The sequence below is a fragment of the Oreochromis aureus genome, linkage group 2, assembly GCF_013358895.1.
Source record: "Oreochromis aureus strain Israel breed Guangdong linkage group 2, ZZ_aureus, whole genome shotgun sequence".
Lineage (NCBI taxonomy): Eukaryota > Metazoa > Chordata > Actinopteri > Cichliformes > Cichlidae > Oreochromis > Oreochromis aureus.
In genome coordinates, this window is record NC_052943.1 from 17,588,601 (window position 1) to 17,695,473 (window position 106,873).

Here is a 106,873-nt window from a genome sequence, read left to right on the forward strand (position 1 = left end):
TGAAAAACTGCATTACATTTGAAAGAATAAATGCCTTCAGATCACTTCAAACTATGCTACACCTGTTCAAATGATGTTAATGTAAATATTTGTCCAGGCAGTCACATGGCTGCAACTCAGTGCATTTAGGCATGTAGACATGGTCAAGATGACCTGCTGAAGTTCAAACTGAGCATTTAATTGGAGCAGAAAACTAATTTAAGTGACTTTGGAGGTGGTATGGCTGTTGGTGCCAGATAAGTTGGTCTGAGTATTTAGAAACTGATGATTTACTGGGGACGTGGAGGCCTATAGTCGGATAAGTCTCAGTTTCTACTGCAACATTTGCATGGTAGAGTCTGAATTTGGCATAAATAACATGAAAGCGTGGATCTATCCTCCTTTGTATCAATGATTCAGCATGGTATCCAAGAAAGATGATTCTTTTCATCTGGACAAAGAATCAGCTTTCCTGGATTTCCTTACCTGGATGATTGAGCATGCATGAACGCGTTCAGTATGGCACTGATGGTGTAATAGTGTAGGGACTATTTTCTTGGCACACTTTGGCTCCCTCAGTAGCAACTGGGCGTCATTAAAAACACTCCCATCATGGATGTTTAGCTGACAAATCTGTAGCAACTGTGTGATTCTATAATGTCAATATGGACCAAGGAATATTTCCAGCACTTTGTTGTATCCATGTCATAAAGAATGCTGACAAAGGGGGTCCAACGAGGTACTAACAAGGTGCACCAGATAGTGTATTTTTAAACTGTTACCATATCAAAAACTAATGAGAATCATCATCAATCACCAACTTTCAATAGCTGCATCACATGTATCAGCAAATAAATGAGTTCACCATTTATGGTAAATTAGAGGTTTTCACCATGTACTTTTTACTTGACAAAAAAGCAAAAATATACATATATTTTTTAAAACACAGATCTGTTATTACCAAAGAAAAAAATAATTTTTTTGCCTGTCATAAAAACACAGGACTCCTGTATGAATCTGCTGCTTCCAAATAACTCTGAAAATTAAAAATTGCCCCCTTGTCTACTCCCATGCACACCAAGCATGAACACCCAGCCAGGAAATGTTCTTACTTTCCATGGAGAACATCTGCTTGCAAAAGGTAAACATTAGAGGCAAACCACATGGAGGGACCCAATGCCAACCAATCACATCTCAGAAAAACACTCCAGGCAAAGGCAATGAGCTCTGAGTGTACACACAGACTGATAAGGATGACACAGGATTAGAGATGATTTGACATGACTCAGGTCTCAGAAGGTCAGATGCGTGGGCGCCACACATGTTTAGAAAAACCACAAACAAGTTATATAATGTTTTAGGACTCTGATTACTCCTTGATCTGATAATATACCAGTATTTAAATAGTTTCATTGATTAGATTTTGACAACTAAAGGAACAGACTCGCCTCGTGGTTCAGGAGAGCTCATCAAAACAGGGCTGTCTCTTCAACAGCTCCTCCATATATGTAAACATGACCCCAGTTAGAATAACAACTGCCTGAAAATTTTAAAGGTAATCTCATCTCTGGGGGAACTCTATAAGACCAGACTGAGTATGTGTGCGGCAAACACACAGTTTAACAGAGGCAGAGAGAGAAATTCAGTGACAGATTCTCTTCTTTGGTTTGAAGATAAATCATTGGTCTGTGCGGCTCAGCGGACTGGAGGCTTGCACCATGTGTTCCTGTCATCACAGGGTCAAAACCAGCTCACGACCTCTGCTAGACATCATCTGTTTCCTTCCCAAATTTCCTGTCATGTTCCGCAGCGGACTATCTAGTGAAGCAGAGGTTTCCTTATGGGGTGATAGTGATGCCTTACTCTCATTCTAATATTGCTACTTATGTTGGCGTACCTTTAAAAGAAGACATCTGCTATTAATCATTTCTGTGCTGCATGAAAAACCACAGGAACATGACGCTGAAAAATTATCAAGCACAGTAACACGTCACAGAAAAAAAGATTAATTTCAGTCATTGCGTCTGTTTACTTCCATTCTGCATGAGTTGGCTGTTTTTATATCAGTGTGTACATTACGCAGCACTTGTCATACTGTCAGTGGACTGACAGCATGAAATGGAAATAATCCCTGAAAAACATGTCAGTTTACAAACTTTATTGTCACATTTATGTCTTGTTATTCAGGAAATTGCTGTTCTGTGACAGTAGCAGTGCAAGCTAAGAAAGAGTGAACAAAACAAAATTCTTTTTATAATCAGCTACGCAATTGTGATGAAGGGCAACATTTTCTTTCGTCGAGGTAGTCATGCATTTCTGTACTGGACACAAGTGATGGGAAGCTTGTTGGCTCGGATGTTAAGGGCCCAGTCACACAGGCCTAGAGGGCAGAAACCACTGGCTGCTACTTTGAGGTTTCAGGCAGTCGCTGTGAAATCCATTAGCCCAGTCATCGAAGCGTAGACACCATTCAGTGACTCCTTGGAAACCTTGGTCACTTTCAAAAAATGTGTATTCCCCAACCAGTTGGCAAGTGGTTACCTGGAGTTGCTTCATGAAATTGGTTACAAAGAGGTATCTGTGCTGCACTGAAAACCATCCATAGCACAACAGTCATAGTTTAAATGGAAGATGCTGACTTGCCTGCAAACACTCACCAACTACCCACCAAGCAGTAGTGAAACTGTGAAAAGTGCAACACAAAGGGAGACTTTTCAAAGTTGGTTGCAGCGGTACGGCACAACTGTGAAGGTGAATGTTCTCCGTTTCCAGTTTGCATCAAACCTTCCGGTTTTACTATAGCTTGGCAAGTAGTTAAAGAGAGTTTGCAGACAAATTGGCTTTTTCCATGCAATCTCCTAAATCTCAATATAATCACAAGGAGATGACTATTGCTAGCAAAGAATACACATTTCTTTTAGGGCCATTATTTGCTTGGAAGACACAAAACAAACAACAACAGGTCAGACTTTAACCCAGGCTGCAGCATTTCATTTGTTAAACGATCAACAACAAATGAGCTAAACTGGCACCCAAGCAATACACATTTCATCCTAGCAGCTAGGCTGGATGCTGGCAAGAACAAGGAGATAAAGATAACCACAGAGAAGGTTCGTGGATGTAGTGAAGGAAGACATGCAGAAGGTTGGTGTAACAGAGGAGGATGCTAGGGATATGGTGAGATAGAGCCACTGTGGTAAATTCTATAGACAGGAGCCAAAAGAGGAAGAAGAAAAAGACCCACAGGCTCCCAGCGGTTCACCAACCAGCCTCTAGGCCTGTGTGACCGAGAGCTAACATGCTGACGATGATAATGCTAACTTATTTAGATATTAAGCTCGTTCCTAAGTTTTATGTAGCTTAAATGGCATGGTCCCTCCTGTACTCCGGCGCTGACCCACCTTTCTTTCACTCTTTCTCTTAGTATTTCCCCCCTCTCTCTCTTTTTCTGTGTTTGCTATCTGTGGTAGTAACATCCAGGCTCTTGGTTATCTCAGTCATTCCCTGAGATAGCTTACCTCGTCTGTATTGCAGATTACTCCACTGTCAGCCAGTGTCTCACTGCCTCTTCTGCCTTTGCAAAACCTGCCCAGACTCCCCATGTGCACAATATCTGTTGTCTCTTCATAAATCCTTAAACTTTGTTTGCTTGTTTTATGTAATGCATTTGGTCCAGTGCTTTAAAGGATAAATTTGACATGTGCTTTAAAGGATAAATTTGACATGTGGTAGAAACATCAGCAACGTATTATTACATGCATCAGTTTGCTGCTTGCATGGTTATGACCTTTAACCTTCACATTTTATCCACTGGGTACCACTTTAGTGTTGCTTTTCAACTTGCAGAAATCACTCAGTGATACTTAAAGACCTAAGGGACAAGTAGTGAGCTGGTGTCCCACGAGACTAGTTGTACTCAGGATAGAGATCTAACCCTAACCCTAGAGATGTGATAGGTTTGCCTTATAATGTATGATTAACAATATTTGTGTTGCCACACAGCAACAGAAAATAAAAGTTAAAAAAATAAAAATAGTGAACATATAAGGAAATTCCTGTCTTCTGGTTGGACGTCCTTATTCCTCTTCATGCACTGTTTGTTGGTACCAGAGGAAATTTTGAAGAATCATCAAAAGCAGTAAGATTCATCTTATTGTACCGACGTTCATAATTCCCACGTCTTGACGGTTCCATTACAGCTATCATAGAGTGATGTAATTAAACTCCCATTCAAACTTTACTTTTTAGTCTAATAGATATTTAAAAACTAAATCTAATACAACATACTATATGCTTTAAAACAACTAAGTTGCAAAGTCCATGGGAAAGGTACTGAAGACAGTAACAAGGTAAGAAATTATCCTTTTCGACTGATTTTGTCTTTTAAACTTTGGTTTTGTCAAAGAATCATCCATTCACTGTGAAATTTTTTTTTTAGCTCATTCTTCCTGGAGCTCCTTTAGATTGATTTCATTGGTGGAGTCAAGTTGTTCCCACAATAATTCACTGGCACTGATACCATGTTGCCCACTCCATTACAGACAGCACCAGCTGTGTTTCTTCCATACATAGTTCTTCAATGTCGAGGACAAAATTCTCTGCATTTAAGAGGAAAATGGCTCCAAACAACATCCACCCACAGGACACTATATGAAATTGTCATAGTGTACCTTGCCCTTGTCCTCAGTTATGTGCCAAGGTCTTACATAAGAAGAGTTGTAGACACCATAGAAGAATGACTGTTGTTCTTGTGCTGTATACACATGAAAAAAAGCGGGAACGCAGATGTCTATCGATCTGTAACGCCATGTAATTCTGTTACATTTTATAGCCATGTTGAAAACCAGAACTAAAATAAGGCTATAAGTTGCAATCCTAAACCTGAAGTTCTGCAAACAGGAAAAGCAAAAACATGTACAGTACAGATGAAGCATGACAAATGAGTAGAAGTTGGTTCGATATGCATTTCAATGTTCCCGCTTGTATTTGACCAGAGAGGGGAAACACATGAAAAAAATAAACAAAAGTAATCATAATGCTCTTTGTCACTACCAGTACAACTACAAATCATGGCTATTAATAGAGTAATTGGGGAGACAGAGCATCAGCCTGAGCCACTGACAGCAACAAAGTGGGGATGGTATCTGGGCTTAAGAACAGCAACAGTGCAAAGTAATACATTTTGGGTGAGCAATATGATTGATATTTTTCTGTTTTTGCCATATCTTGCAGTGCTCTCTTTAGATGTAGATATTTTCATTTTGTTGAAGTTGGATTTTAATTGCTTCCTGTCTGCTAAAGGTGGAAGCCAGCCCGGTGGATTTATCCCATATAAAACCAGCTCCAGACTTTGAGGAAAGGGCTCGACAGAAAAATATTCTAGGCTATGTTAAGGGAGTAAACCGTGAAAATCCACCTTTGCCAATCGCCCAGTCCCACAGGGTTTTTATCAGAGATTTCTTTTACTGAGCTGTGTACAAGGGTAAAGGGTAGATGTCTGCAGGGACAGTGGTTTGAACTCAGGACCAGTGTTCTGATATTAAAATGTCAGCCTCGCTCCACTGCTGTCATTTCTTCTCCAGTTAAAATATATTTAAATCAATTTTTCAAACTGCGGCAATAACTCCAAACCACACGCGTTGTTGTGTTGCTTCTCTGCTGAGTCGGTGAAAATAACTTTGTGGTCACAGTTACTAGAAACGCACACTATAATGACCTCAGCCGCTGGCAGCTCTCCACAGACCTTTCACTGCGTGCCAACAACACAACTCAAAAGGCAACAAAAGGCAAAAGAGACACCCGAACAAACCTCTGCTTCTTTGACGCTCTCGGCATCTCCTGAAAAACAGAGCAGCTCTGTGCTCGACCTGGATATCTGGCAGGTTATTATCCCATTAGATGGGCTTCATTTACAGTCCAGACAATATGGGAAAGCTCAAGAGACAGCTTATAGTTACTTGGCTGAATGTTTTTGTGCCAACAGGCAATCAAAATTCTGTTTGCCATTAATGCATTCAATAGACTGTTGTGTGTTGTGTTTATCTGGGTAAAAAAAGAACAAAAAAACATATACTTGAACTTCGCACTTTTGAAAAGTATGTGCACCAGTATCACTGTGAAACAAATACTAACATTAGGTACCATAGGCATATATATTTTTAGGAGCAGAAATACTGTAGAGTTTACAGTCCTGTATCTTAATTGCACTGCTTACATAGTAAATGGGCATAAATCATAACCTCATAAATCATTTTTAAGCCATTTAAAATGAGGCCACAGCATGCATTACCATCACCCGGAGGTCATTTCATTTTTAGCGTGAGCATAATGGTCTTCCTGCATTGAATGTTTAGGGACTCTGTCAGCACTAAGCTAATCGCTCCATCGTGTAATGTTTTATGTGAGGCATGAGGTGGGAATGTAAAACAAGGTGAAGAGCATGGATGTTTCTTGGATGCCGTGTATCAACAGATCCCTGAAATGTGTTTTTGACATGGCTACAAGACGACGAAAACTCAGAGTCCTGAATGTTACATGAAGCTGGAAATGAGAAATGTCTGTAGAGGGCTTAATTCCAGGTCAGTGGATGACAGCATGTAAACACATATAAAGTCACATGCATCAGTTTCTGATAATTATAAATATATAAAGTTCAAAGGGAGTTGAGTCAGTTACAGGTCAAGGTATTCATAAATTTTCAATGGTTACTCCCTTAATAAGGCATTATGTAAGTATGTGAGTATTTAGGTTAAATATTTTAAGGCACCAGCAATAAAACAATCATTTGTACTGTTAAAATGTAACTCATTGCCACAGGTAAAGTGTCTTCTCCATCAATAAGCAGGAGTAAAAGTAATTATACACAAGAATAAGATACCAAAACATTCATCTGAAAGGGTCTCTGTGAGATGAAAGGTATAAATCGTGTGTGATAAGGGAGGATAATTAATACGCGCAACAACCCTGGACTTTAAAAGGTTTGCTGCAATCCATTTAATGCAATTCCAAATCTGTTAAAACTGGGTGCATTAAAGTGATGGTTCAGTTTTGATAAATGCCATTTGCCCCACGGTGTTCAAAGTACCAAAACAGAAAAATTATAAACTCAACATCAGTGGCTTCTTTTTTTAAATGACCTACTCACTCAAGTAAAACTCACAAGCCCAGTTATGAGTTTCTTACAGGAACTTTAGTCTTTCTACTGAATTACGTTCAAATGTATCTAACAAATGTATCACTGACTCGAGAAAGGGTGATTCTGCCTGTGATAAGAGGCTCATCTCATACACATGGCAGCGAGACAGAATGTAAACATAAACCCTCAGATGAGCTGCTCTATTATCTAGTCACATACTTCCTTTAGTACGCTGACGTAATACAGATGTATGTCTATTATATTCAAAAGAAGGCAAACATTTCTACAATCAAACTAAAAACTAAAACTAAAACTTGGCAACTTACATCAAAACAGTCTAGTAGGATTAAAAAAAAGGCTGAGATAAAATATGTACTACCTTTTTTTTTTCTGACAGAATCAGATGAGTGAACTCATACCGCTGTCATATCTGTTTACATACCGACTGTAACCAAATAAAAACAGACTGGCTCTGGCTAAAATGAAAACTAAAATGAAAAAATGCCAGGAATTAAACAAAATTTAATAAAACGTGAAAAGCTTTAGACAACGAGTTTTAGATTTGCTTGAATGCTTATTTCCTTACATGTGGATGGAGCTAGATTAGCTATTTTCTAGTTTTTAGTCTTAATGATAAGAAGCAGCAGCTTCTGGGGATGAAAGAGGAAGCCAGTATAACTGTAGTTCCTCCAGCGGCCACTTGAGACTGGGTCCAAAAGTGAGTAAAAAATGTGGATTGTATTGAAGTTTTTCACATGACATCATGCACACTTTGCATGATGTCATGTCATTCCCAGCGTATTTGGAATATACTTTTTACCTGTCCGACAGGTGGTTGGCAGGGGTCTCTGACCAGCCTGTAGACCTGTGTGAGGCTTTAGAAATCATTTTTCCAATGACTGCCATCAACCTCCATCAAACACTTGCAACCATTTGGGAATACTTATTTTTCCCACGTGAACAGTGGTTGCAGACCAGTCTCTAGGTACACTGTGACCATGACTGGCACAAGATCAAAATGGATCATTAATATCCATAATGGTTAGTGGTCACATGTTTGCAAATCCTAGATAAAAGAAGGAAATGACATATTCGTGTCTGAGAATAAAGTGGAAATAAAAAAATTCCAAAACATTTACATCCCTAAAAAAGTTAATGGGAAAATGGCCCCCCCGGACTTGACCTCAATAAACACTTTTGTGATGTGTATGAGTGACTAAAATGACAAGTCCATTTTTATGAAGATTTGAGAAAGGAGGATTATCTGGGGTATGCTCATTAACTAATGACTTGTGACTGACAAATCATTAGCCAGCAAGTATGCAATTTCACAGTCAGATCCTCCATCATTCATCACATTTGATTGTAAAACACCAAGACGGTGACAGTAAAAAAGTTCATCTCAAGGCTTCAGAATCGAACTTTTAACCAAAGATTGATTCCCATCTTTTACACTATCTGTAGTCAGTTACTCTGGGCTCTAGTGTTAATATTCCAACATTTACAGCATTAAAAAGCCCTCCATAATAACTTCACAAGGCCTGGGTTTTTTATAACAATTTATTGTTTTCAGTTTTTTCATAGCTTAAAGTTTGGAGTGTATCCACTAACTGGGAAGTGAATGCTAAATGGGAATAACTAATGCAGAATACTATCTAAGGTGACCAGATATCCCCCTTTGAGTAGGACTGTACAATTTATTTTTATTTCTTGTCCCCCTGACCCACACCTTGAGACACATTTTGACTGGTCAAATGGCCATTTACTATATTTACTACTAATCTTGTGTTGATCATGGAAAGTTAAAGGTTAAGTCACAAGCTTTGCAGATTTTGTTGAATGTGATGAAAACTACCACAAATAAAATGAAGCTGAGAAACAGAGTTTCTGTCTTTATCCTAAACGTTAAAAATGACTAAAATATTCACATATGGCTAAAAAAAATTGTATGCCAATCCCTCCCAAAATATATTTAAATATAATATATTTGAATACCTCCCAACATTCTTGACGTGTCCCACTCAAACAACATCTTTGCCCCACATTTGGATTCTTGGGATCTGTTCAGCCTAGCGCTAACAAAAATGTGTGTCTACACCAGTGTTGGTCAAGTTACTTGAAAAAAAGTAATCAGTAACTAATTACTGATTACTTCCCCCAAAAAGTAATCCCATTACTTTACTGATTACTTATTTTCAAAAGTAATTAATTACTTAGTTACTTTTTAAAAACACGATTTACAACCTGAATAGGTGATAATAGATCTTTCAGCCCAATTCTACTTTTTCTGCATAATCCATCATACAAAATGTAATCAAATGGAAAAGTCTCTTTTTAAAACTTGTTTTATTAGTTTTAATCTTTTAACTTTATGCATCAAGCAAAAATTTAATTATATGCAACATTCTCTGACTGGAAGAAATTTGTTTAACATTTAAACCTATTTTCTGCACATTCCAGCACTAAAATATTTTTTTGTGTTTACACTCAGTCTTTCAAATAAATGCAAGTAAAACACAGCAGAAAATAAATAAAATCAAAGACTAGCGGTTCTGTTGCTCTATTTTCACCTGTAAAGCAGGAGTGGTGTAGGCGGAGGTTTACCCTGGTGCAGGTGAGCCGCAGCGGTCAGTTGAAGAATCCGCGAGTTTCTCTGTGAATTTCCCATTACGTGGTAGCGCACTCGGTGCTTGCTTGGAAGTTTAGGGGTTTTTTTTCGCTGTAAAAAGAAGTTTTCTTCCCACGCACAACGGACACTAATGTTTTTGTCACTTTTTATGGAATCAAACTCAAAATAAGGTCAGTACTTCCACGCTTTAAACGCTGCATGCTCATACTCTCTCCCGCACTCCATATATCATCCATTGTTGATCTGCACACAGCTGTTGTCACGAACATCGCACTCGCTTACGTCACTGTCATGAGACGTTCTCGCAAAAAAAAAAAAAAATCATGGTTGTAGTAACGCAGTAATGCAGCGTTCCTACGAGAAAGTAACAGTAATCTAATTACCGTTTTTGCAATAGCAATCCCTTACTTTACTCGTTACTTGAAAAAAGTAATCGGATTACAGTAACGCGTTACTGCCCATCTCTGGTCTACACATTTTATGGTACCTGCATAGCATGCTTGCATTAGCTGATAACTTAGCACTCCATCCTCTTGTCTAAATATGGCTCAGAAAGAACCAACGCAGTGCTGGCCAAAGTGCGGACATTAAATACAATTTAAAGTTGGTCTTAACAAACTAATAAGTGAGGTAAACAGTGGCTGTGTCAGTCTATGACTTCTGGCTGTAGTTTCAGATTAAACACACAGACAATATAGTGGCATCAATGTTCTCATCTGACTCCCTTTAAATAAGTGAACAAGCCCTCACTTGTTCCTTTAACAGCACATCATTTGCTTGCTCCTGCAGTCAGATTTTGTAAATATCCACATCACACATAGTGTCCAAAACTGAGCACAGCTCGCACTGCACTCTGTAAAATACGATATCTGATTGTCTCACCATAACTGCAGCTCTCTTGGCCCACTAACCACACATACACAGACACAAGGAGAGTCTTATATATAATAAATTGGAGCCTTCACTATTCTCTACGGACCTTCTCTTCAACGGAAAGACAGATGTTTATGCAGTTGCCATGGCAAAAGGTGTCCTTTATTGAGGGAGCTACAGAGGTGTTGCACGATCCACGCCACCCTTTCATTAGACAGCCCCGATTTTGCTGAAATACCATTGACTCACCAGGGTGGGCGCCGTCGTTTGGGAATGATGACACATAGTAAAAATATATACAGATTTATTTTTACATAAATTCCCATTCCACCCCAAAACAGCCAGGGAGTTATTAGTTTCTACACATAATGAAAAATAAATATTCTCACAAATGCAGGCATCCCACGGAAAATAAAACAGCTGAGCTTCAGTATTTTAGGTTTTTTTGTGTTATTGTTCTCATATGAAGGTTTCCTTCTTTGCAAGGTATCATATTTCCTGAAACATAATACACACACACACAAATATATTTTCTCACAGAAATAAAAATAAACTGATAAACTTCCTCCAGCGAGAAAGCTCGTTTGAGTTTTTTTTCTCTTTCTAAAGTTAGCGATGCCTGGGATACATCCATAAAAATTCACAAGGACAATGTGTGGCCGTTTTTAAGCAGGTCATGGCTCTAATTATCAATTAACTGGGTTATTACTCTCTCTTAACTCAGCCAGGCGGCACATATGTGCTGCTTTGTTTACCGGATACATTGATTAAAGCGAATAAAATACAATGCAAGCATCCAGGTCTATTGTTCATTTCATGGTATAAGATGTTTCTGGATACTCACATGAGATTAATTAAAAACATGTATAACGTGCCCTATACTGTTCATACCACGCTCTAGGCTGCTAGCGAAGTAGGAGAAAATATGCACCTCTGACATGTTGTGCTTAGAGTTGGCCAATAAAATCAGGGTTTTTGAGCGCTCTGAATCTTTGAGGTGCAGATCTGGCGCTCTGTCTGGCCCCCGTCTCCAAACATTTGTCTTCATCTTCAGGATGGCTGCTGGCTCTGGCCTTGCTGCCAGCTCCTCGTTGCTTGTTTGATGATTAAATACATTTTGATTTGCCGGGCCATGTTGTAAACTTCCTGTGTGGTTGCACCGTCAGGTCTGTGTTCCACTGTGCTGCTCCCCAAAGGCCTTGCTTGAACACCATTATTATCCCTGCAAATTAGCCCAGTTAACCTGCCCCTGCTCCAGCTCACTCTTTGTTAACCCCTCATTTTTTGCCATGTCTGGACCATGGACCAAAGGATTTTAGAAGCTGTTCCCCCCCACACCCCACCCTCCATCGTCCCCAGCTACCCTTGTCCCAGCAGATCCTAACCCCTGTGAATATTAAACAGCACAGACTGCAGGAATGCCTCAGCTAAATTGGCAGCAGATGTTGTTGAGGGGATTTGGTTGTGAGGTGTTTTGTCTGCAAACTGAGCTGTAAAACATCGCAGACCTGACAGGTCCTCTGGTGAGCCTCTAAGGTGAAGCAGCGCAAAGGCAATATGGACCTTAAGTAGCTCTACTGAAGCTCACTGGTGGCTGAACACTCAACCATCCATCTAATGGTCACTTATGAACAAAGGTTTTCAGAAGTGAAGTTGAACAAAGAGGGAACTTTGTATTAGAATACATTAAAGATGAGGAAGATCTAAACTGTCCTCCCATTTTAAATCATTTGGATGACACTTCCAAGATTAAACTGGTGGATAACTTACTTAAACGTATAATATCATCTTAATTTGGTCCATGCTGTTGTCCTTTAGGTGACACCAAGAGGTTTTTGTCAAGATTTCTGTTCAAGATGTGGAAATTATTTCAACTTGCAATAAGATTACATTTTAATGTATGTTAAAATACACTTTTAAAACCTGCATGTGATCCAGGAATGGAAAATGTTGCTTACCTGCCGCTGATGTCAGGTTGAGAGGAAGCAGGCCTGAGATGTCTGGGTGTCGAGGGGGGAAAGATGAATGAATGGTGTGCAAAGAAAATGATTTCGTAGTTTGTTCCAAATTCTGAACCAGCCATTGCTTCAGGCTACCGCTGCTGACATAAACTGTGGCACATGTGATTTCTTACTCCCAGCACAAATTATAATAGTTTGGACTACTGGTGCTCTGGCTCCGTGTCGTCAGGGGCACTGGAAGAGAAATTGGTTTTGAGCCCAAAAGAAATAAACAGATTGTAACAAAAATAAATGTTTTTATAGGCTCTTTGCAAATCATGTAAATCCCAACACATCTTTATTAAGGACTGCTGTTTGAAAGGTGTTGATTGCAATGACAAAGTGGCATACTTATAGCGATAGCCATATTTTGTATTTTAGCTTTATAGAGCCTTTTAGCATCTTTCAGTTTGTTAGTTTGACATCAGTGTCTTTTAGCTTCTTGTTTTGATTTAGAACTGTATTGCTTTGCTTCAATCTCACTGTTATGAGCAGCTATTTTCAGGCAAAACGCTCTGAAAACCCACTTTATGCTACCAATTCATTAAATGGATGACAGACAAGTTAGCAACACACTAACTAGCACTAGTCCCAAAAAACTGATCCTGGTCATCTGGACGATGCGCTTTCGGTGGAAGAAACGTTTCGTCACTCATCCAAGTGACTTTTGCATCCAAGTTATATTTGCATGACGTAATGCAAATTGTCATGACCACTGATCAGTGACAATTTGCATATTAATGATCATGAAAACGGACCTCACAGCCCATTGTTTATTCAGTGCTTCTAGTTTCAGTCATTATGCAAATGTACTGTTTATAAGGTTGTGGAAACATGCAATCAGCTGAGACTGAAGAAGTCACTTGAATGAGTGGCGAGACATTTCTCCCACTGAAAAAACACAACGTTCAGACGAACAGAATCCACTTTGGGGGGATTTCCTTAGCTGCATAATTTAGCATGCCTTAAGATAACTAGCACGACCGTTTAGCAGATGAGGATACTGTGTTTCCAGGTATTTTTGTCTAGACAGTTCATCACTCACAAAGGCTCAGTAACAATGAAGTGAAAATAGGATAGCAACCTCCTTGTGACTATGGACGATCCATGATTGCCTGATGATTTCAAGTAGTTCCAGCCAACAAGTTTGCAACAAAGTTGCCCAGAAATTGAACATGCAGCACCCTCAACCTCTGGATAAATATTTGAGTACTAGTTTTAAACACTAGGCAACTGCAATTTACAAATAATCACCAACTACTTTACAAATGGATATAAATGGAGACAGGCTGCCAGGACTTTGTAATCATTCTATGTCAGACTGTGGCAATGAGAGAAATTTGTCTGCACGGTCTCTCTTTGACTCAAATTGACTCTCTTTGTTGTACTCAACTTCAAAGAGAGGAAGCAGAATATAGTAATTAATATGATTTTTTTGATTTTTTTTTTTTTTTTTGTATGTAGATGGCAACAGATTTGTGATTTTTGTCAATTTTTCACAGTTAATCATTGTGTTAACACAAAGAGATTGCAAGTAATTGCCAACTTAATCCCATTCAATCACAGACTGATAGTAGACTGAATCTAATTGCTGTCTTGATGCACCAAAGCCACTTTGAAAATGCTAACTGACTGCAAGTGATTGACCTTTCTTCAAACCAACAACTTCAAAAGGCAACAAAATGGGAATTTTGTCGCAAGAACTTTGGATGTCCTGTGGTCTCGATAACAGACAACCATTCTCACCTATGGCCAAATTAGAATAACCAGGTAACTTTACATGCATGTCTCTGGGAGAAGCCCATAGATGCACAGGGGGATCTTGAAAACTCCACACAGAAAGACCTCAGCCAGTAGAATTAAACCCAGGACCATTTTTCTTTGGGGGAACAGTACTAACCACCATGCTGCACAAAAGCAGGTCAGATGAACTTTAAATAAACACTTTAGTAGTAGACAACAGTATTTTTGTTAATCCAGTTCATTCATGTAGTGCATTAATGTGCACTCACTGCATACTGCTGTATGCTATCAACACAGAAATTCCAGGAAAATAATCAGTGCTAGTGTTAAAGCAGGTGGGAGGACTTATATCAGCAACTATGTCATACATACTTTTTTCCCCAACTGATAAGAAACCATTACAACCACGATGTAAGTTCCTATATTTAGGGTAAGTGCAGAGAGCAGCCCATTTACTGACACGGTCAAGCTTAACATGAGAACTAAATTCAAGGGTGGCCAACATCCTTGCAGGCCATCTGCCAAGAATCCAATATAGCAAATGGTTGGATCTGTGTAAGCCCTAAGCTGAAAATAAAGTCGCTGTGCCCTGTAGGCCAGGCTTTTATCCACTTCCATACAGCATGCCCTGTGAAGTTGATTAATTTGGGACAAAACAGAAGCTTTTATCAACTTTGACTGTGACTAACCCACTGCTTGGATTTTGAGGAAACTTTTAAAAAGCTACTTTCCTTTATCTCACGATCTCATGGCTCTCAAGTGTTAGCCAAGAAATCCAACGTATCAAAAATGACCATAGACAGCAAATCGAGATGAAGAGTCTCATGCTGGTGGTGTTTGCCACCTGCTTTGGGACAGAGGTGAGGGGAGCGTGGGGTAAATGTGGGGTCATGGCTGTCAGCAGCCTCTCAGTTATAAAGGCCAAGTGGGACTGCAGATATGAGGAGGGGAGAAACTGCAGCGATGACATGATGAGGGACACGAGGGTTACGCAGTCACCGTCTTCATTCAGCGCTGCACGGCTTATAAACTCTGTGACGAGCACGGTCTGTGTGTTTGTGTGCGCAAACATTCCTTTAAGCCGTTTTCTCTCAGGGCTCTGTCCTTGTGTTATGTGATGCTCCCACAGTGGAGGCCTGTCCGCGACCCCTATAAAAAGAGAAGGATGCCCACTTCCTTATACCCTGAGGCATGCCAGTCCGGCCTCATGGGAGAGGGGCCCCATAATTTATTATTTGTTCCCCTCTTGTTAAGGAAATACTTTCTCAATAGCTCTTTCTCCTTTGTTTATTTTTACTGTTCTTATTTTCTTCCTTGATCCAACCCTGTCTTCTCTTATTTATTTGCTTTCTAAACACCAGATTGGTTTGGTACATTCAAGCTGCCATGAAGAGACTTTAAAAAATTACTTTTGTCCTTAGTGAGGACAGTGTTTATTTATCTGACTGAACCTGAAGGGATATGAGTATTTTGGGAATACCTATGTGTAGGTGACAGCTGAGCTGAGCTGTACAAGCTGACCCTGGTTTCCATTACCTCAGGCCTTAATCAGATTCCTCTGCTGCGCATTGAAGATATGTCGACTGATACAGCGAGCTCGGGTGTCATAATTTATCAGCCGAGCTCTGCCACTCTTGATTTAAAGACATTCCTGCACCATGTGAACTTGATTCACACAGTCTATGTTGTGTATAATGATGTCTTTCACCAAAATCACACCAAAGTGACCAAATCTTCAGTTATTCCCAGCAGTGGCTTCTTTATTTGTTGGTGTTGCTCAGGTTTTTGCAGCTTTCTCAAACCCCCTCATCCAAAACAACCATCAAGGGAAGAAAAAGAAAAAGGCAAAGCCACTCGCTGACTGCTGATCCATGACTCAGCTTTGAAAGTCTCCACCTCCAAATCAAATTGTCCGACTTCAAGGAGGAGAGGTGCCTGCCCCGGGCCACGCGGTGTCACCGACCAGCTTTGAGGGGTTAATGCACATTTTTCTCAGTTGTCAGGGACGTGTGATGGGGGCGAAAGAATACAGAGGAGCACAGAGGTCACTGCTCTCCAAATATCAAGAGCCTTTGAAATACTTAATTGTGTTATAAAAGAAGCTGAAAATACCAACTTTCCAAAGGCAAACAACCTTTAAAAGCTCCAGTGGACCTTGTCAAGCATCTCGGTGGGTTTGCTGACCGACCCCAGGATGATGTTTATTTGTTGGTATTTGATCAGAGTTAGGTCATCATGAGTTGTGTTTATTTTTCTACCTATGGAGTATTTTCTTTATTTGTAGGTCATCCTTATGTTTTATTGTGGATGGTTTAACTTATTGTTCGTCTGAATTTACGCGTTTTAGTCTAAAAAACAAACAAAATGACGCTTAGGAGCAGCTGTTAGCATAATGGAGCATATCTATATTTACGAGTGCCATATTTTCCATTACAATACTTCATTTTGACTCAGTTTAAGTTAAAAGATTTCATTACTCCTCTCCTTGAATATTTTTACTTCTTGGGGGTTGGGGGTAGTGTTAAAACAACTATACACACCGGTGGCTATCAAAATCCCAGCACTTCCCACAATAGCCCATGTCATAAGTGCATACAGACCTGGGTTTTTAATGTGTTTTTCAGGTTCTGAATATATGCTATAAAGCTAGGGAACATGCATCAGGACCCTGGGAACACAGGATCTCTTGTCATGTTCCGATTATGTGCCACATAAATCTGGAGAACGTAGGACCCTGGGAACACAGGAATGACTCATGTTAACGATAGACTGCATAAACATCCATTGATTTTGAAGCCTTAGTGTTGAAGCTCTGTTAGTCAGAAGTGACTGTGTTTGGATGAAAGGGTGCAGTACCAGGTTATTAGCTAACGATAGCTAGCTTGGTTAGCAGGCAGCATAAACTATACAAGTATAACACAGTCGCAAATTATAGCAAATTAACTAAGAAAATGGTAAAACTAAAAGAACATGACAGACTAAAAGTCAAACAAAGTCTCCTTGGATGGTCTGTAACACAGAGAGAATGGCATATTATGTTAAATAACTCCATTAAAGAAAAGCATGGTGGAGAAGTCCAATTCAATTATGGTAATTAGTTGAGCTTTTTATCGAGGAACCACAACAACCAAACGTGTTTAATAAAAATTTTATGTAATTGTCAATGTTAGTGCTAATGTAGTGACTTTAAAAAGCAAACAAATGAAAATAAATAAATGCAAATAAAATACAAGTGCGAGTATTTTTCCTGTTTCTTAAGGACATGACTTTCAGATGATGTTCATCTGCTGTACATGTTTTTAGATGGTTATATCATTATTTTTAGTCCTGCCACTTTTTCTTTTGTTCTCCACTTATGCATTTTCCTCAAACTTTTTTAGCACACATTGCACAGTCTCTTGAGAGACTAATAGGTCAGTCTCTCAGCTAATAGGACTTTGGGAATACACATAAAAGTTGTCTTTTAGGTGTTTTCATGCTTAAATGACTTGTGAAGTAACTTAACAAATGAAAAAAACATTCCTTTAAATGTTTACAAATGATCAGGTACAACGACGGTACTAAAACTATGTGAAAAAGCAGCCAATGTCCAAAGCAAAATTTAAAATGACATGCAGAAAGCCTGGTGAACTACAGATCAAGAGCACTTTTATTAATTATCAAAAAGTCTGGCTCCTTGAAAGCAGGTGGCTCAAGACTTTTGCACAGTAGAGTTTTCTGTTTTTATATGATTAAATCAGGTGAAGCCTCAGTCACTGAGACCTAGAGATCAACCACTGGTCGCTAAGGAATACAACACCACCCACATAACAAATTAATTTGTTAATTCCGGTCATTTTGAACCAACTGGCCTCTAGGACTGTGTGAGTGGGGCTTACATTTAGATAATTTAGACTCACTAATAATGACGATAAATTTAAATCTGCTGCAGTTGTTCTAAGTTAAAAACATAAAAGTGTATTTGTATTCATCCCAGCTCCGATTCATCAGACTAGCATCACTTGTTAATAGCATTAAGCATGTATGGAAGCATCAGTGATGAGAAAAACTACCTCAGTTTAGAGTGCTTTCCTTCTCTTCTATTTCTAGGCTTCTTTTCCGAGTTTGTTTTCCGGATAACGTTCTGCTGTGGGATTCTTTTTCTATGAGTATTGTGTTTTCCTCTTTGATGCACTTTTTTCACACAATGTTTCCACATGGAACTACTTTTCAATACATTTTCCCCAAAGTCCCATTTTTTTACATCTGTCTTCCTGGCTCCACATTTCAGGAGGAAAATTACTCCATAATCACTAACGATGGTTGTTCTGTGTGAGGAAATGGGTAAGGATGTGTACAGCATCACTTTTCCTGTACATAGCAACAATGCACAAGACCAGGAAAGAGGGTGACTTTCCTAAAATATGGCATGTTAGGGTGTAGTTCCTGCTACATTTTTAGTATGAGGAATATTTTGGAAGCACTGGGATGTTGTTAAGCTTTAAATTTTAGAAAACACTAAAAAAAATAAACCCTGTGTCTCCTATTCTCTGAGAAAACACTTTCTGAGCCATCCATTCTTCATGTCGGGACATTTAAAGAAGTCACCGATGCCACGCAACCACTTCCCCAGTCACTGAGCTCAAGTTCATGGAGTGTGGCTAATCTTATCTGATCAGTTATTAGCAGCATTTTTCATCTTTGTGCCAGAGCTAACAAGCCTTTGAGATCGCTAATTGCTGGGAATGTGCAAATCTCACGTTAAGCATGAAGATGATTGGAAGAAGGTTCACTGAACATAAATCACTATGCTCTACAGTATGGGAGAAAGTCTTAAGCCTGAGGATTCACAAGGGGTTCTCATGAACCAGGAGTTTTAACAAAAGAAATCACACAGCGTGGGTTGATCTCTCAAGCAACTAGTTTTATTCAATTTAAATCTAAAGTACATTTTGATGCTTGTGCAGAGGCAGCAACCAAAAATGATTTATCGCAGACGGCTTTAACATTGTGTAGAAAATAAGGAAAAGATTACTGGGGAATGTATTACCGAATGCTTATTTCCCGAAACGACAGCAAATTGGGACACTGCTTTTGAAAGAAGCGATGATTAATCACACAGAGTTTTTCTTGTGGAAAGATCCAGGTGCTCATTTTGAAAGAGCTGCAGAAAAACAACTTCATGAACCATTTGAAAAGCAAACACAGCACGCTGGACTCTCGACCGTCAAAACCAACACAAATGTATGGCTGAAAAAGCAAAGGGAAGGCGAGACGCTTTTAGTTACCGAAGAGAGAGCCGTCAATATGTTTGTTACCAGTGACGGGGTCGCAGGTTAAGAGCCAGACAGAGGCTGAGTGATGGACGAGGTGATATCAGAGCAGGAATGACTCCGCGGAGCCGCACCGTTGAGGGTGTGTGCATGTGTGTGTGTGTTTATCTGTGATTGCGTGTCAGTCTTGTTCGACAAAGAGGGGACAAAGCATTTATGAGTCATATCAGAGAGCTGGTAAAGATAAAACCCCACTTAACGAAATATCCCTTCCAGACGCTGCACGGATACACACTCATCCCACAGCCCCCATCCTCCCACCGGTTTTAGACAGCTCCATCTTTCTTGGAGTATCAGGGTCATCTGCCAGAGACCTGTAATCAATGGCCCGGCTTACTGTAGGCCTCCAGACGGCATTAATCTGTCATACTAAGTTTACGTCTGCTCAAATTGCCGAATCGTTGCGTTAAGCTTCATCGAAGTGCAGAATTGGGGTCTGTTTTTACGCGTTTGCCTTTTGTCTGTGTTGGGGAGCACAACCACACTCAGGACAGCCGATCTGACTACTCAGGCTTAAGTCACAGGCTGCACAGTCTCTCCTCCTCTTCCTCCACTAGACTCCTGAACAACAGAAGCACATAAAAACACAACACACAGGTTATAACTCACAGAAGCAGGAATGACATTCACTAATTAGTCATATGTTGGCAGATCCAGAATAGAACATTATTTTCTGAGTTACTTGATTAGTTTAGACAAGTCAAGTAAACAGCTCATCACTCATTTAATATCATGCTTAACTTCAATAAAAGCCTAAAAAGAGTTTACACAAATAAGCTAAGGTACTTCTTGTTTAAAATCAAGCACCTAGCCATGCAGGCAGCCTGTACAAACATTTGTGAAAGAGCAAGCAGTTCAAATGAGTTGGCTAAACAGGAAGTTCCTTTTGCAACAAGTCACTTGTGAAATTTGTTCATTTTAGATATTTCATGATCGACTGTAAGTGATTGCAAAACGGAAGACTTTAGGAAACACAGACACTCAGACCAAAGTAGCTGACAAAAAAAACAGAAGCAGATCGTCAAGTGCTGAGCGGCATGATGCACAAAAGCCTTCACTGCTCTGCTGACTCAGTAACTGTAGAGCTCCAAACATCCTCCATCATTGACATCAGCACACAAACTGTGCACCGGGAACTTTGTGTTATGCCTTTCCATGGCTGAGCAGCTGCTGTGGTGACCCAGGACTTTTGCCCCTCATTTTATGTTATTGTTATGTAACATGACATATTATCATCTTATAAAGCTGCCAGTTCCACAACTAGCATATAGAGTACCATCAGCATTTGAAGTCATGGTTTTCTCCACTTGAATGGATTTAATGTGGATTTAAGTTGAACACTTTTTCACTTGTTTTTCATCTCCGAGGATAATATCGACTGCATTGACTGTATACACAAAAAGGGTGAAGTCAATGTGGTAGGTCAGATAGGCGGAAGACAGGAAGACTGAGTCAGATGAGAGGAAATTGGTTAGGATGATTAAAAACAGCCTAAGAACCACTAAAGCTCAAGCCTGTCGTGAACTGGAAACTGCATTAGTGTCTACAGTGATGTGAGTTTTATATCATCCTGAATTGAGAGGGTACCAAACCAGATTGAAGCCTCTGCTCCAAAATCAGCATCTTCAAGCTTGACTGAAATTAGCAGCTTCCCATAAAAACAAAACAAAATCTTGCTGAAGAAAAATTTTAGGACAGAACAGGCTAATATTAAGTCTCTGCTATGGCCTGCCCAAAGCCTCAGCCTCAACCCTAAAGAAAAATTTGTGGACTATGCTTGAAAGTCAAGCCTGTGCCAAGACACCAACCAATATCAATGAACTCTATCAATTCTGCCAAGAAGCTTGCTGATGGCTACAAAAATCTGTTTAAGGAGCAATTTGCTAAGGGACATTTAACCAAATATTAGTGAGTGTGTATGCATATATTTAAGCCTGTATGTATAATTCTGAAAAAATCCAAAATACATTCAAATTCCATTTTAGTCATTGAAGACATATTTTGTACCATCATTCCACCCAGGCAAAGCAACAGTTCATAGAAACAACAGTTCATTAAAAGCCCAATATGCAATGACAGTCGTGGCCATGAATGTAAATGGTAAATGGACCAGTTCTCTATAGCACTTTTCTATTCTACATAGGCATTTAAAGCCCTTTATACAACGTGACCCATTCACACAAGCACTTTCTCTATGCTTTTTCTACATAACTGCAACACAGGTGATGAGAGCAGAGAAACTGAAACAAAATTTTGAATATGTTAGGTTTGGATAGAAAATGAAAATAATAAGCTCAATAGGAGAAGAGGGGAGTCATTTGATATATCGGTAATATAAAAACTAAACCTAACTTATAGTAAAGTGAATAAAGGATCTTGTCCTTAGATGAGCTACTTGTTGCTGTGTCATGGAGCAGCAGGAGCAGACCACAAGGAACAGTAGAGAGAATTACAGTGTAATATGGATCACATTAGCAGTGAGCAAAAGTAGGGAGCATCTGCCCAAACTGCTCTGAGGTGCTTTCACAGGCGATAAGCCACCCAGTAACGGCAGCCCGGGGTCATTAGGGTCTTTTGTGCAGACAGTCTGCCACGGCACAGAGAGAATAAACAATCCCCATTTTCATTTCTTATTCATGGCTTTAATCACGGATGACAAAACATCTAGTAAATAAAGAAAGGAAGGAAAGAAGTTGGCATCGCCCGTGTGTCTTTGGGACAGTCTGCTGGGTAATGAGAGGGAATTAAAACTGTGGCGAATTTGTAAATGTGTGTACGGAGTGGGTGGGGGGTGAGCTGACATTAACAGGCTGGCATGGAGAAGAGCTGGCAGAGGCCCAGCACATAGTGCTGTCAGTTTGAGGTCCTCTTTGCCCATTCTAATGAGGTATTTTGAGGGTCTGAGCTCAGGCCTGCATTGGGGGCCCCCTGGGGTCAGATGCAGTTGGATGGGTGATGGAAGGACCAGGAGGAAGCCTGTGGCAGCGGGAAGGGATGGCTGAAGTGCGTCACTCCACATACCAGGATGGCAGATGGTTAAACAACCTCAATGAACAGAGGGGATGACATGAAACGTCTTCAAGGTCGCGCACAGGAAACCACAGCACATTTCCTGTGACCCCAGTTGGCCCGTGATGTCAGCCTTTTGTGTTCAGGAATATCTTATAATGGACATCGCGGATATCCAGGTGGCACTGTATGAGGCGCTTGGACAATACTGGGCTTATACACCGGATCTTGTGGAAACACTCCTTGCATTATTCACAGTAGAACTTTTATAAAAAGAGGGCGAACATGTAAAGATTTTGGGATATTGGTGATTTTCTCATCTTTGAAGAATTCCAAATGTAAACAGAGCTTTGAGCTCATTTCAGTTTAATAAAATCGTCTCAAGGCCATTATGTGCTTTGCCCCGAACAGCTCATTTCTCCTGACATGTTTAAATATTATGTGGCACCTTTTTGAGCATTGAGGCAGACATCTGTTTTCATTTTAGCCTCTACCACAGAGATGAGAATCCACTGTATGCCTCAGAGTCTGTAGATATTAACTGCAATCAGATATTACGGCAGCTGACTTTATGACTTCAGCACCTTTAACAGGGGATGACAAACTAATCAGTGAAATCAAATGATGCAGTGTTTTTCTTGGAATATTTCTCCAGCAGACACGGCTGTCCTCTTGACTGACAGTCTCACTAACAATTAAACCAAGTCATCCCAAAGTCTTCTCGTGTGTGTGGCATAGTGTGTGTGTTAAAATTTTATTGGTCTCCCTTAAAAATAACAACCAGCAGCCCTGAAATGAAGGTCGTGAAGGCACAGAGGTTTATATTCATGCAAGCTCTTCATTTTAAATGTGCAAAAGAGGCGTGGATAAGCACTTGTACATTACAGTCCATCATAGTGCTTTAACTTTTAAGGTTAAATTAAAGTACTGCTATAAAGTCAATATCTGAAATACATGATCGCAAAAACAAAGCAGAATTACTGACCTTGTTATTATTGGAAATGCTTAAAATCAATTATGAATTAATTAATTATCAACCGCAATGCATTACAATTAATAAACTATTAAATTATTAGATTTAACCATTACCGTTTGAACCATTTTATCAGTTTTATTATTACATTAGAGTCCAATAATAACTATCGAATATACAATGTAACAAGTTGCTTTATAGGGATACAAAATTGCAACCATTTATATACGACTCCATTATAGACTGTATCCAACATAAATATCGTCACGATGTGATTGGTTTGTAAAACCTTGAGTATTGAAACAGAGTAAATCTGAGCATTATCACTTCATACTAGTAATGGATGCCTAGACTGCATCTATAATTCACTGTAATATAAAATGGGATTACAGAGATACAGTAAGGAGCTCAGACATCCAGAGGGAGCCTGGAGCTCTGATCACACCCTACAGCAGATCCAGAAATCTCTGGAGAGATTGTATATCTTGTCTAGACTGGGAGAGCCTTGGGATACTGGAGAACTGGAATACGCTGCTGAGGAAAGGAACATCTGGAATACCCTTCTGAGGCTGCTACTGTAACCTGACTTACAGTCATGTGAAAAATAAAGTTTCTACAGGTGTCTATGCAGTCCTGTGAAAAACAAAGTACACCTCCTAATTCAACAGCACGTAGAACCATGTCATCATTCTCTGAATGTCTCTTTTCTCTTCTTTAAGTCATTGTTTCAGTTCACTGAGATTTGCAGGCATTCATGTATGCACAGGTCTGTTAAGGTGTTTTATTGATTTTTTTTTTAGCCATTTCAGTCATGGGATCACTGTCCTGTTGCATGACTCAGTTTTAGCCAAGCTTTAGCTGTTAGATGAGCATTGCATGGCCTGACCCTGAGGTCAGGCCATTCACTGCAACCAAGGGAAAGATGAAATGGCATGCATACCCTCCCCAAGTCTTAATACACCTAGCACAGGTCAGTTACATGACAATTCATCTCATGTACAGTTATCAGGATGGGGCAAATTTTCTTAAATGGTTTCAAGAACTGAAACTGTTTTTGTCACATGTCTTCCAGCTATGAAAAGTGAAACCAAGGCACAACCAAAACTTTTAATTTCTAGTTTTTAAGTTCTATCTTCTATTATCACAATGCAAAATTGATTAGATTATCTAATTTTACTTGCATTTACTGTTATTAAGTATAATTAAAAACATCAACCACCTGACCTGTAAGCAGCAATCTCCATGTCTCTGGCCATCTTCTGAGTGAGCAGGAACTTATAGTCTTCACACTGCTCCTTCATCTGTTCTTGGAAATTGGCCTTCTGACACTTCATTTCATCTAAAGTTGCCTAATAACACACACACCCAGACAGAGCAGCAGAGGATGAAGTTGAATGACAGAATATAGGTTTCAACTGCATTAATCATTCCCCTGTTATACCTCTAGATCAGCAATCTCATCCATGTATGCAGCCTTCTTCATTTCAACCTCGTCCTCCAACTCCTCGTTATGCTTCTCGAGCTCAGCAAGCTCCTTTTGTAGCTCTGAAATCTTCAGGAATAAAGAAAAAGAGTTATTCATTGAACATATCTGCAAAATTACTTGTATATTGAATTCTTTTGTTACCGATAATGTAATAATCCCATACCACAACATGTTAGAGCCCTCATGTTCATGTTCAGTTCAAGAACAGCAGCTGAGGAGCACTTCAGTAAGACAACAAAGAGCTTCAACCTTTGGTAAATGGCAGCCTTCTTATCAGCCCTAAACTGCATTTCACATTACATGAAGACTGCTTTGAAGCAGAGTTACAAACTGAGAAAAACATGGAGACGTGAAGAAATAGACATGTGGAGCATTTAAGCATTTATAGAGATACAAATGGAAGGGGATTGTTTCGGCTGTGGTCTCACTTCTGAACTTCAGAAAAATTGTCAACAAATGAGGCCAAAAACCAGAGCAGATGTTAGTTGTCAGTTTGTAGTTGTCAGATGGCCAGAAATAGGACTCAGATGAATGCTAATGTTTCTCCATTGCTGCTAGATATTTAAAAATAAATCGATAGTTATAAACATGGCAGCCAACACCATAACAAGTTGAATGTTATACATCAGTGGGATGATATGAGAGAGACCCGCCAGGCCAAGGAGCCACTGGCAAGTAAAGCATTCTCCAAATCATAGCATCTGACCTGGCTTGTTGTTTCATTACAGACAAATGTTTTTATTTTATTCAGGGTTGGGAGGGTCCTTGCTAATGACTTTAGGAAAGATTAAAACATTAAAACCACTGACAGATGATGTGAATAGTACAATTTTTTCTCTCAACAATGCGATCTTCTCCTGGAAAATGTCCTGTGGATGTTATTTTGACACCTCACATCCACCTAAAAATTGCCACCAACCTTTACACACACAACCCATGTCTCCCATATCACCCCCTGATGGCAGCAACCTCCCTTAGTGGGACATAATGGTCTATTAAACCCCCCAAAAATGACACAGAGCCAGGGACCTTTCCATGGCCTCCAAACTTCCCAGATCAAAATCTGGACCTGTGTTTATGCCCTGACCAATCAGAGCTGCTTTGGTGCTATGAGTCGAACCTACACAATACTATATGTAGTGGCCGATCAGTGTATATTAGATTGTCATGAAATATTGAACAGACATTCATTGATTCCAGATGGCGACTTCTGCTGAATTTGGTGCTCCCCTGACAATTCTTCTAGCGCCACTACAAAGTTGAAGTTTTTAAGAGGAAATATCTGAGGAGTTATTGGATAGACTGCCATGAAATTTGGTTCACACAATTATGACCCCCCTCAGGAGGAATTATAATTACTTCCTTAGCCTCCTGACTTGACATTAACCGGGCAAAATGTTGTATTTTAGTTAACAACTACATACCTCCGATTTAAAGCTACTCCCATCAGTCCCAGTGGCACTTTTTCATCATTACTAACTGAAAACATGGATTAAAACTGAGCTCTAACTACAACTGAAGTATGCAAATTAACCTAGCAAACACAGACAGAACAGGTTACTTTACTTTCACCACAAACTAACTGAGGAGCATCCCTTCCCCCGCCGTGAGTAATTACAGCAATCACTGAAGTTTAACAATTAGCTGTCACAGCCAGATGGGGATCCAGGCAGTCCTGCTTGTCTTTCAGCCAGATCATGTGACCAGAAGACGACCCGATTACTACTCACAGGCTGATGGAGACTTCCCAAACTGTGTGACTCACTTACTCTCCTTGGCATGATAAGTGGAGTCTGGCCTTGTATGTATACGCGAGCGGTGGCGGATAAACCCATCAGAGTCTGTTCTATTATATACATTTGTGTGTCAGGCCTGATTTCACTGCAATCTGTTTGTTTGGCCATGTTGTCTCTCAGTGAGAAACCAGACCTGAGGCATCCATCACAGACGAAGAGGAAACAGAGCAGATCAGGCCGTGCTGTCCATCCGTCAGCCTGGACAGAGCAAAAGTGAGGCTGAATATTAAAGAAAAGTAGATGATGTTAGGAGACTTGTGCTGAGGTTACAGAGGCTCGATGTTTATTTAAAGAGCTGAAAGGTAGAGCCACACTAATGAGAACCAAACCACCATGTTTGCTACAGATGTGGTTGGGTGCCAGCTGTGGTCAGACCACTGATGGATGCTAATAAGACCAAGGTGGACTATAAGAGGTGTTTTTACCTGAGTCACCATTTCCTGGTTTGTCTTTTCATTTGCATCTCACTTTGTTGTCTGTTTCCTTCAAAGCATCTTTGCTCCCTTGGCATTTTATTTTTGCTAGCAGGATGACAAATTAAGGTTTATTTCCTTTCCACTCAGTGTGTGTGTGAGAAGTTTAAAGACGCCTATGACACTGCAGGCACTCTGAAAGACTGTACTTAATATAACTGAGGACACAGAGAGCAATAAATCCTGTCTGAGCTGCAGTCGAGCTCTTCACATCTCCTGCTGAAAATGTCCGCAGAGTAAACACTCTGGTCAGCAGGATCTCCCACACTGTTGCTCTGCTGTCACTCAGCCGCTCTCAACTCCCTTTGCCTGCTGTGGGAAACCATTCATTTTCACCATTACATCTGATTTAGGAGCTGATGACCGACACAGAGCCAGCTGATAGATGTTAAACCCCTTTCCTTTTTCAGTAAAGAGGTTGAAAATGTATTATGGGAAGATCACTATCAGCAGGCAGTAACTAAAGGACTTAAATGATGTGTAAAGCTCTTTTCACCTCAAAAAAATATTCTCTCAATCGGGTGTTGCAATCAGCAGCCCTGCAGACCGCTTTGATTTTATATTTCTCACAGGTGTGGAGGCAGAAGTCAAGTGAGTGTTGATTGTGGAGCTCAAAGCATTTAAAAAAAAACAAAAAATAATTATTTTCATGCCAAGAGAAGATTTTATCACTCTCATAGCGTCATGCAGAAAAAAAGAAAAGTTTTTACAGGACTCTTTCACAGTACTGTTCAGTACACCTTTAGTGCTTCCATATCAAGAGAGTAAGTAGTAGCCAGGTGCTGCTAATCATTTATTATTTAATTTATTGATCGTCACCAAATGTGACCACCTCTATAAAGCAAAGGTTTGGGCAGTTTCCTGGTCTGGAGACAAAAGTTGTGTTAACACAATCCTGGAATGTTCCCAGCAAATTCACCTCAAAGTCAGACTGTGAAGTGCTCAAAGAAACTTCAAAAAGACAGCCTGTTCACTCTAAAACAACATGGCAGCGCAGTTTAGATTTGCAAAGATTTGTCTAAGCAAAGCACAAATCTACTGAAAATATGTCCTTTGGACAGATAATCTCTGAGGATAACCCACAGTTCCATATTTCGCCTAAAACCAAACACGGCCTATCAGATGTCACTCTGAGAGGTGATCATTTGGGTTTGTTCTTCATCCACGGGACCTGGGCACCTTGCAGTCATCGAATCAACCATGATGCCCTCTGTATAGCAGAGTAAGTATCATAGACTCAGACGTGAGGACAACTTTCCTACAGCTCAAGCTTGGCTGAAACTAGGTCATGCAACAGGACAATGATCCAAATCACACCAGCAAATCTACAACAGAGCTACACAGTTAAACTTCAAACTTCAACCCAATTAAAATACTGTGGTGGGACCTAAAAAAGGCTGTACATAAACTAATTCATGCAAATCTCAATAAACCAAAGCAACACCGAGGAGTACCTCCACAGCAATGACAATGACACTGATATAGTCACTTAAAAAACAGTTACTTTTAGTCCACGTTGCTAAAGGTGATTTGCAAATGTTGAACTTGGTACTTACTGTTTCACATGTTTTTGATATGAAAGCAGATCAAAGGTATATGCATAAAAAGAATAAAATTGACCCCGTTTGCCATTGGCGTGTGTTGTGTCTGGTATGATTTCAGCCGGGAAAATATTTAACATGTCATATCTGCTCGCCTCACACTTCTTTCCTTATGAAAAGAAGCAGGGGGATGATTCTTGTTACACTTACTTGTAGAACTTACTGTATGATGCTGGATGGTTTCCCTAACATTAGTTGTTTCAGGCCATGTCTTAGTGGCAAACAAAAGCATATGTTGAAGAACAATTCACTGCGTTATTTAATATATAACTCATTCATAAGGAATGTTAATCATAGTCTGGTTTCCAAATATATGTGGCCAAAACAAAGATATGAAACATAACAATCACATAATGTTATGCTCTATTACACTATAAACTGCAAATGATCTTTTGGCTTTAATTATGACTGTTTGTTCCAGATATAAGTTGCTGTAGGCGTACATAAAATGGGTAATTTTTTTTTTTTTTTTTTGGATCAACTAGCTTCCTTTTCGTGCATGAGGTTTGGAAGAACTCAAAAGCTTGGCAAATGCAACCCAAACGCCCTGTCCTGATGTAAAGCTCAAGTTTACTCCAAACAAACTATGCTAAGCGTATGTGCTTTTTGTAATTTGGCTCAACTAACCCTTTAAAGAAAGGGCAGGGGGAGAACACTCACCAGCATCTTTATCTCACCGACATCCTTTATCTTTGTCAAGTCTTTGACCGTTGACCCTCCAGTTCCTGCCACTTCCACTTCCTTTCCGTCACCACTGCGGACCACAGCAGAGGAGGCTGCACCGCACTCATACTGAAGAGACACAAGATGAGAAGTCAGTGCTGCTGAGATCTTTTAGTTGCTCTCTTTTGAGTAATTAAGTGCACTTTGGCAGGGGGAGCAATCAGAGTCTCTCATACTAGCTCTCCTTGCGTACACCGGTTTCATGATTAGCCAAATCATGAGGGCGCACAGGTGTGTAGGAGTCCGCCAGCAATCACCATTACTGCTCACAACCAATAGCAATCATTTTAGCATCGAGACAATTGCGTCTCGTAATCGAGGCCAGGCACAGACAGGACGGTGTCCAGCTGGCGAGGCAAGAGCCTGAGTGGGAGGGAGAGAGTAAATAGATGGCATTTTAAAGAACAAGAAACACACGTAGACAGGCAGATATCCCTTAGTCATGTCTCAAAATTAAATGCACACACACACCAGCGTGCACTTCAGTGCAGCTAAGGAGCCTGGGAAGGCGGCCTGCAGTCTGATTGCAACCCTGACCTCTGAACCAGCCAGACATCCTCACCTCAGAGAGGGTCAGACCCACCGGAGCTACAGTCTGACCCCAATGCAGGACACTCTCTCACACACACACACACACACACACACACACACACACACACACACACACACACACACACACACACACACACACACACACACACACACACACACACACACACACACAGGTGGACAAAGGCATTCTGTTCGGGTCCAGAACAGCACCTCTGATTTCCAAGTTCTTCCCCGATGTTGTGTTAAGAGGTAAAGAAAACAAGTGAGAGCCTCGTTGTGTGATTTGTGAAAGCTGAGAGGGACAGAGGGAGGGTGGTGCGGTGAGAATATTGGGGTTAATCGTGAAGAGGATGAGGAACTGGTCACTGGAGAGAGTGTCAGAAGTGAAAGTACTCAGATCTCTTATTTAAATAGAGGCAGTTCAAGAATAATAAAATAACCCACAGGAAGTGAAAGACCTGCACCAATATATAAACCGCAGAAGGTACTTAGAATTGTTAAAAAACAACCAAGTAACACAACCTTATTGTTCACATTACTCCGTCCCATGGTATCGTCCGGCCAATACACACAGTTAGATTGTAACACATTACTTTATCCTGTCACGAAATCACTCAGCACAGGTTGGCTGGTGAGCTGGAGAGCATATCATCAAGTGAAATTAAAACCACACAAGATAAATTTCTGTTGGAAGCATTTTGTGCCCTGTTTAGGATGCATGGCCAAAAAAAAAAAAAAAAAAAAAAAAAAAAAAAAAAAAAAAGTTTGACAACTGTTTAGTTTTCTGAGATCATAAAACGCTCAAGCAGCTGTGTTGTGTGTTTCCATGTGTGTTCACCCGGTGGCTCTGCAAAGCGTTTGTGGCATATCCCAGATATGAAGCAAAGAAAAAGGGCTTGTTCCCACTTACCCGACAAGTTTTAAAGGAACAAGGTTTAACTTTTGTGAAACACGGTCAACACGATAGCATTAACAAACTCATTTATTGTGTTTTTAGTTAATTTTCACCACAAAGATTATGTTCATTCAACAAAACTTCCTTTTGTAGTACAGCTCCAACATGTAGTATGACCCACAGTTTGCGAGCCACTGTAAGGCCACAACTGATGTCTGTCACTAATCCAGCATGTGAAGCCATGAATGCCTATTTATCATATTTTCACATGCTTTTTTTTTTCTTATCCTCAACATCTAATGAGACCCACCTTGTTATATTTCTCACTAGGTTTTTTAACAGCTGGAGAATTAGCAGCTGCTAACAGTGGTGTACATACATTATTTTCTTGTTTGTTTGTATTATATGCCTCAGTAATGTATTGAATACATGTTTTTTCCCTGTAAACCACCATTATGTTCATTTCTGACTCCATGTTTTCATTTTGGGGCTCTACTAGAGCAGTTTTACATGATTCACAGTTAATAACTGGGCCTTAGCGCAGCCCCTCGGATCGTCCGGTGTATGGTATTGGTGTGGTTCTCTGTGGGTTTTGTGTGTCATGTACTCTGTGTTGTACCTGGAGTGTCTCAGCCAGTTGGCAGTAGTACTTTTTTACATCCAAAGCCGGAGCAATGTCAGGGCTGCCAAATTTAATCACTGCTGCCCGGGTGATCCCTTCGTTGGGCTCCAGCATATCCTCCACTGTCTGCTCATAGACGAAACACATACAAATACACAAGAATGAGATGTAACAACACAAATTCATTTATTACACTGTTCTTAATGTCAGTTTTAAAAACTTGCACTTTACTTTACTTCTGTATAATGCAGCTCCTAATATTTCCTAATACATCCACAATCATCATCTATGACTTTTCTCTTTCTTTGTCTGCCAGCTATATTTTGCACATCCTTCTGCCAGCATATCCAATATCTCTTCTTCATACGTGTCCAAATCAACTCTGTCTCAACTTTTGTCCTTTGACTGAGAGGTGGTCTGAGCTTTTAGGATATCTAAGATGAAACATGAACAAGCACAAGTTTTATACTGATCATGCAAAGGACAAAGAAGCAGCCTCATCTAACTTCACAATGATTTTGAGGTATGACAGGTCATTTTGGGTGGTGCAGTTGTATGAAATTTAGACTACTGCAACATTACACTTAGATCTGTTTGTTCTTAGTGAAAGCAATATTAATGAACATTGTGTACAAATACATATTTTTTAAAACTTTTTTTTAAGCAAGGAAAATTTCAGCTAACTCAAACTTCTGAAAAAAAACAAAGCAAAACAACAGTGGTGGCAACAAGCTTCCATAAACCCTTTGATATTAAGAATCTCATTTGCAGGAGTGCCCTGGTAATAAGTAATAACATAACATGTTGTTCCAGTGGCGGGAGAAATCAGATCTCAAAGAAAATCTAAACAAGTGTGTGGAGAACATGTGAACTGAAGCTTCCCGAGGTTTGAACAGTGGCGCCACAAAGAGGGGGCCAGAGGGGGCACTGGCCACCCCCCAAAATTTGCTGACCCACCTGGCAAGACTGTCCTATGTTGGTAATAATTTTAATAAATGTGAGCACAGGAGAGGACGTATGCTTGAAGTATGCTTGACTGGAAGTCCCAACCAATCAGTTAAAAGTCAAGTTAAAAAAGATGATCATGGATTTCAAACTCTTACTTGGTTCTCATATGTACTTTCAGTGATATCAACTTTAATAACAGGAAATCAACTAGACATGTAATTCTTTTCCCCCTCTCGTTTTTGCCATATTTTTCAAGTAACCTGTTTGAAAACAGCATAATAAAACTGAAAATTCTGTTTTTGATGTGCCACCCCAATGTTTTCAGTGACCCCCACCACCAATATGGAAAAATTCTGGAGAAGCCCCTGGGTTTGAACCCAAGTGTATATTTTATCCCAGCTGTAAGATCAGAGAGTCACAGCACAATGTACTGCAGTGTATTTTTCTGCGTTGGATTAATTTACTGCTAGAAAATAAACATTTTTCAGTAAATCCTGCTTTAAAACTGGTGTGCTGCTTTAAATGTGTTGTTATAATTTTGCATGTCATCAGTTTACATATTTTATGTGTTTAAACCAGGGGTGTGCATGCAATTATTTTTCCCAACGGGGCCACGTGAGAAAGTAGGATTATTATGGAAGTGCACACAAATAAGCTGAACTTATATCAGTTTCATCTCTCTATAAGCTTATTGATGGGGCTCTTCTCAACAGCCCCAGCTGTAGAGAGCTACTATCTCTGTCTAAAACTAAGTCCCTGTCATTGTTTATTTACCTGTATGACTGATTTAATGTGGTTTGATTCTATAAGACCCTGCAAAACCAAAGTGTTCATGCAAGAAGTGCACACTAAGGCAGAAACCTAACGTGATGCCTGACATTTAAAACAATTTTATATAGAAACATGTAACAAGTCTAAAATGATTAGAAATACAGGAGTAATGTGATTACTTGTGTGGGCATTTGGAATAGATGGTCAATATGACCTTATGTTTGCTACAATTACACCTAACCGCCAATGCTCTGACTTCTTGCATTACATTCTAAAATTGAGCCTTGTCATTATTGATGAAAATGTGTCAGCTGCATTATTAATTAGTACACATATGTATGTTTATTATATCCATAGATGTCTAGTGTATTTCAGATGGTCTGTGATATAGGTCACCCCTTCAACAGTAAAAAAAAACACTCAGGAACAAGTAAATGTACCGCCATGTGTGTTGTGCAGTAGAAGTATACTCAGGTAAATTTTCTGTCTTAAACGCTGCTACAAACACACAGAGACCAAAGCCCTCCACATGCATGTCTGCAGCCTCACATCAGTTACAGAGAAAATGAACTGCTACAGAGCTGCAGTGGCAGACTAACATTTTTCTCCTCTTCCCTGCACCTACATAACGACATGGCTGCCGATTTGTCAGGGGAATGTGAGGTATCTGGAAGTGGCGATAATAACAACAGTTAATAAAACAAAGGGAACTTCTGTTTTCATTTGGTATTCAGCCGCATTTCCCGGACGGGGAGTTATTGAGCGTGTCCCAGAGGGAGTGTGTTAAACGCCGGGCGGCCCGGCTTTGCAGAGGAAAAACACAGAGTGATGGAGCTGCTCCTGCTTCAGCTGCCTCCCTCTCTCTCTGCCTGCAGCCTCTAGATCTGATACCGGGGTGCGTCTGTCATCTCCTGGTGAGGTGGAGAAAATTGTAGAAGGTGCAGAGGGCTGGGGGTGTGCGTGGATGTGTACAGAATATGGCTGCAAACATGTGCTTTTTTTAAAGGAGTAGTTCAAAATTTTGGACTGTGGTTGTTTGAGCGAAGTGAAACTACTTAATACATTTTATTTTGTGGGGCACGTTCAAGAGTTGGAGGATAAAATGACAATCTGATACTAGCACAAAATCCTTTATAAACCAGTGAATTCTTCTCACAGCAAGTGAGCTTCAGCAGAAAGCAGATTTTGTCAACTTCAATGTCCTGTTTCCACTTGTCATGCTTAACAAACCCAGAGTTGGTTGTTCTTTCATATTTACCATACAGATATGAAAATATGGGCATATTTTTTATATTATTCTCAGATATTGTTCTCAGACCTGATTGAAATGCTATGGTGAAACCTTAGCAGCGTTATAAAGAAGACTGGGCCAAAATTCCTCCACAACGATGTGAGAGACTGATAAAATCACACAGAAAACAATTACTTTAAGTTGTCGTTGCTAAAGCTCATGAAGCACAAAGTTTACTCGGTTCTTCACAGGACTGCAGTAAAAACTCTCTTTTTCACATGACCAAGTTTTTGGACAATGACATGCTTTTTTGTGATTTTATATTTGTGTATTAAATTGGTTGTAATTCGTCAAAAGTTTGTGCAATATTTTTGTTTTAACTGAAAGTCTGCAATTCAATCAAATCCTGTTTGTTTGCTGTAAAATGCCCAGAACAGTAGGAAGGTGTTCCTGCATCTTCGATCAATGAGGAATTAAATCTGCAGGTTGGTGCATATTACTGACGAGTTTTTATCTCACTGAGAGTTTTTACCTCGATAAATAAACAAAATATAAAAGTTACTCTGCCAAACCCTGACTGCAGCTTTTACATTGAGACAGAAATGTTCAATCTGCCTCAAAAATGAATTTATACCATTCAGGAGAGGGATGTTTTTGATCAATTATAGGTCAAGAAGTAAACAGCTTAAAGACAGACAATTTTTGGCACATTCACATATCAATCAACACATCCCTGTTTTATTCTTATCTCTGTGATCTGTTCATGGTGCAGATGCAAAGTGGCTGTCGATGCTCTACACGAAAATTTAAATCTTATATGTAATGCCCTGACTCATTTTAAAGTTTCAGATCAGGTATTTGATCTATGTGTTCCTAAATTATGTTTTTGGAAAATATTTTTGCAAAACACTAAATTTATGTTGTTCAAACTTTGCATGAGGATACTGTGGATCTACTAACAGCTTGACAGAGTTTAGTGCATGCTATGTCGATTAGTTTGCAGTATTGTGGTGAAGTAACTGATGTCATGTTGGACTCATACAGAGCAGGCTGTGGTGCTCATGGACAATGTGAAGTTGCATCAAAGGTAGCAAACATCAAGTTATATTTAAAGGCTATTCAGCATTTATATTTATATTTATTTATATTTTAAATGCTGATTGGATTCAACTTTTATACTAGGTTTATAATGTCTATGTGTTGGAAAATGAGGAATTCAGTTCATGAAATAACTGCTTATATCTTGTTGAATTCAACTGATCACTTGATGACTTATTTCTAAGTAACTGGTTTCTCCATGCTGCACTGCTACAGCCCATCTTTAAGTTCCACCACCACTTAAACAAATCCCACTTTAACCCCTGAGGTAAAATTTAAAAAAAAAAAAAAAAAAAAAAAAAAAAAAAAAAAAAAAAAGTAACAGTCCAAAGACACCCTCCTTCCCATTAAAAGACTAGTAATGGCTGCCTTTAGCACAAAGCCCTTAAAAAAAAGTCATTTTATGATTCTTGAGTTGAATGCTCTCCTCATATTTTTCTGTTGTCGTGGCCGTTTCTGGTTACAACTCTTCAGCAAGGTGACCAAGGTCGCGAGAGCTGCAAATCTGGGCATTCCTCCAACACTCCGGTTTGACCTAAGTGCTACATTTTGAGCCATTTCTGTGACTATAAACTGTTCCTGTTTCATCAGCCTGCAGCTACAAACTCCCTTTCTCTCACCGTCCTGTGCAGGGTCTCCATGCTGGCCAGCTGCTCCTCGTAGATAGTCACTTGCTCCCTCAGAGCCAAACACTCTGCTGTCACAGCATCCACTTCCTGTTAAAAGAAAGTAAAGTTAACAGAGAAGTTGAACTTAATTTCTGGAGGTGTCTGAGGAGTGCTCTGCAGTTTGCTAACTAAATCAAACCACAGGTGGAAAAAACATTTCCACCCTGAAGACCAATTTTGAGAACCATCAGCACCAGCCACTCTGTCACTGAACAGCAAATACACACCGCAATGCAGAGGAAAAGGGAGGAGGAGGAGGAAGAAGATGAGAAGGAGGCTAACTAGACACAAAAGCCTTGTCACCCAATCCATTTGCCGGCAGGGGTTCTGAATTCGTCTACTCTTTTTAAAGAACTGGATTAATTGGTGTTGAATGCAATTACTGTTTGTGCCTGTGTTTACATTTAGGTACATGAAGAGAGAGTTTGGTGGTGAAGTTGTGGATTCCTGCTGTGAGGGTGGCAGGGTCAGTGATGTACTGCAGCAGATTAAACAGACTGGACTGACTTCTGCTGCTGCTGCTGAACTCTCTGAGCTGGAGAAAAAAACCTGTTGTAGTTTGTGTAGCTGCTCCATAGTGTTAACACATAGTCACAGATTTCTTTTACTCAAGTTGCCATTTCCAGATCCATAGTTTAATTCTTGGATTCTACTAGGGTAGCTTTGCATGATTCACTGTTCAAAATAAGCCGTTTCTGTTTATATAGCAGTTTTAGCTCCGACTGACTTTCTCAAACTGAAAATACTGTAACAGTATAGCAGACAATAAGGAAAAGCATGTTGGGTCAAATTTAAGTGTCTTACACATGTTTGTTGACATGATAGCGTCACACAGTTGCTGCAAATTTGTCAGCTTTACTGGATTGGATTGAGATCTATGAATATGTAGACCATTTGAGTACAATGGATTCAATAATGTGTTTAAGAAGCCAGTTATAGATGAGTTGAGCTTTGTGACATGGTTTGTTATCGAATACAAAAAACATGTAGCATTTCAAAGATGCTCACGTTCAAAATAATCCCTACACCATCACGATCAGCCTGAACCAACAGGATTGGTCCACACTTTCATTTGGTTTAAAACAAATCAGACCCTACCATCCAAAGTTGGAGCAGAACCAGGGAAAGTTTTCCAACATTATATAGCCCAGTTTCGGTGAGCCTGTGTGAATTGTAGCCTCTATATCCTGTTTTTAGCTGACAGGAGTGATACCCAGTGTGCTTTTCTTCTGTTGTTCCCCATCTGCTTCAAGATTTGACATGTTGTGCTCCAGAGATGCTCTTCTGTATACCATGATTTTAACCAGTGGTTATTTGAGTTACTGCTGATTTCCTGCTACCCCAAAGCATTTAGGCCAGTCCCTTCAGATCTCTGATATCAACAAGGCATTTTCTCCCAGAGAAACGCTGCTCATTGGATATATATTTTTTGTACCATCTCTGTAAACCCTAAGTATGGTTCCTAATAGATCAGATGAGGCCATCTGACACCAACAACCAGGAAAAATTCAAAATCACTTAAATTTGCTTCCCGTTCCCCGTTTGAACTTCAGAAGAGTCGGAGCTTTAAGTCTTCACCATGAGTGGTGCCTTGTCACGTGTATTATTGCTGACATGTTTAATATAAAAATATTGATTAGTGCTCTCCATTTATTTATTTTTATCCCAATGAGGTTAAAACGAGCTGAAATGTTGACCAAAAGAATGTCTCCTAATGTAATTCTGACCTTGTTTTTACCTTTAAAGGAATCTGAACTCCATATATGCTAAATTAATTCATCCATTCAGACTCACTCTGTTTTTCTGTAGCCACAGAAAATCTAAATGAGGAGGTGAAATGTGCAATCCTTGATGATGGAATAGGATAGAAACCACACAAAAGCCAGCGGTATGCTCTAAAACAAACCAAATGTGGCTTTTTTACGTTATGCTGACAGAGATGCAGCTTGTTGTGGGCCGATCTGTGTAGTATTCACTCCTCTCCTCCGCATCTCTGCTCTTCCTCTACCTCCCTGCCGATTTCCCACCAAGTCTTGTCACCCTGCAGCTGCTTCCAATTCAGAACTGCAGAACTGAGCCAGCGGGAACATTACGGCACCATATCACAGCCTGCGTTACATCTGTGAGGCACAAATGAAAGCCTCCCTCGCATCTGGCCTGGTTCTGGAAAGGAAACGATGGGCTCTGGCATGTGTGAGGGAAGAAAAGTTTGGTGGCTCAGGTTGCAGTGGGCCACCAGCCCAGACTGTGTGACTGCTGGTGATCAAAACCCACTGGGCAGCACTACAGAGGAGCAGCTGTGCCAGGTGTCAGCTGGATGGAGGGGGAGGTGGAGATGCTTGACAGCCCTGCCACCTAGTGCTCAAAGTAGATTCTCGCAACACGGGTCAGATCACAGAGAAAACGCTGTGGTTCATACTCAAGTTTTAAGGAACTGATTTAATACTAACATATTTAAGTGATACAGCCACCAAACTTATTTAAAGGGCAATTTTACACATTATAGACTTTGCTGCTTGAGATTTCACATTTGCAAAATTAAAAACTGTGCATCACCAGCACAACAGAAAAGACCTGGGACTTTACCTTTTATGCATGGTCTTAAAAAGGTGATGTTCTGACATTATAGAAAATGTACCCAGTAATTCTGGTGGTAAAAATGTGGGCATCTCAGGTAAAATCCAAAGCTCTAACTTCATGTCAAGTTATTTTTAGTTTGTATGTTCGGTGTTTATTATCTGTGTAACACTAATGACTCATTCGCCTTTCATTTTGAAACCATTGAAAGTACTAAAGCTATCAAATAAACCACAATTTTTGAACTCATTCGCATTTTGTTTGCTTTAACTGATAAATTCAGTTTATCCATTGCTGCATAACCAAGTTCTATGATATAATTGTGATTAGGAATAGCTAGAGATAGCTTATGTTATAATGCTAATATTTGATATTTTAGTAGTGGCAGAAAAAGCAAACCGCTTTTAATAACATGCAATAGTGTGTGTTCGTGTGTAATTTTAGTATCCACTGGCCTCTGTTTTATGAGTTTTGATCAACAGTAATAAATGTTGTGATTCAGTTCAGAGTTGAGCTCTAATTAAATAATTTTACTTCAAGTGAAATTGTAGCCTTGACAGATTAGATAACACGACCCTGTGATGAATCCTGACGTTTGTGTTTGGGCCTATGATCACCATCCATCCTTTTTTTTTTTGCCTCTTGTGTGGTCGGTGACACGGGGGCAGCAGTCAAAGCAGAGGCCAGCTCTTCTTGGGGGACACCGATGCATCAAGCTACGAAACATAATCTCTCCGGTGTGTCCTGGGTCTTCCTCAGGGTCTCCTCCTCATCTAGGAGGCCTCTTGGTCTGATGCTCAATCCACAGCTGGCTCCCTTCGATCATCAACCATCCATTAATATAAACACTCAAATAATAACGTTGTTGACTTTAATTTGACCCTATGCTTGTGCTCTCTCCAAAGTTTTTGGAACTGAACCTACTGTTATAACCAAATCTTCAAATAAATTTATAGCCCTTTGAAAAAAAAAGCACAAATTATTCTTTATTTGTCGAGCAGAGTTCCCTCCTGACCGTTTTTCTGAAGCAGCAATGGGATTTCCATGCATACCAACAGAATACTTGCCAAATACAATTACCTCAGCCACATCTTGTTGTTCCTGCCGGACGAAGACCCTCTGCTGCGACGCCTTCTCGTAGTCTTTCTTCAGGAGCTTGAGCTCTTTCTGCAGCTCCTGTGTGTCATTCAGAATCTCATCCTGTGGGGAGAAACAGCCAGACACTGACGGATCTTGACAAGGTTGTAAATCAGACCTGCCCACAATTGTGCAAACTGTGATCCAGCTGATGTCATGACGTGAGACGTGCTTGTGGACTGATATGAGAAAACCTCATTTAGGCATGCAGCAGACACACCCAGCAGCACCTACCCTCTGCTTGCGCAGTCTTTCCACCACAGCATCTAGGCTGTGGTCGGGCACCGCCACAGTAGAGGTGATGCTGGAAGAGGCCTGCCGATTGTTCAGCTTCTCCTCCAACTCAATGATCTGACATTCAAGAGACTCATTGTCGTCCTCAAAACAACGAGCCTAAAGGGCGCAGGTTGAAATAGAGTGAGGTATACACAGAAGAAACCAGCAAAGGGGAAAATAAAGTGCTCATTTGTCAAGGCAGCAGTTACAGTGTTTGTCCTCACCAGCTCAATCAGCCTGACCAGGCGATCATTGAGGGCAGCAATGACAGTGCGGTCCTGGACAAACTGGTCCAGACCTTCTTTGTTCTCAGCCCTGGCAGCTGCAAAGTCTAACTTATCACAGTCGCACTCATCAACAGCAGCAGCCCTGAGAAAAGGCACAAAGCACCAAAGACTCGACTCGATATTGTTAAAAGTTTAAGAGAAATAAATTAAACATATACAAAGAGGCTTCATCAAGTTTATCCCTGTTCATTTTCTTTCATTTCATTTCATTTATAAGGCTGAAATGTTGCTTATTTTGTGATTTTTGGTTCTCTTTTGTTGGTGTTTATTTCATTTTTCTGTGTTCTATGTCATGTCATATATTGCTCTCACTTTATATATGAGATGTTTTTCGTGGGCATCCAAACAAGGCATTTATCCAGACTGAATATATTTCACTGTAAACATGACATCATGGAGTTATTGGTTCAGTTTGTACATTTCTTAGCAGGTTTACTCATAATTCTGGATTTGCATGATACATTTAAGAGAAGTGAGGCTTCAAGGTGCTCATGTTTTGGAATCAGACTGGATCTGGATGCAGGAATTCATGGAAGGATTCTTCACTGTTTCTTCAACAACACAGGGTAACACTTAACTCTTAAAAAAATGATGATAAGGAACACAAACTTCTATATCACAAACCAATCTCTTGATTCTGGATAAAGGGACTCCGCTCATGCATGGTGTGAAGGGAATTTTCAGTCTTGGCAGAGGTATGTAGTCTCTGCTCTTGTACTTGAAATGCTCGACTGCGTTTGACGTCACAGCAAATAAAGATTGCACCCTGTGATGGCGTCTGTGCGCTGAAAACATTTGTCACTACCAGTTGTTGGTACCTCAGTGCTACCTCAGTTATAATTGTTGGTGAGATTACCGCTTACAGCTTAATTAATATTACCTGGAGACAGATTCAAGTCATACCCAGATACCAGATTTTAGCCCATATACATTTTATCTCATCAAAATGTCATCTTATATCTGTTGTTTTTACTATATTTAGTGTTCAAATTCTAACTTATTTTATTTTAGTGTTATTAGACCAAATTTTTATTTTGCAAATTAAGGTCAATGAAGCTAGAACATTTCACTAGTTTTAGGTGAAAATGAATATGATGAATATGGTTCCTCCCTTCGTTACGCTGCAATAGGCTTAGGCTTCCCATAATGCAGTAGTATTTGTTCTTCACTCACCTTTTTTCCACTCACTATTCATTTACACACCATTCTGCATTTAATCATTAGTTATTATTAATATCTGGTTCTCTTCCACAGTGTATCTTTTGTTTCGCCTTCCTCCCCTCACCCCAGACTAGTTGCAGCTAATAATTGAGCTCTCTGAGCCTGGCCCTGCCAGAGGTTTCTTCCTGTTAAAAGTTGGGGTTTCTCTCTATTATTGTAGGGTTGTTTTTTTTGTTTTTTTTTTACAATAACCCAAAACAAATAATACATATCCTAACATTTAGAACAGCAACTCAAATATATAATGTATGGGTTTCATCATTTACTACTGTTAGGTTAGCTGCTATGACCACAAGTGTGAGACTGGCAGCAGAAATAAAATTTCAATTTTTTCCTGAATTCTGGAAAAGCACTCGACTGATAGTGACATTATTACATCTGACCAATCTGTCAGACAACCTAATCTTTGCTGATTTGCTGACAACCTCACAGTCAGTCATGGGAGGCCAATTTCAACGTACATGTCATACATTGTTTTTGTATTTAACTTCATTCCTAAGGACTATAACAAATAATTTCCCAACTTTGGGATGAATAGAGATGTTATTATAAACACTAAGGTTCTTCAGCATCCACCGGGAAACCTTTGACATGTAAAGCAGTACACTATGTTTTAATCATAAGGTGAAAATTTCAGAGGTTAAAATGCCATACCCCTCACAGACAAACTGGTGGACATGTTTGAACACCTTAATATCTTAAAAGTGGTAAGCAAAACCCACACTGACCTGACAGAGGCCCGGTATTGCCCCGCACACCGTACGCTCAACCCTCCGTTTCGTCTCCAGCTGTCGTCCTCAAACAGCTTGCGGTAAGAAGACACTCTGAGCATGGCCATAGCTTTGAATGGCTTCACACTGAGATAAGACACAACAACCAAATGGAGGCAGCAGATCGAAGGAGGATTTTATACTTGGAGGGAAACAATGTCGCACTGAGGTGAAGCAGACTAACTTTGGCATGAACATCACCCAGTGACGATTTCACATGCACCCGAAGAGTAAGGCCCAAAAACCTGCCGTGCAGTCACCATTTGTCTACATAAGATTTCCAAGAGGATGAGATTGAGGTGGGGCACAAAACAGCTTTATACACAGTTTTATTTCATTTAAATAAATTAAAAATAAAAAAAATATATCAGAGAAGTTCAAAACAAATGTATCCTTGTGTACCTTTGAACGTACCTCAGTTTTGTGACAAAACTGAAAAGAGGAACCACAATGAATCCACACACTGTTAACATCAGTTGGTACAGTGGAATAAGACAACACATAAAAATCAGAGGGTAGTGATTACACTGATTCTTGTTTGACATCATGAGGGTTGTATTTCTACAGACAAAAATGAAAGGTTGTTGTAAAACAGTTCTCCCAAATCTATATATATAAAAAATAAAAAAAAAATCCCCAATATAACTGTTCCATAGGCTCATGCCACCGTTTGGCAAATCTCAGTTTGATAAAGGCCAACAGAGGATTTTGGAGTAAGGATGGTAATAAGGCAGAATGAGTTACTTCAGACCAACACTTACCAACAAGTGTCACGATTGTCAGCATTTTCACATTGCATCATGTGTATATGTCGTCTGCAAAGGTCCTGGGGCATGTGTGAAAAAACTCTGGTTTTTCTGGTATCATGGGTAAATTATTACATCATCAATGTGAAAAGCTTATGGGTTAAACTGTTTCAGAGGAAATGGGCCTTAGAAGTTCCTTATTACAGAGAATCGGCTACAGAACAGAATGATCCTCTGTGGCACAAAGACAGGCAGTTTCCTGCAGAGTAATGAGCCATTAAAATCTGCTAATTTCACACCCAGAAAATGCTGCATGAGTTCAAATGAGAACATTAGTCTTTTGGATTTACCCTAAGGGGACAGAACTGCCTAAAACAATGAATAAAGAGCTTTAAGATGTGGCAAAAGTGAAGGAGAAGACATGTAAACACATGTAGACGCACACCAACAGTACCACCTTCAGGACAAACTGAACACCATCACAGATTCATACCAGCAGACAGTCAAACAACCAGGAAACAGGTAAACAGTCACTATTTACACCACCAGAAAAGAGTGAGATCTCCACCCGATTCCGATTGACCAGGAAGTTAGTGTGTTAACAGACTTGTTTCGCAAGTCAAGAGGAAATGAGGAAACTGGAGGTAAGGCTGACGGCTGAAGTTACACAAAACACAGCAAACACTCACAACCAAGAGTTTTCTACAACAGGGTGATAAAAACAAGTAAGAAGACGCTCAATTAAACATTTTTAAAACTGAAAGTAAACTGCAGTAGAAACCAAAGTGTGAACACTTTGGTTTCTACTGCAGTTTACTTTGTGCAAACTTGGAGGAAAACAAAAACATAAATAAACAGTTAAAATACCATGGATAAGCTCAAAGGTATCTTAATATTGTCCCCTCAGCTAAACGCTGCAAAACAAATGATTGTCATGATTTATCTTAAGCATAAACTTCTTAGTGACAGATTTCTATGATCATCCCATTTCAAACTATTTTAACAATATATTTAAACATCTTCAGTCCATTTATTAAAACCTAAGGCAGTCTCTTCATTTCTTTAGTGTAAGTGAGTCTCCTATTTAGCATCTATGGATACATATCTATATATATAGTGTTTTCACATTTATAACACTCACGGCTTAGGGGTTATTTTGGCAAGAGCACCTACATGAAGAAGTGTCAACTCTAGTCAGGAGGCACGGGTCCTTTGGGTCATCACAAAGTGCATCAGTTCAAACCTCTCCCAAATGCTTCCAAATCCTGCAACTTGTCCTATTGTGCATGGACTGAAGATATGACAGTTCTAATAAGAGTCTTCGGTACCTTACATATTAACACGACAGTTTGTAAAAGGTAGGGTGCAGAAAAACTGCACTGGTCTCCAGTAGATGTCAAAACACCAGGTCCTTTACAACCGAAGAGCCAGGCTTGGAATCAGCTCCAGACCAAACTGACACCATAATTAACCCTCAATGTTACTCCTCATCTCCGGCCATTAGGAAACCCAGAACAAAATCGATGGCTTTCTGGCGCTCGTGTGACGTCTGCCTGCCCACAAAATTGGGAGGTGGTCGAATGAGGAGGCTGGCAAAGAGGGTAGCTAAGGTATAAGAACAGGAAAAAAATGTCAGTGATTGAGATTGACCGCAAATAACAGGTCAACATTTAACATACAAAATGCTAATTTATTAGTTACTCACATTATGCATTTTAGGTCACAAATGTTTAATCCAATATATGGTTACCACTGTATAAACTCAATACTGGCATTTTATTATATGAAGGCCTGGAAGCTCCATCTCTGATTTGGTTACAGCATAACTGTATTGTGGTTGACAATGTAATATTTTATATATTGAACAATTTTAAAATTCAATGATTTGTGCTCTTAATTTGAAAAGTTTCAGTTAACTTGAATTAATATTGTCCCACTGCTAATGCAAAACTAAATGGTTGGGATGGAAAAATCTGCTTAAATAAACTCTGTATTATGATATATGGAGATGACCTTACCAAGGAGACTGGCTGTTAGATTGTTGTTCTGTGAGTGTTTGAGAAGTTCTTTCAGAAAGGCCATTAAGTAGCGAAACACATTGCGGTGAGCCCGGGGCAACTGGGAGATCAACTGTCAAAAATCAAGGTAAACACAGAGATTAACCACATCATAAAAATGACTGTACTCATCTGTACATGAACATGATGCCTCACTCTTTATAAATCAGACTGTACCTGTTTGCAGAGGCGGGTGTCGTTAGAGCAGTCTAGGCACCGTTGGTAGAGTTCATAGCACACCACTGGCTCTGGCAAAGCCTCCAAGAAGATCAGCAGTGCCTCAGCCACAGAGTGGTTACAACCAGCTACACCAACAGTTAGGGAACAACAAGAATTTTCTTATTTTCACAATGTCGTCTCTGAACTCTGCTCCTGCCTGAACGTCTTACTATCAGCTGTAAACCAGCTGACATGGATTTTAACACTTATTGCCATCAACGGATCACAAAAAAAAACCCCGTTATGTAATCTGCTCTGCTTTTAGAACTGGTTTCATAGGATACGGATGGAGTCAGGGATGCTGGTGTCCAGACAGTCGATGATGCTCTGCAGCTCTTCCTGTAGGCCTGGTGTCTGAAATAAGTCCTCCTGAAAGACATCCAGGGAAAAATGAGGAAAATTAAGGCCTGATGTAGAAACAGACTGAAGGTTTCTGGCACTCCACCCACTTCCAAGGTGCACGGAGCTGAGCATAAAGTTTGAAGAAGCCAAAACACATTGGACAAACAATAATGTTCGTAACTATTAGTATTACTGGAGCTTCAATCTCTTCACATTGAAATTCATATGCCCAATCCCTGCAGATTGCAATAATAATAATACTAGTAATAATAATCATAATAGTATTAACAATAATAATAACACCAACAACAACACCAACAACAATAATATCAGCCACCTATAAATAAACACAGTAGGTCCCCTTTAATAATATTATTTATCAAGTATGTCAATGAGGGGTTTTTTAGCACAGTAATGTTAGCTTCAGTTAGCATTAAAGAAATGTATCAGACAGTAAGCACTGCAAGAATTTATGTAAATCCAAACTCTTTCCTAGAGGTGAAAAAATGTTGGCATATCCAGAAAAGATCTGAAGCTCTCTCACCTGATCACAGGACTTTGTGTAGAGGTGATTGACCAGAATCCACACCTCCTTGGGGATCTTCAGAGGTTTGTCCTCAGTACCGGCTCCATCCACCATCAGGAAGTTCATCTTGGACTTTTCCTGTTTGGACAAAAATCAAAATGTCTGACAAACAGTAGCAGAGTACTATTGTTATACAGTGTTTATACCGCTTTGATCAGGTGTAACACATAATAATGGCTTCACATGAAAAATCACATCAATTAGTGTAATTGCAGCAGTGAGGTCAGTATCATCTCTGGAGACTTGTATGAAAGCCATTTTACTCAGAGCTGGATATCACATCCTTTTTGTCACTGAAAATGGATCCCCGAGACTCACGAGAGACGCCTATAAATAACCACAGCTACTGAGCCTGCACATGAGGGCAGAGGAAACTGGAGAGCAGCTGGGATGATGCTAACACACAGAACTAATGTAATATGGTGTAAGAAGTATATTTACATTGTAATTAATCTTACAGCGATGAAGGCCAAAAAGCTTTTACATTAAATGCATTACATTGCGCCAGTGTCAAGAAAATGGAACATGCTTATATTCTAAGTGGTTCTCTGTTTTCCCATTTTCACTCATCAAGTCATAAAAAGGAAGAGGAGGCCTGCAGTTAGACTTCATATGAATGTCTCAGCTTCAACACTCCCTCTCATTAGCTTCAGTCATGTGCATAAAGGAGCTGAGCAGCAAGGCAAGCCTGCTGTGAAATGAGATTTAGTGTGTCTGCCTTTAACCAGGCTGATGTTTCCTCTCTGCTCTCAATGGCCCATGGAAGATTTAATAGGCGACTAACCCCCCACACACAACCACACTCAGGGTATAACCAAACTAAAGCTTTGTCCGGTCTCTGATTGCCTGTGGATTACCAAATGCTGCCTGTGCCAGCTCTGGGGGATGTGAGACGAGCACACACTGATTCACTCTTGGTTAGCTTCTAAGGGTGTGTACTGATTAAAAATGCTAGCTGAACAAAAACAAAGGATACTTATATTTGACTGATCGGCAGCCATCACAGTTAAAAATAATCCTTATTTACAGTATACTGAGCACTGACGCAGTCGCTCGGCTCAATTTAGTTAGTATAAAAGATGGACATAACATTGGCGTCCCCTGTCAGAACCAAAAGCTGAGTGCTTCAAACCTGCATTCTTTCTAATGACCACCAGGGGGCGACTCATGGGGTTGCAAAAAGACTTCAGTATTCAGTTGTATAGTTGTAGCTTCCTTGCTCTGTGACACCAGCACACACTTTTCTGATGACTTTATGGGCTGAGTCACTAGTTTCATGTCATAAAAACATATAGAGTCAGAATGGAGGATTATTCTGATTATGTTTATTGGCTAATGAATTGTCAACCACAGGTTGTTGCTAAACGGAACTCGGTGCCTACGGTTTCCCAGTTTAAGTTTTCAGTTTCAAAACACAGAGATTTCAATGATGAAAACACTCTGTGGCTTCATAGTCAAACTTCACTAACCAATGGATGGCATACTGGTGTCTACATGTGTCTTTTATACTGTGTATAGCTCAAACATCGTTTCAAACAAGCTATTTAAACTCCATTCATTTTCAGTCAGTTTTCTTCTGATTGGCTACCCACTGCAAACAGATTCGTGCAGTAGGTGGCTTGCTGTCTTAGTAAAACATTGAAAATAAATTCTCTCTCTCTCTGACATCATAAAGATCCACTAGCAGAAAAAACTGAATCTTTACAGCTGTCTCAAACCTGGGATTTTGGCTCTAAGTGATTACATGCAAAGTCTGAAATGCCGACACAATTCAGGAGCTGGACACAGATCATATTATTTTTCATTAAAAAAAAAAATCACTTCTTTTCATGATTAAAGTCACTCTGGTTAATTTTATATCCACTGGCAACAAATGGTTCAGCTCTGTGAAATCTGCTGTGTTATAAAGCTGGAAAAAGTTAATCCTCATACATAACACACATTAATATTGGGACTGACCTTTATAGTATAGGAACCAGTTTCTATATATAACATGAACAAAGAGGGAGATTAATAATGTCCCATAAAGCTGATAAAAGAGGTGGTCTTGTATCTCAACTTAAAGTGACCTTGTTGTGCCGGATAAGTGATCAGTATCCGTGTCAATATTTTACCTTCTCCATGTAGCTGTCCTCTCCCTGAGCAAGAAGTCAGCCCACAGCCACAGTGAATAGTTGGAAACGAATGATCAAGGCAAGAAGAGGCGATGAAGGGAAACAAAGGAGGAAAGAAAGTAGAGAGAAGCACCAGGGATAAACAGAAAAAGTGTCAGAAAAGTGACAGATTCTGGATTGGTTTTTGTTTTTTTTGCACAAATCATTTGATCAAATCAGTAGTGCGGCAGGAAAATGAAAAAGCTTAAAGTAGAGCTAAAGAAGTACGCAGTGATAGTAGTTCTACATCCTAAACCCAGATCAGATTCGATCAAAATAGCATAATAGAAGCAGACAGAGGAAATCATGTAAAGTTAGAGGAGTCTATTTATATGAAAGAAACTAAAGTGGGTCTAAGCTGAGTCAGTCTTTCCTTTTCTTTAGGAGCTCCCTTCTTATGTTCTTGCCACTTCCTTGTTCCCTTGGCCCCTCATGGCCAGAAATATAGTTTGAGATATTTTACACTCTCCAAATATAGGCTCTCTCTGTGACTGAGTTTACCCTACGAGACAGGAGAACCCCTGATGCCTCCTAGCCCTGGGTTCAGGTTGTTAAAAAACTACTCTGTGCAATCAGTTTGAACAAATCTCAGGAAAATATGTCTCTGTTCACTAATCCTATTTGTTTACACTGTACTAAAAGCATCCGTCTCTTCAAGATTGCCAGACTAGCTTCCTCTTACCAGGTCAATGAGTTTGGTAATGGGGATTTCTCTGATGGGCTTCTTCATGCGGCACAGAGTCTCCAGCGAGGTGCCAAAGCAGCTGGGCAGGTAATTGCCTGAGATTGTAATAAAGTAGTCTTTGCCACGGTCCAGATGAAGCACCAGGATGTCCTCTATTTTGTCTTCTCCAGAATTGAGCAGTGTGACAGAGTCTTTACTGACATACACCTCCAGATAGATCTCCAGAGTCTCATCTGTTCAAGACAATAAGGGAGGATTAGTGCTAACTCTCCTGCAGGGAAACATGCTTTTAACTGTGCCTCAATGATCTACTTTTTATTTATATAGGGTACAGAGAAGTGGTAAACTCATTTTTAACAACATTAACATTAAGTGCATTCAACAGCTAGTGATCATTAAAAAAAAGGATACAACAAGATGCATTCAGTACCAATAGTTAAACTACTTCACAGATCTTGGTTATAGGTCTAAAATTTGAACTAACAAGATTAGAGAGTTTAACAAAGTTAGAGTATTATTGGGATCTATGGGACTCACTTGGATCCAGCATTCCATCACTGGGCTCAGCACGCAGCCAAGACTTGCAATACTGCGAGTCATTAAGTTTGGGGATGAAGGCGAAGTGACAGGGTACCTGCCCATCATTTTTTATAAGGAAGCGCTCCTTTTGAAGCTGCCTGAACTTGACATTCTCAAATGTAAACTGCAGAGCAAAGAAAGAGAAGCAAGATTATGTTAAGAATAAACTTAAGACAGACCCATAGTGTAACAGTACTCTTACCTCTCTCCTGCTTAGAGAAACAGATGGAAGGCAGTCATTTTCCATCCTGTCCATTGCACGAACAATCTCCTCAAACACCTTCTTGTGGCGCTGCTCATCTACCACCTTCACCTGTTACACAAACGCATATTTCAAACATCATGAATGGAAATATTAATGTCATTTTTATTCATGCAACAGCAATTGTTTTGTGTAAAAAACGAAAAACGCAAGACTGCCAGCTTTATGTGACTGCAGAGATCCTCACCCCTATACTAAAGAGGGAGCTGACGGGCTTGTGGTCGCTAGTTTGCATCCTCATGTGACTCCGGTATACTATCTGCTTGACACTGCTGCCCCTCCACAGGATTCTGTCACACCAAGCTGGGACTCTGCACTTCCCACTGCAGGAAACAGGCACAGTTTCAGAAGCCAAGTCAGGAATCTCACATCTCACAAATACAGTAATGCTGACACTGTATTTTAGTGTAGCAAAAGGGCCGGAAAAAAAAACACAGTGTAATCAGGATTCAAAATGTGTGAATCCTGAATGAGGTTATTTGTTTGAATTAGAGGTCTTGGGATACTTAAAAAAAAGAAAAAGAAATAGAAAAAGAAAAAGAAAAAGCTTCTGTGTTTGCTATATTCAACAGAGGGCCGTGGCTTTACCTGGAGTCCCATCGATCAGTTTTAGGGTCAAACTTGTATGTGGGAATGAAGTTAATCTCCCCTTCCATGAAGTCTGTGAAGGCCTTCTTTGTCTGCCTCTGAACGTTCAGCTGCAAATTAGAAGTAGGAAAATATTGTTTATTCAAAAAGTCAAAACAGAGCCCATCTGCTTTGAAATAAATAGGCAAAAGAAACTGAAAGATTACACAACCTGACGGTAAGTAATAACAGTGTTTGACAAACAGCTTCCCTTATTTCTTTTCCTAGTTTATATTTATCAAGAAATACTTTGTGTTTTAATTTTTCTGAACTTAACGGTCAGGATGACATCTGACAAACTGCAAACATAAGCACAGTCTACTTACCCAGATAGTATGTAAATAAAACAGTGCCTAAGAACTGAAAAACTGCTGATAAGAATCTGACATGGATAAAATTAAAATACACCCATAGGTCACTTTATTAGCTGCACCTTGCTAGTATGAGTTTAGACCCCGTCACCTGCACCAACAACCATGCCACGGTACAAGTCCCTTAAAAAAAAAAAAACTTTCTTCCCTACTCTGATTCTCAGTTTCAAAATCAAATCCAAATCTAGATCTACATATATCTATATAACATATATATCTATATATCTCTCTATCTAGCTATCTATCCATCTATATTTAGTTAGATATTTGCATTGATAAGCAAATGAGTATCTAATAGTGGCCAGTGAGTGGACATTTTTAACTTCTTTTATGCTTGTTCCGAAAATTTTAAACTTACAAGAGAGGGTAAGAAGCAGTAAGGGAGGCATCCTAACAGTAAAAAAAAAAAAAATTAAAAAAGAGGAACTGTCCCTGTTTTTAAATGTTAAAAGGCAGCCAAAACAGTAGTGAGATTTATGTCACTTTCACAGGAAACATTGAGCAAGGTAACAGTTTCTTACCTGATCATACTCCTGAAGCTTCTTTAGATCACCCTGATTAATGTATTGTTTGACGTCAGCAGCATCGGTAATAAATAGACGATAGTTTAGGTCCCCGAGCCAGATTACAACACTAAAACACACCAAAGAAACAGAAAGCACTTTAAATAGCATCTTTGTAATGAATATGATGATTCAGAAATCCTGTCAGAGATTTGTAGTGTTGTGGAGGTAAGAAATAACGACACGAGAGGTCCGTGTGTCTCACTCCAACTGTTTTATTCACACACCGTCTCTCAGAACTTAAGATACAGTAAGCGCCAAAATCTCCACCCAGCTCTTCCCTTCAACTTGGTGTGAGTGGAGCCATCTGGTGGTCCGCCACACATACCCCCCTTGAACACACAGTCAGGTCTCTATTCAGTCCAGGACCCTGGGCCTAAGCAAACGACCACACGACTGAACCTGGGAGGGAGAGAACAGGCAGAAGAAGGTCCATCCTGTGAACGAGGCTGGTGAAGGCGAGCAGGAAAGGCAGAAGGAGGCTCAAACGTTGGTGGTCCGGGGGTAGTCCTGCGGGGGAAACCAGAGTCTGTCAACCCCATTGAAGGAGGGCGGCCACGGCGAGGGGCCTGGGCCGGCACTACATTACTGTCCGGAAGAACATGTGCAGGCTTAAGTCTGTCAACACACACAGTCTCCCTTCGACCCCCAAAATCCAAAACAAAATGTTTCTGGCCCGGTTCGATAACCCTGAATGGGCCGTCATACAGCGGCCGCAGCGGTGTCTTGTGGGCATCGTGCCTGACAAAAACAAACTTAGCAGTCTCTAAAGTCTTTGGAACAAAAGTGTCAGGCACGCAATGGTGCACAGGACCAGGAACCCGAAGCGAGCGCAAAAGTGGGTTGAGCGATAGCACTGATGGATCGAAGCAGGGGGGAGGGTTCTCAGGCAAGAATTCTCCAGGCACGCGGAGGGGCTGACCAAACACGAGCTCAGCTGGGGAAGCGCCGAGATCCTCCTTAACCGCACAGCGCAGCCCAAGCAAAACCCACGGGAGGCGGTCAACCCAATTGCCATCTTGTAAGGAGGCACGAAAAGCAGCCTTAAGCGACCGGTGGAACCGTTCACACATCCCATTAGCTTGCGGGTTGTATGCGGTTGTGCGGTGGACTTTAGCCCCAGTCCATCAGCCATGGCCGACCAAAGCTCGGAAATGAACTGGGGCCTCTGTCAGACGTAATGTCCGCTGGCGGGCAAACGCGAGACCCAGGTTGACAAAATGCCCTGGCCACCACTGCTGCAGTAGTGGATGCCAGGGGACTGCCTCCGCCACCTGGTGGTCCGGTCAACAACTGTCAAAAGGTGCGTAAAACCTTGTGGACGGCGGCAGAGGACCCACCAGATCGACATGCACATGATCGAAACGTTTGCCGGTATAAAGAACTGCTCCAGAGGCGCCTTGATGTGTTTATGAACCTTCGCGACGCTGGCAGGGAATGCACGCTGACGCCCATTCCTTAACTGATTTGCGAAGCCTGGCCAAACAAATTTAGAGCTGACCAGTTTAACAGAGGCCCGGACCCCCGGATGAGAGAGAGCATGTACCGAGTCAAAAACCCGACGACGCCAGGAAACGGGAACCACTGGGCGAGGGCGGCCGGTGGAAACGTCACAGACCAGGAAAGGACCACCGTCCTGCATGGGTCTGTCCTCCAGTATGAGGCCCGCCTGGGTGGATTTAAGCTCGAGGATGTCCGGTCACCGCTCTGATCGGCAGCCATGGCGGAGTAGTCTATGCCGAGAAAGACAGGAGAAACCAGCGCACGGGACAAACAGTCAGCCACATGATTGGATTTACCAGCCACGTGTCGAATGTCTGTTGTGAACTCAGAAATGGCTGCCAACTGGCGCTGCTGGCGTGCACTCCATGGATCAGAAACCTTGGACATGGCAAACGCTCAAGGGTTTGTGGTCCACGTATGCGTAAAGTGACGACCCTCGAGAAAAAAACGGAAATGGCGAGTCGCCAGGTGGAGCGCGAGTAGCTCCCTGTCAAAACGCTGTAATTGCGTTCGCTGTCACGCAGCGCACGGCTGAAAAAAAAAAAAGCGGTTGCCAGACACCCGAGTCGCTGTTCCAGCACCGCACCCACCGCTATGTCCGGCGCATCGGTGGTCAACGCAATCGGCGCTGAGGGGACGGGTGGGCCAGAAGGGCAGCATTAGCTAACGCTGACTTAGCATCAGAAAACGCTTGATGCTTTCTGGACACCAGTCGACGGCGCCATTAGCCTTCTTACCTTTTAACGCCCGTAAAGGGGCTTCAGCAGATGTGCCGCCCTGGGGAGAAAACGATTGTAAAAATTCACCATCCCCAAAATTCCTGCATTGCTTTAACGTTTGCAGGACGCGGAAATTCTGAAACAGCTCGGACTTTGTCAGGCAACGGAACCGCGCCCTCAGCGGAAATGCGGTGCCCAAGAAAATCGAGAACGGCAACCCAAACTGGCATTTAGACGGATTAATAATCAGTCCATGCTCCGTCAAACGCTGAAAACCTGATGCAGATGGAACAGGTGCTGCTCCTTCGAGCTGCTGGCCACCAGGATATCATCAAGATATACAAAACAAAGGGCAGCCCGCGCAAGACAGAGTCCATCAACCGCTGGAAGGTTTGGGCGGCACCTTTCAGGCCAAACGGCATGCGCAGGGAACTCGAAAAGGCCGAAAGGTGTAATAACGGCGGTTTTGGGGACGTCCTCCGCACGCACGGGGAACCTGATGATATCCCGTACCAAATCGATCTTCGAAAAACCGAGGTCCCCGCAAGATGGGCGGAAAAATCTTGGATGTGGGAATGGGATAACGGTCGCTTCTCTGTGACGTTATTAAGGCGGGCGGAAATCCCACAAGGTCGCCACCGACCATCAGATTTAGGCACCATGTGTAACGGAGAAGCCCAGGCACTATTCGAACGCTGCACGATGCCCAGGCGCCCATGGTGGCAAATTCTTCCCGAGCGACAGCCAGTTTAGCAGGGTCGAGGCGACGCAAAACCGGGGCCCTACTGTAGTTATGTAATGCTCCACCCCATGCTTCGTCACAGTGCTCGAGAAAGTGGGGACAGTGAGTGAGGGAAACTCAGAAAGCAAACATTGAAAACGTCACCAGAATCCACTGAGTTAGCATGCACCACGGGCTGAGCACCCCGAGTAAAACAGGGTAATGAGGAAAATGACACAGCATCAATTAAACGCCTGTTAGCAACATCAACCAGCAGTCCGTGAGCACAAAGAAAATCAGCGCCTATTATAGGCACAGAGCTAGCAGCAACAACAAAGTTCCACTGAAAGTCACGGTCATGAAAGCAAACAGTCACCAACCTTTCACGAAGGTTTTGATGGGAGAGCCATTAGCCGCTGTTAGCAATGGCCCGCAGCCCTCAGCTAGCCTGTCCGAGCCAGCCGGGGAAGAAGGCTCTTCTGTGAGCCGGAGTCCACCAGGAAACGCCTCCCGAGCGTGAGTCCTCTAAGAAAAGCAGCCTTTCCTTGTTGCCAGCGGTCGCGGCTGCTACCGGCGCTGACATGCCCGCTTCCCTGGGTTTGGAAACTGCAAGGCGGGGAGACAGCGCCGGGCCTTCGCTCCAAAACGCTGGTGATAAAAGCAAAGCCCTTTTTCATGGGCGCTGCCGCTGCAGCGATTCCGCCACCGTGGACGAGTCGGAGGGTCCCTGGAGCATCGGTGAGGAGGCAGGGGAAAACGCTGGTGAGTCCTGAACAACCGCCTGGACGCCGAAACTCCTGGTAGCAAGGAGGATGCGATCTGCCTCTTCCGCCAGAGAGCGGTAATCGCCGTGGCCAATAGCGGGAGTTGGCAAGGCCAGCGCGCACTGGAGCCGGCAACTGTCGGAGAAAGAGGTGGGTGAAGAGAAATCCTCCATCATCCGCGCCCAGCAAGGACAGCATGCTTTCCATGAGCTCGAGGGCGGTGCCGTCGCCCAGGCCCGCGAGGGAAAGGAGTTTCTCGGCTCGCTCAGCATCAGAGAGGGAGTAACGCCGCAGCAGCAGCGCCTTGAGCGTGTACTTGCCTTGGGCTGGAGGGTCCCGGAGGAGAGTCATCACGCGGCGGGTTGACAGCGGGTCAAGAGAAGCCACCACATGGTGGTATTTAGTATCGTCGGCTGAAACTCCACGAAGAGCAAACTGAGCTTCTACGTGCACGAACCATGAAGGGGATCGTGAAGCCAAAAATCCGCAATTTAAGCGCCACAGCAAACGCAGCCATCGGCGGAGGTGCAAATCCGCGGCAGCCGATGCTTCAGGCCGGAGCTGGCTTCGTCGTCGGAGCCTTAGCATGTTCGCTACCGGGGTCACCAATGTGGAGGTAAGAAATAACGACACGAGAGGTCCGTGTGTCTCACTCCAACTGTTTTATTCACACACCGTCTCTCAGAACTTAAGATACAGTAAGCGCCAAAATCTCCACCCAGCTCTTCCCTTCAACTTGGGTGTGAGTGGAGCCATCTGGTGGTCCGCCACAGTGTCATTACAAAACTGGTTATGTAATGTTACTGTAACACGCTAAATTAAAAGAGTGGGCACTCACTCGTGCTTGACGATGCTGAGAGGAGGGTAGTCCAGTAAGTGGAAGGTCATGCGTGCACATATGTCTTTATAGTCCTGATTGCGGCGCTCAAAGTCTTCCACATGTGCTGCTAGATGGGAATTGACGATGCAGAAGCTAGTGTTGTGGAAAACAAACCTCACTGCTACGCCTCCTTTGTTCCCCTGAAACATAAAGCAAGAATGACTTATTGACATTCAGGTAAATACAACCAGGTAAGATATCAATGCAAACTGCAGATAACATGTTTAGTATTTAATTAATCCAAAACAGCGATCCAACAACTTCACGTTCATTAAAAACATAACCCAAATTACCCAAGAAGCTAAAGGTGCAAGATAGCAGGGATATCTCACAGTCAGACAGTTTACATATTCATCATGATCTTTGATACTTCAATTTTAAAAAAAAAAGTCATGGCTCATTTATGGTTTTCAGCCACACTGTATTTTGTCTTAGTGTGAACATACCATTTTTCCCATGATTCCTGTCCCCACGTGCTCAGCAGCCACATCTTTTATGTGATTCTTGTATGCCTTTTTAACATAAACTACAAGCATCATCCCAACGAGTCGTATGATCCGAACCTGAAGAAATAAAAAATGAAAATTCATATTTTTACCCACCTACTCATCAATATGGCAGGATGCATGCGCAAAGTGGAGGAGTTCAACTTATTCCACGGTGTTTTCCCATTGTCCTCCACATTAGGGCTTTATATATATAAACAAGATTATATGCTTCACTTTTTGGTCAACTCATCTTTTAGAAAGTCTCTCTGCTCACCCTCTTGTACTTGGCTTTTGGGTGCAGGCTTCTCTCCACAGCATCGACCCACAGCTGCTCTTTGGATGAGTCCATGTAGAAGAAAGCCTCAGTGCTCAGGTCCAATTCTTGAAAACTAGAAGCATAACCCAAATCATCACACTGGCCGTTTTTACAACATAAGAATAACATCATAACATGATTTTTTTTTCTTGCCAAAAATGTACTGTATGAATTTTTCTTACTGACCCAAGAGCATATATATCTGGAGGTTCAGGGTCACAGCAGAGCCACGGCTCAAGGCTGCTGTCTGGAGACTGACCGTTCACATTCCACGTACCTGTGAAAAACCTAGGAAACATAGAGTTTATATATGAAACGCCAACAAAAGTAGTATTCTTCAGTTTTTGGTTTCTGTTCACTTTCAGTTAAGTTTCCAGAGTGGATTTGCTCTTGCAATCAGTGCTACAGGGAGTGCAGAATTATTAGGCAAATGAGTATTTTGTCCACATCATCCTCTTCATGCATGTTGTCTTACTCCAAGCTGTATAGGCTCGAAAGCCTACTACCAATTAAGCATTTTAGGTGATGTGCATCTCTGTAATGAGAAGGGGTGTGGTCTAATGACATCAACACCCTATATCGGGTGTGCATAATTATTAGGCAACCTCCTTTCCTTTGGCAAAATGGGTCAAAAGAAGGACTTGACAAGCTCAGAAAAGTCAAAAATAGTGAGATATCTTGCAGAGGGATGCAGCAGTCTTAAAATTGCAACGCTTCTGAAGCGTGATCATCGAACAATCAAGCGTTTCATTCAAAATAGTCAACAGGGTCGCAAGAAGCGTGTGGAAAAACCAAGGCGCAAAATAACTGCCCATGAACTGAGAAAAGTCAAGCGTGCAGCTGCCAAGATGCCACTTGCCACCAGTTTGGCCATATTTCAGAGCTGCAACATCACTGGAGTGCCCAAAAGCACAAGGTGTGCAATACTCAGAGACATGGCCAAGGTAAGAAAGGCTGAAAGACGACCACCACTGAACAAGACACACAAGCTGAAACGTCAAGACTGGGCCAAGAAATATCTCAAGACTGATTTTTCTAAGGTTTTATGGACTGATGAAATGAGAGTGAGTCTTGACGGGCCAGATGGATGGGCCCGTGGCTGGATTGGTAAGGGCAGAGAGCTCCAGTCCCACTCAGACGCCAGCAAGGTGGAGGTGGAGTACTGGTTTGGGCTGGTATCATCAAAGATGAGCTTGTGGGGCCTTTTCGGGTTGAGGATGGAGTCAAGCTCAACTCCCAGTCCTACTGCCAGTTTCTGGAAGACACCTTCTTCAAGCAGTGGTACAGGAAGAAGTCTGCATCCTTCAAGAAAAACATGATTTTCATGCAGGACAATGCTCCATCACACGCGTCCAAGTACTCCACAGCGTGGCTGGCAAGAAAGGGTATAAAAGAAGAAAAACTAATGACATGGCCTCCTTGTTCACCTGATCTGAACCCCATTGAGAACCTGTGGTCCATCATCAAATGTGAGATTTACAAGGAGGAAAACAGTACACCTCTCTGAACAGTGTCTGGGAGGCTGTGGTTGCTGCTGCACGCAATGTTGATGGTGAACAGATCAAAACACTGACAGAATCCATGGATGGCAGGCTTTTGAGTGTCCTTGCAAAGAAAGGTGGCTATATTGGTCGCTGATTTGTTTTTGAATGTCAGAAATGTATATTTGTGAATGTGGAGATGTTATATTGGTTTCACTGGTAAAATAAATGATTGAAATGGGTATATATTTGTTTTTTTGTTAAGTTGCCTAATAATTATGCACAGTAATAGTCACCTGCACACACAGATATCCCCTAAAATAGCTAAAACTAAAACAAACTAAAACTACTTCCAAAAACATTCAGCTTTGATATTAATGAGTTTTTTGGGTTCATTGAGAACATGGTTGTTGTTCAATAATAAAATTATTCCTCAAAAATACAACTTGCCTAATAATTCTGCACTCCCTATAGTTTCACCCCGGGGAATAGATCAATTGAACCAATACAGCCATTGATTGCAATTCTACCAGATGTGCAGCAGCATGTTTCAGATGCAACTTTCCACTCAGTGTTATGAAAATGGTGAAGAATCTGTTTGGGTTTTTTTGTTTTATGATTCTTTTCTTGTTTTTTTACAGAAGTTCAGTTGCATAGAGCAGAAGTCCAGCACACCAATAATTGTATAAAGAATTGGATCAATCTTTGGTTTAGAAGACCTCGTGCAGATTAAACATGTGATTTGAAAGCACATAAAAAGCAAAGGAAAATAAAAAAACCATCAGAGACAAGCACCCAGTGTATTTTTTTTCTCATTTCTAAACTAAAATGTCTCAATCATATTTTCACACATAAGTTTTTTCTTCTTATCAAAACAAAAAGAAATTAATGAATTCCACTTACTTGAAGGGCCGGATATCCACATACTCCTTCTCCTTCTTGCCCAGGCGGTGTTTGATGAGGTATTCTCTCTGACCTGCCTGGGTGGAGAACATGGCCTGTCTCATGCTGTTAGTGGTGGGGCTCTCACACCAAGATGGTGGCCTGTCTGCACGGTCAAACCCTGACCTAAAACTACTGAAAAAGGGGGGAAAAAATACTTTAAAACCAGCAGTATTATGGACAGATTAAACATTTTGCTTGCTAATCAAAATAGTTTTAATGTACAGTAAATCTACTTCGCTGTGACAGAAGTTAACTTACTCTGACTTGCTGCTAGTGACTGAGGAGCTGTCTTTGGCCTGTAAGGAGGCAGCTCTGTCTTTAGGGACTGGAGCAGGAGGCAGAGGATTGGATGGAATAGAAGAAGCTTTGCGAGGAGGTAGTGGAGGGACAGGTGGAGGCTCCCTAGAGGCAACTATGCGATTCTGGTGATTTTTCTTTTCTTCCACTTGGAAAGTGTGGTTGTTCTCAAAGCCAAAGTCTGGAACAAGTGACTGAATTGGATCTTTAAACAGAGAAAGTGAAAAAAGTAAACTTACAAAGAAATAAGACAACTCTTTTTTGTATCATCTATTATGAATGCTTTTATTCTTACTTGTGTTATTCAGAGTTGATGGAGTGTTGTTGTTAAGACTCGGGGGCACTGCACTAGTAGGTTTGGGTGGGTTAGCTGTCTTGGCAACCCTTTGTGGAGGGACAGGTACTGGAGTTCTCTGTGGTGTTGGTGTAATGGGCTCCATTGCTGTTGGTTTGGCAGGTTTGACTAAGAAAGTCAATTAGCAGCATTAGATGGTAGCACAAAAGAGCAAAATCTAGGTTTTTAAATACATGTCCCCGTTGAGTTGAAGAGGATCATAAGCAAAATTTGGTCATTATTATTTCTACAAGATAAGCAACTTAAAATAAAAAAAACTGCATAATATAATCAGGTGTAAAACAAAAAGAGATGTGGTCTTGGAAACAGAGGCAGAAAGACCACATTTAACATCCTGTTAAGACGAACGGAAATCACAAGAGAAACGTCATCACATGAACATGCACCTTATGACAAGAGCAATATGGAAAGGGTTTCTGGTACTTGCTTTACTGAAGGATATTATGAGCATTAACCAGTAAATGACAGTAAACTGGATGAACAGGTTCTGAGAAATAACAGCTCCTCAGAGTGCCACCACCATCCTGCTTCAAAATATTTGTCACAGCAAGATGTTGGTCAATGAGCTCGTAACCAAAACGCTGATTCAAAAGCCAGGGAGGATGTTTAGTTAGGGTGTGTACGGGTTAAACTCTTGGCCAGCTGGACTACATTTTCCAGCACATTAACTCTTGTGTCTCTACTGCATTTTTGAAAAACAGGGAAAAGGAAAAGCAAAAGACTTTTAAAGCCACGGTTTACACACAAAAGCAATTAGGAAAAATCCATGTAAATTAGACCGTTTTTTAATTTACTTAGTATATAAATTAAGGAAATAACAAATCTTCTTTTACATTTATGTCACACTATAATACAAACCACTCAAGGCATGCAAGACCATTTCCTTGTCTTTGTATTTTTGGATGCAAGTGCACATGCTGGGTTTTTCTAAGAGTGTGTTCTACAAAAACCTGTCAGCTACAAATGCATGACATCTATAATCTATGTGGAACAGATATAATCATGAAACTCAGAAACAAGTAAGGGGGGAAAAAAACAAATACAAAGATTTGTTTTATAGGCAGCTGACTGGTTACTTATACGTAAAAAGACTTCACAGCTTCAAATATAATACACTTTGACTGTTTATGATTTTAAATAAAACAAACACACACATCCTGCAGTGCTTTACACGTCTCCACCCTGGACTTACGTGTACAGATTAGGTCATGTAACTGAATACAATTATCCCAGTGTTCTTAGCCAAAAGGCTGCCAGGAGTTCAACAATGGCATGTGAATTAGACTTCTATACATCCAGCTTCCTAGAAGCTCTTCTCTCCAGTTAAGATATCCAGATAAAATGAAGATAAACTACGGATGGGTGTGGATAAGATTACTTTATTACTTCTTTCAGCACTCACAGTGAGGTGCAGACCAAAGCAAAAGCAATGCATGATCACCATTTAATATAATCCCCTCATGCTCCCAACATAACAAAGGCTTATAGCATTTAAGACCTTTATACATTATAAGTATATCTGAACACCAATTTCTGATAACAGAAAGTGTGGGAAATTTGGCCACAGCTTATAAGGCTAAAACGTAAATCTAAGAGTGAAATCACAATAAACAAACAAAGTTTTTTTGTCCTTTATGGCTACATTCAAAGAAGTGGGCTTGCACCCATAGAGGTGGATCTGATTTCAAAAACTGAGGCCAAGGAGTCTTTCCACCTGTATGTCAGCAGCAAGAATACACAGGAAACGAGCAAGAGCTGTAATCCACCCTTTGTAATAAATGTTAGATGAGTCATTAAATAATTAACTATCCCACTGCTTTAGATGAGTGAAACAGTCGAGTCTTACCTGCTAGTTGAGCACTCTTCACCTGGGTGAGGAAAGTCTGAGTCCGATCATCATCCTGCAGTTCCAACAGCAGCTCTGGGGCTTTTTCTCCTTTGATTCGTACTTTAACGGAAGCTTGAACAGGAAACAGAAAGCACACATCCTTAGACTTTGAAACTCCTTAGTAATGCAAACTGTTCTGCAAACAAAACAAATTGATTTAGAAGTGAACCAATTCAGCGTTCTTTCAGAAAACCCTGGCAACTCATGACCTGAGTATACTACTAAATAAAGGCATTAAGCTGCAGGCATGCTCTAACAATGCAGTAAAGCTAGACAGGTGTTGTGTTATAATTAATGTCATGATTCACCTCTGAAAGCCTGGCTTCCAACACCTTTTTATAAGATCTTTTACACATGATATTGACTCAAAACTTATATATCAGAAGAGAAAAAGAAAAAAAACAACTTACGATCTACTGACAAATCAATAAGAAGAGCTTCTTCAGCTTCTGAAAGGAAAAAAGGAGAGCTTAAATAGTGCCATTCAAATAGTCTGCAGAGGGAAACTTCATAGTCCTGTTACAAGTATTTCTACGGGTTCTTACTGTTGGCCACTGCTTAACATACTGCGACACTGTGTGGGAAGTCTTTACATTTTCTCATTAGGTGCAATGGAAAAGCTCCTTTCACTTTTACTTTTGGTGCTGTGACATTGACTAAACATTAACTTCACATAGAATAGAGGTCAAAGAAAGTGAGGTGTGACGGAGAGAGCTTACAGAAAAATACACAAATGTATCCTGACTGATTATACTCAGGATTTAAAACAAGAGTGAAATAGAGAATAACAAAAGGGTCACATACCTCGTACAATTTCAAACTTAGCATTGATGGGTATCGATAGCTGAGCCACTGGACGAGACACAACAGCATCAGGGTTGGCTAAAACACCCAGTCTGGATCAAAACAGTACAAACTCCCACTTAAAATCAGCTCTGTGGTGCTTAATATCACATAAGCTTAGAAGTAAATCAAACTAAAACACAAGAAACATACACACAACCTGCAGCAATATAACCCTCTTATAACAGCCATTCTTTTGCAATTAGCAGCAAGTTTCATGCAACATTCAGTATGGAAATATTAAACTCAACATCTGAGATGCAATGCTGGTAGATTAGTGGTGGACTATAACTATCAAGTGATTAAAACAAACACATGCACACATGCAAAACGTATATCTATCTGCAGTTAAAGATTAACAAACAAGCATTGTATGTCCTTCGGGTTTTGCTTGCAAAAGTCCACTGGAGCCGCACAAGCTTTGCGTCAATAAACATTCAGCTTAATCAGCTTCAAGTCTGTGATGTGGGTTGATGTAGGCAGGCTCATTTTTCCCTTTCTAACAATTGCTGACTAACAATCGGGGCCAACACTGCGCTCAGGAAACTGCCCACGCTTCCCCTCCACTTCACACTAAGTCAAATTGCATATAGTGAGAGGAAAATGATTCAGCCATGCGAGAAAAAAACGTGTCAGAGGAACTCGGAGTTGACCAGAATCAACGTCTGATATTGAAAATTACACAATCAACAACTGAGAAAATCGAAAACCCCTCAGGGGAATATAAAAAAATACTACAATGACCATACAACACAGAACAACGAATAAAATATGTGGCGGCCCTTATGATGCTCACATTTGTCAAACGTATTTATCAGACTTTCTAGTTTCCATTTCTATATAACCAATTTTGGATGTCTAAAATCTTTAAAAACAACCTTAATCACTCTGGGTGTAGCACCTCTACTATAGATGAGACTATAGAAAACACTAAACTGTGCAAATACACGATTCCTTAGTATTATAAATGAAAACAGTGAACTGGCTAAGAAGACAGAGGTCCTCACCAAATAGTTTCCTCAATAAAATCTAAAAAAAATTAAGTACGGCTTTCTTTAATGCCACGAAAATGCCTAAAAATTAATATTGATTAATATCTATATCAGCAAATATTTTAAGCATTTATTATTAGATGCGACTGGAAATCTGATATATGCAAACTTTATGTCCTGGTGACCATTTAAATTCAAGTTTCTTGAGCCAATAATTTTAAAAACCCAAATAAGTGGTGTCTGGGGGGGACTTTGATGAAAGATTTAAGAGATTAAAGCTGACACAGAATCTGCTTATCTAGTCATTTCTCCCTGTAAGGACTACTTCTTAGTTTAGTGTGTTTTTTAATAGATTTAGTTGAGCATGTAGCTTGTGTGCTCATGTGAGTCTCATTACAGCCTAGGAAGCAAAGGAATTCTGGATAATCTGCAGTGAGCTGCCTGCTGGTGCAAAAAAAAGCTTAACAACCCAAGCCACAGTGACAATTTAAAATAACCCCCACTGTCACAACATAACCCGAACAAATGCTAGGGGTGTAAAAAGTACACAAACTAAGTGTTACGCACAAGTTGTTGAGTAAACTCTAACTAGGAAGTGGTGTGGTATGTGTGGAGCAAGTTTACATCAGCTGAAGGGACTGGAACACTCAACCATATCACCACAGCCCCACAGGCAGCATCGTCCTTATAAGTGTCCTTCTGAACTCAGAGGAAGAGCTCCATAAAGTCACTAAAAACGCAGCATTCAGTCTTTTAGCTGGGCTGCATGACATCTGCCACTAAAAATTTCTGACTATGTTATGTTGCATTTGTTTCAGATTCTCTGGCAGTTTTCATTTTGCTTTTTTTTTTAGATTTAGCCTAGGAAACTATAAAATCTACATAGAACAAAATCCAGGAAATCTGGATAGATATTATACAGTGAAAACATAGAAACAGAAACATACTGAGGCACTCTCTCAGGTAAAATCAAATCATGGACCATGAGAAAGCCTGAGATAGGAATTCCCCTACTTTTAAGTAAGTCTTATCTTATCTTTTACCTGAAGACAGATAGTAATTTTTTATGATTACCTTTACCACATAAAATCTATCAATTATTCCTGGATTATTTTTCTTTGTACTTCTTCCTGCCCCACTGAAGAGCACTTCTCAGATCATTTGTCATAGCCATGCATCATTTTGCTTTTCTTATTGCAAGATCTATTGGTTAGATAACACCCTAAAAAGATAATCCAACTACACTCAACAGGCCCTTTGCTAAGAACACCTTGCAAATATTTGGCTAGACCCAGTTTTGCCTTCAGAATGGCATTAATTCTTTATATATAGACTCAAAAAGATGCTGGAACAATTTTGCTCCATATTGGCATGGTAAATGGTAAAATGGTAAATGGCCTGTATTTGTATAGCGCTTTACTAGTCCCTAAGGACCCCAAAGCGCTTCACACACCCATTCACACACTGGTGATGGCAAGCTACATTGTAGCCACAGCCACCCTGGGGCGCACTGACAGAGACGAGGCTGCCGAACACTGGCGCCACCGGGCCCTCCAACGGGTGAAGTGTCTTGCCCAAGGACACAACGACCGAGACTGTCCAAGCTGGGGCTCGAACCGCCAACCTTCCGATTACAAGGCGAACTCCCAACTCTTGAGCCAGTATCACACAGCTACTGCAGACATGTCAGCTTCACATCCATGATGCAACCCTCCTGTTCCAACAAATACCAAAGGTGCTCTATTGGATTGAGACCTGCCATTTGACTACCAGGAAACTCACGGACATGTTAAATAAACCAGTTTGAGATGATCTGAGTTTTGTGACATGGTCTGCTATCCTGCCTGAAACAGCCATTAGAAGATGGATACACTGTGTTCATAATGGGTGGCCATGGTCAGCAACAATATGCAGGAAGGCTGTGGTGTGTAAATGATGTTCAGCTCTCTGTGTTTAGAGATCCTCTTCTGCATACCTTAGTTGTAATGAGTGGATATCTGACTTAATGCAACCTTCCTATGAGCTAAAAGCAGTCTGGCCATTCCCTTCAGACTTCTGACAAGGCACTTTTGCCCACAGAACTACAGCTCACTGGATATTTTCTCTTTTTCAGGCCACACATTGTAAACACTAAAGATGACTGTGCTGGAAAATCCCAGTAGATTAGCAGTTTCTAAAATACTCAGACCAGCCCATCAGGCACCAACAACCACACTACAATAAAAGTCACATAAATAACCTCTTTTTCGTGTTCTGATACTCAGTTTGAACTTCAGCAGGGCTTCTTGACCATATTTACATGCCTTACTGCACTGAGTTACTGCCATCTTATTAGTACCTAACCAAGTGGCCAGTTAAACTATATAATTATCTATCATCCTGCCAAGTACTCAGTGTGACGCTATCATGGCACACACCTTTCTGACCTAACAGAGTGTATTTTGAACCATACCGATATCACAGCAATTGTGGGTCAGAGATAGGAGGAAATATAAAAGACAAACCCAGAGTAGCGCAGACACCTCAGATATGCTATAAACCACAGCTTTACGAGTTCTCACAAACTAGGTGCTGCAGTAAATGCCTAAGAGTGTTCAAATTGTTTCAACAACTCATCACCACTACTTATGATTCTCAATAGGTTTATCTACTGCTTGACAAAAATCACATTGTTTTTCAGTCATTTGGTTCATTGATACTTACATAAACTCTCCACCGCGTTCAATTAGTGACAGGAGTCTGGGCTCCTTCTGGCCAGACCTCACCTCCAGGCATTTTACAGTGTGAGCAGCACAATCAAGGAATTATTGTGACTGAGAATGAGAAACTAGTGACTGTCACCCCAGGCTTTGTAAACTGAGATTACACTACAGACACTCTGAAGGGTTAGAACAAGCCATGCCAGTTAAAAGGTGGGCAACTTAAGGTAATAAAAGAAAAGAGCAGGAGGTGGGACAAAGCACTGCAGATGCTGGGTTTGCTGGTGCCAGTGCAGGTAATACTTTTAGCTTAAGGGTGTAAAGGTGTAAGGATGGCTAACGTTATTCTGTACAAGTGATTTTAATTAGCGTTAATTGCATGATACTGGTCATATATCTGTGCGGTTAGCAATGAACTGGATTAAAAGTGAGCTGTAGCTACTTTATAACATGATTATTTAAGTGCACGGTTACTAAATATCTCCATATTACTGAATTACTAACGTTGCCTAATGGGCTTCACTAAAAGCTAACGTTAGCTAACAAGCTAAAACCAAAAAAAAAAACAAGCCCAAAAATACCAGAACTCAGAAAGGATATTGCCAAGCATTCCTCGCCGCATATCCCCAAAGAGGAATCCATTCTTACCGAGAGGAAATAAATATCAGTTTATCATTTGGGTTTATATCACTTCGGTGCGGACGTCAGGGCAGGGAAAGTTAAACCTCCACCCGGCGCTGCGGCGGCCTCCTTCCGGGAAGCTTGGCCGCTAATGCTAAACGCCAGCTGATGATGTTGTTGTTGTTGTTGTTGCTGCTGCTGCTGCTGCTGCTGTTCCCGGATAGTATTAAAAATATCACAGTTAAAAACTTTAAAAAGAAAGAAGAAAACCCCGGCTCTTCTCGTGTCCCCGTGAATGCCAGAGAGCAGGTTGCACAGGCTACATAGCTTTAGCTGGCAGTTTTATGATTTAGCCGCATATGCTACAGCACAGAGTTTGATATGTGGTGGACTCCCTCCTCCTGCCGCTCCTCTCCCTGCTTAAGGACTCATCATCCTGGTTTTTTGCGGCAGTTGGCTTCGAGTATGAGCTTAATAACGCCATCTTCTGCATCGGAGTGCAATACTAAGTGAGTAAGCCTCCCAGCCCTGACAAATATAAAGAAACCCCTGCGACATCGTGTGGTAAAACAATATTATCTGCATATAATTTACTTTCCAGTTTCACACATCCTCTTTGGGGGATTAAAAATGTCCGAAAGGTGTTTTGTCCCACATTAATAGGTATGAGGTGTAACTAATACAATCGCTTTTACATTTTTTTTTTAATATTACCGCCACCAAGGAGGTTATGTGTTTTGGGGGGGTTGGCAGTGTTTTTACGCGTTTCCTTCTTTCTGTAAACACGATAGTTTTTTAAAAAAATTAAATTAATTCTTATAAAATTTATTGGAGTGTATTGTGTGGTCATCTAAACAATCCATTCAAATTTGACCTCCAAACTCTAAGTTAAATAGACTGATCTGCACCTCAAAGTAATATTGCTATAGAACTATTTAAAACTATGTTTCTTAATGCCATTGGTTTAATTGACAACATATAGAAATATAGGGATTTTAAATATTGGACCTCATTTTCCAGTTCAAATAAGATAAAACTTATACTGTCTTTTATCTTTAAAAATTTACATAAAATTGTGTGTTGGTACTGGCAAAATTGGAAAGGATAGAAGTATATGGTGATTATAAATATCACATTACAGTTTGCATTCAAAAATCAGTCACATTTGCCCTCTGATCAGTTTTACATTTCACAACAACTGAAGGTGTGTTATATCTTTAAATAAAGTATTTTTTAAAGAGAAAGAAATGAGCTGCCTAGTTAGAATATACTACAGTATGTAGTATTATATAATAAGCTCAAGTCAAGGTTTCATCCGCTTTGACTTGTGACCCCTTCAAATTAAGCAGTCTTCATCACACGCTATGTCATGTGATAGCTGTGATAGAGCAGTTTCACTAACAGTCATTTCATTCATCTCAGACTGTGATTTTAATGATTATAATGACTTCAGCTGAACTGTCCTCACAGTTTAAACACTGATTCTTTCCTCAGTGGATGTATTTCTGAGAGCAATTGTGCAAAGACTTTGAGTATGTTTTTCCATTTCCTGGATCCAGACTTTTAAATCCCTCTACCCACTAATCAATATCTGATATCAGACTAATTTTTTCATCATAAAAACTTTTTAAAGTTCTCCAGGCTACTTGTACAATTCATGTACAATTGCATTCATGACTTCATAAATTGTGACCATCAACAACACTGAGACATTTCTCATGATGTCTCAAAAAACATCCCTTTAAAGATGGTCAGGTACAAGAGCTGGAATAAAAATAAGTGAAAAGAAAAACTTTGAAAGACCTTCAGAAAGCCTGGAGAACAACTGCTTAGACCAAAAAAATTATAAGAACATCTAGCTCCTTGGAAGCAAAATATAAAGAAATAAAGGGTGGCTCAGGACTTTTGCACAGTGTTGTAGTTCTATCAGTTAATCAGATATAATCACTTTAATTAATTCAAAGAGGGACACAATTTAACAAAGAATCAAAATATAATTGTTAGTAGAAATTTGAAAATTATTCAATTTATATAATTATTTTTGATGATTTGGTTTTGCACTGTTCTACATTTAATTCTCCATCTTTCAGCAATAATATGAAATGTTTCCCCTGCAAAAGAGCAGCTTTATTTTTGTACGTTTTAATGAAACATTAAAAATGGAATTAACTCACCCAATGATTTATTAGTCACACACTGCACTGAAAATACTGTTTTTCCATAATGTAACTGCAAAAATGCATTGAAATTATTCAAATTAAATCAGTGGCACCGTCCACTGTTATTCCATAAAACACAGCTGCATTTGAAATTAATTGAAACAACAAACATGTGATATTAACCTTTATGATTGTAATCAACCACCATTAGGTTTTTATGCATTTTAGTAGTGTCATCATGCATTGAGACAGATTAGGAGGTCCAGTTACATTTAAAGAGAAGCTATCATCCTTTCCCCTATTTTCTGTCACATATACCTCATTACTGTGATTTGTGTTCAGATTAAACTGGTTTTAAATAATGAGGTTATTGGCTGTTCTAAACGCTCAAATTCAGACTTTATTTTCTACTCTTGGCTTTGCCTAATGTCAAAAATTGGGGACTTCCCTAGTTCATCTCTGGCACTTAGGACCCAACCACCTAATGCTTAAGCTTTGAGTTTGTGAGGGGCACCCAAACAGAAGAAAGTTGGCTTGGAGGAAGAGGAGTTCATATGGCTCGTTTCAGGCTGTGAATGAACTAAGGACCCAGCTCAAGATAAATAAGGATTATCTTGAACTTTGAGTCATGCAAAGCTCCTCTAGAAGAGTAGAAGAATGAAAGTTTGGACCTGGAAATGAGCATAATAGGTCCATAATTTATAGTAAAAAGCATAATTTATAGTAAAAGCACCATCTCAGCATGATTTCAGTTAGCAACTATTGTTCTAAAGCAGTATACTGATACTTTACTCTCAGTTGTTGTAAGTTTTTATCTTGTGAATAGCGTAAGGGCTGGAGTCTCTGTGTGGCCAAATGTCTTCATTGGGCAGATCTCTAGATTGTTCCTCCTCCCACTCAACCATCTCTACTGTTAAAGTGGATGGACTGAAGATGTCAGTTGTCCGGTAGGATTGTGTTAGGCGGCGGAAAGATGATGTGTCAGAGACATCATCTTCGCAGAGGTCTTCCATGAGCTCCTTGCGTTGTCTGCGAGATGCTTTCAGCTCATCATTCAGGTCAGAAACCAGATCTTTAACGTCTTTCACAAGTGTGGAGCGAACGCCAAACAGGCAGAGCAGGAACACGAGACCAGCACAGATGCCTGAGACAAAGTAGAGAGCGACTCGCTCTGGGAGACCTGGAAGAGACATGTGTGAGGAAATTAAAAATTTGCCGGCATAAGCCACAAGTGTCCACTCAGCTCATCTTTCTCAAATTGCTTTAGAAAACACTATTAATGCAAGGTGTGACCTTTCAAAGAAACCACTAAATTCATTTCATGTGAGTAATGTATCAAAATCAATTTGCAAGTGCTCCTATTTCAGTTCAAATATCCAAATAATTTGTATCTATATTTTTTTATATTCATATTAATAATGTTAGAAACTGATTTAGCTGAAAAATCTTCCTGGGCAGTGCAGTATTGTAAAAACAAAGACACAGTATTGGCTTTGGATTAGGATCATTCCTGGAAAAACCGTATATGATTATTTATGTTAGAGTACATAATGGCTAATATTTGGATTTTCCACCAGCATGTTAATGTATGATCCAAGGGGAAAAAAACATAACTGTTTTGTCTATGTCCAAGTTGAATATAACATGTCATAATAAACTGAAAGGACATAAATAGACTGAAATTAGGAAAAAATATTTTTTAAAGATAATATGCTACTAATGATATGATTTGGAAAATGGAAATAATACAGAAATATGTACGCAAATTTTAGATTACTGCAGAAAAGACAAAACCTATCAGCACAGACAAGTGGCTGGCACACTGATAAGCAGAGGCTGGCTGGAGCCTTCCTGTGTGGAATTTGCATGTCCTTGCTGTGCCTGTGTGGATTCTCTCCAGCTTCCTCCAGCAGTACAAACACATGCATGTCAGGTTAAGTGGTGAGTGAAAATTGGCTGTGGATGTGAGGTAGATGAATTGCATAAAGTGTGCAGAATAAAAAGTAAATGTGGATTGTGGTTTAAAGTGGCCAGTAAAGAGTACATAAGTGCTATATGAATGTCAGTCCAGTATCATACCTCTCTATCTGTAACAGCTGAGATATATGTTAGCCCCTGCAACACTAGGCTAGATAAGCAATTAAGAAAATAGACAGATGGTATATAAAGGCTTCCAGTTACTCTAAATCAAATTAAAAACACTACATTTCATTTAATTCAACACCTCTTCTTATTTTTCCATGTCAGTTTGGAGCTCAGTATCTCGGCTGTGTCCACCAACGTGCTTGAACACCCACACTTCACTTCGACTACAGCACTCATGAGCGATATATATGTGGCTGTAGCCTGACATCCACAGGCATCAGTACACATACCCAGTATTTTGTCAAAGATCTCCAGAGAGTTGGTTAAGAACACATTTTGAGGCCTGTAGGTGGGGCCAGTGTACCATCCACCTGCAGGCGAGAGGGTTCTGGGCTCAATAGCCAGTCAAAGTCTGCTGCATGCAATGAAACCTGTGAACGTTCGTTTTCACACTCACCGTGTGTGTAATCTGAGATCATGAAAGGATCTGTTGGACCTTGACCCACATCTTCTAGGAGATATCTGGGGACTAAAGAGGAAATGAAACATGTCACAATATGCAGCTGTATGCAAATACAGAAAATATACTATGCATCTACATCCAAGCCAAAAAAAGAGTAGGTGAAGATTTGTCACTTACCACAAGTGAAGGACACCCGCAGGTGTTTCCTGGTGCCGGGGAAGCACGGGTCCCCAAAGGTTTGAGTATCGGCTATGAGTGAACAGTTTGCTCTGCTGTGACACCTGCGTGACACTTTCCTCAGGGCCGCAGGCGACAAACACTCTGAAATAATTTAATATAAATGAAACCAATGATTGTAATGAAGAAGACAACAGTAACATTTTATTGTTAAAAAAGCTGTTTCTCTAAAACCTGAGCCCCTATAAATTAATGAATATGAATAAATAATTCATATTTATATGAATTATTAAATACAGTACAGTAGTAATTCTCCATCATGTCTATACAGGACTTTAGCTCCACTTTTTTGCCAGTAGATGGCACTTGAGCCCCCTGCTGTTGCAGACCCATGTCAGCCTTTGATCCAGGTTCCTGAGGACAGTGAGGACTGCCGTGCAGCAGGTGTCCAAATGAGGCAGAGTAGATCGCGATGACAGTCTCATTTTTACACATCAGCCTCAAACGCTCATTTTCGCACACCAGTCGTGTGCGGTGGTGCTCTGAAAAACAGATGAAATGGCATAAAGAGCACTTTGAAGAGCATCTAAAGGTTGACAAGAACTTTCTGTAGCTGTTTTAAGAAAATCTGATGTCTGAAAGCATTCATTGTTATTATTTCAAAAGTTTATAACCTTGTTTTACAGCTGTTTAGAGAGCTATGTAAATGACTCAAGCTACCCCGCATTTCTTTATATTTTGCTTTCAAGCCATGTTTTCTTTTTTTTTCAAAGTATTCTAGAGCAACAGTTCTCCAGGTTCTCTGAAGGTCTTTAGACATTGGCTGCTTTTTCGCTCATTTTCTAAGCAGTCCTTATACCCACCCTTTTTGAGAGGATTGCTTTTGTTTGTTTGTTTTTGTCTTTTAAGCTACTTAACACTGATCTATGAGCTATCAACAACAACATGTCTTAAGAAATAGGGAAAAATCCAGCAAAGACGTGACCCCAGCCTGACCCAGTATTAAGGAAGGGAAACACGTTAAAAAGGCTGTTACTATATTTTAGACATTTATTATTTATTTATTATTCCTTCTGTTCAAGCTGATTATTGGAAATCCAGTCATAACCTATTATAGAAGAGTTAATTTAATGCTACAATATATGTCAAAGTGCATATGAAGTTGATGTGAGACCATAAGAGTCACTAGTGGACTGATTGTGTGGCTTTGTTTAAAAGCTACAATCACAATTTTAGAAGACTCCCGCTTAATTTTATGTAATTCAGACTTTATATGCACTTCAGTTTGGAATGCAAATGTTTCAATGTGCAGTTTTGTGTTTTATGTGTGACTGCCCATATTTTTTGAAAACACTCCCAAAAAATGTAAGTTCCTTTTTATGTTTTGCTTAACGGGCCTGAAACCAGAGGCTGACTGGGGAAGAATATTACAGAAACTATAAATGATACTAAGTTCAGTTCCTCTTTTTTAAGTTACCGTTATATTTATTAAGTTATACATTTCTGTGAGCATGCAAAAGACATAAATAAGATATTTTAAACAAATAATAATTTAAAGAAGATTACTTAATTATAGAAAAAATGAAAGAGTTTGTTCATTTATTTACCAGCTTTACATGCTAATAGATTTTTTTTTAATTAAGAGCTTTATTGTGCAGCTCTTTTATTCAGGCCAAGGCCCCTCTTATTGATAGTTTTCTGCACAACTTTAAATTATGTGATGGAGTCTTTCTTTGTCAGTTAGGTAACATAAATTTAAAAGTCATGTGTTCACTAGTGGTGAAGTGACTGGACTGTCCAGCTCAGTAGTGCACCTGGTCTGCACTTGTAGGAGACTAGGAGGTACTTGGTGGTGAGGGGACAGGGATCCTGGCCAAACACCGGACTTAAGACGGGAATGTGGCACGACCGCCGATCCTGACACTCTGACAGCACTTTCTACAAGCACAGGGAAATACATGTGGACCACTGTTATCTTCAACAGGAGTCGACCATAAGAGCATTTGATTGAGACAGGTCATACAGTGAGTTCACAGTTTATGTCAGTGTTGCTATGTATACCTCGATAGCAACTGAGGAAGTGCACTCTGTGTCCTCCTCCACAGTTGTGTTTGTGCTTGCAGGAGGACATAAATGCTGACTGGGAACACGGCGTCCATAGAAGGCTGATAGGATGGCCACAGACGTCCTGGAGGGACACTTGATGATGAGAATTTCTCCTTCACAAGCATGAGCCGTGTGGTTTTTCAGAATGCTGTGAAGATAGACTGAAAGAGAAAAAGAGCTGATGATGTCTATTTTATCATTTCAAACACATCTTACACCTCATTTATAGTCACGTGCATAAGTCTTTATTTCTTTATATTTTACTAGAAAAATGGGAATTAAGTGCAATTATTTATTGAAACAGCTGGAGACATAGATGGAAATACAGTATATAAAGCAAAAGGAGAGTTTACACAAATATAACAAGCTTGAAAGTCATATTTAGTACCACAACCTTTCTTCATTCAACACAGCCTGAACTCTCTTAGGCAGACTTTCTTGTAATATCTTTAAATCGTCTTCAGGAACAGTTTTCCAGGCTTCTTGAAGGAAATCATTCCACTTTCAGTTCAGTTCCTGTATAGCGTCATATACGCCAGCCTTTTCTTCCTGTTTCCCTTTCTTAAGAATTATTTCTTGTCTGCCACCCTTCCATTATGACCATTTCTGACTAAAGGGCCACATGCATCGCTCAGCTCCTGCGTCAGATCTTTGCTGAATCATTCCCTGTTTCTTAAGGAAATGTCTTTCAGACACATTGTGTCTGCTGTAGATAGTTTTTAAGACCTGCCACTTCTTCTTTTGTCCTCTGCTTTTCCAGTTTTCTCATTTTTTAAGGGCACACTCCATACTGTCTATCACACTAAAATCCTATTTTAATCCCATCAAACCGTATAATCGTTTAGATTCAACAACAAAAAAATGGGAATAGTTAATGTGCTTTTGTCAACAAGTCAACAGTTTGACTTATTTAGAGCTTTTTTTAGCCCCTACAACAGCTCAGTCCCCTGTCGACAGGGTGGTGTCCGACTCACTGGGTGTAGCTCGCCAAGACAATTTTTGGACTATGACCACACATATAAACATCATCAGCAACAGCACATAGACACTGAAGTGAAGTCTCCCCTCCCATGTGTGTTTCCTGTACTGCACTGTGTTAGTGTGTACGTGCAGTATATCTCGCCTTGTGAAGATTTATAATGCAAATTTTTATTATGTATTAAGACTTAATTTACGGCTAGATAAGTATTATTAGTTATGGTTACATCTCTAGGACATGAATATAAGTCAATGTTTCGTCCTGTGACGTGATGGAAAGCGTGTGTGTGTGTGTGTGTGTGTGTGTGTGTGTGTGTGTGTGTGTGTGTGTGTGTGTGTGTGTGTGTGTGTGTGTGTGTGTGTGTGTGAGAGAGAGAGAGAGGCTTTTTAAAGCTTTAGGGAACAAACGAGACACAGTACCAGGCGCTCACTCACAATGAGCTATTATTAGACACACACACACACACACACACACACATAAACAAAAGATCTCTGCTGTGATCAGATATAGAGATACACATGCAAACAAAACGGTGTCTGAGACAAAAACTACCTTTGGCTGTGTCTGAACATACAGTACCATTGTTTCCATAATGTCAGTAGTGACACAGTCCAAATAGGAAAACAGCTCAGATGATAAACACAGGTCAGCTGTAGTTTATTTATTGCTATGGGAGTGTCTGGTTGTATTAAGTGGATATCCAAGTTCAGGATCTGTTCTGCAGCCTCTTCACCCTGATTCTGGTCTATCAGCAAGATTATGACCAGCTGCTTATGAAGCAGGATGTGGAAATGTTAGGAAATGTCGTTGTGAAGCTTCTTTATGCAGCTGAAAAGCAACACATCAGCATTTTGAGTCTGCTATCGATTTCAAAACCAAGAGACTTACGTGAGAAATCAGGAGCCGAGCATGCAGTGTGCATCTTCAGAGCCACTAGGAGAGGCAGGAAACAAAAAGAGCGGCAGAAACTCCATGGCGCTGTCATTGTGAATATCCTGCAACAGACCCTGCAACAGGGTTTGTGTACTAATAGGCTGTTTGTGCGATTGACTGCCTGTGAGAGAGCAGTCAGTAGGTCAATGATGCCATTGTGTTTACAAGAAACAGCTGGCCCTGCTGAGCATTTATGTGGTTCTATCGCTAATCAGTCAAGTTTACATCCATGTCTAACCAGACTTGACCTTTGACCTGCTGCATATGAAATGTTATCACTTTATCCTGTTATCCTACAAGACATTTGTGCAAAACATTTTGTCATCATTTACGCATGAATTCTTGAGTTAGGGCCAAGAATATGTATTTGTGTGGTCCTGCTGACGTTTGACTTTGTTTGACTTTGACTTAGTTCATCCCTGAGATCAACTGACTGTTTGTGCCAAATTTTGCTTTCCTGAGATATCAAGTTCATGCGAATGGGACTGACAGACAAGGTATAAAAGGTTAAAGTAGCCAAATGACCTGTCCATAAAGGAAGCCATCTGCAGCAACATGGCAAGCAGACACCATAGAAAGTCACATGGACATGTGTTTGTTTGTTTTTCTAAATTCAACAGAGGGCGGCTCCTCTGGTTGATCAAAGATATCCAATTATATAGAGATCTATAACAATGTGACCTCAGTAAACAATTTCCTAATGTACTTTAATCAGTACTTTAAACTTATATTTGAAACATGTTCTTTTTGTAAATTTTGTAAACATGTCCAAATCAAGCATAAAGTAGGATATGCCTTGTAATTGAGAAGTTGTCCTCATGTCCCCTGTTTCAGATCCACCTCTCAATCATGAAGTCTGGTTTAAAAAAACAAAGAAGACGAGGATGAGAAATTAACTCCAAGCCTCAAAAAGGGAAGTCTGCAAACCACTGGGTAACAACACACCATGTTGACTGTCTCTTTATGTATTATATAGCACTGATTGTTGAACTTCAGCGTTGTTTTGATTCAGCCTTAGCTGATCAGTTTATGAAAAAAGCAACATTTTCAACACGAAATCTTTAGATTTCAACTTCAAACTGAGTAAAACTTGTAATTTTATTATTTTTGACTATCTTTGGCAACATGTGACTGGGATTCAAATGTGTTGTTTTATTTTGTGTGTTTACGTTAAATACTTCATGCTTATTTCTAAACTTGAATAAGGAGATATTTTCTTCTTCTCGTGCTTTTGGTATGATGGTTTTCTATCTTTAAAAAAAAACAGCTTGTCTCTGAACCATAAACAAAATGTGGAAACAACTCTAAAACTGACTAACTGCCATTTGGGATTTTGAGGGGAGGGACAGTACATGTTGCAACAGTTTCCTGATATTTTTTCTGTGTGCAACATAAGTTTGCAGAAAAGATCTGTATATAAGCATGTTGGTATCCCACCCACCTTGCCAAGAAGTTGTTGTCCGGGAATTAGTTTCATCGTGTCGCCCACTTAAAATGTTATTGAGAAATTTAGGCCTGTGAATGTCTGAAGTTCACAGATCAAAACGTTCCTCTCGTGTAAAGGAGGGAGTCTGGATCCACCACAGAGCAGCAGAGTGTTATGTTTACAGGATAACAGTTTGACCTTTTGTGTGTCTGTGTATGTGTGTGTGTTTTAATGGCAAAATCCAGTTCCACTTTCTTGGATTCGGTTGTCCACATTGAGAGCTCTGTTCATAGAGATAAGGCACTTTTTTCCCCCCATTTCCATCTGCTGTGTGTGTGTCCAGTGGAGATATGTGTATTTGTCTCCAAGAGATAGGGCTTTCCTGGGAAGTGGAAGATCATTAGTAAGCTATGCACACTCCCCGGGATACTTTGGAAAACTCTCCTGTTGAATAACCCTGCTGGCAGGGCTCAGTTGGTTTCAGTTTACTATAATGGCTGTGATTTTAACCTTAATTTCCCTTTTACTCATCCCCTCTTTCTCAACACGGTGTCGTCATAGCAACCAAACACCAACACAAATAACCCATGAAATCAGCCCATGCCGACCTCAGGACGTTATCGATAACTGCAGCCGCCTGTGAGAGCGAATCAGTTGAATTTCTTAATAACACACCAGCCCTTTGTCACACAGGTTTCAATGGACACACCCTCTGTCACAGCACAGCAAATGCAATAATAAAGACTGACCACTGAAAAGCAGTTTAATCATGTGAGTAAATGAGAGAGGCACTCCCACCGTGCTGCAGTAAAATTCCACTCACCTCCCAGAGGTGGTGATTATTTTTTAGAGGATGTGTTATGAGTGAGCAGAAATGGACATCGGATTTCCAAACACTTAGAAAGTAACCTCCATGACTCTGAAGACATTTAAAAAGAAAAAGGAGGAGGACTTTTTCTTCATCATCTCTCTCCTTTTGAGTTATATTTCCTGTGGCGATGGGGTGTTATTTGCCAGATTTCCGGGATTTGTTGGTAGTTTCATTGTGATGGGTTTGTTTTCATCCTCGCTCTCTGTGATGCAAATTCCTCAAATCCTCTCGAGCAGATAAATGAGAATGTGGCACAAAGCCTTCTTTTTCAATTCGTTTTGGTACATTTCACAATCTCGCCAGTGTTGTTCGTTTCTTTAAGGAAGTCTACACCGCAGCATGGGGATTTTATCATAAAACTTCCCTTCCCCTAATTACTATAAGTGATGCCATATTACAATAAACACCGGACTGCCCCTCCAATCCCGTCTCCGCTTCTTAAGCGCAAACTATCACTTTCAGTCTTTAATCAACCAAGAGGCCTCCTAATTAAAATACGACATATACATATACTGTATTCAGCTGAAAAATGTCATGATATTTGATATTCCTTTAGCGCAAAAATTTAAAATCTTAAAGTATTTTAATATTCTTTATTTCCAAACACCACTATTCAAGCAGTGTAAGTTGGCCCTTTTTTATGCCCTTATTTTATTATTGAGGGGGATTCCCACAACCACCAGCTCATTACTCATAACATCCTCAAAATACCCCCAAAGTATCACATCATTTTTTAAAGAAGAGGGCAAAGCCCATTCAGAGCTTTTCTAGAAAGCATTATACGTTTAGCTAAAAACGCACTACAGTCATTGGTTGTAGAAATTCAACTATGATGCAACCACAAATCCACAGGAGATCATTCCTATCTGTGGCCATCAAACTTTATAACTGCTCCTTATGACACCTAGGACTATTTTCACTTAGTCTGCAATATCTTGTCTGTACTGTACAAAATATTGTTTTAACTAACACTGCAATTTGAGTGCCTTAGTTTTACTTTAGTCTACTTTACTTTGCATGTTTATATTTTATGCGAGCATCTTTAACAAAACTATTTCCCTCTCAGTCTGAACTTGTGAAAGTATAGAAATGACAATGTAAGGCTACATTAGTCAAACGTTTGCTAAAATATTGTTAGAAAAACAGAATGAGCAGGTGAAAGTAAAGGTAGTGACTAAACTTACTTTCTCTCTGTTCTCTTAATTTGCTTTTTTTGGGGTTGAATTTTTATTCTATTATTGTATTTTGTGCCCTGTAAAGAAAACAGGCACAGTAAAAACAGTAAATCAATTGTTGTTGAGTCCAGAGTTCACAGTAATGCTAACATCTTTGTGAGGTCAGATTTTGAACTCATTTGTGACACGTTCATAGTGATAGTACTAACAAGCTTTTCAGCAGCTGTTCTCTTTACAGTATTCACAATCTTACTTTAATGGCTTAGACTAGCACAGTACATTCAGCTGAGACTGATAGGCCTGACATTATAAAGATAAAAAAGCTGACCTGAAACACCTGAAAGGAGAACAAAACATCAGGACTGTCCAGTCAGTGTTTCACAGATCATATTCATCCCCACAGGCCACTACCTAATACTGTTCAGTGACTTAATAAACCATATTAACTCTATCTTATCACTCACAGTGTGTTCATATGCTACTGCTGCATGCCATTAACATTAGTCTACTCTCTCCCATAGTTTGTATTTTGTCCCGGTTTCTTTATCCTCTCCTTTTTCCTTTTCCTTTTCTTCTCCTTTGACTCACTCTTCACCAGGTCATTGCAGCTGCCTGCTCCTCCCTGATCCTGGCACTATTTCTGTTAAAGGGGAGCTCTTCCTCCTCTGTCGCCAAATGCTTGATCAAAGGGGATCTTCTCATTGTTCGTCTTTTCCCTCTAATATTGCAGGTCTTTACCTTACAGCAGGGGTGGGCAATTAAGTTTCCAAAGGGGTCACATGGGAAATAACAGCTAAAAGTCCATTTAAGTTACAGTGTTAAGCACCTTGATGTGATAAAAAAGCTGTACCTGCTTGGTTCCTAATCAGGATGCAGATATAATACAGATGATTAAACATTAATGAACTTCAGCTTGGGTTTTTTTTTTTTGTTTGCTAATGCTATTGTTTTCGAAAAAAATGTGAAGAGTAAATGTTGAGCACTGAAGAAGACAAATATTGATAAAGCCTCCACATAGAGGAACAGCACATATACTGAAAGCCATTTTTGAAGGGATGTAGATCTAACAAAAAGTCAGTTGTATTCATTTATCATGTATTGTGTTTTCTAAATTTGACTTTTCCTTTATTTAAATGTGGATTGTTATTTGGTTTTGTTTGTTCTTGTTTAAAATAAAATAATATATTTGTGAAAAGTAGAATGTAAAATATTTTCATTATGGCACACAGTGGAGTAGAATACAGTAAAGTACCACAGAAATATCCACACAAAGGTAAATTGCTCTATTATTTACTACAATCTATCTGCTGCTGGTTCAGTCAGCCATCTATATGTTGTATATAAAACTGATTTCAAGCATATTTACATGTTGTTATACTTTCTGTCTCACTACTGCCCTTTCAAACACAGTGGATTTCCACTAAAAGACTCTTTTTATCTTAAATACTGTTGAAATGAAGAGATCTCATGAATTGCACTAATTTGTGTGAGTCACCCTATGTTATCATTTCCTGTGTATTGCAATGGCGAGAGAGCTATTTTAAGCTCTCTCCTCATAGAGCTAGGCTCTGGGTATATAAGTGTAGAACGTGTACCCCGCCCATCACTCGGATCCTCCCTCTCCCCCTAACTTGTAAAATATGTTCAGAGCGATAGCCTCCGAGGAGTCCTCAGACAAACACAGGCAGCCCTGAGGTGTGAGACTTCCCCAGGACCACAGAAAGCACGTGAAACCAGAGAAGAGTGCCTCTACGACAGCACCACTCTCAGCTTCCTCTTTTCAGCTTTGTGGATTTTTGCGATCGCTGACTTTGGGGGAAATTTTAATAGGAGCACTTGGACTTTTTAAATAAAACAAAACAAAAACTTTTGGGGGATAAAATGGCACTTCGACAGAGCTCAGATAAGGAGCCAAGCATCGAGCTGTTCATCAAGGTCAGTCATTTCATGTCAAAACAATCTTCTGAAGAAAAGGGGCACTCTGTCAAAGGCTTGCTGCTCATTTATGAGTGTTGTCAAACAACAATGGTCCATAATTATTGCCAGAGAGGCAGCAACAATCAGAGGAAAGCTCTATTTTTGATTGGTGCTGTCCCCAGATACCATACGCTGCAGATGTTGGGGTGTTTGTATCCTCGGTGTGGGCCATAGCTGGTTTCTTATCAGACACTCTCCAACTTATCAGAGCACACCCAGAAGGAGCAAGAAGCATATGGAGACTGGCCTCAAGCCTGGACAGACACACCCACCTTAGTTACGCACACATTCATCTATCTAAAAGTCACAAAAACAAAAGTTTCTCATTTTCTTTTTTCTCACTTCTTTTTTCTTCTGAATTTTTTTCCTGATTTAGTTACTTAAGGCACAAGTGCAGAGAAACAGTGTATTTTGAAATATAAAATAAGGCAGCTGAATAGCAAAAACAAAATAAGGCAGTATAGTGTGGTAGACGTGCCATATTTCAGCCACTTAAACGTGCAGCTTCTTGCCAGCTGTTGGATGAAAAGTTAAATAACACTCTCATGTGAAGCTGGAGTCAGCAGATAATCCAATCAGCTTAGCATAAAGACTGTAATAACTGTCCAAAAAGTCGCAGAAAGAAATGGCTCTAAAGAGCACTTATGAGTTATATCTTTCTACTTAATATAATGAAGAATGTAAACAAAGTGTAAAATGGCATGTTGTCGGGGCTTGATAAGTGCTCAGAATATAAACCTGCTTAAAGCTACAAGTAATAACTTTTACAATTTTTGCACAAATTCAAACAAATGGAAACAAAAAGAGCTGACCGCTGATCTTTCTGGAAGTGAAGTTTCACCACGTGTTCCCATAGACAGGATAAAGATGGAAGCAGTGTGATGTTACACGTTGGATTGTGAAGTCCTGTTTTAAAGATACGAGATGAAATTCTTTGCAGTCGGCATCTTGGCGCTTTGAAACTGAGCGTGGCACACACTCACTGATCAGTGAGTTTAATCTTCCTTTCTGACACTTAGAATGAATTTAATATTTTATCCAATACAACCAGAAAGCCCATAAGCTCATCAGGAGTGTTTACACAGGTCCCCAGAGAAGGCTTTTGTAACCACATATATTGCTCCCTGGTGGCCTTTAAAAACAACTTTGTTCAGACCCAAAGGCTACATCCATCTTTAAGACTCCATATCACTCCTGTCAGTCCAGTTGCTGCAGTGGTTTTGGAAACCCCCAAATATTCACTCAAAACAGCCAATATGAGTAGGACGAACACAACCGACAGCTGGAATCAAGTTACAGTATTTCAAAACTTACCAAGAAGTCATCTGGTTTCTCTCACTTTCTCTTAGCGCTCTCCTTTTTCTCTTTCTCTTTTAAAAGAGAAGTCAATTTAAACCTCTCAGGCTGACAGAATCTGTAGCAATGAGTGTGTGCTCTATTTGGGATTGTCAGTGATATCTAGAGAATCTCGACTGATGGGAGCTCCCTAAATGTTCGCATAAGTTAACGTGGATTTGCCTTAATTTGTGTCTAACAACACAAATTCATATCAGTTGCTTTGTATTTGGTTTGAAGAGGCGAATACACATCTAGCTAGCAGTCATTATAAGCTAAGCTACGTCAACTAGATGCCAGCTTTCTTCAGGTTTACCACACAGACACGAGAGTGTCATGAATTTTCTCATTTAAGCAAATCATTTCCAGAAATTTCACACTGTTATTTAACATATGGTCAATATGTGGTGGACCTTTAAACTTCTCTGCATTGGTGTCGGTTGTTTTTCCGCTACAACACAATGCCAGGGTTTCCCCTCCTCCACATAGGAAATCGACTGTGTGTATCCCAGACACACCTTCTCAGCTCCAAAATAGCTTTATTAATCTGCAGATGAGATCACAGAGAAAAAGTTAAGTCACTTAAAGAGAACATTTTGGACTCATCGGATATTTATTTCTTGTATTTTTCAGGCTGGACATGACGGTGAAAACGTGGGGAACTGCCCTTTCTGTCAGAGGCTCTTCATGGTGCTGTGGCTCAAAGGAGTGAAGTTTACAGTGACCACTGTTGATATGAGGAAGTAAGCACTGCTCCAGTGGAAAAAAACACTTCCTGAGCATCTGGTCGTGGGGACTTTCACACAAAACTCGATTAAGCGGAAAGCGAGGGAGAAATTGAGAACGTTTTTTTTGTGTGTGTGTATGTCAGTAATCCAAACCATTTCTAATCAGTCAATAGGTGTTTTACTTGCTCCGTTCTGTAAAAGTTTGAGGCAGGAGAGTACAAAGACCTCTGTGTCACTTTCAAACAATCACTTTCTTTAATTGAGGCTTTATTGCGTGAATTTCTCAGGGCCACTACGTGCCAAGCAAACAAGGTCAGAAAACTTTGAAAGGATACAGATAATTAAGTGATTCAGAGCACACACAAAACAAGCCTTTAAAAAGGCAGCCCCTCCCATCACTGTGTATTTTTATAACTAAACTAATAGCCAGTTTTGAATCATTAATTTACAGTACAATATTTGACTCTGACAGTCTTGATAAACTACCATTTTGGCATGCTTAAGAGCCTTCTGAGTTTAGCGTGGAGCAGAAACAAGTCAAATTCTCTCCTGGCGTGCCGTTGTTCATCAATCTGTGTCATCTCCAGGAAGCCAGCTGAGCTCAAAGACCTAGCCCCTGGGACTAACCCTCCTTTCCTCCTCTACAACGGCACCCTCAAAACAGACTTCATCAAAATTGAAGAGTTTCTCGAACAAACGCTGGCCCCTCCCAGGTATCGTCACGCTTAATCATTACACAAACATCTTATGATTTTGATGACGGTTCACTGAACCGATGCGCTCTTTTCTGCTCTCGATTTGCAGGTATCCTCATCTCAGCCCGGTAAACAAAGAGTCATTTGATGTGGGAGCTGACATCTTTGCAAAGTTCTCCGCTTTCATCAAAAACAGCCCAAATAACGCCTGTAAGTTAGATTTAATAGACATGCAGCATTGATACAATATTGCTATGTTGCAGAGTAATGAACTGCATTTATGTTTGCATATTGGTTCAAGTCAAGTCAGTATAGTTAAAATGAGCTTTTTCTCATTACACTAAACTTTTTTCCCAACATATTTTCAATTTTTCTACAACAGAAGAAACAAATAAACAACCAGACGCACACCCACAAAGCAAACAAAAGAAAAAAATCTCCTCCAAATCAAAACATGGAAACATGACAATCCACATACATCAAGATGAAGCTTTCATAAAGAGAAAAATCCTAAAACCTCTATTTGGATCAACCCTGTGGACAATTAAAATCCTTTACAAACTTACAAACAACATGTTCACAAACCTGTTGAAATATATTTTGTTTTACATAAACCATTATATGTGCTAAAATATTCAGCCCCCTTTTTTATTTCCTGCTGTGTAGGATTAACCACATTGACCTGACATTGTCATCATGTATAAAGGTTGTGCATCTCAGCATCAGCAAGATTCACCACAGCTGTGCTAAAATATGAGACATGCTAACCGAGTTTTTGCACGTTAGATAGAAGTTTAATGCAAAGTAGGTTGGAACTACATAAATTACAGTAGTGGTGTCAGTGTTACCAAGGACAATATTTCCCTCAAATGCATAAAACAGCATAAAATTGAAGCTGTCACATAAACTACAGGTGCCTGGTAACTGCTTTTAAATGCAGCTCTCGTGTCTGACCAGCAGTGCTTAAAACACACCATGAAACCTGTCTCTGTGTTTCTGACAGTACAAGAGAAAAACCTGCTGCGGGAGTTCAAGCGTCTGGATGACTACCTGAACAGCCCCCTCCCCGAGGAGATCGACCACAATTCAGTAGAAACCATCACCGTCTCCAACAGGAAGTTCCTGGACGGTGACCGACTCACCTTAGCTGACTGCAACCTGCTGCCCAAACTGCACGTTATCAGGGTGAGACATTTGTGCGCTAATTGCTGAAAAAAACAGAGGTGGAAGGAAGGAAAAAAATCATCTGATCATCTAAAGTGGATCAGAAGAATTCCTGTGTGAGCAGATAGCTGGACACTTTATTATCCCTATTTAATCTGATTATTATAATTTAAACTGCAAAATACAGTAAAATAAACTACCTCAGAAAGAACCTCAGTAGTTGCCCAAAAAACACATTCCTGATCTTCTCACTTTAATAAATACTAAATCTCTGTTCATGGGTTTGTTTGACTGCAAACCCCTCCCAGACCATCAGTTGTGCAACCAGACTTGGCACACTTCTGCTTCTGAACTTCTGAAGGTTTTCGACTATATCAAATATTATGCTATGATTATATTGCCTAGCAACCACCTAGCAACTGGCTAAAATGACCTGCTTTTAGCATTTATGTGCCTGTAACAGTGTTTAAAAGCGTCCTCTTTAATATTTTGTGTTAGTAACCTAAAGGAATAGTACATGACCTATGTGTGAGGTTGACTTTGATGCATCACTAAACATCTAACAGTCTTGAAATTTGTCTTCTTTTATCTTGAAGAAGGCCTGAACCTATGATGCGAACTACTGAACTTTGAATGCGCTAAGTCCTTGTTTTAGCCGATCCCTGTGCTTCCCAAAACACTCACGTTTCCTCTCCATGTATTTATTTTAGGTTGCTGCCAAAAAGTACTGCAACTTTGAGATTCCAGACCATTTCACAGGCGTGTGGAGATACCTTAAAAACGCTGACGAGAGAGACGAGTTCAAACAGACGTGCCCGGCCGACATTGAGATTGAGAAGGCTTACCTGAGCGTGGCCAACAAGAGGAAATAACCATCTAACTCCTTGTAGTTGTTGCCCTTTTGTTCTGTTTTTTTTTTTTTTTTTCTTTAATCAATTGTAACCACGTGTGTAGAGATGGTGATCTGTAGAAGGCACTGCAAACTTCAAAAATAAACTGTGGCAGTGAACCAGACACCCTAAAATTCTCAAGCTCATATAGCTTTAGAGCCCCAAGACATGCTAAAGTCAAATGTTTTGGCATTTACTGTTTATCCAGGTCACTCACAGACAAAAAAAAGGCCATATGTGCAATTGATTGTTGATTTATATTTAGTAGAGTTTTGTTTATAGTGTAAATATCAATATTTTTTGCATTTTACAATCAAAACAGTCACATAGAAATATGTATGATTGTGTTAGTGTGAGCAACGGCTGCGTAAACAGTTCATTGTTATGTAAAACACTCCTGTATATCTTACTGTGTACAAATACAGTTTCGCTGAATTGTCACACATTGTCACACTAATGAAAATAAATACCACATTTCTTTGTCATAATCAGGTTTCTGTCATTCATTTGAACTTTCACGGGTAAAACCAGGACACACCAATCGGCATTTCTGATATTCAAGTTTATTATCAGCCACAAAAAAAACATTTTACAGCTTCAAAAATATATCTTCTGTTGATCCGGTGCAGGCGACGAATATACCACGTGGTGGGAAACAAAACTGGTGATGAGGAGGGAGAGCGCTTCAAACCAGGCCGTGCTGAAACCACATCGTACTTACTGTCTCTGAGCTCTAGTTGGTCACACAGTATTTCCAGAAACATGCTGTCGGGAAAAAAAGATGTTACTCGCATCTTTTATTTGTCAGTTTTTTCCCTTCAAGGTATTTTTCTTGTTTTTCTAAACTAACTGAAAATGTCTGAGATTGCATTAATATCTGTTATATACTCTACTTAGTCCTCTGTGGTGTAGTGCACATGTTTACAGTATAAAATATTATCTTAAATATTCACAGGGAGGTTACAAATACCATACAAATACTGTACACTGTTTTGTTTAATGCACCGGACCTTTTTTTGTTTGTTGTGTTACTCAGTTACTATTTCAGTAATGAGTTAAGATGATACTTCACATCGGGGACATTTCCAGTGATACAGCAGCAAAGAGATAGCATGCAAACAAAAAATCTGATAATATTAAAGTTTGAAAGAAGATGTATGATAATGCCTTACATTATTTGCATGTTATCTACTGGTGCACTGTATTTCACAGTATGGTGTGAAGTTTCTATGGAAATGAATGCCTACGTAGCTTCATAGTTACTGCATATTTAAATATAACATCTCGGAAAGCTGTATGTTGGTATTCAGCTTTGGAAGGTGGGTTTTAGTGAAAATGTATGGATGTTTATGATAAAGCCAATTCAAGTCAATGTCAAGATGATATTTTTTGTCATTGTTTCAGGTAGAAATCTTCACTTCAGCAGCACTCATCACGATCAAAATCTCCAGTTTTATTTCTGCACATATATCCTGAATGCTTACACACAGGGGATGTTCAGATATCATTCTGGGTCTTACTTATAGATCATTTTAGGATTTCCAGAATTTATCGCTTTATCCAATATTCAGATTTTGATTCTGAAGAAATTATGCAAGCGAGTCCAAATGTAGATAGATACAGTATAATTTGCATATACTAGAAAGATCATTTGTTTAACTGGCAGCAGAATTTTCAGTGGGAGAAACATTGCATCGCAAATTCAGCACACACAACTCACATCTTCAGTCTCAGCTGACTGCTGGTGTCGCTCACTTTATAAACAGTAAAGTTGTAAAATAAGCAAAATCAGCAGCTTTATGTTAATTTTTTCATTGATGATTTGCTAACTGTCGTGGCTTAAATTGATTAATGGTCATGAGCACTTTTCACAGAGAGTTGGGGAATGGCTGCAAACACTGACTGACGCACTGAGAAAGTAAGAATCGTCACTATAGAGGCAGGAGACACTCTGGTCTTTTATGGCCATAGTGTACTGTCTATAAGGCTGGTGAAACCTGCAGTCAGCTGAGACTGAACAAGTCATTTGGATTAGTGGAAGGTCTAGATCAGGAGTCAAATATAAGGCCCTAGGACCAGAATCGGCCTGGTAACAATCGACCCACTGAATGGCTTTAGCAAATATGAAGGAAGACATAAAGTTTTGGAGTTTTATAGCTTTTCCCTCTTAAAAAAGTCCTCCCCCATAGCCTTTTATTATACACTGTAGTAGTAGTAGTAGAAATAAAAGGAATATTCCTAATGCATGTAATCCGTTGGAGGAGTTTCATGGCAATATCTATTAGTTAAATGTTTTAACCTTTTTATCTGTACTGTTTCACCTTAATAAAAAATGTCTTTATGTCATGCAAAAGCTATGCTACATGTGTTATAAAGCAGTTGTTAAATGCTTAAAGCTTATACATCTGTCATTGTTTACAGTGTAAATAATTTATCTTAGCTTGTGTTAAAAACTCCAGAAATTAAACATCCTTTTCCACTCGATGATTGCGTTTTGGTGGCCGAGCAGGTGTTGCATGTGAGTCACGCACCTCTTTTGTTCGTTTTCGGGAGGCTCTGCTCTGATCTGAGGAAACCCTGTGACCGAAGCTTCTCAGCGGCCGCCAATTTCAGTACAACTTCTTTCAGCTCCTCGACCTAAAAATAAGCAAAATGATGAATTAGATGCAGACCCTGCATTGACAGGGACACTGTTTTCCCTGGCACAAACTCGCCTTTACCCACACATTCAGAGTACTCTTTTTATTTTATGATACTTTGAGCTTCTAATTGTTTCAACATTTCTGCATCTTTCATTTGTTTTTGTGAAAGACTTCTCCGTCTATGCCCTATTAGTGTACAAATATGCAGATGATCAAACTTACCATGTTTGCAAACTTATCCTGTTGTGCTGAATCTTTCACCCCTGAAACGAGTTATAAAATTTGGAGTTATACAATCTTTCACCTCAAAATCTGATGACTTTTTTGCTTTGTAATGCTCCTGTTCACGTGCAAATTTATGGGGTTTTTTAACCTTTATTCCATGAGTCCCTCCCTCCATTGTGATGCACCAGTAGGGGATAAATATTATTCACATCTCTCTGTTCGCCTTCTGCAGCGTTGGTGCCGTCCTCCACTTCTGAAACTAGTTTCTGAATTAAATCTGTTCAGATGAAACGAATTTCTCATTCATTTCTCAGTTTTTTTAGTCACACATCTCATTGATAAGTTACAATATAACTGTCCAAATGTTGGGTGACGAAAGGTCAAGAGATTTAAAAATGGCAAGAAGAAATCAGTAGGAGAAATATAACCTGAAAAGAAGAAAACAGTTTTAAAAGCGTCTTACCTGTCTGTGGCTCCAGGTTGGACTCAGGGTAAAGGGGGAGCGCGTGTGTCCATGTTGCTGAACAAATCACAGCTACAAGGTAAAACAGAGCTGCAGAAAGCATGGTGTCTCTGTGTTGATGACCAGATCTGAACTAATCTCCCTTTACTCGACCGAGAACTTCACTTATATATTCTCAGGCCCCATCCATCAAGACCTGATCGATACACTATCATCTCACCCAGCCTCCTTCTTAATGGTCTTGATGCGATGGATCTGGCGTCATATACACAATTTAGGGGACCCTGTCAATTCATCTGAAGCCTATCAGCGCTTGTACAGAGCAGCCAAACAAATGTTTACTCTCCGACAATAATCAGAGGCTGTCCAGAGACGCCGTGATGGTTTGTGTGTGACACCATTTCTATGTGATGGGCTGCCTGAACGTGTCATTGCTCATGTCTGAGATCACAGGGCTGGTGGAAGTGTGTCACTGAAGGTTTCTGAGTCGTTTTGTGAGGCCATCAGTTATGACTGAGGTCAATACTTATAAAAAATACTTATACAATACAATATACAAAATACTTGACTTACCAAAAACCATAATACAAGTTATACTTGTGTCTTTGTTTTTGTCATCCCTGTACAGACAACAGCAGCTGTTTCAGTGTTAATTTCTAAATGAGTATTTCCAATCTCTGTACACTGCTGCCCTTTCAAAATAAAAGTCACATATAGAGTCATATATAGAGAAAACTAAGTCCAGCTTATTGTGAAGTATAAACTTTAAACAGTATGCATTATTATTATTATTATTATTATTATTATTATTATTATTATTATTATTATTATTATTATCATCATCATTATTAGATGTTTCAAAACTGTGGGTTCTTCAAATTCCTTTTGAATTGAGTTCTAGTGAAACAAGAGAGTGTGACTTCATATTTTCTGTGTTTCCACAGTATTTGAACTCAATTTTCTACCATTTCTGTATGAATATGAGGTGGAACTCAAATGTTAGGATGTGACATTGTAAGTGCTGGATATAAATTATAATACAATGCTGCTCCCTTCTGTATGCATGTGTTATCAAGTGCAACATGCCAAAATGTTGGAAATTATCATTAGAAAAAGTTAAATATGCGTTGTTGGCAATCACTAGACGTTATTTTGGGGAGAAAAAAGGAAAGTAATCATTGTAATGGACACACATAAAAAAAAATTACATTTTTTTTTCCAATTTTTTTTTTAAGCAGTCCTCCTTCTGCTTGAAGGAGAACGATTTGATTCAAATGCCTGCCGGCTCTACACCACTCAATTTTTTTTATGTCTTTCTCTCCCTCTGAAAACCTGGACCCATTTCTGCAGGGCAGCACTTACCTGAGTCAATAATACTTTGTAGTTTCAGGTTTGTGTAATAAGGGGAAATGAAATTGATCACAGGCAACAAATCTTTCACAGTGAACCCTGACTAAAGGCAACTCAGATCAGCAAAATTATTTGGGGGAATTTAATTGAAGTTATAGTTTTGCATCTACCATATGTAAACTAATACTTGTACATATTGGATGTCACAGCCTATGGTAGGATGGTCATGCAGGGGTTAGCACTGTCACCTCACAGCAAGAAGGTCTTTCAGATCCACTGCTTGGCTGTGGAGCATGCATGCATTCTCTCTGGGTTCTCCTGATTCCTTGCAGTCCAAGGAAATAGAGTTAGATTAATATGCGACTCTCTGTTGGTGGGAATGATTGTCTCTTTGTGCTAGGTTGGCAATGCACTGGCCACCTGTTCAGGCTGTGCACCACCTGTGACAGCTGGGATAGGCTTCAGCCTCCCCTGCACCTCTGAATAAAATGAATGGATGTCCGCATTAGAACCAAGTTAATCTGCATCGTCCCTATTAAATCAAAATTTAAATTATAAATAAATTAGAGATAAATTATTTAGTACTTATGAGTTGAAGTTTGCAATACAATATATTTGAGTTTATAATTCAAAGGCAAACTCAACAAGAGTGCCACATTCAGAGTTTTCTGTTGTTCGAAGAGCCTGCAGGGCTTTTTGTCAAACTGAAAGATTCCTCATGCTGAGATGAGTGTGCGTGGCTTCAGGTGATTTATTGTCTCCATGTCTCTGAAATTACAGCTGAAAACAACATTTGATGCATCTGACAGCTGAGCAATGAATGGAAAGAAGCAAAGACACAGCAAAGGGTCAGGTTTAAGGCCAAAAGCTTAGTTTCAAATGCAAAAATAAATCAAATTATTTAGAAAAGGTAAAGAAAAAATAAAAATATTGATCATGATGAAATCTCCACAAGACACTGTCATGACATTACTCCACACAGGCATGATCATCACCTCCAAGGCAATAAAACCCCGATAATGCTGGAGCTTACTGTAATCTGGGAAGAGGGTATGGAAGACGCAAACAAGAAGGAATATGCAAAGTACCCAGCGCTGATGAAGAAATAGCAGGCTGGAAGACTTTGAGTGAGCCGATAGAGAGTTGGCTATAGAGGTTTTGCAGGATGGTCACTCTAAGTCCTCAAGCAACCAGGAATTACAGGAAAGCCCAGAAGGTGTCTGTGAAGCCACAGAAAGCCACTAGGACACAGCTCAGGGCTTTGGTTGGGTGACCTGGGCCATGGTGTCTGATGTCAAAAGACCCGGAACACCGCATGATCCCAGGAATATCACTGAAGATGTGTCCCAGAGAGAGGATATAAAATGTTTTATGAGAAGCATCTGAGTGCTTATGGCTACTCAACAGCTGAACAGCAGCAACTCTATATACATTTTCTTAATTTGGCACCTGGTTAGGAACTTTTAACTTCAAAAGCAAAACTGATCAAATGAAAATGAATGGCTGTGTTACAGCTGTTTTACAGCTAAATGTCTCTTTGAATGGAGATGGGAATCACTGAGTAAGAACATCTGTTGGATTAGGAAAGCAGAAATAATGAAGGGATTTACACGTTATTATATGTGCTCAGCACCTGATTCTTTATAATAGCAGAACCGGATATTGATTTTGCCTTTCTAGCTCTACATCTGGATTGGACGTATTAAATTCATATGTCTGTACAATCTGTGCTGATGGTTACAAAAAGTGCTAAATCAGGTTTTGTGGGTTAAATATGTGTTTTTGTTAAAATAGTCCCTCTGTTTTTACAACCCAGTGATTAGCTTCAAGTCTTTGGGCTTTACACAGCGTCACACTCCCAAAAAGTGGTTTTCTGTGCTTACGTGAATATATTTGGGTTTCTGTTCCAGTGTCCCTGGCTTAATTCCTTTGATTCCTGCATGATTGTCAGAGTAATAACTTTCTCTTTTCTGCTGCTGTGTTTTGGTTCATCATTTCATTGTTACAGTATGCTGAGTTTTAGTTTTATTGTTATGTTTTCTATCTGGTGATTCCACAGCTGAGTGGTTATCACATTTGTCTGGTGTACAAAAAGTCCCTGGTTTGCACCTGGGAGGAAACACAAGCAGACACACTCTTAGTGAAGGTGCCAAAACTGGATAAATGGGAGGGTTGCATAAATTCTATGCCAGTTTAAATATGTACAATGTCCATTGTGGTGTCCCCTTGGGGGGGAAAGTGCAGCAAGTGACAGCACCTACCTCATTTCTAGTTCCTCTATACTTTAACTACTCATGGAGTCTATATAATTTATCATTCTAGAGGTCTTAAATATTTGGTGTTTATTTAGCTTCAGTTTCTAGTTTAAGTTATTTTCTTGTGTGTTCAGTTCCCCCAGAGTTTCTCCAACTGGTTCTTCCTCAGTCTCAAGCTTCTGTTTTATATCTTTCTCCTACAGTGTTCGTTTGTCTTATGTTAATGTGCGTCATAAGCAATATTAAAGACGACTGGAGCAGAAGGAACAATGGAATAAAAGGAAGCAAAGGGGGCACCTATGTTAGTCTTTAACAAAAGCAAAAGGACACTGGTGCAAAGTTCACCCGTGTCATGTTGTTCCTTCTCTTCCTTTTCTGCAGCTCTTCTCAGGTTTGGGGAGGACTGTAGTCTTATCCTGCCCTTGGGTGGGGGTTGGTCCCGCTGCTTGTTTCAGCCAGCACACCAGGAAGCTATCTTATTCATTCCCTGGGATTCAATTCAAGGCCAAATGAAACCTTCACTCAGAAGTCCCACTGAACCTTAGCCCTTTTCTTCTAAACCACCTTCAGGACTTTTATTCCAGTACACTGTAGCCTACTAATATTGTATATGGACTGCTGCAAGGTGCGGTCTCAGCATGGTCTAAGTTTGGATCCTGCAGCTGTGGATGTGATGTTCAACGCCTGTGCTGTCCTTACAAACACCAACATGAGTTCTTGAAGCTAGCCACATCCCTAATCTTCTGTCTGGTGTAGGGTCTTCCTCGTCCGTATATCTTCATTTTCCTTAATACTGTCAATGTGTTCAGCTGATTGACACTTTTGAAGCTTCTTAAAGAAACACAATTTTGCTGTAGTTGCATGCCTCATCTCTCTATTGAATTTTCATAACATTGTAGGATAAGTTTGCAGAGACTGCCTAATGCTACAAGCATGCAGCTACCTCTCTTTACACCCAGTAAAGAAATAGTAAGATAACCCCCACTTTTTATACGGCATGCCATTGACATCAGCTTCCTTTTTTGTGCTATTCTCAATATCAGTCATTGGTATTGATACTATAAGTATTTAATCTGCCCACGTCTGCTACTGGGGTTTTGAATTAAGTTCAAAATTGCCGCCATTTGCACACTGGGGTCTCGTATCGCCATGGGCTATCAGCCACCAAAGAAGAAGACGAGTGTGACACGCGTAGTGAATAACCAGTAGGTGGCAGTGTCACGCAGCTGTAGCGTCTAGTCTGCTTTGTTGAGGTCGTAGAAGAAGAACAGTTGGCTCTATTGCTGGCTGACGTTTGTAGTCATTCCAAACAGGACAGCTGGCTGAAGAAAGACGGGATAAACAGGAGGACAACAGGAGGCACGACAGTAGTAACGCTTCTAGGTACAGTAAATTCCTTCTGCTTCTTGTACTGGTGGTTCTGGAAAAAACCCCGAGTGAGCCTCGTAGTGTAAGAGTAAGAAGGCAGGGAGCTAACAGCTAACAGTTGGTTCCCAGTGCTGTTATAAAGTTATCGACGTTGAATCAGCGCTTTAGGATAATTTTGCGCAATTTGACAACAACACTGCTAGCCTGTTGGGTGTTTGTCGTATGTCTCGAAGTATTTCTAAACAAATATGATGTTTTTTTTAATTCTTTTTATTATTAATTTATAAATAACCTGATGTAAAGCTGAGAGTCTCTATGTAGTGAAGACACGTCAAACTAGAAGTACAAGCTGATTGCGTCAAAACGTGATTGACAAGCCTTTATGACAGAGTTAATTAGGTCTTTCCTTCATACAATGCAAAAAAAAGCACAAATGTTTTTACCTGGGAATTTGGTTTTGCATTGATGTGTGGGAGGAAATTTCACAGTTTAGCAAAGGGCTTTGGTCATCATTTTCTGACATTTAATATAAAATAATTAAAGCCATTCATCAACCAAAAAGTCAGGCCAAGTAAGAATTTACTGTTTGCCTGTCTTTAGTGTTAATTAACGTTTGATGTATTTTGGTTTTTGCAAAATTAGCCATTTTACACTGGCCACTGTTGTAGATTATTTTTATTACTGTTGCCTCCTCACAAGGTGACTTAGTTTAAAGAACACTGAAAGGTCATCATTTATAAAGCAAGCAAAATACAACTTTTAATAGTCATATTATTCATACTAGTCCCATCATCAAGTCTCCCTATACCTATATTGATTCCTGTGTTATAATGTCTGAGACTAAACATAATTTAAAATCTAAGTATAAAAAAAAGGCTCAAACGTGATTTTTTTTTTTTTTTTTTTTTTTTTGTGGGCAAAAGCTTCATTCCAGCATTCCTTAGAGGCAGACATATGAATGAATGGCCAGCAAATGCTCCCATTCCTTTAAATAACTTGTAATATAATACATACCACATCTATTCAAATAGACACAAAGAGGAGAAGAACAGTACTATTGATTTCAACAATAGATTTAATTCAATAGGATAGTCATTTCAAGGTTGAGTCCAAAGTGATCCGTATGTGGCTTTTTTTTTTTTTTTTGTTACAGTTATGAGTATATTTTCAGATATATACTCATTTAAGTTTGTTTTCCCCACAATTTGTGCCACATTCAGTATGGTTTTTCTACAAACACCAAAAAGGCATCAGAAGTTTTATTATTATCCAGGTGAAGCTCAAATTAATAAAATGAAAGCTGTTCAGCTCACTTGTTTTGTCTGCTGAACAATTAAAAACCTAGTTAGCATCACAGATGGCTAAAATAGATTTAATACTTATCCCAAAAGTTGAGAAATCCTCATTACTACAGCTAAAAAATTAAACACAATCTACAGCCTATTCAAATAGGCCTTTGGCAGTGACTACTCAAACAAGCACAATTAATATTTAAAGCAGTAAGTTTGTGCATTTGATTTTTTTTTTTTTTTTTTTTAAAGAGTCTGCTTTATGCTTTAAACCTTCCTTTAAAAAAATGGTTAAAAATATTTGTACCACAGTCCTTGGGTTTTAGGATAATATTGAAACCTAGTAATGAATTTTCTTACTCCTCCAGTGTCTGCCATCATGTTGTCTGATGGATGCTCATTCATGAAGGGGATGCTATTGGGAGGCGTCTTCTGCTTGGTGCTGTCACTCCTGGGCAGCTTTAATTTCAGCCCTGAGTCCTCGACAGAAGACCACCATCATCACCATGTTTACGCTCCCACTAAAGACGAGCTGAAACACCTCTCTGACAGTCGAGTGGAGGAGTTGAAGAATCAAGTGCGGGTCTACTGCATCATCATGGTACAGCCCAAGACTCTTGTGTACTGGGCCACCGTTTTGGACACTTGGAGCAAACACTGTGACAATGCTGTGTTTTACACCTCAGAGAGCTCCAAGGCACTTGAAGCGGTAGACCTGAATGAAAAAGATGACTGGGCGAGGTTGCGCAAAGCTCTCATCCATGCGTATGAGAATGCCGGGGACCTGCGCTGGTTCTTTGTGGCCCAACCCACCACATTCGCCATCATTGAGAATCTGAAATATCTCATTCTCGCAAAGGATCCCAATGAACCTTTCTACCTGGGAAATGCTGTCAAGTCAGGAGAGCTCGAGTATGTGGAGTATAGCAGTGGGATTGTACTAAGCTATGAAGCTCTGAAAAGGCTGATGACCATGTTCAAAGATGAAAGCCAATGTCCTGAAAGAACCCACACGCTGTGGACGATGGGTGAAGACAAGCAGCTGGCGTTGTGCCTGAAATATGCCGGTGTGTTTGCGGAAAATGGCGAAGATAGACATGGCAAGGGCCTGTTCAACAAGCAGAATGTGGTCAGCATGGTAAAACAGAGCATGCAGGACAATCCCACTGATGTAGTGGAGGGCTGTTGCCCTGACATGGCGGTCACGTACGGCGAGATGTCCCCAAATCAGATGCACGTCATGATGTTTGGAGTTTACAGACTTCGTCCTTATGGGCACGACTTTCATGATTGGATAACGTTTTATCCCCCTAAAGATTCGGACAACGATTAGAGCTTCAGTTCTTCAAGCTTTATGTGGTATTTTAACTGTGGTGCTTCTATGACAGAACACTTAACTTTGGGGAGATGTTTTTTCTAAAGCTGTTTATAAAACTGGATCCTGGGTAGGATGAACCTTTTTTCTGTAAATTTGTACCTTTTGCACTTGGCACAATCAGTAGCCCATTCCTTTACTGCGTGATCAAATAGGAGTTTCATCCTTACAAGGCAGATCAAGACAGGTAACATATCAAAAATGTGTCCTCTCCATAGCTTAGTTACCGTTGTATGGTTATGTATTTTTAATGTCTTCTTTCTGGTCTTAAAGGTATGAAGTAATGAGAGTTTAATTATTTAACTCTTTAGAAGTGAACAAGTTCTATTTTTTTTTTTTTTTTTTTAATGAATCACCTTTCTAATTTAAAGATTGTATTGGAGCACCAATAATCAGTATTGAGCCAATTATTGTGCAGTCCAGCTCTAAGTTTACTACACTTTTTTCTTCTTCTTCTTTGGCAATGTTATACTTGGTTATCTCACCATATGAAGACATTGTAAATAAACAAATTAAAGCCTATCTTGGTGTTAAAACAAATTTCTTTTAAAATCACATGGTAGTCAAGGTGAATGGATAAGGTGACTTTTGTATAATAAAAACAAAATAAAAAATAATTATTAGACAAACTTAATATGAATTTGTTGTGTTGAATGGACCAGCAAAGATTTGTGGGAATGGGAATCAACACACTCAGGTCCCTGACACTCAGCCCTGATTGCGCCTGACCTCAGTGCCTGCAACCACACTTTGTGGGCCCCCGGGACAAATGATCCATGTTATTTCTTCTGGGTTTTATCTTGCTACGCCTCACAAATCCTGACAGGTCAGGAAACCAGAGTAAGAGCAATAAAAACAAATGCCAGTTTAGCCAGACCTGTCAGGATTTGTGACAGGTCTGACAAATCCTGACAGGTCTGGCTAAACTGGCATTTGTTTTTATTGCTCTTACTCTGGTTTCCCCTTAGTTTGCTCTGGGAAACCTTACCAGGGGTTATCTCTCCTGACAACACAAACTCCTGGATCACAGGGACATGCAAACCACCTGGTGACTTGAATGCGACCAAAGTGAGTTTACTTTGTAGGGTTGCTGCGCTCAGCATTGGGGATATGAGGAGCCCAGAGTAGAGATGCTGCTCCCTCATGTCAAAAGCAGTCATTTGTGGTGATATGGGCATCTGATCCGAATGCTTCCTTTTGGAAGTTTTCCAGGTACCCTATACTGGAGATAGATGAAAAACCTGTTTGAGAAGTTATATGTGTATGGGAGCAACTGGAAAGTGTTGGTAGTTAGATGCCAGCACTGGATGGATTGAAGTAGAGCATATGTTAAATTGAACGTTATAGTTTTTTTTTTTTTTAACTTTTTTTTTATTAGATCTATTAAAGTAGCACTTATTGCAGGGCTGTAAACAACATCAGTTCTAAGTGGATATTTGAAGGTTATTTAACCTGTCATATAGATCTGGCAAGGTTCATGCAATAAAGAGAGGCAGAATAACAGGTCTAACATCTGTGCACACTGACACGCCTTTGCTCAATATGTAAATATGTTCACATCCTGTACCCTGAGGTGACAAACTGGATCATTAAATGCTGCTTTATGAAAAGGTGAGTTTCTCCAAAGATTTCTGAATTGGTTAATAAGAAATTGTGGTCTGATCTTTAGCAGAGTCCCAGTAATAGAAAATAAAGACAATAGAAATAACACATTAGTTCCAATTTGTCTTTCTTTATTGTGAATGCTTCCAATGCTGTAATGGTTAACACGAAAGTGCTGCTGGTTCAGTTCCAGGAAATCAAATAATTGCAAATCCCCTTTAAGGGTTGCGTCAGCAAGGTCATCTGGTGTAAAACTGCCAAACCAAATGTGGTGCTAGCTGCTGTGGTGACTCCTTGCCACAAGGAAGCAACTGAAAGTAGCTAATTTCAATATTTTTATTGAGCAAATTTGCTTTTTAAAATGCTCTCAGTGCAGGCTGGGAAAGGTAAGAATCTCTAATCACTTCTCCCAATGCTACTTGGATTCAGGCATTACAGTGAAGTAGATATAGGATTTGTGCCCTGTCGTGGTGCCAATCCATAAAACTAAAGACCGCACTCACGAAGTCTGGTTTATGTGAACCATTCTTCAATCACAACTGTTGCATGACTTTGTTCTAGAGTTGGAAAAATCTGTCTTTATGTTAGTGGAAGAACACCAAAGAGGAAGACCTCATACCAGCTTTGAAGCACGGTGGAGGGAGCATCATGGTATGGGGCTTCCTGGTTATTTCAGGGTCTGCATGCTTAAAATAACAATGTTTATCCATATGGCAACACTCCACTATCTGATGCTCAGAGGACATCGGGTGATATAATACAATGTACAGAAGTAAACAGGACAGCTAAAGAGTTAGTACCCACAGCATTGGGAAGGAAAAACTCCCTTTTAACAGCAAGAAACCTCCATCAGAACCAGATTCAGGGTGGGGCAGCCATGTACTGTGACCAGCTGGGGGATGAGAAAAATTTTATGGAGGTTCAAGTTATTAATTTCAACTTCCTTTTCCAGCCCCCTGTTTAATAAAGACAGGAAAAGTCCAACTGTTTGTGCATTTTTAATCAGATTGTATTTGTCTGTAATTACGGCTTTAGATGAAGAGCAGACTGTATTTTTATGAGAAATCAAATCAAGAAGTCTTTATTAATTACAAAGCATTCACACAAACGTTTTCTTGCAACTGCACATCAGAGCATGTTGACATGTTCAAGTTTTGTTTAAGTGGTTCCTTTTACAATTTTTTTTCCCGCAATACAAAATGCCAACTGAGATACACTTTAAAGCAAGCTCTTTCTTTTATTTTTGCATGACAGTGACGGTTGATTCAAAGCCTCCAGTAGATTACACAGCTAAGTCTCTAGGTGTAAACAGTTGACTGGCAGCTCATGCTTCGCTATCAGGAGCTCCGTACATCTTCCAAATGGCTGGCGTTATCATTTATACGTCTTCATGTGCCACAGTCCATCGTTCAGATAGTGGACGTTTTCAATCCCGATTCCCTTGTTGACTTTTTCTCTGTTGGCGAAACAAAAGGGTGGGTTGAGCTTGCACATTTAAGAAAAAAGAAGCAGCTGCAACTAGTGAGGGATTTACTTAGTAAAGTCTTACATGTTCTCTGTAGACATCTTCATCACGCCAACACAAAGTGCATGTTGTTTCCCCTCTGCCATGATGGCCTGAATTCACTTATTAAAGACAAACCAATGGGGGAGTTCACATAAAATAGAATAAATGCTTAAACCTAGAAGACAGAGCATCATGTCTAAAAGGATACGACAACTGTGTCAGCCTTAGCTGGGTAGAGTTTAGCACCTGGCGATGTCAACCCGGGGCACATGATGTTGGCTCCACTCAAGACAAATTTAATGGCCCCCTTGTCTACTTGCTGGTGTGGAAGAATAAAAGGATCTATGAGAAAGAAAAACAACAACAACAAAAACAGAAAGGTCAGGAGGAAATTAAAACACAGCAAGCAATAAGCCGGCATTAGAAGGTCTCACATACATTTATGTAACAGTCTGAGGGTTGGGTAGAAAGGTCCTTCTCTCTGTCTGAAGAAAAGCAGCTCTCCATTCACTGTCAGGATTTCAATGTGTTCATGGCTGCAATAAATAAACAAACAACAAATGTAGGGAAGCATCTACAAACTCAGTTCGGATTCGGAAGGTTGTGTGAAAGTAAATACAAACTGAATGCAATGATTTGGAAATCTTATTAATCACCACAAAGAAAAGAAAACATCAAATGTTTCAATTGACATAGCAAGATATTCCAAAAAAAGAGTTGAGACAGGGCGATTTTTACCACTGTGTGGCATCTTCTCTTGTTTTAACAACAGTCTCTAAACGTCTGAGAACTGTGGCGACTAGCTGCTGGACTTTTGGAAGAGGAATGCTGTCCCGTTCATGTCTGATACAGAATTCTACCTCCTCAACAGTTTGGGGTTTTCTATATTCCATTGTGAATAAAATATGGGAGAATATGAGATTTCCAAGTCACTGCATTCTTTTTTATTCCGATTTTACAAAGCATCCCAACTTTTTCACAGTTGGGTTTGTGTTCTAGAAAAAATACACCACATATAAAAATAACAGATATTAAAATGAGCAATCATACCATCTCACTATCTTCACAGGGTCCTTCTTCGGCATTATCTGATTGAGCCATGCCTCGATGTCAGGGAACTGTTCCAACAGCTGATTTTTGATACCTTTGATCACTGATGTCTTCAGCTGGATACAGTTGGACACATTTTCCTTTTCATCAAATCTGAAAGGAGAAAAGGTAACTTGTTTAACTCTAGAAAAAAAACACTAACTGAGTCTTAAGTTAAAATATTTCATCACTGTGCTGTAGCAAACATCAGGAACGTATGCAGGCATTAAAAATTAGATTTATACCTTTTAAACATGGTTTTAGAAAACAACCAATATCTCTCAACCGATGTTACACATTATTATAGATATACACCTTGTTGAATAAAATATTTGTTGTCAACACAATAGTTGTTTTGTGATCTTTTATCTGGCAAAGATTTCACACTGATTGCCCTTCCTGACATAACCCACATTTACCCAGGTTTGGAATGGCCCCTATGAGTGTGCTGGCTTTTGGTCCCCATAGCTGGGAGTTCTCTGGAACTAAGTGGATCATTCCAAGTCCTTGGAGTCCATCACCATAAACTAAAGACGGTACACAAGAGAACTGAAGAAGAGGCAGGAGTGGGGGGAAAAGTATTAGGGGCGATTTTTGCCAGAAGGTTCAGAGTAAGAGTGAAAGCTAACTGCTGCTTTCTATTTATCTCAGATCTCGGACACCAGAACTTGAGTGATGGCACTCCCTAGGTAGCACGTTCGTCTAGCAAGGTTGGAAAAGCACGAAAAACTGGATTTGCTTTGCTCATAAGCAAGCAAGCAACATTCATCAATACAATAACGCACAATGCTTTCTGTGGGAGGCGACTTGCACTAAAGACATTGCTGCAGCACATTCATGGTCTGGTTAAGCTGGGCAGACACTGTGCGATTTTTTCAGTCGCGCGATTCAGCTCCTGCTCAAACTGTACGATTGACTCGCAGGGGTTACAAGTTCATATGTCACGATGCAGGGTCTCACACTATACGGCCCGATGCTCTGATGCAACCTGAGTGCTCACACTGTGCGTCCATAAAAATTAAGGTTATAACAGAAAATCTGTCGCTTGCTCTGCCTCTCTGTCTCTCACTCACACAGACACGCACATCACCACCATCAACTTTGCTAAAGTGCTAATGAAAAACATTGATCAGGCAGCTGTGATTGAGCAGCAATGTAAATCCAACTATTTTCACGGTTGTTGTGGTCGTGATAATTTTGTGAGGCCACATCGAAAAGGCTCGGATGAGCTTTCCAAAGTCCTACAAGTGCCTCCATCGCTTGTGTCCAGATCACACGCTGCACAGCCGTGCTGCTCTGTCTTTTCACCGACATTTATGTGTGTGCGCGTGCTCAGTGTGAGCGGCTGCGGTGACACCCTCACGACCGACCAAGCGATTGATGATCGGGAGCTGGTCGTGAGGTGTTAATCGCTTCTCGTTACCCCACGTATACTACACGATGAACGACACACGATGAACGACGCACGATGAAGGCCAAACTCGGGCCGATCACCAAAACGGTCGCACGACTCAAAATGGGCCAAAACTCGCACAGTGTAAGCCCAGCATTAGTGATCCGTATAGTTTATTTAGTGAGTCACAAATGCACAACAGTGGCAGAGAGATTAAAAGTTTTACACTTTTACTACGTTCACTGCCACTATCTTGGATTGTAAACTTGAGGTTATGATGTATGGTATGCCTGGCATAGTTTGGACATGTGCAGAGTAAGGATAGTAGATAAACTGTCCAGAGGATGCTGGAGGCAGGTAGGCAGGTAGAAAGAAAACAGGAAGACCACACAGAAGGTTCATAGATTTATACTGTAAGACATGCAAAGGATTGGTGTGACACAGGAGGACGTGCTGTTTCAATCCCTAAAAGAGAGCAACTGAAAAAAAGTTGGCAACAAATGTTCTCATATGCTGATTGCACCCCAGCCCTGAACTTTTCCATGCATTCCTCACAGGACGTATGTTTCAAAATCCAAATGCAGCTATAAACAGTCTTAAACCTATTATCCCCCTAGTACACAGTCAGCATGAGAAGAGAGCAGATAAAAGTGAGCAAGGCGGCGTCCTGCTTGGCCTGTTTACGTCAACGACTTACACCTGATTTTATCATATAAAGTAATTGTACCTCGATCTGTCCATCCATCCATCTCCCTCGTCGCCAATATGTGTAAGCTCAAATAACATTTTTCGACTTAAATCTGCTTAAATTTATTAATATAATGGTCATGGATATTTTCAAAACACTTCTAGTTTCAGTATTTGAAATGTCACTTTTCACGTTCTTTCAGTACACAGCGACAAGTAGGACCTGTTAGTAATTCAATCAGCTCAGTCATAAGAGGCAAACCATATGCGTCTGCATATTTTCAGACATCAAACAGCACCCTTAAACAACCTTTATTTTCTGTTAGTCCGCCGCAGCCTAAAATTTATATCGACAACAAAATATATCATATATTATCATAAGTCGAGCCTGTTTGTCTTATTAGCTGAGCCCACTTAAAAATTCGAGGATGCTAATCAGTGAGCTAGCTGCTGCTAACTACAACACTTAAAATAACCAATAACGTACTTTTTAAACATCGTCGTTGGTCGTCGTTACAGCGTTCCTCGAGTGGGTCAAATTGTGTCACGGTGTCTGCTTTAGACTACGATCAGAGAAATAAGATATAAGTCACAAAAACATCTATCAAGTAAAGCTAATGCAACCCCACGCCTGCTCAGCAGTGGAGGGCCAGCGGTGTGTGGGTTGCGCCACTTTGCGACAGTTTTCACGTCACACGGCAAGTCAGGTCAAAAGGCGCGTCATCCTGTTACCTAGGTAATATTCGTAACGTAACCGTTTCTCTTATCAAGTCAAAGTCCCGATATTTTTATTTTAAACAGTTTAACCAGGAATACGTGTGAAATTTTGCTTGTGTTTCCTTGGTGACAGAGCAGCTTTAGTAAGTCACATTAATAACTTCAATGTATGTAAAAAAATATATATTTTTTTTAATTTTATTTTATGTTTTTTACAGTTGTGTCACTGCCCTCTCCACTAACCACCTCTAACGTCATAAGAATATAAACTTAGTATATTGTGGAAAATAATATAATTTTAAAGAGTACTACAAAGTATATGAGAAGATGTGAGAAAAAAACTGAAGACTATTAGAAAATATTTTTATGGAGCACAACAGGAAAAAATGCACTAGGGGTTGTGAAGCTGTGTAGTCTTTGTTTACTTAGAAGTACATTATTAGGGAATGTACAGAATGGACTTTTCTGCAACTGTTTTGATTTTCATAAAGAGCATAACTACACTGGTGAAAAACAATAGGGATACAAATAGAGAAAAAAAAAATTTCTGTTCTCAAACTGATCTCCCTATTGGAGCTCAGTCTGGGGGGAGTTATTTTTTTTCTCCTTATCTTTCCTCATGTTGTGCTTTTCCATATTATACCCGTCTGACCTGTCTTCCCCATGTGATGTTTGTGTAATGTATGTATGGTCGGAAGGGTAAGACGGCGCTGGCACGGCTGGCAGCCTTAACCCAATTTCCCTCGGGATGAATAAAGTATGATCAATCAATCAATCAAAATAAGTAAGAAACATTAAAAAAAAATGAGTATGTGTATAGTTTTAACAACACCTATAAAAGCATGTAAAAACGTTGTACCAGGCAGAGGAGGCCAAAGTCTCTCTGAGACTTTCAAGTTCTAATAAAATGTACTTCCTTTAAAATATTGCTGAAGTGTTTTGTTTTTTCCACATACTCAATGGTGTACTGTTTGAGTGCTGCAGTAAAGGTAACACGCCAAAAAGAATAGGACCGCCACTGGGTGTGAAAACAGGTGTAGGTCGCAATCAGCCAAGGTTTCAGGTGAGCTCATTGTGAAACCTAGCCCCACCCTATCATGTGATTTCCTGAGGTCAGATGGCCCAGGATGTGAGTGGGCGTTAAGGTCTCTCCAATGTAGAGGTCTGAGCATTCCTCGCTACACTGTACAGCATACACTACATTGTTAAGTTTGTGTTTAGGAGTTGTCTTTGGGATGAACCAGTTTCTTCTCTGAGTGTGTTGCTGGGTCTGAAATGCACTGGGATGTCGTGCTTGGAGAAAACTCTCCTGAGCTTCTCTGATACACCAGCTACATAGGGGATGACAATGTTGCTGCGTTTGTCTTTCTTATCCTGCCTAGCTGGTGTCTCTGCTTTTCTGAGAAATACCTGTTGCTAAAATGAAGGAAAAGCCAGTCACCTACCATATATCGTAGCATATTATAATCATTTAATAAAGTAATGTTTGTTGTTTGAATTTTAAGATGGCGATGGTATTATATTGAAAGTCTTTCATGAATTGGGATTTTTCCTCATTAAAAAAATACTTGTATGATAAATGGCGTGTTCTTCATAATTTCATCTTGAATAATAAAATATTGCATCACAGATGTTTATTTGAATATCCAGAGTTTCTGAGCGGTAAAATATATAATCAATATCAATTTTGAATGCAGTCAAGTCTTACTTAGTAAATTCTATTTGCAGTGGTTAGCACTATCATTTCATTGAGGTTACTGGTTCAAATCCCATGATCATTTTAACATTTTTTTTTTTAAATAAAAATTCAGGTTATATATACTTCACTCTGGTTACTTTAACATTCACACCACAGTGCAAAAAGAACATTGTAGTTAATATGTTCAACTTTGTTAATATAAGGGGACAGAAAATCAGGGACGACAGGAAAAAAAGAAACCCCAAACCAAAATGAATTCATTGGAAATTTTTACATTAATAGATAGAAAACCTTGCCAGAAGTATTGTGAGATATATTACAAAGTAAGCTTTTCAAGCCAAAGTTAAATCTGCAAGTAATACAATCCAAGATAAATATACAAATCCCGCGCCAAAACTCATGGGTACTTTCCCAGAAAAGATTGACTGCACTCTCAGTGTGGGAATTACAGAAGGTGCCGTTTGAACTGATGTCATTTCTAAATAAAGAAAAAAAGACCGGATAACAAAGAAGCAGAAGTTTGAAACTTATTTGTCCTTGTTTTTGTTGTTTTGTTTGTTTG

General features: G+C 40.1%; 7 protein-coding genes across 10 annotated transcripts; 2 read left to right on the forward strand and 5 right to left on the reverse strand.

The window, feature by feature from the left end:
* Positions 1-19,253: 19,253 nt before the first annotated feature.
* Positions 19,254-40,834, reverse strand: vimr2 (vimentin-related 2). Its single transcript, XM_039598297.1, has 9 exons — positions 40,732-40,834; positions 40,466-40,624; positions 40,175-40,294; positions 36,470-36,565; positions 31,799-31,927; positions 29,670-29,801; positions 25,095-25,205; positions 24,878-25,002; positions 19,254-20,232 (listed from the first exon to the last, which is right to left on the reverse strand). The coding sequence occupies exons 4-9, from the start codon at positions 36,488-36,490 to the stop codon at positions 20,190-20,192; spliced, it is 561 nt and encodes a 186-aa protein (XP_039454231.1). The 5' UTR covers positions 36,491-36,565; positions 40,175-40,294; positions 40,466-40,624; positions 40,732-40,834; the 3' UTR covers positions 19,254-20,189.
* A 2,459-nt stretch (positions 40,835-43,293) lies between these two features.
* ocrl (OCRL inositol polyphosphate-5-phosphatase) lies at positions 43,294-67,956 on the reverse strand. Of its 4 annotated transcripts, none has more exons than XM_039620078.1 (25): positions 67,467-67,956; positions 66,871-66,950; positions 63,137-63,228; positions 62,743-62,781; positions 62,291-62,404; positions 60,385-60,552; positions 60,051-60,294; positions 59,751-59,921; positions 57,553-57,654; positions 57,325-57,439; positions 57,009-57,125; positions 56,521-56,702; positions 51,934-52,045; positions 51,003-51,112; positions 50,602-50,737; positions 50,355-50,465; positions 50,111-50,276; positions 49,571-49,806; positions 48,850-48,873; positions 46,694-46,813; positions 46,092-46,176; positions 45,766-45,893; positions 45,550-45,661; positions 44,360-45,136; positions 43,294-44,299 (listed from the first exon to the last, which is right to left on the reverse strand). In XM_039620078.1, the coding sequence occupies exons 1-24, from the start codon at positions 67,506-67,508 to the stop codon at positions 45,012-45,014; spliced, it is 2,931 nt and encodes a 976-aa protein (XP_039476012.1). In that variant the 5' UTR covers positions 67,509-67,956; the 3' UTR covers positions 43,294-44,299; positions 44,360-45,011. The 4 variants fall into 4 exon arrangements, with proteins under 4 accessions (XP_039476012.1, XP_031592213.1, XP_031592214.1 ...); XM_031736353.2 differs by having other exon boundaries at positions 59,751-59,924; positions 67,467-67,955; XM_031736354.2 differs by lacking the exon at positions 48,850-48,873 and having other exon boundaries at positions 59,751-59,924; positions 67,467-67,954.
* A 1,696-nt stretch (positions 67,957-69,652) lies between these two features.
* si:ch73-335m24.2 (protein eva-1 homolog C) lies at positions 69,653-77,849 on the reverse strand. Its single transcript, XM_031736413.2, has 9 exons — positions 77,831-77,849; positions 76,345-76,389; positions 74,433-74,638; positions 74,186-74,309; positions 72,761-72,913; positions 72,372-72,515; positions 72,189-72,260; positions 72,022-72,102; positions 69,653-70,826 (listed from the first exon to the last, which is right to left on the reverse strand). The coding sequence occupies exons 2-9, from the start codon at positions 76,376-76,378 to the stop codon at positions 70,441-70,443; spliced, it is 1,200 nt and encodes a 399-aa protein (XP_031592273.1). The 5' UTR covers positions 76,379-76,389; positions 77,831-77,849; the 3' UTR covers positions 69,653-70,440.
* Positions 77,850-81,476: 3,627 nt separating this feature from the next.
* On the forward strand, positions 81,477-87,138 carry clic2 (chloride intracellular channel 2). The gene is made up of 6 exons (XM_031736386.2): positions 81,477-81,796; positions 83,807-83,916; positions 84,489-84,614; positions 84,706-84,806; positions 85,600-85,781; positions 86,471-87,138. Exons 1-6 carry the CDS (start codon positions 81,743-81,745, stop codon positions 86,630-86,632), a joined length of 735 nt encoding a protein of 244 aa, XP_031592246.2. The 5' UTR covers positions 81,477-81,742; the 3' UTR covers positions 86,633-87,138.
* Positions 87,139-87,281: 143 nt separating this feature from the next.
* urp1 (urotensin-related peptide 1) lies at positions 87,282-90,083 on the reverse strand. The gene is made up of 5 exons (XM_039620099.1): positions 89,981-90,083; positions 89,666-89,794; positions 89,515-89,555; positions 89,182-89,287; positions 87,282-87,415 (listed from the first exon to the last, which is right to left on the reverse strand). The coding sequence occupies exons 1-5, from the start codon at positions 90,081-90,083 to the stop codon at positions 87,384-87,386; spliced, it is 411 nt and encodes a 136-aa protein (XP_039476033.1). The 3' UTR covers positions 87,282-87,383.
* A 4,744-nt stretch (positions 90,084-94,827) lies between these two features.
* On the forward strand, positions 94,828-98,251 carry c1galt1c1 (C1GALT1-specific chaperone 1). Its single transcript, XM_031736375.2, has 2 exons — positions 94,828-94,968; positions 96,611-98,251. The coding sequence occupies exon 2, from the start codon at positions 96,622-96,624 to the stop codon at positions 97,573-97,575; it is 954 nt and encodes a 317-aa protein (XP_031592235.1). The 5' UTR covers positions 94,828-94,968; positions 96,611-96,621; the 3' UTR covers positions 97,576-98,251.
* A 1,950-nt stretch (positions 98,252-100,201) lies between these two features.
* On the reverse strand, positions 100,202-104,575 carry mcts1 (MCTS1 re-initiation and release factor). The gene is made up of 6 exons (XM_031736430.2): positions 104,383-104,575; positions 101,777-101,929; positions 101,165-101,262; positions 100,935-101,068; positions 100,769-100,836; positions 100,202-100,675 (listed from the first exon to the last, which is right to left on the reverse strand). Exons 1-6 carry the CDS (start codon positions 104,391-104,393, stop codon positions 100,594-100,596), a joined length of 546 nt encoding a protein of 181 aa, XP_031592290.1. The 5' UTR covers positions 104,394-104,575; the 3' UTR covers positions 100,202-100,593.
* Positions 104,576-106,873: the final 2,298 nt, after the last annotated feature.

What these genes read in the sequence shown, in the direction of transcription:
- vimr2 (XM_039598297.1), bottom strand. Translation starts at nt 36,490, where the DNA reads ATGGAGACCCTGCACAGGACG. An exon ending in AACTGGCTGAGACACTCCAG is followed by an intron (nt 29,802 to 31,798) that starts GTACAACACAGA and finishes GTGTCTCTTCAG; the next exon opens with TATGAGTGCGGTGCAGCCTC. An exon ending in TCGGTGAGATAAAGATGCTG is followed by an intron (nt 25,206 to 29,669) that starts GTGAGTGTTCTC and finishes TTATTCCTGAAG; the next exon opens with ATTTCAGAGCTACAAAAGGA.
- ocrl (XM_031736353.2), bottom strand. Translation starts at nt 67,508, where the DNA reads ATGGATTCCTCTTTGGGGATATGCGGCGAGGAATGCTTGGCA. An exon ending in CAGGAATCATGGGAAAAATG is followed by an intron (nt 56,703 to 57,008) that starts GTATGTTCACAC and finishes TTTATGTTTCAG; the next exon opens with GGGAACAAAGGAGGCGTAGC. An exon ending in ACTGATCGATGGGACTCCAG is followed by an intron (nt 50,738 to 51,002) that starts GTAAAGCCACGG and finishes TGTTTCCTGCAG; the next exon opens with TGGGAAGTGCAGAGTCCCAG.
- si:ch73-335m24.2 (XM_031736413.2), bottom strand. Translation starts at nt 76,378, where the DNA reads ATGCACACTGCATGCTCGGCTCCTGATTTCTCAC. An exon ending in GATCTCAGATTACACACACG is followed by an intron (nt 72,103 to 72,188) that starts GTGAGTGTGAAA and finishes TCTCGCCTGCAG; the next exon opens with GTGGATGGTACACTGGCCCC. An exon ending in GATCTTTGACAAAATACTGG is followed by an intron (nt 70,827 to 72,021) that starts GTATGTGTACTG and finishes TGTCTCTTCCAG; the next exon opens with GTCTCCCAGAGCGAGTCGCT.
- clic2 (XM_031736386.2), top strand. Translation starts at nt 81,743, where the DNA reads ATGGCACTTCGACAGAGCTCAGATAAGGAGCCAAGCATCGAGCTGTTC. An exon ending in CAAACGCTGGCCCCTCCCAG is followed by an intron (nt 84,615 to 84,705) that starts GTATCGTCACGC and finishes CTCGATTTGCAG; the next exon opens with GTATCCTCATCTCAGCCCGG. An exon ending in CCAAACTGCACGTTATCAGG is followed by an intron (nt 85,782 to 86,470) that starts GTGAGACATTTG and finishes TATTTATTTTAG; the next exon opens with GTTGCTGCCAAAAAGTACTG.
- urp1 (XM_039620099.1), bottom strand. Translation starts at nt 90,083, where the DNA reads ATGCTTTCTGCAGCTCTGTTTTACCTTGTAGCTGTGATTTGTTCAGCA. An exon ending in CAACCTGGAGCCACAGACAG is followed by an intron (nt 89,795 to 89,980) that starts GTAAGACGCTTT and finishes TCATCTGAACAG; the next exon opens with ATTTAATTCAGAAACTAGTT. An exon ending in GAGGGACTCATGGAATAAAG is followed by an intron (nt 89,556 to 89,665) that starts GTTAAAAAACCC and finishes AACTCGTTTCAG; the next exon opens with GGGTGAAAGATTCAGCACAA.
- c1galt1c1 (XM_031736375.2), top strand. Translation starts at nt 96,622, where the DNA reads ATGTTGTCTGATGGATGCTCATTCATGAAGGGGATGCTATTGGGAGGC.
- mcts1 (XM_031736430.2), bottom strand. An exon ending in CCTGTGAAGATAGTGAGATG is followed by an intron (nt 101,263 to 101,776) that starts GTATGATTGCTC and finishes TATTTATTGCAG; the next exon opens with CCATGAACACATTGAAATCC. An exon ending in CTAAGGCTGACACAGTTGTC is followed by an intron (nt 100,837 to 100,934) that starts GTATCCTTTTAG and finishes AAGTGAATTCAG; the next exon opens with GCCATCATGGCAGAGGGGAA.